The following is a 133,337-nucleotide window of genomic DNA, read 5'->3' on the forward strand; positions in this document are numbered from 1 at the left end:
GGTCCTTCAATAAATTCTGCGTCCAGTGATGTGATATGATGATGTATCTCTTATCCACACTATAATTTTATAAAATATACTACCCTAAAAAAAAATCCAAAATAACCCGACACCACTTGATGGCATCACTAAATTTATTTTACTGACCTTGACTGAACAATCCATTCATTGGAAATTTCATCTATCCATTTTGGAGAGTGCTTATTTGGCTAATCTATTAGAATACAAATGCCTACTGTATATTTTGTAGACTATGGTCAAGCCCAACAAAGCATTTGTAAGAATGTAAAAAAAATGTTAGCTTATCATCGCTTAGAGGACGGTTGGAATATTGTTGGGACAGACGACACAGATGCAAACAAGAATGCTAGGCAAACCCTTCTGTTTGGGTCAAGCTCAGCTCTCACCTGCAATAAATCTGCCAGTGTTCAGCGGATGTCAGAGATTTAAAATCATCTTGAGAATTTCAGGAGTGGACAACCTGTCCACACTACCCTGGTGTTTTAAAGTCCTGGAAATATAGACTTTGGAAAACGCTCTCCAGCGCTATATACCTCTGACAATGCCGGTGGATGGGTGAAAACAGAGAGTTGTAAAACCGCAAGTTCTAATCTTACCCTGATTGTTTCATTCTGCGACTGGGCAGTCTTCACAGAGGAATACCATTTTCCAACACACTGGACGTAGAATAGTTGCTTTCCGTGGTGCTTGTTGTGTTGCTTACCTACATGCATTTAAATGGTGTTTTGTGCAGTTTGTGACAAAGGCAAATCATTTATTGGTCGCTAGAGTGTAGCCATCTCTTCAAGGAGGATTACTGATCAAATGAATACAATTTTGGGTGTAAATGTTCTATTTGTTTTCTGAGCTTTAAAACCATATTTTCAGTGATCATTTGTGCATTTGAATAATAAATAATATTATGTTCTGATTAGTTTAATCGTTATTTTTATGATATCATTTCATCATCATTTTACTGTACAGCCTCTTGTGATCGCCAGAATGTTGGGTTATTTTTGTGCAGCCACAACCATATTCTTACTGAAAATGAAGCTAGGTTGCAGCGCACATTACCGAACATTCAGGTGTGATGTCATTACACTCATATTATTTAAGATGATGACATGTTCCTTTCTCTATCAAAACATTTTAATAATTTAAAATACTGTAAAATGGTGTGCACTTTAATATAAGCTAGGACAAGAATAATTAGATAGTTCAGGGCCTCTGTCTTTCACTTGTTTGCCTTATGTTCTGGTTTTATTCGCTGCCTTGTTTGACTTTTTGGCTCAGACCCCTGCTTCTCATTTTTGACCATTCTTTGTCTATTTATCTACCACTTTTTGATAACATTTCCTTGTACATCTGAACTGGCCTTTTCTCACTCTCTGGTCATAATAACAAGTGACTACAATGATGTTGTTCATTTAATTATCCATGACAGGATGAGCAGCTTGATAATATGTGAGAATTTAGGAATAGACTGCTTCTTCTTGAGAAGAGCAAATTGAGGTGGGTGTAATAAGGATGTCCCCAGAACTTATTCTGTACATCCACTTTGAATTGTTACTAAATAAATTACAGGTAAGACTGTAAAGGTGCTGCTTTGATTCTGGCACCACTAAATAGTACAACAGACGTGGTCTTTAATAAGACCCACAAAAGAATCCTTACTGGCCTACCCCAATGTAGGTCTCACCCAGGCAAGCCTACCCATTTACAAACTGAGAGAGTCAGTCTTTGCCAGACCCCAAAATGGGAATAGGCTTTTAAAGTTCAAAAATAACAAGAGTTTTAAAAAATGGCTCACAAGAGAATCTTTAAATAAATAAATCAGGATTTATTAAAAATATATATATATAAGGAAAAGCTTACGAGAACAAAAGGGAATTACATGAAATGCAATCCTAAGGCAAACTAGTCCCAATACACTTTCAGAAATCACAATGCAAAAACAGATGCAGAAAATAATCAAAACCCCAAAGATCCAAATCAAAGACTGAAACACAATACTTACAAGAATCAGCCAAGCCATTTCAATGAACCATTAAAGGACTTGCATTCCCAGCCTGCCTTTAAAGGCTGAAGGGAGTCCCTTAGCAGTGATGTAAGGGTGGTTAAACCTACAAGTAACATAGGAGAATACATTTAAGTACATAGATAAAATATTAAATGATTCAGAATAGTGAAAACAAAAGCTACATCTTCTTCTTTCAGCTGCTCCTGTTAGGAGTCTCCACAGCTTATCATCTTTTTCCATATTTTTCTGTCCTTTACATCTTGCTCTGTCACACCCATCACTTGCATGTCCTTTTTCACCACATCCATAAACCTTCTCGTAGGCCATTCTCTTTTCCTCTTCCCTGGCAGCTCTATCCTTAATATCCTTTTATCCTTTTCCCAATATACCCAGCATCTCCCCTCTGCACATGTCTAAACCAATGTAATCTTGCTTCTTTAACTTTGTCTCCCAACTGTCTAACCTGAGCCAACCCTGTAATGTACTCATTTCTAATCCTGTCTATCCTCGTCACACCCAATGCAAATCTCAACATGTTTAACTCTGCCACCTCCAGCTTTCTCTCCTGTGTGTTTATCAGTTCCACCGTCTCCAACCCACATAACATAGCTGGTCTCACTACTGTCCGGTTGATCTTCCCTTTCACTCTTGCTGATACTCTTCTGTCAAAAATCACTCCTGGCACTCTTTTCCACAAATCCACCCTGCCTGCACTCTCTTCTTCACCTCTCTTCCACTCTTCCCTTTACTCTGTACTGTTGATCCCAATAATTTAAACTCCTCCACCTTCGCCAACTCTACTGCCTGCATCCTCACCATTCCACTGACCTCCTATCATTTACACACATGTATTCTGTCTTGATCCTACTGACCTTTATTCCTATCCTGTCTATGGCATATCTCCACCTCTCCAGGGTCTCTTTGACCTGCTCCCTACTTTTGCTTCAGATCACAATGTCATCTGCAAACATCATAGTCCATGGGAACTCCTGTCTAAACTTCTCTGTCAACCTGTCCATCACCATTGCAAATAAGAAAAGGCTCAGAGCCGATCCCTGATGTAATCCCACCTCCACCTTGAATGCATCCATCACTCCTACCACAAACCTCACCACTGTCTCACTTCTCTCGTACATATCCTGTACAACTCTTACATACTTCTCTGCCACTCCCGACTTCCTCATGCAATAGCACAACTCCTCTCTAGGCACCCTGTCATATGCTTTCTCTAATTCCACAGAGACACAATGCAACTCCTTCTGCCCTTTGCTATACTTCTCCATCAATACTCTGAGAGCAAACATTGCATCTGTGGTGCTCTTTCTTGGCATGAAACCATACTGCTGCTCACTAATCATCACCACCCTTCTTACTTAGCTTCCACTACTCTTTCCCATAACTTCATGCTGTGGCTCATCAATTTTATCCCTCTGTACTTACTGTAGCTCTGTACATCCCCCTTAATCTTAAAAATCTGTACCAGTACACTTCTTCTTCGCTCCTCAGGCATCTTCTCACTTTTCAAGATTGCATTAAACAATCTGGTTAAAAACTCCACTGCTATCTCTCTAAACACCTCCATGCTTCCACAGGTATGTCATCTGGACCAACAGCCTTCCCATTCTTCATCCTCTTCATAGCTGTCCTTACTTCGTCCTTGCTAATCTGTTGCATTTCCTATCTACACGTTATCCAACCTTCTCTTTCTCTCATTCCCTACATTCATCAGCTTCTCAAAGTACTCTTTCCATCTGCTCAACACACTCTCCTCGCTTGTAAGTACGTTTCCATCTTTATCCTTTATCACCCTAACCTACTGCAAATCTTTCCCAGCTTGGTCCCTCTATCTAGCCAATTGGTACAGGTCCTTTTTTCCCTCCTTAGTGTCCAACATCTCATATAACTCATCATATGCATTTTCTTTAGCCTTCGCCACCTCTCTCTTCACCTTGCGCTTTATCTCCTTGTACTCTTGTCTACTTTCTGCATCTCTCTGACTATCCCACTTCTTCTTCGCCATCCTCTTCCTCTGTATACTTTCCTGTACTTCCCCATTCCACTACTAGGCTTCCTTGTCTTCCTTCCTCTGTCCAGATGTCACAACAAGCACCCTTCTAGCTGTTTCCCTTACCACTTCTGCTGTCGTTGCCCAGCTATCTGGTAACTTTTCACTGCCACCCAGTGCCTGTCTTACCTCCTCCCTGAACTCATCCTTGCAGTCTTCCTTTTTCAACTTTCATTTCATCCTTGGCTCTGCCCTCACTCTCCTCCTCTTCTTGCTGCCTAACAGCGCTTTCCCCTGCCATCACTTTGCAGTCTCCAATCTCCTTCAGACTGACCCTCATGCATAGGATGTAATTTACCTGTGTGCCTCTTCCTCCATTCTTGTATGTCCCCCTGTGTTCCTCCCTCTTCTTAAAATACATATTCACCAAAGACATGTCCATCCTTTTCGCAAAATCCACTTATCTGATGTTCTTCATTCATCTCCTTGACACAATACCTACCCATCACCTCCTTATCCCCGCTGTTCTTTTCACCAACACACTCAATGAAATCCGCTCCAATCACCACTCTCTCTATTACATAAGTACACTCTCCAGCACTTCATCCAACTCACTCCAGAAATCTTCTTTCTCATTCATCACACACCCAACTTGCGGTGCAAATGCACTAACAACATCCATCATCACAGCTCCTATTTCCAGTTTCATAATCATTACTTTGTCCCACACTCTTTTCACCTCCAAAACATTCTTGACATACTATTCCTCCAGGATAACCCCTTCCCTCCCATCTATACTAAGGTAGAACAATTTGAAACCACCTCCGATATACTTGGCCTTACTCCTCTTCCATCTGGTCTCTTGCATGCACAACATATCAACCTTCCTTCTTTCATTCCTATCAGCTAACTCTCTCTCCTTACCAGTCATACTGCCAGCATTCAAATTTCCCACCCTCACTTCCACTTTCTTTACCTTCCTCTTCTCCCCATCTCTGCACATGCCTTCCCCCCTCTTCTTCTTCTTCAGCCAACAGTAGCCCAATTTCCGCCAGCACCCTGCTGGCTAAGAGCACTGGTGACGGCCGATCTAGTATGGAAATCTGGATTGTTATCCGTATATTGTTCTAGCAAAATTTTACACCGGATGCCCTTCCTGATGTAACCCTGCTCATTTATCATGGCTTGGGACTGGCACAAAGAAACACACTGGTTTGTGCATCCCCTGACACATAACGTTGAACAAGGAAGACATCTGACAGAAAATTAAATGCAGGGTGAGTCAAAATTAGGTTAACATTTGAGTGGTGGAAACAGTTCTTCTTATGTGCAAGGTGATTTACAGGAATGTCTCAACCTGTTCTCCATCATGTTCAACACACAAATAACAACAAGCAACAGTACCATTTAAAGCCTGGTCACACATTTCACAGGGAACTGATACAACAACAACAACAACAACATTTATTTATATAGCACATTTTCATACAAACAGTAGCTCAAAGTGCTTTACATATTAAAGAATAGAAAAATGAAAGACACAATTATAAAACAAAATAAATCAACATTAACATCGAATAAGAGTAAGGTTCAATGGCCAGGGGACAGAAAAACAAAAAAACTCCAGACGGCTGGAGAAAAAATAAAATCTGTAGGGATTCCACATGATGATACCACAGTCCGTATTCTGCAAATCATTCCGCAAACTACATTTGGCGAACAATATATTTCTGTCAAGCTTGTAACCACTCTTGCTCTAGTGTTCATCTGTCACCCATGGTGTACATCTTTCTGCAGAATTAAAATAATCCATTAGTGTTAACATAATTTTAACTCACCCTGTATAAGCCAGGGAATACATGCTGGCTAAAACATGAAAGATGCTGTATAGCCTGAGGCTTACAGACCAGCCCAGTGACTACAACCATGTAATATATTGATGCTGTTGTTAAGTGAACCTGAGCTCCATCCTGTACTTACTAACCTTACCATTAGCAGAGTGTAACACTTGGGACATTTAAGTTACTAGTGCTGCTTTTCTATTAACTTTAGCATCTGCTTGTAACCAGAATGTGATTAATAGCCTGCTTCCAGACAGATTTCCTTGTCAAGCAAAAATATGGATCATAAACTAACTAATCTATGAAACCTTGCAGTAGGGGACTTTAAGAAAACCTAATGGTAAGTAGGACATTTCAGGTTCCTTCTGCTTCACGGTGCTGGAAGGAAAGTAACATAAGATTCTAAACTGTGAATCTCTTTTTCGTAATAGAAAATTAATCTATTATGTAGCTTGTTTGTATACATTGCCTGTTATCCTCTGGCAGATTCCATTATTACTTCCCTCCACACTATGTTCACATTTCTCTGGTCCATTAGCAACAGAAGGACACTCATTTCTAGTCTTTTATTGTCACATATCATGAAAAACAGTGAACATGCTGGTGAAGCAGGCCAGCGTAGCGATCTGCCTGGACATATCAGGCGAGGTCTCTGACTCCTGCGGCACAGATAAGAGAGACTCTATTAATAGAAGGCAAACAGTAGCAAGTCTACAGTATGTCTGACTCACGGGTGGCGACTTCCAGTCCTACACATGGGTTACAGGAAGACAACAAAAAGCCTTGGTAGGATACAAATCAGTTTTTTGAAAAACTTCAAAAGCTAGGAGCTTATTTCGAAATAATTAAATGTCTGATATTTAATTTGATAAAAAGGTGAATCTATTCATTTAATTTTAATTGTCTTTTTTTTTTTTTTTAAAGGAGCCAGTTTTCAACACGACACATTTCTCAAAGTGGACTCTGTGCTTCATGATGTGCATCAGGCTCTGCTGAATTATCGGCCACGGGGCTCCGGCTGCTGCTAAGCAGATTCCACCTGCTTAATACACCCGGAGTCAGAGGTTAAAAGTCTTTTACTGCTTTAATATAAAGTAGTAACGAAAACCTATAGCAAGTGGTGGAAATATTTTTGCTGCTGCTGATAGTATGAATTTTTTTTCAGGTCATCAGATAACACGACCCTCTGCCCTACCCTATAGAAACAAGACTTTCATGGTTCATCCTTTGGCCCAGACCGGGCCAAATGATCATTTCTTCGCCTTAAAGTCTCAGTTACACATTAACTGACAAAGGTCTCATAAAAAAGTTGGGTGCAGATTGGCTGCTTTCATAAGCCAAATTTGCTGACACCAAGAAAACAATTAAGCTGTGAAAATGCAGAGCATGTTCTGAACCTGGCTAGAAGACCTTTGATCACAATTGAATGCTTCAAAAAGGAGATCTGGGATTTCTACTGCAAAATGTAGCAGAGTGGTAAGGGGGGCTAGTGGGACACCAGCCCTTGAGCAATCCCAAGCTAGCATCGTCCACACAGATCTTGTTTTTTGTGGGACAAATGGGAAAATAGTAGATATTCTGTTTAATAAAGACTCTGTTAACGACAAACCTGAATTGCTGTCAGGGTCTGGAAAAATATTGGGTTAGATTGTTAACCCACGAGCAAGTCCCCAGGATTTCCAGTGTAAAGTTGGCAAAGGGGCATGGCTTGCAGATCACAATAGTTCCTACTTTCAGCTATATAAAGAAATCGATGTAGACCTCATTAACCAGATTGACTGTCATAATGAAGCACAATTTAAAGGCCATGCAGACATGACTGAATTAGACTCCTCACTTTAATGGATGGATCATACTGCTGGTTATTAAGGTCTTGAAAGCTAGTCTTAGTCATGGTGCTTAAGAAAGCAGCCTATCAATAAAAAGAGGGCATGTGAAGTTAGACGTGATCAGAATACGAGTTATAAAGATACTTTACCAGACTATCTGCTGGGTCAGTTATCAGCAGGTCTAGTACCTGCCTTGTGCATAATGTTGTTGGGGTAGACTCTGGCTCCCTGCAACCCTAAAACGAGTCATGCAATTGAATCCATAGCCTGTTAATGAGAAGACTTTTTTTTTGTTTTTGTTCTTATATAGTTGCAAGGGAGCAGGTCAAGTGCCTAGTCTGGATCAGGCTATCAGCAAATTGATCTCAAAGGTGCCCAAAGCAATCACTCATACGATACCAGACTTAAAAAGAAAGCTCTGCCTTGCAGTAAGTGAGTACAAGTAGTGCAAATTTAATAAGCAATAGGTCTCTTACATATTTATGGAGTACACAGTTGGTGAAATAACCTCCCACAAAATATTTAAGCTCCTATTATTGAATTCAGACTGTCACGGTTTGTTTTACATAGCACTATTTACAGAGTTCACCATCACAAAAGATTAGGACATTTTTATTTCTTACGATCCCTTAGAGAACCTGTGGGCGCACTCTTTTAATACCCACTAGTTTTGTGAAAAGAATGCTGGTACTTGTGCATGACCATGAAATCCTGACTAAGGTAACTGCACTGCGTTACCGGTGATGGCGGCCCAATCATCCAAGTTTATGTTATTGTGTTCCAATAAAATGACCCTCTGAAGTCAATGAGGCTCAGAGCCTTTACATATTTGTATTCATTACCACCGGTTGCTTTTTTCAATCCTGAGGATATTACACAGAGGAATGCTGAGGGATTATGAACATTTCAATCTTGTAATCTCAAAGAAGGATTGCACAGCAAGGCATGTCAACAGCCATTAGAATTACGCCATCTTATTAGCCTTTATTATGAGCCTTAGTCATGCCACAGGATACTGGTAAATTGCTGCTACTCCCTCGTCTGACCTTTGGGCTGCTGTAAAAAGCAGTTCTTCTTCAGAGTTTGATCCTTTCTGATCTCAGAGGTGTGCAGCTTTGATCTTGGCGGGTTTCAGGGACTTGTTGCAGTCTCACGCTGCAAGATTGGTCAGATTTGCTGTTCACATTGCGTTTCACTTTCCTCTCAGGAGTCCCCATTTTTCAATTCACCGCTCACTGAATACAGTTAAATCTCGCAAGATTAGCTTTTTTTTTAGGCTAATCTCTAAGGACAATTTGTTTTTCAACCTCTTTTAATCATGTTTGACATTAGAGGTCTGATCTGCAGGGTTATTTTATGACAGGCAAATCCAGACAGGTCTCAAAGGTCTGGAGCACTTACTTCTGGCTGATAGATGAAGATCTTAAAATCTGTAGGTTTGATGTGTGATATGTCGCCTGTTTACCCCAAACGTCTGCGCTTTTCCTACACAGGTGTCTGATTCTAGTAGGGTAACTTCACTCTTCTCAGTCCAGTCAGATCTTTAAACTGTACAGGATTACTACATCAGCACCTGGTAACATCTGAAATTAGAATCCTATTGGGATTATTTTACCGTTGCCTGATTCCATTAAATTGTAAGCAAATATGTAACTGGTGTCTGACCTGTTCAACACATAGACATCATAACTATGGTCACCTCTTATTTGTAACGTTGGAGAATTTTCTGATAAGCTTCAATGGTCTGCACTTCTTTAAGCACCAGAGGCCCAGGTTCATTTCCCAGCCTGGCCACTGCCACCTTGCATGTGCTCCACATGTGCATGCCATTTGTTTCTGGGTGGTCTGGTTTCCATCTGCACTTGGGTTTCATTTGGTCCAACTTGAGTTAGAGCACACTATCCTAAAATGATTCCAGCCTTCTGCCTGATACCTTTGGTGTAGCCTCCAGCTTCCAATAACACTGTATGCGATAAAGTGGGTTCAGAAAATGAATATATAGAGGAAAACTTCTACCATTAGGCAATGTATCTAAAGATGTGTTTTTAGGAACCCTTTTGTTTGGCCTGGAGCTGTGCTCAAAAAGCAGCAGTTACAGTAGGCCATGAGAGACTGCCTTGATATAAACTACACATTAGAGATTGACTTAACACTGTGGCAGTGATGCTTAATCATGCCCATGTCAGATATAAGTAGGTTTATCACTTTTCACACCCAAATAAAGCGCCTAATAAAAGTAACACAGTTGAAATTACTGCTTAAGGCAATCAATGGCTAGTACATGCATAGGGCTGCTGCTTTTCATCCTTCAGCAAGTTTAAATAGATAGATAGATAGATAGATAGAAAGGCACTATATAACAGATAGATAGATAGATAGATAGATAGATAGATAGATAGATAGAGATAGATAGATAGATAGATAGATAGATAGATAGATAGAAAGGCACTATATAACAGATAGATAGATAGATATAGATAGATAGAAAGGCACTATATAACAGATAGAAAGATAGATAGATAGAAAGGCACTATATAACAGATAGATAGATAGATAGATAGATAGATAGATAGAAAGGCACTATATAACAGATAGATAGATAGATAGACAGATAGATAGATAGATAGATAGATAGATAGATAGATAGATAGATAGATAGAAAGGCACTATATAACAGATAGATAGATAGATAGATAGATAGATAGATAGATAGATAGATAGATAGAAAGGCACTATATAACAGATAGATAGATAGATAGATAGAAAGGTACTATATAATAGATAGATAGATAGATAGATAGATAGAAAGGCACTATATAACAGATAGAAAGATAGATAGATAGAAAGGCACTATATAACAGATTACACATTATGCTTCAGATTATAACTGAGAGTATATAGGAAAATAACTAAACCATTTTTTTGCACACCGAACTGTCGTCAGTACCTGAAAAGTTAAAAAGTTTTAAATTGAAATCTTTTTTAGATCCTTATCAGTTTCATTACTTTGGCAAAAAAATGTTAATCAAGAAGCTACTACAGTTTTTAGGCAGGCCATGAAAGAAAGGAGGCCAAGGTTCGCAACTTGGTGGTTACCATTTGCAGTCTTTGTAAAATTTGGAGTGGCTTCTCTCTAAATGCTAAGTGCATAACAGTCTTATTGCCTTGCCATCTCATGCGATTACCAACTCGGGTAAAGTTGTACTTAAACTAATAATAGTCCAGTTTTAATTTTTACGGGAAATCTAAATGAGAGGCATGTGGCATCAGTACTGACCATGGTTAAGGCCTCCAGCAGCTGACTGCCCCTTTTGGTGGCTTCATAATTGTCAGAAACTTTCCTTTACCTTTTAATGAGGATTTTTTCTTTTTTTTTTTATTTTATTTTATTATGAGTTAAAAATTAAATTGCTTTTCAGCTGTCAGAGTTCTGAGTCTGAATCCTGTGACCAGCCATAGTCTATGTGAGGTTTGTATGTTCTAGGCATATCTCGATGGGTTTTTAAGGTATTCTGGCCTTCCTCCCACATCACCAGAAACAAGTGTTTTAGCTTGATTAACGACGGTAAAGTAGCTTTGTATGCATATGTGCGTATCCTGTTACAGACTTGCATCTGGTCCTGGGTTTGCTATTGCTAAATGCTGCTCAGATTGAAAAATGGACTAATGCTTGCTTTGTTAATGCTTAGGTTTTTAAAGCAGAAGCTGAACTATTATTTAAAAAGCTACTGTATACTTTTGGATTCATCAGAATCATCTGCCATTTAGCTGGCTCAATCTGAGCAGGAGATGATGAGTTTGTACATTACAATGTGCCCTGTGTTTCTGACTTGCGTCCATTGCTACTAGGATAGTCATCAGCTCCATGTAAGCCCGACTAAGATAAAATAAACACAGAAAATGGACAGAGGTGTGAATTGAAAGATGTGCGGATGGATGTTTTATTTTCAACTTCAACATAGCTTCATCATACAAGGGTCCAATAATTTTAACAATTGTATATCCTTTGTGGAGTCAGCAGGTTCTACTTGTATTCACAATGACTTCCTCTAGAGCTTTGATTTTCTTTTTCAGTATAAAGGCTTGTTGCTAGTGAGGCCTCTAACATCTGGGCGTGAGTGTGTTGTGTGTCTGGAGATGGACTGGTGTCCCTTATAGAGCTGATTTGAACTGCATCCAGCCCATTTAATAATGGAGGTATGGCTGAATGTATAGATACAGATTACTCAGAAAGTATTCAGACCCTTTCACTTTCTGCATACTACATCGTGTTGTAGATTTAATTTTATAAAGATAACATTTGCCATTTTTGTCTGACATTGAAGTTGTGCACGTCACATCAAATGTTTGCAAATTTTCATTTCTTTCATTCTTATAAGTCAGTACTTTGTACAGGGCGGTCCAGATCTAATTATGCAGATCCAGATCGTCTGGATGACTTTGATTTATGTGGGGATGAGTCCAGTTCGGCGCGAGGACAATTCTTCATGTCATTAGTTCGCACACTTCTCGATGGTCCGGGATTTTTTGGGTGATTTTCTATGTAATAAACTTAATAAGTTATAGTGTAATGAAAATTGCATAATTAGATCTGGACCACACTATAGAAGCCCCTTTGGCAGCAGTTGCAACTTTTTAGTCTTCTTGGGTAAGTCTCTACAAGTTTGGCACAGCTGGATTTTGGCACTTTATCCTATTCTTCTTGGCAGATCCTCTTTCGCTCAATCAGATTGGATGAGAAGTGTTTGTGAACTGCCATCTTGAGGTTTCTCCACAGATATTCTATTGGGATTCAAGTCTGAGCTTTGGCTGGGCCACTCAAGGACAATGAAAGACTTGTCCTGAAGTCACCCCAGTATTGTTTTGGCTATATGACTGAGGTCATTGTCCTCCTGAAAGGTGAACTGTCACCCCAGTCTGAAGTTGTCTGCACTCTGGAGCAGGTGTTCTTCAGGGACCTCTCTATATACATCCTTCACTCATTTCAGATCAGCCTCTCTGTCCCTACCGGTGATAGCATAATGCTGCCACCACCCTGCTCCATTGTAGGGATGGTATTAAGCTGGTGATGAGCAGTGCATGGTCTTCCACACACTCAGTGCTTAGGTTTCTGTCCAAAGACATCAAATTTTGTCTCATCAGACCATAATCTTTTTCCTCATGCTCTCAGAGTCCAATTGGACCATCGTATGCCTTTTACTCAAGAGTGGCTTCCATTTTACCATAAATGCTTAATTTATGGAATGCTCCTGAGATGGTTGTGCTCCTGACAGGTTCTCCTGTCTCACCTCCCTGACCAACGCTCTTCTTTCCTGGCCTTACAGCCAAGTGTAGAAAGAGTCTCTGTGGTTCCAAAATGTCTTACATTTCACAATTACTGAGGCCACTTTGCTCCTGGGAACACACCGAAAGCTTTAGAGATGGTTTTATACTCCTTGCCCTGATCTACTGTATGCCTCACCACAACCTGATCACGGATGTCCACTGAGTGCTCCTTGGACTTCATGGCTTGGTTTGTGTCTTGACATGCAGTGTGACTTGTTGGACCGTCTATACACAAGTGTGGTCCTTTCCAAATGACATCCAACCAAATCAATTTGCCACCGGTGGACTCCAATTAAGTTCTAGAAACATCTCAAGGACAATTAAAGAAAATGGGATGCACAATGTGCAGTGCCCCAGCATCTGAATTTAAATACTATTAATATATTTGAATACATTTATAAGCCTTTCTGAAAACATGTTTTCACTTTGTCATGATGAGGTATTGTGTGTAGATTGATGGGTAAAAATGGCAAACGTATCCATTTGAAATGAAATCTACAGCACAACAAAGTGCAGAGAGAGTGAAGGGGTCTGAATACTTTCTGAATCAATTGTAACAGGATATGTTGCTATTTAGTTTGAAAACTGTCTTTGTCTTGAAAGCTGTCAAAAATGGAAGACCTGATGACATCTCCAATATGAGGGGCTAACTGATAAATTTCTAAATGGGTCTAGTCAAGATGAAAATGTAGAAGAGAGAATAAGAGAAACAAAGTGTTTCATAAGATTGTATTGTGCATAAATCTGTACTTTGTGAAACTGAGAAAACATTTAATCTCTTGGTGGGTCTTCAATTTGGCGTGTTGAATTAAATGTGAGTTATGTTTTTATAAGTTCAGTTTTCTTTTTACTTCTGATGTTTAGTATTCAGGAATATATTTTAGGGTGGCTCTGTGTGAAAATAGGTGTTACAGTTTTTAGTAGGATATATAAGAGCACTTTTCCGAAAAATACATCTATTCATACTGTCATACATTCACACAACTGAATTTTTAGGACCATGCAAAAGATGAGCAAAAATCACCAAGGCACTCAGACCCTGTTGTAACAGGGTGGACACACACACTATCGGTCCCTACCTGTCCTGTATTTGATCCATTTGAATTGTTCATACCATTTTGCAGAGAAACATTGTGCCTTTCCTGTTATCGTAGTTGTCGGAAATGATTGCAAATTAGCTTGAGTGACTGGTTTGTCAGTGGCTGACAAATCCTTTGCTGGTTCTGTCACAGCATACTTGTCTTTTGGGGTCACTAAAGCCAGAGTCTGCTCAGATGAAGATGCAATTGAAATATCTGCTCCAGCCATTTTCTCAGCCACACACTGTTATATATTCCATCCATCCATTATGCAACCCGCTATATCCTAACTACAGGGCCACAGGGGTCTACTGGAGTCAATCCCAGCCAACACAAGGGGGCAAGGCAGGAAACAAACCGCGGGCAGGGCGCCATCCCACCGCAGGGCGCACACACACACACCAAGCACACACTAGGGACAATGTAGGATCATCAATGCACCTAACCTGCATGTCTTTGGACTGTGGGAGGAAACCGGAGTACCCGGACATAACCCACACACACACACAGGGAGAACATGCAAACTCCACGCAAGGAGGAAGCAATCCCAGGTCTCCTTACTGCACCACAGTGCCGCCCCGTCATATATTGTGTGTCTCATTTGTGCCCGAGCATTCATTTTCATCGAAATGAGGCTTTTGGAAAAACCTTGATATTTCCATTTGTTTTGCCATGTCAGAAATAATCCCTCATTATTTTCTTATGAAAGAAATAAGAAACTTTCTTTTGGTGTTCATTGAAAATAGGCATTTAAGCGACTTATGGTTCTGTTAATTGTCTGATGACTACTATCAATCAGGTCACACATACACTGTAACACTGCTCCATTTATTTAATGAAAATTCAATAAACCAATGGGATTTGACATACCACTTTGAAACCAAAGAGAAGATAAAAAAAGAAATACCCAGTCAGTTACAAAATTTAACAGAAAATTTCATATACAATGAACTGATTGGCTGGGCATGTGGGCGATCAGGATGTGCCCAGCCAGGCCCACCCTTCATTATGCCAATGTTAGTATTTGCATTTGTATTATATTAAGTCCTTATTATACTATATGGATGAGAATGTTCTTTCAATAGCAATTCTTTCTTTCTTTCTTTCTTTTTTTCTTTCTTTCTTTCTTTCCCTTTGCGAATGCACAAACCGACTGCACCAAGATTCGAGGCCTGCTTGCTCACCTTCTATTTTCTGAAGCACATTCTCACAGAAACATTCCATCTCAACGCCCTTAATGGCTTTTCTCTGTGGCCGTGCATTAATGAGCTCACCGTGTCAGCCCTAATCAGGAGCAAGCCATGCAGATAATTGACTTTGAATTTTTAATTCAGGGGACTATGATAGGGGAATCAAAGTCACACACAGTGTTGCTCTGCCTGCTGGGTGCGGAGTGGGCCCTTGTGCACGCCTCATTGAACTTTTTCAATTTCACTTTGATTCCTTCCTTTTTTTCGTGTGTGAGCTCGCGTCTGTGTCCACAAGGGCGTGCGCGCCTCAGCGGCCTGCTTGGGACTCGCTTCCCCCCATCCGTCACGTTCAGAGGCAGTGGTGGCGGTGGCGGCAAGCTGAAGGCAAGAGACGGCCAAGGGGAGGAGAAGGGAGGGGTGGGGTCAGTACCTGTTTGATGGGACGTTCTGGGAGAGTGCATCTTCATCTCAGCCCTGAACAACTTCATCATGCAAATTAGTGACAACAGGAAATTTACTTAGAAACAAACAGTGTACCCTTTAACTCATTTCCCCACGTCACTGTCATGTGGTCACAGATCAGTCCCTCTCGGGGGCCGAGTATGGCTGCTTTGACATTTCCTTAAGTAAATAGCAGTGACCGAACATGGGCTCCCAGGGCAGCAACCTCACATTAGCAAAGCAAAAAGAAGGAAAGTAATAGAGAGAGAGAAGAAGAGGACAGGTGTAAAATGGCACATCAACATTATTAAAAAGTTCTCTTAACATCAAAAATATGCATCATCAAATTGGAAATCTGTAAAGATATTGCAGCTCCCGGTACTACAATTGTAATCATCTTGTGGAGGATTATAGTTTTCAGAATAATATAATATAAAACTGCAACCCTCACCAGGAAAAGTAGTTGAGGAGCTGAGAAGACATATAAACTAGAGTTAGAGAAACAAGATATTTGTTGTAGAAAGAATGGATAGCAACCAGTCAGGTACTTTTAAAAAGAAGAGGGGTGAGTGCAGGCCCAGAACAGTGGCTCCCAGAAAATGTCATTTCTTACAGAATATTTCAGAATTAAAATCAAATGTGTTGGCCAATTATGCTCACAAATAAGAAATTTGACTCTTTTCTATGCTATGACTTTCCAAGCATTGTTACATGACAGACAAACATACGACTGATAAGGACACACACAAGTACACATAAGGAATACTTGTGTTCTGTTCTGTGTATTGTATTGTATTGTATTGTATTGTATTGACCACCTTATTTTGACACCCACTGCACGCCCAACCTACCTGGAAAGGGGTCTCCCCTTGAACTGCCTTTCCCAAGGTTTCTTCCATTTTTTCCCTAAAAGGGTTTTTTTGGGAGTTTTTCATTGTCTTTATAGAGATTCAAGGCTGGGGGCTGTCAAGAGGCAGGGCCTGTTAAAGCCCATTGCAGCACTCCTTGTGTGATTTTGGGCTATACGAAAATAAATTGTATTATATTGTATTTTATTGTACACACACAAGACAAAGGATGTGAACACATACATACAAAGCGTAAGGCATTACCAGAAACACTGAATTAGGCATTACCAAATGTAAGAATATTGCAAGATATTGGGTTGATATGTCCAGATTGATCAAGAACAACCAAATTAACCATTTGAGACTTTGAAGGCCTGGAAAAAGAAATTGCTCTTGTATCTGCTTGTTTTGGAGTAGTTTAGTCTATAAGAAGAGAAGTTTAAAAAGGTTGTGGCCTGGATGTGAGGGGCTGGTGATGATTTTCCTTGCCTGCTTCATGATTCATGGAATAGTACAAGTCCTGTCAGGTGGGAACACTGGTGCCAATGATCTTAGCAGCAGAACTGGCTATTCTTAGTAGTCTGTACTTGTCATGTTTAGTTGCTGATCCAAACCATACTATAATGGATGAGCTGAAAATCCACTCAGTGATTCCCTGTTCAGTTGAAAGAACTCTTATGGGTCTACTCTATCCGAATTTTGAACATCTGGATTAGGCCCTCTTGCCGTCTCCTCTGCTTGAGACTAAACACGTTTCATTCTCTGAGTCTGCCTGAGCAGGACATGTCCTTAAATCCTGGGATGCACTTGGTTGTTCTCCTCTGCACAACTTCAAGTGCTGCTATGTGTTTTTTTGTAGCGTGGTGTCCAGAACTGCACACAATACTCCAGATGTTGTCTCACTTGTCCATTATATAGTCTGAGCATAACATCCCTTAATTCATTCAACAGTTTTTATGATTTAACCTAACATTTTAATCACTTCTGCATGTTGCTTAGATGATGAGAATGTTGAGTCAACATAAACACCTAAAACCTTTTCAGAGGTTACTTTCTGTAGGACAGTGTCTCCCATCATGTATTTATAGTAGACATACTGTGCCTGTTGCTCACGTATAGCACTTTGCACTTTCTACATTGTACTGCATTATCCAAGTGTTTGTCCACTTCCTAAGTCTTTTTGAGGTGTTTCTGTTGCCACTTTACTGACCGCAATTCCTCCGGTTTTAGTGTCATCTGTGAATTTCACAAGTTTCCTAGGTGGAGGAATCAATGTCATTACTGAAAATCAGAAAAAGTAACAGTCCAAGGACAGACCTCCACTGATAACCTCGCTCCACATGGAACATTCTTTTATTTGTACTCTTTGTCTCCTGCCATGTAACCAACTTGAGATCCAAAGAAGTCATGTAATAAGTGTGAACCCACCAGAGTGTGATGCTCTGCATTTTCACCCATCCACAAAGAAACATCATGTCTGTGCTTTTTTAAAGTATCCATCTGTGAAGAGTGTTTTCAGAGGTATTGATTTCCCTGAGTTGAAAATATTGGTGTAGTCTGGGTGAAAGGAGAAAAATGGAGACAAATGTCAGAATTTCAAAATGAAAGCATAGTAGTGTGGTTAGAAGCAGGCTTATGATGCTGCTTGGCTAGAACAGTCTTTCCCTAGTATTTCTGAACCCTTGGCTTTGCCATTGTCCTCAAAGCATTGGGTCTCTTAAGCAGCTGTATGGCCCAAGCTCTTGAAGGGAAAATCTCATGCTACCTCCGTGTAGATGGATAAGAGAATACTGACTTCATACTTGTCCTCCCTAACCCTAACCAAAGTAGGAAAAATCTAACTCCAGATTCTCGAGTTAGTCAGTCAAATGCTGCCACTTGTCACACTACTAACTTGTGTAGAAAGGTGTGAAGACACAAGGCATGAATTTGTAAGACACTTTGGACAAACTGTAACCTGACATTCTCAGACTTGTTTTATCCAAGTCAGGAAGGCCAGAGGACAGAACAGCCTTGGACAGATCACAGGGGCCACTCACACACACACTCACATACACACATTCACACACACAGGGTCAGTTTTGGAATTGTCAGTTAACCTGGTGAAGAAAACAGGAATATCTGGAGCAAAGTCCACACACACACACACACACAGGAAGAACATGCAAACTCCACATGAAGAATCACTGAGCATTAGTTTGGAAACCAATAGACTGGATCCATGAGGTAGAACCCCTTGCCCACTTCTTTAGACAAAGGTATCCGCTAAATAAATAAGTGTACAATGCTAGAATATACATATACAAATTGGAAACGTTTACACTCTCCACTCAAAGAAATGCACTAATCTTTAAGATGCCCAGCAGAGATGTTGGTATTTGGTCCACTATATTCATCCCCGAGGGGAAACTGTCTGGAGGTCATGAACTCCGATCTCAAACTCTGTCCCAAATCATTCAGTCCACAAGGGGTGTGCAATCCTAGCAGACCGCACTGGCTGTAAGTTTTCATTCCAGCCAATTCCTCTTTTTATCTGGACTCCTATTTTAATTAAACATGCAGTTATTTCTTAATTAATACCCTTAGCTTATTAATCTAAAAATGTGCATTAAATTATATTTGCTTTTTTACAGAAATTACAGTATAGATATTGCTTTCTTGTTAATTTAGAAAAGCCTTAGTTAATTGGTTAGTTACCAATGATCAAAACAGTGTGAATAACACTGAAATAATGGCTGGTACCTTTAGTAGTCATTATCCCGTGCACTTTATTATTCATCCATCCATTTTCCAACCCGCTGAATCTGAACACAGGGTCACAGGGGTCTGCTGGAGCCAATCCCAGGGCACAAGGCAGGAACCAATCCCGGGCAGGGTGCCAAACCACCGCAGGACACACCCACACACCCAGCACACACTAGGGCCAATTTAGAAACCTGCATGTCTTTGGACTGTGTGGGAGGAAACCAGAGCGCCCGGAGGAAACCCACGCAGACACGGGGAGAACATGCAAACTCCACGCAGGGAGGACCCGGGAAGCGAACCCGGGTCTCCTAACTGTGAGGCAGCAGCGCTACCACTGCGCTTTCTTATTATGAATTACAAATGATGGGAGCAAAATGTATGTTAAAAAACAGGTATGATAAAGGTGAAAATGAAAAAGACACCAGATAGTTGGAAAACACAGTGACTTTGTGACTGCAGAATGAGACCATTTATTGAATTAGAATCAGTAAATCTTTAATTAATTACAAATGCCATCAATTAACCACAAGTAGACACGGGTGCAAATGACAATGACAGCTCATGAGCAGAAGCTTTTTGAGTTTCATTTCCATTTATGTGATTTTAGCATTCAAGAGCATTAGCATTGAGAAATTCAAGAGAAAATAAGAAAGGGGAAAAATCTTAAACAAGCTAAAATGAGGAAAACTTTGTCATACTTGTTAAATTTCTAAAAACTGAATAAAATCCATCACAGGGCAGCCACACACACACATCAGCTCCAACCACACACAATAGGAGCAATTATGGATTGTCAGTTCGTCTGATCTGCATTTCTTTGGACTGTGGGAGGAACACCAGAGCTTCATGGGGAGAACAAGCAAACTCCACGCAGGGAGGACCAGTGATGTGAACCCTCGTCCTTACTGCAAATCAGCAACGCTAGCACTTCACCACCCTGAAATAAAAATCCAGTTAAAGGAAGCAATTGGCAGGACTAAGGACTTGTGGTCACTGTGACCCTCCAGGACCTGGAATGACCACAGTCTAAAGTAGGAGTCTCAAATTCACCTCCTGAAGGGCCATAATGACATGAGCTTTTCACCCATGTCCGTATTCTGATTATTTTACCACATCGGAAAGAACTGCCTGCTAAGTGTTTTGTTTAATCCAAGTGGAAGTGGGGAAAGGGGGCCTTGAGTTAAGCCTGATGCCTCTCTAAACTAGATTAAGCAAGTTTTAAAATATTATGTTATGTTTAATTGGAGTTTAAGAAGGCAGATCAGGGTCGTAACAATTTCTTCGACTGGGATGTGTTTAATAGTTGCTCGCCACACATTTTAATGAAAGAATTCATTGGTGTCTTTGAAATCACTAGGATCAAACCAGCAAGCAAACAGTTAGGCAATCCATTCTGATCTGATGACATATTGTGTTACAGTCTTAATGCAGACTGGTCAAAGAATACTTCTAGTTTTACTGAGTTGTCACTGTATACTGATCAGAATACTATAAGAGCAATATGGCATAGTCAGAAAAAGTTAAGGCACTGAACACGGCAACCACAACAAAACAGTTCCTGAAAAAACAAATCAAATCAAAAACACAATCTGTAAAGTAAGGCCCAAAAATAAGCTGGCTAACAATGATCAGACAATTACTAAGTGCAATAAACCTGCTTAAATATGTGAACAATCAGAACAGTAAGAGGGCTCAGTAGACGGCAGAATGACTGTGACTGCCATGCAGTTTTAGCAGGGGGACACGTCTCTGGGTATGTTCAGAAATGACAGATTACATGGCACCAGATACCTAGCTGTGTGGTTAGCACCTTGGATAAAGTTACATTAAGATTTGTCAGAAACTCCACACAGAGCCATAGCAAGGGTTGGGGCAGCCACCCGTATATTTGGTATCCTGGCTGCAAAGTCGCAAAAATGTTTACAGCACAAAACCGCGTCCAAAACAGAACTGAGGGAATAAGGTAAAGGTGGAGGCTTTTAAAGGGGAAGACAGGAAGTGAAGTCAGAGGGGTCAGGCTCATAAGGGTCTTCAGCCATAGGCTCGAACCCGGACGTGACATCAAAGGGGCCGGAGCCGGCAAGGTCTTCTTGCATAGGCTCGGACCTGGAAGTGACATCAACAGGGCCAGGTGGAATCTCCTGTGGATGGTCTGCAGGCTAAGAATAAAAAGAATCAGTGCACTCTGCCACCTCCCGGTCTGACTCAGAATTGCCCTAACTCAAGCCCTTTAGCTGCCTCCCACACGCATGTGTGTGACAGACTAAATATGGTTTTTGAAACATTTGGAGTATTGTAATTGATGAGCTGTGCCAAGTTCAATGAAGTGCTACCATAGTGTAAGCACACATATTTAAACTGATTTTTCATATTGCCGTCTTATGGTCATTTTATTGTTAAGTCTGCTTCTTTCCTGTTTCTGATTCCAGCACTACTATGTTATTCATTAGAGCCTCCTTTCCAACTGTTCAGTCAAGGTAAATATGGATTTTGCATTCTCTCTTGGGTTCCTTTAATCAGTAACACTCATCTCCCTTGCAGTGTCATCTCCTAATGATCAGGCACAAAGTTTTCTCCTATAATCAGATCTGCTTCCTAGGTGGAGGATCAAAAACATGGACTACTCTTGCAAGGCAACTCTGTGACAATGAGGCCAATTTCTGCCTTCTCTTTCATTCTCAAATCTGCGAAAGGGGCGGACCGCCTTAGATGATGGCTTCCTCCTTTACGGCACACACACAGGCTCATCTTTATGCCGTGATGGCTGGGACTAGCTTCCTTTTTCCACACTTCTCTCTTTTTTTTCTTTTTCTCTTTTACTTACTGTATGAACACCGGATGGATTGCTGGCTCGTGATGACGAGATTGATTTCTTACCCTCCTTCCATTTTTCCTCCTGTGTTCCGTGTAAATTACAGAGCAGTCATTTAGCTCTCCACAAGCCTGGCATGTGACTAGACCTAATTACACTCTGGGGATTATGCCATGGTGGCCACTGTCCAGAGGGATAGCCTCATTAAGGCTTATCTCATGTTTACTTCTTTTTATTCATTTCTTTACTCAGCCATATTTCTAAACGTATTCATTTCATTCCATGGTTGAAGGAGGAAGTGCCAGTCCTTACAGAATCTCTGGAGCTTTGGGTAAAAGAAACCAACTCTGGACAGGTGGTAACAGGGCACAGTCTTGCACATGCACTTCAAGGATATGGAAAGAAACTGGAATGCTTAAAGAAAAGTCATGTGGAAATGAGGAAAACATATCAAGTCCATATAGACAGTGACCAGAACAGAGTCTCAACACAGGACTGTGGAGACTGAACTAATCACTGAGCCACCATGCCACCTCTTTTTACTTTTCCCTAATAAATGAAAGTTTTTTTTTCTGGTTGGAGGAGGCCAAGTTAGTTATACTGTCACAATCCCTCCTGCAATTATGGAGGTCATTTTAATAAGTTGATGTGCCCATGTTTTCCTTCTAGGTGGAAATTTGCACTTCTATTCCAAAAACGTCACAGAAAATGTCATGACTTACTTCAGTAAGACAATGTGGTCAACAGCTTGGATTTTCTTTTTCATTTTCAGTGAAAAATCCCTTCCTGTTTTTATAATTCTAGAGTTTCTTCAGATTCAAAATGTCCATATTAATGTGTTAATAGCGGATGTCGGTGCAGAAAAGGAGCTTGTTAATAATGTCTGGTACATAAAAGGGGGATTGTCTGAGTAATTTAGATATTGTAAAAGATTTCTGCATGCAGTTGGTCAGATGGACAAACAGGACAAAACCTCCTGGCAGTTTTCGGACTGAACAAAGACAATTAGTGCAATGGCTGAAAAAAAGCTTTGCTTGCACCCCCACTCCAATCTATGGTTCAACCTCTCTCCACGTTGTTTCTTCAGCTTGGTAATGGAGAAAGGGATAATCACAACACTCGGACTGCAATTTGATACTCTGATGGGGTGCCTTCTATGCCAGATTTTTGTTTTCTAATCAGGTTCACATGAATTTCCTCCTCCAGTTTAAAATTGAGCTGATTAGTGACTTCAAATGGCCTCACTATTAGTGAGTGTGCTTTGCAAGACTTGGTAGATTCCTCCCTTATGCCTTCTGCTGCCGAATTTGGAATTAGCTCACTGTGATCATGGAAAAGTGGACTCAGGAAACAGATGGATGGATGGTATGGATGGGATGGATGGTATGGATGGATGGAAGGATGGCATGGATGTTCTCTAGCCAGTCTAACTGGTGGCTTTGTTTGTTTTCCATATTTCTTAGCAAAGTCTTCCAGAAGTTTAACTGGTAGTTTTATGACCACATGCTAACCAATCATCACATTTCATTCCAGGCACGACTCTTCACACAGAGAACTGTAGATGCATAGAATAACCAGTGGATAAGGTGAAAGGTGGTACTTTATGGATTCTTCAAAACGCGACTCAAGGTTTGGTGAGCTTATTGGCCTAAATGGCCTTTTCTTGCCAAACACTGCCCTAACATTCTCATATATTGAGCAGTCTATTGGGAAACGCCTTATAAAACTCATCCAGCATATCCAGAGACGCAGAGACAAAGTGAGATAGTGAATGTTGTTTAGGGTTTATGATAAATCAGAGATTGATTGAGAGCTGCTAATGGTGGCACAGTGGTAACACGTGTAATGAGTCTTGGGTTCCTTATCATAGAGTTGTCCAGAGTTGTGTGTTCTTTCCTCAGGGTATTCATTTTCCTTCCCACATTCAAAGTCATGCAGGTTAGACTAATTTGTTCATCTAAATTTGTCCAGTATGGTCCCGTGGCAGATTGTTGTCCTGTCCAGGGTTTGTTCCTGTTTTGTGCCAAGTTTCTTCCAAGATGATCTCCGACTCCTCAGACCCTAAATGAGATTGAGCTGGGCTGTAAAGTTAATGGCTATCCCGGTACTTTACACGTAGATGACAACTGCTCTGCTACCCCTTCCTTTGGGTAGATGAGAGAGCCAAATGAGGACAGCACTAAATTCTAATGGCTCCTACTTACCAACACGACAGCTTCAGGTGAGTCAAAGACTCTCCTCAACTTCCCAAAACTTTGTATTGTGCCTTTCTTCGGCACAGGAAGACCCTGTGTCACCTATGCAAATGCTTGTAACAAAATTCGTTAAGTTTCGTGATGGTATTAATGACTAACAGACCCGTGACAGGGTCCTCTGTTTGCAGGGTGAGTGCACCTTCCTCATACTGCACGTGTCCAGTCAGGCTGTAAATGTCCGTTTTTGTGTTTTGTAGATATAATCTGTCCTTGGTCTTCTGCGGTGCTATTCTTTTTACATCCGGGTACTCGTTTTAGGAGAGGGTGTTGGGAAAGAAGGGGAAGCAATTACAAGAATCTTTGATTTCTAGTTATCTGAAGTTTTATAACTTTGAGAATGCTTTTAAATCCGTATTAAACCTTATTTTTCTCTTTGCTGAACTTGAGTCCCTGAATGGAGAAGCCCATTATTTAGATTGTTTGGCACTCTGGGATTTCTCTTGAAGACTCTGTAGCCTTACTAGAATATGTGATCAGTGCGCTTTATTTATTGAAACCCCTTGTGCTGAGGTGATTGGCCGCAGCATTCACTTTGTCTGTCTATTTATTTGATGTCTTAATCAAAGTGACATATACTTCTCAGTACGACTGTTAATATATTTCTTAAAGTGAAGCACTGATGGTGTGTGTGTTACATGTTCAGAGTTCCTGCTGGAAACTAAAGAAACACTCTTATGGTGGATAATCTACCGCCTTCCCAAATGGGCCACTTTGCCTTTACTTTTCACAAAAAAAGCTGTGTAGGCACATAAGAGGCAAGCCTGAAGTAGTCAGGAAAGTTTAACATTTGTTAAAACAGGCTAAAACACTGGCCATCACTGGATAAGGCTCCTTATAAATTCAATGACCTTGAAGTGTCATTTTATATTATTCAGTGCTTCCCGGATTTCAAGAGATGGCAGGTCACACAATTCAGCTCCAGGAAAGAACAATTCCGTCAGAATGGCAATGAATTGGGCAGACTCACTCAGCGTGGCCGTGTCATGCATGGTGTAAAATGCCCGCCAGCTCAGGCCCATTTCCTTGAAGCAATGGTTTCTTCTTGCTTACCTATAAACCATAAGTGCAGTTACAAACTGACTTTTAAAAATTCATTGCCTACCTTTTGTTTTGCTCAGTTTCTTACAGTACCTTTCACAGTGAACTCCTGACAAGCCACAGAATCTTTTCAAATGGAGCTCAAGGGGGAGACCTGATACATGTTGATATATGATTAATATATTTTATGACAAATCTTACTGCAAATAAAACTAAAAAGTGCAAATATTTAGTTCATAAGGAGCACTTTGTAAAGATGACAATAAATCAACATGTGAACATCCCTACCTTCAGGTTGGAGAGGAAACCCAGTCAGTCACATTGCAGCCATTGCTCAGAACAACTCTGAAAAAAGAGCATCTACAGAAGACCCCTTCAGAGGGCCAGAACATCTCACTATTAAGCTGGGTTGCATAAATATCTGGTGGACCAACTATATTATTTTTCCAGAATGCAGAGGCTGCTAAATTATGCTCACGTAACCTATGGTCCTAAGACAGAGATGCCCTACCTACTGTCCTTACCCCTTTCTTGTATTGGCTTGTTTTATTTTTTTTCCTGGCAATAGATACAACAGGGCGGCACGGTGGCGCAGTGGTAGCGCTACTGCCTCACAGTTAGGAGACCTGGGTTTGCTTCCCGGGTCCTCCCTGCGTGGAGTTTGCATGTTCTCCCCGTGTCTGCGTGGGTTTCCTCCGGGCGCTCCGGTTTTCTCCCAAAGTCCAAAGACATGCCGGTTAGGTGGATTGGTGATTCTAAATTGGCCCTAGTGTGTGCTTGGTGCGTGAGTGTGTTTGTGTGTGTCCTGCGGGGGGTTGGCACCCTGCCCAGGATTGGTTCCTGCCTTGTGCCCTGTGTTGGCTGGGATTGGCTCCAGCAGACCCCCGTGACCCTGTGTTCAGATTCAGCGGGTTGGAAAATGGATGGATGGATAGATACAACATTCTCAGGCGTGAAAACAGCACTGACAGGGTGTCAGTTCATCACAGGATCCACACAAGTTTGGAATGGCCAATTAACCTAAGCAGCATCTCTTTGGGATGTGGGAGGAAATCTGAATTGTACCAATTTCATAGAGTTACCGAATTCCAACACAGGACGCTGGATCTGCTGCATTACCTTACTGACTTATCATAATCAACCATATAATAAAATGCTAATGTCTATGTGTGTGTCCAGTCCCTTAGAGCAATCTGATTGGTCATTTGGGATTTGGTAACGCACTTGAAGGAGGAAGTGCGAGCGTGAGACACATGAGGAGGAGTAAATGTGTAGGAGGCACGCAGTACAAAGATGGGGAGTATAAAAGTGAACCAGAAGCGAGAAAAGCAGCTTGAAATGATAGAGTCAGAGAAGTAGGCTTCATGGGAACATGCTTGAGATAGGGAGTGCTGGTCAAGAGATACTTGGACACAGGAGAATACCAAGGGAAGGAACTGAAGGTACACACAGGCCAAGAGATGCCAAATATTTTTTAAATCTATTCTATTACGTGTTTTTGACAGATAACATTGCTAGTATAATGTATCCATCCATCCATTTTCTAAACCTTATTGTCTGGAGCAAATGGTGCAGAGGGAATGATGTCTATCCCAGCAAATATTGGGTGCAAGGCAGAAACAGTCTCTGGACGGGGCGCCAGCTTATTGTAGGGTGAATACACAAACACACATACACGCACACACACATCCACACACGCACATTATGGCCTATTTAACATCCACAATCCAATTAAACTAAACTGGAGCACCGGACATAAAGATAACATGTAAACTCCATGCAGTAAGCACACTGGACTAATAATATAATATAATATAATATAATATAATATAATATAATATAATATAATATATAATATCTACTCTATATATTTAAAATCCTAAGTCTAAAAGTGCAAAGATTTTGTGCAACAATTTTATGTCCTATTTTTTGTCTAGCTTTAGAACCTACATATATATGTTTGGTATCACTCTTTTCAGAATTTATCGAACTTTAATGTGATGTTGTTAGATTTTCAGATTCTTATTCCGTTTTTAAATTCTAAACTAAAATATCAAGAACTCACGCCCCACGAGACGAGACTATATGCCAAGAGATTTAACCAGCAGCAGCAGCAGACTGAGCAAAGAGGAGGTAAAAAAAACTGTATTTGTTTCCCATTGTATCACCGTTTAAGAGGGGGTTTCAGAGGAGCAATCGCGTCTCCTTGGGGTGTGTTCAGCCCTCCTCTTCACAACACGAGTGGCAGAGATGCAAAGTGACTGGTGCGTAGTGCAGGCAATGGAGGGTTGGCGAGCGAAGTGAGCAGGGGGAAAGCCCCCCAGTATTATAATATAATATAATAGCTTTTCAAAGAACTCAGATTTAACGCTATATTCTAAATCAAATAAGATTTTTTGGGATCCCTTACAGTTGTCACATTGATCAAATGATCTTGTACACGCCTGTGTTTCTACTACATATGGGTTTGTGATGAGTGATGGCCATTTAAAATCTCTGGGTTTTCATTGATAGATAGATACTTTAATAATCCCAAGGGGAAATTCACATACTCCAGCAGCAGCATACTGATAAAAACAATATTAAGTTAGAGTGATAAAAATGCAGGTAAAACAGACAATAACTTTGTATAATGTTAACGTTTACCCACCCAGGTGGAATTGAAGAGTCACATAGTGTTGGGGAGGAATGAGCTCCTCAGTCTGTCAATGGAGCAGGACAATGACAGCAGTCTGTCGCTGAAGCTGCTCCTGTCTGGAGATGATCCTGTTCAGTGGATGCAGTGGATTCTCCATGATTGACAGGAGCCTGCTCAGCGCCCATCGCTCTGCCACGGATGTCAAACTGTCCAGCTCCGTGCCTACAACAGAGCCTGCCTTCCTCAACAGTTTGTCCAGGCGTGAGGTGTCCTTCTTCTTTATGCTGCCTCCCCATCACACCACTGCGTAGAAGAGGGCGCTCGCCACAACCGTCTGATAGAACATCTGCAGCATCTTATTGCAGATGTTGAAGGACACCAGCCTTCTAAGGAAGTATAGTCGGCTGTGTCCTTTCTTACACAGAGCATCAGTATGGGCAGTCCAGTCCAATTTATCATTCAGCTGCACTCCCAGGTATTTATAGGTCTGCATCCTCTGCATCATCAGTCACCTCTGATGATCACGGGGTCCATGAGGGGCCTGGGCCTCCTAAAATCCACCACCAGCTCCTTGGTTTTGCTGATGTTCAGGTGTAAGTGGTTTGAGTTGCACCATTTAACAAGTCCATTGTATTCACTTTAGAACAAGGAGCAGGTTCAACTCTCAATGAGCTAGTCTTATAAACTTAAGATGGGTCTACCAATAACTGCAAAAACACAATTCATAGATTTTGTATACTTTTTTTTTCCATGATTGAGTTTTCTGAAGCCAATACCTATTGCTATTACAATGGCTGCATAATAAAAAATGATCCTGGATGGTACACCAGTTCACTATGTGGCATTTCATACCTACTGTTGCTGTTGGTCATTTCAGATCTATAAGAAAGTGTTTAGACATGCAGTGAAAGGCAAGTGGATTTCCTCCTGGAAAAGCTAATGTGAACACAGGGAGAATAAACAAACTCCATGCAGAAGATGCCCTAGGCATTTATTGAACAGCTTTACTATACTGCCATGCTAACTGCTATATCACCACATTGCACAGAACAAAAGCTGTCTTGAAGAAACAGACAAATATACACATATTTTTAAAATCAGTAACATGCAGGACAGACACACAGCTTAATATTACAACAACAAATCATTTAACTTTTTTTTCCATTTGATTATAATCTTGAGAAAGAAAGTATCACCTGTGTTCTGTTATCTGTGCTAATCTGATACAGAAGTGACGTAGTTATTCAAATAGATTTCAGAGATGCTTTGTTGAGAAACACCGTGACCCTGGGATAGCTGGCATGGAGACTGTGCATGTTTTACGAGTGAGCTCACTTGCCAGCTTGAAATGGCTGTGGCCTCCAGCAAGGTGCTCAGCCTCCGGTGGAGGGCAGCTACTGAATGGAAGGCTTGTATTTTATTCTTTTTCCTCAAAACGAGTCTGTCACAGTCTAATAGTTTGGATGGTGTAATACTCAATATGCACTCCTTTTTTTGTGTGTGGTTTCCAGGTTTGTTTTCTTTAAATTTGATTAATTTAAAGTATGTGATTTGTAAATAGCTAATTTCATTTCAGTTTATTTTTGTATAGTACTGTTCACAGAGTACAGGAACCGAGACTGAAACAAATGTGCAGGTAAAATACTAATTACAAGTTAAAAACAAAATGCATAATGCGCACACAGAGAACAACAGATTGGTTTAAGCACACAGTAAAACAAAACAATTTCAAACTAATTAGCAGAAATGGATCCTAACAATACATATCTACTTATAATAGTATTGAGAAATGACCAGTGGAGAAAAAATCTCCCGTCAACATTCCCGGATAAAGTAAATCCCTTTTGCGGGGTCAGTTATGACACAAAGTTATAAACAAAGTTAGACACAATCATAGGCCTGGAGACCTCGGCCAACTGGCCAGCTAGATTCCTGAGAACTTTACAATATTGAATAATGTTGTGCTGCGTAGTTCTTGCATCATTGCTGGCAGTACAGCAGTTTCACCAAGTGCCACAGCAGGATACCAAGAAAAGTAACAGAAGAGGAAATGGTCAATAACAGTTTATATACACTGTAGTACTTATATTTTTGTACAAATGACTAACAAGTTTGCACAGCTAATCAACAGCTCTAGTCAGGGTATGCTGGGCTAAAGTAGTGAGTTTTCAGTCAGGATTTAAAAGCTGAGGGGCATCTGCTTAATTAGCAGGCAGATCACTGCACAGCTTTGGGGTCCTGTAGCTAAAGACTCAACCGCCCAATGTTGTGTTATTAATCCTTGGAATTATCAATAAACTGGCATCATGAGATCGTAATGTATACTGAGATTTGTATGAAATGATAAGTTCAGATAGTTATGCCAGGCCAGCGTGGGCCATTTAAAGTTTTATAGGTGAGAAGAAGGATTTTGAAATCAGTCCTAAACTTAACTGGAAGCCAGTGCATGCAAGAAAAGGATGGAATAGAAAGAGTTTTGGTAAACAGTCAGGGAAAGCACCTGCTGAAGGTGTCCATAATGTGGCCGCAGGAGGAGTTGCAGGAATTGCCCGCTGAGTTTGTCAGAGGCTGGTAATGACTTCTTTTTAGCTCATCGACTTCAAGGAATTTATTTTTCATTCTGAAACACACTGTTTGGGACAAGTGTCTCACCCCAACCCCCGCAGAATTTGCTTGGTTGCAATTTCGTTGCCCTTACAGGCAACTGATAAATCACACTATGGAATGCAACTTCAGAAAAATAAAATTATTCAAGCTGATCGGCTTTGAGGTTAAACATGTAGGGTCAAATTTTTGGCTGGGTTTTTTTTTTTCACCATGAATCTGAATTGTGCATCTATCTACTTTCTATCCTGCTCCTTCACTTCAGGGTCCCAATGTGCCAGATCCTATCCCAGTAGAATCTGGCGCAAGGCAGGAACCATTAATTATTTTGACACACATCATGTATAAATCTCATTATAAAAGGAATTTAATTGAGATGAGATAAAGCCATATAAAATGGTAAGTGGGACTCACTGATTATGTACAAAAGTTAGAAGGTCTTTAACTTTGAACATCTACCGACTAAAGATTAAAGTGGAACAAGGGATTAACACCCAACCTTCCCAGCATTACGTGTTTGCAAACATTCAGACATTCAGAAAAAAAAGAGTAAAACCATCCTACCTTGAAAAATGTGCGTTAAGAAACATCTTACTGCTCAACTGAAAAATATCCAGGATTGTTCGCTGCTTGTATGTCCAATGTGTTCCTAGTGACATTCCAACTGGAGTAGGCCTGTGAATGGATAGGTGAAAAAAACTGGATAAATGTATGGGTTCAGTAAATGTAAGGATAGATAGCTAGATGGAGGAAGGGAGAGAGTGTAACAATAAGTGAGAAAGCTTCATACAAGGATGGTCACTCACCTTAGGAGCTGTCTCACTAAGTGAGGGGGGCATTGGCCTTTAGCTTAGCTTGATGAGATGGCTGGTTAGTAAACTGAAGGCTCCAGGTTTTCATGCTGGTGATAGGTGTTTAAATATGACACTACAGACAGGATTATAGTTAAAGAAATGGATATAAGGATGGAATGAATTTATATGCACTTTCTGTAAGAAGCTCATTCCACTTAATGGAACTACTAATATATGTAATGGGAGATTCATCTGGGATTGGTGCTGAAAATGTACTGTTTCAATAAAATGTCCTTCTCACCACTAGACAAAGTTATTAGTGAGCTGACATTTCCTTAAAAGAGGATAATAATGTTTTCTGGGCAACATGAATGTTTAAAAAGAGATATCCTCCTGTGTGACTCCCTTAAAAGAAGAAGACTCCATCTCCAAGAGAATAAAACGTAACAAGGGAGTCAATCTGAACATTTGAATGGAATCAAACCTTAACACAACACCACCACTCCAATTTCATTATTTGAGATGGCATTTTTTAACTGCAAAGCTGAATTTACAGAATTTGGTATAGAATAAGACCAGCTTCCATGCAGTTGATCTGGGAGTTTTACTATTACTTGCCTCTGTGAGGAAAGTTTTTACAGGGAGAGTACATCCAATTATGTCTCTTAATGGAAAGACTGCCCCATATAATGAGAACAATGCCACAACTTTTTCAAAAATTCAGATGTACTGCAGCCTTTGAAATTTTCTATAATCAATAATACATGCATTATTGCTATGGTTTCTGTCTTCCAGTTCAGTTAGTTTTGTATTTTCCAACATGGCTCTCTAGAGATTGGATCTCCTCATCTTGCTTCCCCAAGGAATTTGTCAGCTTATTGAAGACACGTGAGAGTTTGGTCAGCTCATCTTTCACTACTACCAAGTGTCTGTGAAGTAGCTCCATTGAACTGAGTCCTTTGTTGTGGTGAGCTGCTAAGTAAATGAAGGACTATATGCTTTCAAACAGGGCATCCATTACTCCTGCTCCGACTTCTGTTGAAGATGCATTCTTCGAGCACAGAAACTTCTTCATTGGGTCAGAAGATTCATGTTGCACTTTCTGAGAAGAATTGGGGTACGTGTGTAGTATTTATCAAGGCCATCCATCCATCCATCCTCTTCCACTTTTTCCGAGATCGGGTCGCGGGGGCAGCAGCTTGAGCAGAGATGCCCAGACTTCCCTCTCCCCGGAAACTTCTTCTAGCTCCTTCTACCAATCCTGAAGCGGTCCCAGGCCAGCCGAGAGATGTAGTCCCTCCAGCATTTCCTGGGTCTTCCCCGGGCCTCCTCCCGGTTAGATGTGCACGGAACACCTCATCAGGGAGGCATACAGGAGGCTTCCTGATCAGATGCCTGAGCCACTTCATCTGACTCCTCTCGATGCGGAGGAACAGCGGATCTACTCTGAGCCCCTCCCGGATGACTGAGCTTCTCACCCTTTCTTTAAGGGAAAGCTCAGACACCCTACGGAGGAAACTCATTTGAGCCGCTTGTATTTGCGATCTCTTTCTTTTGGTCACTACTCATAGCTCATGACCATAGGTGAGGGTAGGAACGTAGATCGACCGGTAAATTGAGAGCTTTGCCTTATGGCTCAGCTCCTTTTCATCACGACAGACCGATGCAGAGCCTGCATCACTGCGGACGCCGCACCGATCTGCCTGTTGATCTCCCTCTCCATTCTTCCCTCACTCATGAACAAGACCCCGAGATACTTGAACTCCTCCACTTGGGGCAGGATCTCGCTCCAAACCCTAAGAGGGCACTCCACCCTTTTCCGGCTGAGGACCATGGTCTCGGATTTGGAGGTGCTGATTCTCATCCCAGCCGCTTCACACTCAGCTGCAAGCCGATCCAGAGAGAGCTGAAGATCACGAACTGATGAAGCAAACAGTAGTAACCCAATCCTGAGCCCACCAAACCGAACTCCCTCAATGCCCTTGCTGTGCCTAGAAATTCTGTCCATAAACGTTATGAACAAAATCGGTGACAAAGGGCAGCCCTGGCGGAGTCCAACTCTTACCAGAAATGGGTTTGACTTACTGCCGGCAATGCGGACCAAGCTCTGACACAAGTTGTACAGGGACTGAAAAGCCCTTATCAGGGGGTCTGGTACCCCATACTCTCGGAGCACCCCCCACAGGATTCCCAGAGGGACACAGTCGAACGCCTTTTCCGAGTCCACAAAACACATGTAGACTGGTTGGGCAAACTCCCATGCACCCTCCAGGACCCTGCCAAGGGTTTAGAGCTGGTCCACTGTTCCACGACCAGGACGAAAACCACACTGTTCCTCCTGAATCCAAGGTTCGACTATCTGACAGAACCTCCTCTCCAGGACCCCCGAATAGACTTTTCCAGGGAGGCTGAAGAGTGTGATCCCTCTGTAGTTGGAACACACCCTCCTGTCCCTCTTCTTAAAGAGGGGGATCACCACCCTGGTCTGCCAATCCAGAGGCACTGTCCCAGATGTCAATGCGATGTTGCAGAGACGTGTCAACCAGAACAGTCCTACAACATCCAGAGCCTTGAGGAACTCCGGGCGTATCTCATCCACCCCCGGGGCCCTGCCACCAAGGAGTTTTTTGACCACATTGGTCACATCAGTCCCAGAAATGGGGGAGTCCATCCCCGAGTTATCAAGTCAAGCTGTATTATTTAAGGGGGTTTAATAGTGAAAAATGAGGAAATAAAGTGGACAGTGCTGAGAACCAAAAAAAAAAAAACTAATGTCCATCCGGAGCAGAGGTAATTGCAAATATTTCAAAGCAGTTGACCTGGATTAGTTACTGGCAAGTGCAGAAAAAATTGCCAAAGATGGCAGGCTAAGCATTTTTTTGATATCAGACAGTATACTGTAATTTAACCTGCCTGTGCTGCAAGTTTAGAAATATTTGTAAACTGTTGTGATGTACCCTGAACCTCACATCTTGAATAAAGATGTCAGCCAAATATAGATATGTAGTTGTACACATTGCATATTGTCATATACAAGAGCTTCATGAGTGTCTTACAGAGATACATTTATTACAAAACACCGGGAGGAATGGAGAGAGAGTAACACTATTTAAAATAACTACTTCCCAGTTTCCATTTTCAGAACAGAGGAAGTCCCTCCCGAAGACAAGTGATTTCACCTCTGGTCTTTCCAGACTCCTCCTCTTCAACTCCCTACGATATAAAAGAGAATAGCAGCAGGAGGTCATTGTCATTTGACTGGCAGCCTACCTAATGAGGGGATCTTAGTGTATTGTGTTGTAAGTAATGATGGCATTTTGCCTTATTCGCTTATCCTTCCAATCCAGTTAAAGATTACTTAAGACTTCCTCTGTTGGGATCCCAACTTTTTTATGTTTATTATCCCTTATTTTACAATAACTAGATATTTTTATACACTGATCAACCAAAGCATTAGAACCACTGCCAGGTGAAGTGAGCAAAATCGATTATCTTGTTACAATGGCACCTGTTGTGGGGTGGGATATATTAGACAGCAAGTGGACAGTCAGTTCTTGAAGGTGATCTGTTGGAAGCAGAAAAAAATGGGTAAAAGTAAGGATCCACGTGACTTTAACAGGGGCCAAATTGTGATGTCTAGATGACTGGGTCAGAGTGCCTTCAAAGCAACAGGTCTTATGTAGTGTTCCTGGAATGTAGTGGTTAGTACCTGCCAAAGTGGTCCAAGGAAAGACAACCGATGAATCAGTGACAGGTTCATTGGCACCCAAAGCTCATTGATGCACATGGGGAGCGAAGGCTAGCCTGCCTGGTCCAATCCCACAGAAGAGCTACTGTAGCACAAATTGCTGAAAGACTTAATGCTGGCCATGAGAGAAAGGAGTCAGAACACACATCACCACTTACTGTGTATAGAACTGCAGACCAGTCAGAGTGCCATTGCTGACCCCAGTCCACCACCAAAAGTGCCTACAATGAGCATGTGAGCAACAGAACTGGACTGTTGAGCAACAGAAGAAGGTAGCCTGGTCTGATGAATCGTGTTGTCTTTTAGATATTGTGGACACCTGGGTTAGTGTGCATCATTCACCTGGGGAAAAGAATAAGGCAGAATACACTTTAAGAGGAAGGCAAGCCAGTGGGGGCAATGGGATGCTCAGGGCAATGATCTCCTGGGAAACCTTGGGTCCTGGCATTCATGTGGATGTTACTTTGACACATACCACCTACCTAAAGATTGTTGCTGACCATGTACATCCCTTCATGGCAAATGTATTCCCTGATGACAGTGGCCTCTTTCAGTGGGATAACAAGCCCTGCCACTGCAAAAATTCTCCAGGAATGGATTGAGCAACATGACAAGGTGTTGACTTGGCCTCGAAATTGTCCTCTATTGTTTCTATTTCACACACTTTTTATTAGACAAAATGAATACTATGCTTAAATATGGCAGGTACAGGTCCAGAGGCCTCAGGGCATACATGTGCTTCTAAGTAGTTTGGCATTTCTCTATGACGTCTTCAGCAAAGACACTCTTAATCCCACGCAGAAATCACTTCTTTTGGCTTCCGTCTATATGCTGTGTGCAGTGCTGAGTCATTTGGGGTAGTTTAGAGGGCAGGCAACCTTTGATGAAGCTGAAGTCTCAATCCTCCATTCAAGGCTCACCTGGCAGTGGCATTTGTACACCTGGAAGGGCGAATGTAACATGCAAGAAATATAAGAAACAGCCAACTGAAATCCTTCTGTCAATATTTACCTCTCGGGCAGCCATTAAGGGGCACTTATTCAGCTGTAGCTCACTTGGAACAAGGTGCCAGTCACCCTCGTTTGCATGCAGTGTCCAAATCAGCTGGAGGTATTCTTATTTGGTGGGCACCAATTCCAAGCTTTTCTTAGCTCCATTTGATGAGGATGTATCCTATGAAAAATGAACGAGAAGGTCGTTCCTTAATATTTGAGACGCTACATCATAAAATGAATGTGTCAAGTTCCCCAGGCACCAGCCACATATCCTGAAAGATAAACTGTACCTGTTCTTGCCTCTACTGGATGTGATGCCCTAAATGATTTCTCTCTCATCAAGTCAGCAGATATGAAAGAAAGGTGAACTTTTCTCTCAATGCAGGCAACAGAACAGTTAATCAAAAATGGCTCAGCAAGCCAAGCTGAAGAAAATCCTACCTTAAAATCAAATGGTGGGTTCATCTTTCCATGTTTGTATGTTTTTCCTTAATTCTGTGATCATGCCTTACTTGAATAATAATAATAGCAATACAGTAATAACAATAATAATAATTCCTATTGTTATTGTTGTAGTTGTTTCTTGTTATTATTAATATTATGATCCTGGTACACTTGGATCCACAAATAGACAAATAATAATAATAATTTATAACATTTATATAGCGATTTTCAAGGTACTGAAAGTGCTTTATCACCAGCATTTCTCAGCCTTTAAGTATTTGCGACCCGAGTTTTCATAACAGTTTTAATCGCGCCCCCCTAACGTTTTTTTTTAAAGGAGCCCACTAATACCAATTTGTTCTTTTTTAATTAATGATATACCATAGATGCATATTTTATTATACCTACTTAACTTTTATCAACATTTATCTAACTCTATATTTACTTTTCTAGTATCAGAATGTAGTTTAAGTTAATTTATTTTGGTTTCAATAGATGTATTTTTCATATTTTTGATTCTTGCTTTTTTTTTTTTTACATCTTCGCTCCTCCTTTTTTGTTACTTCGTGCCTCCCTAGGGGGGCCTGCCCCACAGTTTGAGACCACCGCTTTATACAGTGATTGGGGAGCCATTTCAACCACCACTAATGTATAGCATCCATCTGGGTGATGTGACGACAACCATTTTGTGGCAATACACTAACGACAACTTAGCTGTTAGGTGGTGAAGGGGTGAGAAATAGTTAGCCATTCAGAGACAGGGGATGATTAGGGGGCCAGAATGACCAGGCTGTGGTGGACAATTTATCCAGGACATCAGGATACATCTTACTCTTTATGAAGGATGCCCAGGGATCTTTAATGACCCCAGAGAGTCAGGACCTCGGTTTTATGCCTTAAACCACAGACACAGGGTATATAGCCTCACCAACACCTCTTCCAGTAGTAATCCAGGTGGTCTCCCATCCAAGTACTCACCAAGCCCAAGATGGGCTTTGTGACAGATAGAGGGCGCAATCGTCCTCTTGAACCCTCGGACAATACGTCAGACACCAGGTAAAAGGACAAATAAGTGCAGAAAGCACCCTCCTCTCCACAGTACTCATTAACCAATACAAAATACACAATAATAAACACTCCACCACTCCCAGACACGTTTCCACCCTTCCACCCAGCTCAGCTCAATGCTCTGGTGTTTCTCAGAGTCCTTTACATTCCTTGACCCGGAAGTGTTTCGAACCTTCAGTCCATGTGACCTCATATCACTTCCGGGCCAGATGAAAAGCCCTCTTCTTCATCCTGGAAGTATGTCACTTCTGCTGTCGCTTTGCCTATGACGTAGTTCCGGGTTATAGGGTACATATGACTCTCTGGGCCTCCCTGAAGTGTCCTCTGTTGGCCCCTGTGCTCTCCAGCAGGGCTGTAGAGGAAAACACCACTGTCCATGATACCCTGCTGGTATCCAGGGTACCTCCATGCTGCAGGGAGAGCTCCATCTGGCGGCCTGGAGGTATTGGCTGGGATGACAAGCTGGCCATAGACCACAGCTTATAGCTTTACAAAAATGTTTATATCAGCATTAAGGCTGGGAATTTGGGAAATATTTGCCAAAACAATGTTTCTGAGCCACCATCCTGTTGACATAAACTGCTATGGATACAGCAGAATGTAGCCTGGCTACAATGGCTCAGTTACAACTGCTGTCTGACTGAAGTCCTTATTGAATGACACCATAAACTGGCCTCAAATATTAATTTAAAGAAAAGAGCAAATTAGATTTTTTGTAAATTATGTTATCTTGGGGAGGCAGTGCACACTATTTCATGTGATACAACCTGTAGTAAATGAATCAGAAGGAATTATCAAGTTGAACTATGGAGGAAATAGGACTTGTTCTCAGATTCATTGTGGGGATAATTAAAACCGGAATATTGCCACAATATTGCCATACGCTGCCTCATTTAAAAGATTATGTCCTATGAACATATATTGAGCTTTAGATTGTTAAATTTTGTCTTGAAAAAAATATTTATTTTGCTTAACCACTTGTTTATCCACATAAACTAGTTATATTATAGTGTACACTTGTGGGGGACAAAGCTTTTTTAGCAAATTTAGGACTGTGGGAATTGTTGTCCTTAGTTAACTGAAGGGAATACATTGATTCCCTCCTTTGTCATATTTTTGCTCTGTTAGCATTTTTTTACTTTTTTACGATTTGCCCTTATATTACTTCAAATGCATTCAACTAAAAATGAGATGACCCATGTGTAAAAATCTGTGCACCCAGTAAAGTACCAGACCACTCACCTACATGCTGCATGGTGGGTCGGTGAGTTAGTGCAGGGTTTGGTTTTCGGCAAAGTCGAACACCGTTTTTCTCTGGTCTTCTCTCACACCACAAAGCCATGCTTGTTCGACTACTTGGTGACTCCCATCTGAGTCAGTGCCGGTGTGTACATGAATTATGACTATAATAAAGAGGGCTTGGGAGCCTACCTCTGCAGCATAACGCACAAGACACAAACCAGCTCAGGATGTGAAACTAGTGCATCAGAGAGCAGTAATGCTGTGTTTTATAGCCTAACCCCTTTCTATGAGTATGATGTGTTTTTGAAAAATCCATCATAAAGGGCTCTGTTGAAATTGAAAAACATAATCATTGAAAAGGGTATGCATTCCCAAGTCATAAAATGGACACCCATTATTTCTAAAGGAGCACTAAATTCCATTAAAATGAACATAGAGAAGAGCCAAGCAAAATGACACCTTTTATTGGCTAACTAAAAAGATTACATCTTGCCTGAAGAAGGGGCCTGAGTTGCCTCAAAAGCTTGCATATTGTAATCTTTTTAGTTAGCCAATAAAAGGTGTCATTTTGCTCGGCTCTTCTCTACATTCATAATGGCTAACACGGCACAACACCCTAGTATTAAAATAAACACAATTCCTTCAATCGTTGAAAGTAGTTACCAAACCACACATTACAAAGGGTTACTTTTCATAAATACTCAATAATATGGCTGTTTTCTAGCTCCCTTAAAGCATGTTTGTAACACAGTATTAGCTTTACATTTGCAGCCAAACACAGAGTATGATAGTCATTAGTTATGTTCAGGGTATTCAACCTTTAATTTAAAACAAGCAACGAGAAAATTGTAAAAAGACAAAAAAATACTGTCAAAAACGCCAAACAAATTGGGAGAGAAATTGAGAAATTGAGAGAAGAGGAAGAGATGATGGTGGCATCATTGCTGTTGACTGCTGATTATGGCAATGAGTGAGGGGCCGCTGGAAATGAAGAATGAAAGCAAGAAGAGGAAGAGATGCTTACGCTCTTCTGGTTCATCCATGTCTTCTCCCTCTTTGACTTCCATTGTAATGACAGGACCAGAGAGGCCACAAGTTGAAGGCAAGGACCCAGATGCAGCAGCAGCAGCACCAGCAAAGGCAGGAGGATTAGCTGCATGAAAGAACAGGGAGATGGTGGTCTGCTTGGTTTCACATACTTTTCCATCCCACATCTGTCTGAATCACTCAATAGGATGCACCTCATTGATTCTCATGACTGCTAAGAAGTCATTGGAAACATTTTATCGAGTGAAACCTTTTGTAAAAGAGGCAAATCATAACTTGAACCCTTGTATCTTGGGGGACAAGTCTAGTTATGAAACTGGTCAAACATGACAGCCCTTGTTGGATAAAACTGCCATTTTACAGCAAACAGGGCAGTCTTACACATTTTTTTTACTTTTATGAACCAGACAATAGAAAAAAAGATAAAGCGGAATTATATTGTTTTAAGGTGTTTTTATGTGTACTGTGAATTAAGCCATTAAACTAAGATGAGTTCAAATTGATGTGGAAACAGTTGTGTGACCAAGAAGATCACTGGAGTTAAAAACAGCATCTAAAGGAAATTGTATTGTCGACAGATTTCTTTCTTTCTTTCTTTCTTTCTTTCTTTCTTTCTTTCTTTACTGAAGTCATGTATGCATGCCATCTACAACACAGAACGACTTCTTTAGATGGTGCTTTGGGGAAACAGTAATACAAAACATGCATGCTGGCGTGTCACCGGGAGCCACTGAACACAACACCAGAGACATCTTGGAGGAGGAGACTCAGAGACACCGGGGCCAGCTTGGTGGAACTTATATAGACCACCATTGAACTACCTGAACATTGAACTAGAGATTTATAATGGTGTGTGGTGCATGGCATCATTGCTGTTAATTCCTACTGTATGTCTTAATGATTCATCCTTCAGTTGCAGACAAATGTCCTTTCTGTAGAGAGAGAGAGAGATCGTCTTCCAATGCTTTCTTTTCTGTAATAGACTTAAACCTCTTTTAAAGTTCTTAACTCTCTTCTTAGTATTCTTTACTTGCCTTTTAATGATTGTGTACTTATTTATGATGTTACCGGAAATAAGAATAATCAGGAGGATTGTCGAATTGAGAATTGCCTCTTTGTACAGGCCAAGATGGCTGTCTATATGCAGAGAAAAGAGAAAGTCAAGTCAAATAGGCAATGTGATATGATAAGAATATTTCAGAGTCTTGTGAAAGCCAGAGTATACTCTAAACTCTGCAAAATGACTACAAATGTAAATTCTTTTGTGGGATGATGGTGTGTTCATGATGCAAGTTATAGAGCTGAGCATAATGAGTTGATTTTTTCTTATTTGAAATATGAATTAGATATTGGTTTCTTTTTGGGGTGATCTGGCTTTTTCTTTGTTTTACTTATGATGATCTAAATGATTTGTTGATCATTGATTAATAAAGTTCAATTCAAAGTTAATTCTCTTTCTTTCTTTCTTTCTTTCTTTCTTTCTTTCTTTCTTTCTTTCTTTCTTTCTTTCTTTCTTTCTTTCTTTCTTTGTCTAATCCAAGAGTCGGCTCCAGGAGTTGTCTGTATGAACACCAGTCACTTTGACGGCCGCTTGTGTTTAAGTCTCTAGCCAAAAGTAAACCACCCGTCAGAGTGTCTGTTGACAGAGCCAACACTGATGTTGTGGAGGCCGCTTTCAAGTCCCGGGCTGTCAAGTGCTGAAGTTTCCCTTTTCAGGCTGGCCCGGGATTGCCTGCTGGTCATGTTTAAGTAAGGTGTGGAAATCTTCATAAAACAGTTTGTCACGTCAGCTTCCTATTAAGTCTGGCTGCTCTCACTTGCAGGTGTGAGTAAGATGCATGCATCTTACAGGAAGTGGAACACAAACAGTAATTATTTTATATAGCACCTTACACTGTGAGCTTCAATTGAGAAAAAAAGGTAAGACTTTTCAGTTTAAGCAAACGGAGATTAAGAGGTGACGTGATTGTAGTGTTTAAAATTATGAAGGGAATTAGTGCAGTGGATCGAGACTGTTACTTTAAAATGAGTTCATCAAGAACACCGGGACACAGTTGGAAACTTGTTAAGGGTAAATTTTGAACAAACATTAGGAGGTTTTTCTTCACAATGAGAACCATAGACACTTTGAATAAGCTACCAAGTAGTGCGATAGACAGTAAGACTTGAGGGACCTTCAACACTCGACTTGATGTTATTTTGGAGGAATTAAGTAGATAGGACTGGTGAACTTTGTTGGGCTGAATGGTCTGTTCTCGTCTAAATCTTTTCTAATGTTCTAATTGTTTTTTGTGTAGGTGACAATACAGCCTGATACATAAATGCATATTTCTGCTATCAACATGTATCAGATTCTCAGAGTGAGTTACTAGTGGGATTTAACTCCGGCTTTTTAGTCAATTGGTCACTCTGCTCCTCTAATTAACCTTCTTCTCTAGCCTGCCAAAAACCTGTGCCTTTCTTTTCTAGGAATTCTACTAAAGGTTTACAAAGGGTTATAATTATTCACCAGGAAAACTAACTGTTGCTGAGAAAAAGGTTTTGTATTTACTGTTTACTTTGTTAGGAATATAACAGAGTGTGATGTACTTTGTGAATGACACTATATAAGAAACCTTTCTCTAACAGTACAAGACAATCACAGTCCATGTAGACTTTAGAACCCATGCAGACTTGTAAGGAACATGCAGACTCTGCACAGACGTCACAAGATATAAACAATTAAACTTGAAAGTAAAGGGGATGAGGCAAGAATGCTATCCACTGCAGTACTGTGGCAGTCTAATCTAGTTAATATTTTAGGTTAAAAGAAAAAGAAGCTAGAAGATAAAGAGCTATCCATATAGCAATGTGGCCACTAATCAGACCCTCCTTTCGTATGCTGCTTGACCCTCAGACTTGCTCTGTAGGGAGAACTCTGTCAAATAAAGGGTGGATCGACAGGGGCAGCTCTACTATGAGACTAATGAAGTTTAAGCTTCAGGGCCCCTAATCCAGGAGGGGCCCAAGAATCAGCTTTAGTCTACATTGCTTAAAACATTTGGGTGTCTACTGTATGAGAAGGGTTTAAAATAAAAATAAAGAGTTAAAATAAAAATGTAAAGGTTATTAAAGTATCATAAAATATAATTTTTGGTGATCTGTCATGGAACAAGATAACATTTTACAGGAAGTGGAACATAAACAATTATTACTTTGTATAGTGGTTCCCCAACCTCCTATCTGGTTGTGACGAGGCCCCCATAACAATGTAAGTCTGCCACTCGTGATTGGTCCAGCACGTGACATCTCCCAATATGAAGCTATGCTTGTGCCAGTAAAAAAAAATTACAGGCTAATGTGCACAAACAATGCAAAGTCAATACCTGCTGAAGTGATTTTCCTCCAAATCAGTAGTCTTCCAGCATTTTACAGTGCTAATAGTGGAATTGTGTTTAAGTTACTGTGTCTGCAGATTCATAAAAAGAGAAAGACAGGCTGATACAGACAGGTCACACTCTGAAAATACTCACATTTTCTCCAGAGACCCCTAATAAATATAAATACATTGAAAACCTAAAGCCAATATTTGGATCCCATCACAATCCTTTGCCTCTGTGGATTTATGAAGACTCTGATGCCACCTTCTCTCTTTGATAGTCAATTTGTTTAAAAATGTAGTCGCCACGTCAAAGGAGAGGACATCTTAAAAATTACTGCTTTAATTAAATGGTGTTTGCAGAGACAAAGAGATGCTCAAATCCAAATAGCTTTAATAGTCTAAAATCATTACTAGTAGGATTAATTTTGGCATTAACATTACATTCTCTGAGAAAAGATGATTCTTTTAACCCATAATTCTTTTAAACATGTAAATAGGTATTACAATAAATTGCTTTATACATTTCACAAAATTGTTCAATAAAATTTTTTATCAGAATATTATGATCGTTTATTTTCAGGACATTGTCAAAACAGGAACACAAAATATGTAGAAGATATGAAAACTTGCAGCCCAGTTGATTGTGCCTAGTTAAAACTTTTTCTAAATGAACAGTTGGGATCATTGGTCAATGTTTGGTCATTCTGTGTGAGATGCTGTTTAGAAAAAATCAAGTTTTCTAGTATCTGGTTTAATTTCACCCATATTTATCATCATTTTGATTATTATCTTGAGCTAAAATCACATTTTTTTTTTTAGTTTTCTATGGAAGGAGTCACCTTGTTGCTGTGCAGGTTGCTGTTGCCATCACATGCTAGGCCATGCATATAAAAGATAGTTGTACACTGTGGAGTACCATAACTGTTTGAATAAAAAAACACTTATTAAAGCCTTTGAAATTCTAAGATTACGTTAGGGATTCTTGTGCAGTAGTAGCGAATGGGATTTTATTATTATTATGATCGCTCGATTTTGTACATTTTACCTGAGCTTCAGAATAACCCTCTACGCTTATTTCATTATGTTGGGCCTTATTCTACTCAACTCTTCCTTTGTTTGATATAGAAAGAAAGATAGATAGATAGATAGATAGATAGATAGATAGATAGATAGATAGATAGAAAGGCACTATATAACAGATAGATAGATAGATAGATAGATAGATAGATAGATAGATAGATAGATAGATAGATAGATAGATAGATAGATAGATAGATAGATAGATATTTGTACCAAGATGGAACTTTAGTTTTACATCATGATTCAGATTACAACTGAGAGTACATAGGAAAATAACTAAACCATTTTTTGGCTTTTATTTTGAACATTTCAAAGATGAGATTCAGGGCTAACAGATATTCTGACTATGGACTGCTCAGTTTTACTATACCATCAGTATTATCACCCAGTACACATTTCTCACATTCATTCTACTATGATACTCTTAATTGGAAGGTTTTAAAGAAGCCTAGCTTGAAACAGACTGGACTGGACTGTTCAATGCAAACAGGGAAAAAACAATAATTCTACTTTACAGACTGTGGATCAAGAATAGATTGTAAGACAAGCACATCACGGGGTGAAGCCTGTCTGGATTTAGTATTCTGTAATAATCAGGATAGAATTGAGGGTGTAGAGGTGATTGAACCACTAGGGTCAAGTGACCACAATGTAATACAATTCTCAGTATTTTGTAAGAGTACAGATGCAAAGACTAAAATTATTAAGTTGAACTTTGGTAGGGCTAATTTTGAGCAGATGCAACAAAGTCTAAGTAGGATAGACTGGGATAAGCTTTTAAATGTGGAGACAGTCGAGGAGCAGTGGAACAGGTTTAAAAATGTTTTACATGTAATGCAGGACAGATACATACCTACATTTGGAATTAATAGGAAACTAAAAAAAACTCCACAATTGATTAATAAAGATTTAAAAAAGAAGTTGCAAAGGAAAAAACTGCTGTATAAGGCATATAAGACTAATGACTGCAAAGTGAATCGTAGCGTGTATGAGAACATGAGGGCAACCATTAAGAAGGATATCAGGGAGGCTAAAAGACAGTTGGAGAGGAATATAGCAGATAAGGCAAAGAAGACCCCAAGAGATTCTTTCAGTATTTTAGTAGTAAAAGAACAGTCAAGGAGGAGGTCAAGTTCATCAGGAATAGTAAAGGGGAATTAAAAGATACAGACAATGAAATAGCAGATGCCCTAAACTTACATTTTTCTGAGGTGTTTACAAGTGAGCAAGTGGATAACCTGCCAGAGGTAAACGCAACTACTAAGGAGGTACTGAGGGATTTGGAAATTGTAGAGGGAGAAGTGCTGTTCAGATTAAATAAGATGAAATCAAACAAATCACCAGGACCAGATAATATTTATCCTCGTGTTCTTAAGGAGGCTAGTGAGTACATATATAAAACCTTGACATATATGTTTTCTTGAAGGAAACAAGTGGATAGGACTGGCGAGCTTTGTTGGGCTGAATGGCCTGTTCTCATCTAGATTGTTCTAATATATCCATGAAATTAAAAGAAAGGCTTTCCAGGTCTGAGTCTGGAACTACTGTCAGGAGTGGATTTGGCTGCGGAGTATCAAACTGGCATGCAAGATGACAAAAGATGCAGTGTCAGACTGGCCTGTAGTGTTCACTTTTGATCTTCTTAGCACATTAGTCAATACTAAAAATATATACGCTTGAAGGAAGGAAGCAGTTCTGTGACAACCTGTTCTGTTTTCAATGCTCTTATAAGCGTTAGGTTAAATAACTGACAAGGGACATGGTGGAGTATCAAACAGAGAAGATTATTTGGAGCTAAGTGGCAAACAGAAATCACTTGTGCTGCTTGGTACTCAGGAGTTGATTCTGGAGACTGAATGACTTGTTTAATACTCCTATTGTATTAAGAAAAATAAAGCATTATATTACTAGTGTTGCCTGATAATGACTTTACAACAATCTGAATTTATCATTTGAGACAAAACGTATTGTGTGATATGCAAGTATATCTGCCCTGGAATTAATTCTCATGATAAAAACAAATATATGGACAAGGAAACAGATTTTTGCATCCCGAAAAAATCATTGAACTTAAATTTCTTTCTAATTTTCTTGATTATCAAGAAATTCAACCACATTATTTTAGTAACAGCCAAAAATATTGGCAGAAACATTTCTTTGATTCTTGCTTAAACACAAAAATGATTCAACATATTTAAATTACAATAGCCAATATATTCATGTTGTTATCACGTCGTTGCATGCTCAGTCTTGCTTAAAATGCACCTTTGATGCAAAAACCACTCCTGCCCTCTTATTAGGAAAGCTTTTCATGAGCACTGAAACCTCAGTAGTGTTTGAAAGGACAAGAACTGCTGGGATCATTCTTGAAAAATACATTCATACTTATGAATGACATAATGAAAAATGGAAAAATATCAACAGCCTTATTGTAAAGGTTTAAGAACTTCGGGAGCTGGCAACAAAGCCTAAAGCACAGACATCAAAGTCAAAAACTTGCAAAATCATCTAACAATGTGTAGTCAGAAGCATCCATGGAGTTATCAAAAAGTTTTGAACTTGGACCTGAAAGATATATTCTACAGGGCTGCCCCTCAAAGTTCACCCAAGGTCTGGATAACCCTCAGCACTGATGACAGAAGTAAATGCTGCTTGTGTGGAGTAAATCAGAATGGAGAATCAAGGAATGTTTGTGAGTGAGAGGACAGACACTATAGAGATGAGATTTGGGTCAGTTGAATCCATTGTTCATGGACAATTAAACATGAGCTAAGTTTGTTAGAAGTCATAATCCATTGGTTATACAGAATGTTGACTCCTCAGAGGAAACATTACTACATCCAATGTTTCCAAGCTAATAACATCAGGTCAGGAGTAATTTAAAAAGCAATTTTTAAGTAGGGATGAATCTTGGATACATCACTATAGCCTGGGTCCAAACAAACAGTTAAAACAATGGAATCATGGTGATGCACTTGAATAAATTCCAGATACACATCATTGTCATCAAAGTAAAGTGCATAACTTTCTATGATGCTGAGGCTGTAGTCTGTTTTGATTATGTAGTACAGTATAACAGTTGTGACAAGAACAGGCCATTCAGCCCATCAAGCTTGTCCATCCATGGCTCAAAAGGCCCAAATAACAGGTCAATATTGCTGTGGTGTCTACAGCGGTTAATCAGTACAACATGGAGAAGAAAGCCTTTAATTAGACTCTTCTATTTCATGACAATGTCCCCACCTGCACACCATGTTTTGTAAAACTCTGGATTGTATGTCACCCACCACTTATCCTCCAGATTTGGCCTTCTTTGACTATAATTTGTTCCCAATCTGAAGGACTACGGACACAAGAAAAGAGGTAAGAGTGGTTGCAAGTCAAGATGTGTTTTCTGAAGGCTACAGAAAAGGTTATAAAAAGTATATCAGTGGGTAAGAAACGGTGGGTTATTTCTTACATTTCCTGTTATTTAGTGTTGATTTAGCAAAAAAACCTTAAGTGTGTTAGTGTTCAAGGATATTATATCTTCTTATATAATACGCCACCGTGGCTGTTCGTTTGTCTGTCCAGAATTTTAAATCACCGGTAGCTCACAAACCGTTTCACCTATTGACTTGAAATTTAGTACACATATACTATGTGACGTCTACTATCCGCATTCGGGGTGATGATTTTTATTACTCTTTTTATTTTTATTTTATTTTATTGTAGAATCAACTCACGGCTGTGCGCATGCGTGTGGGCGCCGTTCTCACTCCCTACCACCTTCGCTAATCATTCTTGAGGCAGATTGAAGACTTAAGTGCCAGCTTAAGTGAAAAATTAAGGAAAACGTACTAAGTAATTGCAACACAAAAACTAACTTAATCAGTTTTAACGTGAAAAGATGCCGACGAAAGAAGAGAAGCAGCAGGCCGCTAGGGTGGAGAAAAGAAGAGCTGCTCAGGAAGCAGCAAGCGCATCAACCTCTGAGCAAACGAATACTAAACAGAGACAGAGAAAAGAGGATGAAAACTAGGAATACTCAAGTCAAGTGTATTCACTGCACGTTATTGTGCAGTACACCGCTGAAAAATAAAATGTGTTTAACTATATTTTTGTATTCACAGCCAAATTAAATGTATTGTTACCAGTATTTCATACAGACATTAACTCAATAGTTAGGAAAGAGTTCAGTCTCTCTGTTACATTTTTAACAGTGTAATTATAAATGGTCTCACCTCAGTTGGTGCCATGGCCCGCCTGCCTAAGGTAAAGTCACCCCTGATGGAGGATTGCAGGAATCGTGGGGTAGAGGGGTCCTGTCATCAGATTGGCTGGCCCAGTGCTGACTCAGCTGTGGAATAGCCAAATGGGGGAGGCAGCTTGATGGCCGAGGTCTCCAGGACTCTAAACAAATCCAAATCATATTATGTGATATCATCTACTGTTAAATTCTGCTCCATACTTGTAAATTTTTTATTTTTTATACTGTATTGAGGATTTGTTCTGTTCTGTGTATTGTATTGACCCCCTTCTTTTTGATACCCACTGCACGCCCAACCTACCTGAAAAAGGGTCTCTCCTTGAACTGCCTTTCCCAAGGTTTCTTCCATTTTTTCCCTACAAGGGTTTTTTTGGGAGATTTTCCTTGTCTTTTCATAGAGTCAAGGCTGGCGGGCTGTCAAGGGGCATGGTCTGTTTAAGCCCATTGTGGCACTTCTTGTGTGATTTTGGGCTATACAAAAATAAATGGTATTGTATTGTATTGTATTCTAAATGGTCTACTGCATGTCCCAAGTTTCCACAGCTTTGCATGGATACACGCTGCTCTCACAGGTTCTGGGCCGTGCCACGGTCACATCAAGTGTTTGTCACATCAGTATTCTTAACAAATACATTCTCAGACAATAGACAGCTTTATAAATTGATATGCTTGAAGGTGATGTACAGTGAAAACACAACTTTTACTATAAAACACTTTTGTTTAAACAGCTGAAAATGTAGTCTACCTTCTTTTTCAGTTATATCAGAAGTCAAAAATGCAAAGAATTACATAAAACTTTCACTTGCAGTTTTAATGTTGATTTAACACCATAGACCTTCATCTATGCATATTGCACATTTCACTGTTTCAGGGAGCCAGAGCCTATCTGAGGTGGGTCAAGCGCAAGGCAGGAGTCCAGTCCATCACGAGATGTGTTCCCACTCACCATCAGTCATTCAAAGACGGCCGAACTGCAGACATTAAGTTGGCCAAAGCCACACACAGACATGAGGAAACTGTGCAGACTCTACAAAGACAATAACAGGACTCGTATTTGAACCAAGTCTCCTGGAACGGCGAGACAGCAATTCTAACAGGCCTGCCTCTCAGTAGTGGATGATATCGGAAAAAATAATGTGAATATCAATGATGAAAGAGCAATTAAAAGTGTACCGGCAAGAGCCAATGTTTATTTGTTTAAGTCACATAAGTGTCTGAATATTTCAGCAAAATATCAGTTTCTCATTGTTACTTCAATTATGGTATAGTCTTTTACCCCCTGTAAGTAAGCATGAAATAGAACTTTGTTTGCTATATTTTAAGTTAAGTATTAATTAAGTTAGTTAGGAAATAGAGTCACTACTAGCATGAACTGTTGGATTAGTTTACAAACAGACAATTGGCATACAGTTTTCTGACTGTGCTGACCATTCTACACGTATAATGACTGTATGACCAAACTTACAGAGAAATGAAACAAGATAAGTAAGCCTTATACTGAATGTTTCTTTTCTTTGTAATATCAATTTTGTTCTGTATTTTGGTGTGAATTGTGTGCTTTGAATTGTACTAAAACTTTTAAAACTAAGATATTTGGATTGTGGAATTATTTGAAAATGTGTCATACTATTACCTGAACTGTCCTATGAAGCAAGCTAAAAGCTACAGAACTTTGGTAATTTGGGACAAACGCAGCTACAAGGTCGTTAGAATTGGGTAACAATATTTGCACTGTTATGTTAACAGCCATGGTTTGTTTACTGGCATATTTTCTTTCTGTTTTACTTTTATTGTTTTTGAATTATTATTGTTCATGTGTTTTTTATTTTACTGGATCTATAAAGTAGTGGTTGTACCCACTGGAGTAAATAAGGGCCATGTCACATTACGCAACTTTTCTGCCGATTTTGGGCTGCAGACTTTATTTAAATAATCTTGGAGATGGGGGCATTCGGCACTGCGTTTCCGTGATTTCCGGTCGTGTAGTCTGATATCCCCAGCGACTCGTTCAGATCTGTCTGGGACTCACCCCAACCACATAAAACAGGCTTCATTTTGTGTTAAGTTGTAGTGGTGGGCTTGTGTGTGTATTTGAATGGTGACGACAAATGAGTGCTCACCAGAAACTGCAATTCCTATAATGCAGTGACAAGGAATAAGGAAGAAAGACTCCTCTGTCTGATGTTGCATTTTTTCCTTGGCATGATTGAATGGGAGAAAAAAATGTAAAAAGGGCCAAAATGGTGGTTGAACTTGGCATACCTGTAAAGCGTTCTTACAGCACCACCTCCATCAGGCAGCAGGTTACGCTGGTCTACAAAAAATATTTTTTGTTTGCTTCTGGGAACTTCAGAGTAGCTCTTTATTAAGTTTTTTACACAGATTTCATATATGAAATCGGAATTAAGCTAGCACATCAGGTTTTTGAAATACACATCATTGACGTTTTGACACTTTTGAGTATCAATATAATATATCAACACGATATCTGGAGTTTGGGCTTGTTTTGATGTGTTTATTCTGAAAACAAACCAGAGGACGATACCACAGACACTTTAAAGCATATTTATGTCAATTTACGTGAATATGAAAGAGAGGTCAGCGTGCACCAAAAATGTTGGAGGCACTTGTACTGCACATTCATCTCTCTTTGCAAGAACCAAAAGTAGTCACCCATCATGCTTGGAGTGAATTTTTCCCGATATCAGTTTTCCATCACCTTTATATCTTGATGAGAACTTTCCCCATGCTCATTTCTGACATCGCTTAGATTTGGTAGAGAAAAGTTGAGATGAGAATGTAAAGAGAGTCAAGGCTCGGGAGCTGTCAAGAGGCAGGGTCTGTTAAAGCTCATTGCAGCACTTCTTGTGTGATTTTGGGCTTTACAAAAAAATAATTGTATTGTATTGTATTGTAAGTTCGTTTCTCGCTATCGGAGTTTCCTGAGGTAGAGCATCATCCATACATTTGTTACAACAGTAGAGCTGCAACGTAAAACCTTGCTTGTAAGAACTGACATTTCCATACATTTTACATAAATATTACTGAGTATATTATTTCATACTAGCTATGTAAGCCAGCACGGGGTCCTAAAAACTATTAAAATCATCAGAAAAAAAAATTGAAATGTAGAAATGTCAGGTAATTGAAAGGAAATGCTCTGGGCATCTCTCTCCTAGGAGGATGCATTTTGCTGATGTGCTCACATCGCTTGTGCATTAATGGCCAAGCGAGTGACTCTTTCTTCGGAGGTTTCCTTTTGCTGGTGTGCTCACCTCGCTTGTGTATTAGCAGCGGGAGCAAAACTAAAAGGGATACCGTTTTACTCTTCCTTCTGATGTTTCGCTTTGCCGTCATGATGGCCTCACTTGTGTGTCCTCAGAGGTGGAGCCCTTACCCCAACTCCACCTCTCACTTCCGGGCCGGACAGACACACACACTTCCACAATGTAGACACTTATATATAATATGTCAAGGAGTTCTGGAAAATGAACCAGTGTTGCCTGCAGATAAAAAGGACTTCTAAAATGTATGACACATGGATTGTCTTTTCCATCATTTCATGACCGACATATTTTCCTAAATGTGGTTATTCCTTTTCAAGATGCCCGCCATTCTCATCACACAGATTCATAATAGTATTTAAAAGAGCAAAAGACTTCCTTAATACTGACTTCAAAATCTGTAGACCCCTAAATAAACTAAACTACTTATTAACACTGACTTTTATTTTTATGATGTCAACAATCCCCATACATGTATGGACACCATTACTGTAATAGTCAACTATGTCTCCATGCAGACTCCTCATACCCAGCATCTTACATTTAATATGGAATCTGAGTTCTCTTATTTTCTCAGTGCATACTTGTTTTCTGTGTTTTCCACTTTCCAAACTACCTCTAGTTACTGGTCACCATGTTGCTGGCCATCATCTTTATAAAGAATCAACCACTCCTTCCGTCCGCATGGAGAAATCCTCTCCATTCTTTTGGCTGTTCTGTAACAGAGCAGGCTGTAAACGTTCATCTCCTTTGCAGCAGTGGTTGTCAAGTTTACTCCTTGAGACCAATCAGTTTTACAATCAGTGAGTCATTTTATCTCTAACTGATCTTACTGTTTAATTTGCTGTGGTGTTTTTCCTTATTATTCAGCATTCAGAATATACAGCAATGAGAGATTTGCATTTATTAAAAAAAATTCCAATTTTTTTTTGCCATTTCCTTAAGTGCATTTTTTTCTTTGCTCATTTTTCTATTAATGTCCCTTTGTCTGTTGTCAGTTGTTAGTCATACTCTAATAATGACAATTCATGACAAGCTGAATAGATTCCAAGGTAAATGATGCTGAATGCTGAAAGGCTACATCCACATTAGTGTTGTATACCAATATAACCTGAATATTAGTGTTAAAAAAGTAGAACGACTTATCTGAATGTAACATATGTAACCTTTTTCTTTGACACAAATAAAAATGAGCAAACCCAGTTTTTTCTGCTGACGCGCACATGCCGAGTGTAGGTGGAAGTCTACGTCGTGTGTGTTTTAGGTCATTTTAGTAAGAATGGACATACTTTCATGAACAATGTGAATATGATCATATGGACAGAGATTTTGTTCACTTAAAAATGCAACTTTTTATGAAAATGTAGTAGTGTGAAGGTAGCTGCAGTAAAATAACATGGTGTTAATGATCTATAATTCATTGTTAATATGCTCATGAGGCTGGTCATAACATAGCCCTCAAAGGTACTATGAGAAGGTTAGTGTAAATGTGTCCTTTAGTAAAAAGGGAGTGTATTTAGTTGCAACAAGTGATGATAAAGGAAGATAAAGGAGACACGTCTATCTCTCTGACTGGGTGCCACGGCCTTGCAGTAATCACAAAACCTTTCCTTATTCTGAGCTTCTGGGAAAGCGCCAACCCCAGGACCCTACCAAATGTCCTGATTGGGCACGTCCTGTTGCTGGACGCAAGTCTGAGATTAATGAGCCAATTCGGCCAGAGATGAGAAAACAACGCTGAGTCATCTCTGCAAAAAAAAGATGGAGAAAGAGAAAGAAAAACAAGGGAGCAAAAAAAAGAGAACTGTAAAGAGACAAAAAAATAACAAAATAAAGATAATTATTAAGGAAGAATTGAAAGGAGAAAGAGGAAGAGCCACGGTGAATTATTGGGAGGAAAGAAAAGGTAGGAAGGGAGGCTTATTAGGCATGAGTGAGTGAGCCTCCTGTTATCCACATAGACAGATTGATAGTAACATTTTTAATCAAGTCACTCTAAGAAATGAAAGGATAAAAGAATGACGATATGCAAATAAATCAAAGTCAATGGAATGCTACAATGGCAGCAAGCTATTTTTTTCAGTGACTTTTATGTAATTAAATTGTAGGTATGAGCAAGTAACAGAGCAAGTTAAGGCCAAAACAATGGCCTGGTTGGTTTCTCCCAGTTCCACACTTCCATGAAGTAATCAAAGTATGGCTTCAGACCTACTGAGGCTTATCTTCCGTATTTAAAATATGATGTGGGCAATCATATTGGTGCATATGCAGAACTTCATACTGAGTGGAACCAGAAGGGAGGAAGTGAAACAGAAAAGAGAACTGATGCCTCCATTTTCAAAAAATAAAAAATAAACCGAGGAGCAATTGGTAGAAGTAAGGACTGTGACAGATAAGACTCTTCACAGTGAACACTTATGAATTGTTTAGTAATTTAATGTCTCTCACAAGTACAAATCTCCTCAGCAACAATAAAATCTATGCAGTCTTTATCATAAAGACATCACTGTTACCTCAAATGGCACTCTCTCCAGTGTTGACTCCTACTTTGCTCCTGATCCTGCAAGATGTTATCTCCAGGCCCCACAACTCGGAACTGCAATTTAATAGGAATTAATGGTTGGAAATGGGTTGAGATTTGTGAGTACAGTCCCACCTCCCCAAAGATGAGTGCAGCATTTATAGTTTCTGACACATTCAACTCCTGACTTAAGAGGTGCACTCATGATCTGTCCAATTTCAGGGATGTTGGACACATAATAGAGAAAATTCCTAAACAGGCCACTCCATCAGAGGGCACTCTCTCTTATTTACCCACAATGGGCCCATTTAGAATCTCCAGTCAAACTAACATGTTTGTTAGTGATGGGATGTTCAAAGGATACTTGAGTATCAGGATCTGAGGCTTACATGCAGACTCTTCAAAGTCAATGCCCAAATCAGAATTTGAACTAAATAAAATAAATCAATAAAAAAAAAAAATAAGTGCCATCAAATTGATGTTGGCTCATAATGACCTGTTGGACAGCTTTTCTGATCAATGTTTGGTCTTCTGTCAAACAGCTGCCAATGGATAATATAATTTCCAGATCTTCTGTTATTGTATCAATCCATACCAATATTGGTCTTCTTCTTTTCCGCTGACCTTCAACCTTCCCAAGCACAATATCATTTTCTAGAAAGCTTTCTGTTTGCATGATATGCCCAAAGTCTGGCCATTTGAGTTTCCAAGCACGTCTTTGGTTAGATCTCCACTAAAAACGACTGGTTTGTTCTTTGTGCAATCCATGGTATGTGTAACACTCTTTGCCAAAAGCATCAGTTCTTCTCCTGTCCTAGTGTCACACTGTCCGACTCTCACATCTACATGATGTAACTTAAATTACCATTGCTTGAATGAGTTACACTTCTGTGTGCAAGGACACATCTCTACTCTTATAAAAAATGGCCTGAACCTTTCATACATGTCTTGTCAAGTGTGATTTTTTTAAAAATTTTATTATATTTTTTTGCTGCTGGCCACTTCATTATTAATGGTTACTTAAAAGGCAGATCTATGTTGATTAACACAGGTGATGATTTTTCTAAGCCATGCTCTGCTCATACAAAGTGTACCTCAAAGCTCTATTCTGGTCTCCTTATTATTTGCCTTATATCTGCTCCCTTTGGGGTCCATATTTCTAATAAATGGTGTTGATTACCATTGTTATGGTGATAATGCCCAACTTTATCTGACATTGCTTCATCTGTGCAAAAGATGATAGAGTTTATTGACAATATTAAACTTTATATGGTGCAAAATTTCCTCCAGCTGAATGAAAATAAAACAAAGGTCATTATCTTTGGCCCTACTTCTTTTCTTAATAAAACTGGCACTAAGCCTACAGCAAAAATTCATAATGATATCAGGAAGCTGGGTAGCATCTTTGAGTCGTCACCAAATTTTAGCAAACAAATTTCCAGGATGGTAAAGTCCAGCTTTTACCAAACTGAGGCAAATCTCCAAATTAAAATCCTTTCTTTCACAGAAAGATTTTTTCAAATACTGTAGTGATTCATGTTTTTAGATTATTTCAATTCCCTATATGTGGGATTGCTCAAATCAGCCCTGTTGCGCCTTCAACTGGCTCAAACTGCAGCAGCTAGATTTCTAACCAGCACTAGGAAAAGAGAGCATATTTCACCTGTACTGGTCTCTCTCCACTGGCTACCAGTGAGATTTCAGATTGATTTTAAAATGTTATTGTTTGTTTTTAAGACCTTGCATGGTTTCACCCCAAATATATATCTGCAAGCTCCTTCATCTCCTCTCAAGAATGAGGGCTTTGAGGTCATCTGCTCAACTACTCCTTGCAATTGTGAGATCACGGCTAGGGGTGACAGGACTTTTTTCAGTTGTTGCTTCTAGGCTTTGGAACACTGTGCCATTTCACATCAGATCTTCACCTTCTTTCCAGGTTTTTAACATTTTTTTTTCATCCGCCTTACACTGTGTGGTAAGTTCATCCATCGGGAGGGAGAGGATGGAAATGAAATAGTCATTAACAAACTGTTTTACATAATCGTTTGCTTTACATTAGTCTTTTGTACAGCACTTTGGTACAACTTTTGTTGTTTTGAAATGTCTCTTTATTATGAAAAAAAATCTTGGGACGAGACGAGACTTTTTTTCCGGCGACAAGACGTGATCTTTTGAAGACAGACAGAGAGACACTTTCACGTCCCGTGAGACGGTCAAGTCATGTCATACTTCCAACCTTTGGAAGCAAGTTCCGTCAGAAGGTGACTTTTGCAAGTCACGCTCCACTTACATCCATTTTCAAACAAGTCCACGGTCGTCTAACCGCTCAGTTGTTGGAATGCTTTTGGCAGACACACTTCCTGTGCTCTCAGCTCTTAAAAATGTTATATGTTCTAGATGACACGTCAATAACTATGGGAAGAAGAAAGAGCAGCCCTTGGAAAAGAGACCCAAAAGTGTTGGAGAGAAAAGAATGCAATAAAGAAAGCCTGGGGCTGGAAAAAGACAAAGTAGAACATTGTGAAGAATTCAAAAATGTTGGCGCGATAAACATGCAGAGAAGGTTAGAGATAATGGAAGCAGGAAAACTCAAAAGACTCAAAACCATGATAGTAAAGATCACATTAGCGCAAACTAACAGAAAATATTACTCGGGGGGGAAATAACGGAACAGTGAAAAGAGATCGAATAGTGTTTGAGGATGTCTGGGGGAGAAGAGAGATAAGGCAGTGAGACAAAAGGACAGCTGCTGTACAGGCTTTTAAACATCTGAAGCGCCACACGAGATGCAGATCTGCAGAAGCAGGAAGCCAGCAGCTGATCGGGCAAAGAGGAGTTAAAAAAAAACTGTTATTTGTTTCCCATCGTATCACCATTTAAGAGGGGCTTCAGAGGAGCAAGCGCATCTCCTTGTGGTGCATTCAGCCCCCTCTTCAAGTGTAGCAAGCAGGGGGCACAGCCCCCCAGTGCTTTTATAAATAAATTTGACTTGACTTGAGTTTGGTTGATCCAGGCAGTTTAAAACTATCAATAGCTTGAAGTTCTTCTCCATCAGAGACGAAATTATAGATATCTCCAGATTGCCAGGATCTTCCTTCACATTCAGCTCATTTTGAGGCTCCACTCTTTAAGCTTTCTTATCAAATGTTTTAAATCCTCTTCATTTTCAGCCAATGATGGCGTATCATCGGAAAAATGAAAATTATTTACAGTCATTTCACCGAATTTAACACCTTTTTGGATTACGTGGTTTTGAAAATGTTGTGCTAGAAGTGTAAAAACCTCTTTGTTAAATAAAACAAAAAACAATTAAGAATATGTAATGCTTATATACTGTAATTATATCCATTTATTTTTCTTCCATTAATGGGTGGCAGGGAGCAGTAGAGCCTAACATCCTGGCAGCTTTAGGCTTCAAAGCACAAAGCAGTCATCAATGGAAGGCCAATTCGTCGAATGCCACACTCAAGCCCTTACATCAGTCCAGTTTTGGGTTGTCAGAAAACCTGATGTGTAATTATTTGAGATGTAAATAACCTAAAGAAAACTAGAAAAACAAGATGAGACTTTAAACTGAATGCAGACCACTGGGTCACTGAGAGACTGCAACACTAGCAAATGTGCCACCTCATACCTGAAAGTATTAACATAATCCAAAATAAGGCCAACTCGGATAGATATAGCAATGTGATTATTTTTGAAAACAAGTTCACATTGATAATAATTCAATCACTCAACAATGCAGACTTGTTTTAGTAATAAATCCCAAGTGTTTTATTGAGTGTGAGCTCCTTGTAGGAAATGTTTGATCCAAACACACGTTTATGAAGAGTATGTGTCTGTAGTCACTCGCTAGAGTGCTGTAAAAAGTAACTCAGAATAAATTGTTTATTCCTTGAAATGTATGAACATTTCCATGCTCAGCCTTTTGTGTAGTTAAGAAATTAATAATGTTTAACATCTTCAAATGGGCTGCTTTTTATAAAAAAAAGAAAATCGCTAAAAATAGTATTTTTTTTCTTTCAGACTTTACCCTAGCATGAAGTTTTCTTTGGCCACAATCCAAAGTAAAAAAGCAAAAAATACACGTTGAGTCAAAGACAAGGGCTGTATCTGTGCAAATGTGTGAATTTATTACTAGGATTGACAATTCACTAAAATACTTCAGATTATTTGGATATCAGAGGCTTTTGCATAGAAACTGTTCAAGAGTGGCACTGGTGAAGGAATGGAACTTGACCCACAAGGCTGTAAGTTCAAGCTCCTAAAGTAAAGATAGGTTACTTAACTGTGCTTACAATGTGTAAAGTATACTTCTTGGATATTTTATGGTCCTGCTCATACAGAGTGCCTCGGGGTAATATTTAATGCAAAAGGTGTTAAAAATGGATTGTTTCACTACCACGCCATACTCCCTCACTTGTGATTTACAAATGGCCATTTCAAATATTGCTCACCCCCACAAGGCACTTACTCTCCAAAAAGGGTTTGTAAAGTGAGAGATTTCTGGTTAATACTTACTATTATTAAATATTTAGTTGACAACCTTATCTATTGTGACTTACAAGATCACACAATACATTATCAAGGAGAGCTGAATACATTAAAGTTGGAGTAAAGGCAGCTTAAGTGAGGTGCCAAGTGTCACACAGTGAGGCAGAGGTGGAAATGGAACTGACAAGCTTGTGGTTTACAGTGCATCGCCATTTCCAAAAGGCCACATTGCCTGCCATGTCATTGAACAACACACTGTAGAGTGCAACACAAATTGCTGGCACAGATTTGAACACAAATTTGAAGTTGATGCCAGTGTTTCATTTTACATTCTTGCCAGGGTGATTTCAAATTGGTGAAGTGACTGAACTCATTTTTGCTTTTCTGGTTAAGATCTCTCTGAATTTTTTGTGTGGAGATGTGGAGGGTTTTTTTTTTTCCAGCCAAAACTATAAATTTACAAAAAATAAGCACCAAGCTAAAGATATTATTTTTATTGGGATCTTACGATGCCTAATAGTGACAACATAGTGGTTAGTATATTTAGGAATATACAGTATTTGTTTTACACAGTAGCTCACTGATTAATGCTACGGTCTTCCATTATTGCAAGGTCACTGTCTCCATGGAATTGACAGATTCTGTCTTGATGTGGGTCTTTCTCAGAGTAGACAGCTCTGCATTTTCATCCTAACTGCTTGTGTTTTGGTTTAACTGTCACTCACCAATAGGCCGTGGTGTGCCCTGCGATGGACGACTTATTTGAATTGTGCGTTTTAAGGCTTTACCAATCATTTTCTAGCAGAACTTAATCATATTTCTTGGGTGTCACATATAGAAACAATGACAACAATTTAAATGGATTTCATCGCTTATGCGGATATGCTAATGCAGACTGGCTTTAAAAAGTGTTTTTTTTTTTGTCACCTTATGATCTGATTAATGCACAAAGAAAGATGCATAGCAGATCACTAAATTTGATTTGGGTTAAGGCAAATTCATTCAGTTTAAAGAAACAGATAACATTTTATGAAGTAGATTCAACAAGTTATTTTTTCAATGGTGTAAGAACAAGATGTAAGAAGACCAGATCTACACCTTTGTTTTATGTTAGATTTACTTATTTCAATTACATGGAAATATGTGTCACAATTTTATTAGGTAGATCCAGCCAGTTATTTTTCTCAGAGTCACTCTGTTTATAATAAACCACAGCACATTTTTATACCAGAAATGTACAAAGCTAACGCTTAACTTAAAATAAATATCCATTTAGAAGGGTCTACGGATGCGGCAAGCAATTTCAATTTTAACTTAATGAAGGCACAACTAATTATAAAGGAGAGAGCAGAAAGTCTGCACCATCGGAAGACAACTTAAGTTCCTACTGATTGATGTGCTCTTCTACTATTGCGCTCTTTTTTGCCGAACAATCAGAATTGTAACCATTAATAATGTTAGATAGACTTCTATAGTGTATCGTATGCAGAATCCGTCCGTTTTAAACTGTGGCTTGTTTATCAAGAACATGCATATATTCAAGTCAAGTTTATTGTCATGTTAATATAAGGAAATTCTAACTTTTGTAGAATGTACAGTTGACAAAAATGCTGTATAACATATATATATTCAGTATTTAAATTATTGTTCAGTACTTGTCACCATCACGACTGACCCTTGATTTTATTATAATTTTATTTTATATATATATATATATATATATCACATATCATATAGATAGATAGATAGATAGACAGATAGATAGATAGATAGATAGATAGATAGATAGATAAGAACTTTATTTATCCCGAGGGAAATTTTTTGTCATATACATGCTCAGTGCAACAAGAGGAATAAAGATAAGGTAATAAAGAGTTAAAAAGATCAGTAATAATAGTGCAAACAGAATAACTAAATAAACAGAATAACAACATAACTCTCAACAAAATATCAAATAACTATAACTATAACTAATAGTTTGTATTATAACTATATAACTTATTTGTGCAAAGCAACAAACAACTATAACAAAAACTATAACAGATATAATAAATTACAGATGTAGTGGTAATGAAAAGTGGCTAGTGTTTACGCTATAAAAAAAAAAAAGATAGCAGCATCTGATGATGGGAAGGATCACCTACAGAATGAGGAAGACTATACAGTATATATATGATCCGGTTTCACTGTTATTTATAACAAGCACACTAAACACGCTAGCACGGTTCAAAACAGTATATGAAAGCAACATATTTACATTACACATATTAATGATACACACCTATTAATACATCAGTTATTTTTTACTGGTAGAGCAGACACTTCGCATTTAACAACTATTATTTTTTGGTGGGGTGTGCGGGACACCAGCCCATCATCAGGCTCACTCACGCTAATACATGTCATGCTGATTCCCACTAACTGAACTGTCCTCTAAGTCCCTCAAGCTGTGAGGCTGCAGTACTAACGACTGTAATATTATGTGTATTTTGAGAGTCCTTCAGACTGACTCATTTTACAATTCTCAACACATTTTGCATATCAATATATACTGTGTGATACATTAAATTGGACAAACTCTTATATTTGTATTGGTACGATTATCTTTCCCCTTCCGTACTCTGCATTAAAACATCAAAATAATGATCAGTGCTGCGCTTGTCTGACTTCCCGTCCAATGGCGTCTCCTGCCTGTCGCCCAGTGCTGTCGAGATCAGCTCCGGTTACCTGCGGCCCTGATTTGACTTAACTGAATTTGGAAAAAAGAGAATAAAATGGCAGTTTAAATCAAAATCGAACAAACTGCCAAAATGTTTTAATGCTTTTTAAAAAGAAAGTTCGGTTTATTCTGGTTCAGAAGATCATTAGAATTTAGCATGTTATCGGGGGTGTCTTTGGAAATATCCATCAGCCCACCCATTCATTCATTTACATTTACTCTGACTTAATTCAGATTACGTGATCGGTAGAAACATGTCAATGTAATAAATGTATAATAAAGAAATGTTCAACTAAAGGTGGGTGTACGCGTGGCTCTACACTGTGTTGGACTTGACCAGAGTTAGGATTCCCCAGCTCCCAAAATGGCACTTAACTGGCTAGTGGGGTTTCTTGTAGCACCATTGCTTGACAAATCCTAGCATATGAAATTTGTTCTTTAGGTTTTGAAAAGGTTCCACATAGGTGTTCCAACCTTGCAGACAATATGGTAGACCTTAATGTAATAAATACGGCAACGAGTTATTTTAAAATCATGCGGGAACCCGTTGGTATTTCACAAATCTTATTACCTATTATGGTTATTTATCAAACCTCTTACGGAACTCAACGATCAAAAAAGTTCTTTCTAAATCCTTTAAGTAGATGGATATTTTGGGAACCAAAAATTGATCCTGCATAGCATCGCTCTGAAGAGCACTATGTCGGCTTTATTTTTAAGAGTGAATATTTGGAGCTCCGCTTGGTGCTAACTTGGGAAAAGAAGTAAAGATGGGCGAATTTCAGTAGATAACCTGAAAACCTCCAGAGTGTCGATGTAATTTTCACATCTCGATAGATAGATAGATAGATAGATAGATAGATAGATAGATAGATAGATAGATAGATAGATAGATAGATAGATAGATAGATCGTTTAAATGGAGAACTAATGTTGGCTGAAAAAGACGGTGAAAAAATTATAAACCATAGACGAATTTTTTGCAGTAGCACCATATATCCGCTGCAAAGAGGATACTTGATGTTAAAATTTGGATAATCAGAAAGACACTGTAAGCGTTTAACTTAATTGGCGTTTAATTCTGAAATTAAGATTTTTTTTTCAGTTTTTTACCCAGTCCAGATATGCTTCCAGGACAGATCCCGTTTTTCTGTGATCCTAAATCTGATTAAGTGGGTTCAGTAAACGATAATGGATGGATGGATACAGGAATATTTCCAATGAAAGCAACCTAACTCACAGTCTTTGCTTGAAAAAGGGCTTCGGTGCTTTCGCAAGTGTTGCTCACATTTTTTCGTCTTCTCTTTATGAATGCTTTCTATCTGTGCCTTTCAATAAAACATTGTCTGTCACATATAAGGAGATACACGGTTTTAAAGAATTTTTTTGTGAAAGTTGAGCTGAACGTGGCATTTTATTTAAACTCCATGGACGTGTTTTGGTATAACCATTTTAGGCACCCAACATGTGATGCAATAGTAATCCTGTGTCTTGGAGCTAAAGGTCCTTTACACGTTAAAACTGACGACCAAGAATTGCCGCCAGACAAATGAAATCATACAAACGCGTCTTCGTTTAGCCTCCCGTTCAGTCGGACTTTAGAGAGCGGGAGACTCGAAGGCAGGCCGCTGCAATGTCTGAGACGTAAGACCGGTGGGGCACTGAATTCAGCTCCATCGCATTACAAATATTAACTTTTAATTCGTGAGATGAGCACCTTATATTACAACAATATTTGCCAGTCGACGTGTCCTTTCTAATCTAAACGCTCAAATGCTTCTCTTTACTGTGTTACGGTTGATAATTACTCTTAACTATTACAAACACAAAAATGTACCATCCTTTATTATATGGGGACTGAGAACTGTTCGGCACATATGGCCAGTTTTTAACTTAAATCTTAACTTAGGCTAATTCTGTTGCATTTCCCGATTCTTACACAATGCTAAAAAAGCATATTCCATTTTAGTGTAATGAACTCAGTTTCTTTAATAATATTATTGCACACGCAATATGAAATCAAATATTTAAAAGAGAAACAGACGACCTTTAAAATACATTAAAATGTGCTCATTTATCTGTATTAAAGAAGAACGATGTAGGAATTTGAGGAAATATTCCAATTCCCGGCGTTGATCACCTCTTGTCAATAATTCCAAATTTCTATCCATCCACTGCCAGAATTCGTTCTTTCACTTATTGGCTCGTTTTCTTCAGTTGTGTATGGAATATAAAGTGTGTACATTGGGGAAAAAGGTGAGACTTCAGAGACGGATAATCCAAATGTCATTTGGGACCTTCAGTGAGCTACACTATCGGGGAAGAGCGCCACGCCCCCACACCCCACCCCGCCCTCATATGCCACACAACCTCCCCCACCACCACCACCTTCCCTTTACAGCCGATTGAGTGACCATTGTGTTGTCAAACCTTTTGAACTTGCTCTGATCACAGAATGTATCAGTCTTAAGATAACTGTTTTCTCTCCCCCACGCACTTGTTTATTCAGAGGAGAGATGCTTCTAATCTAAACCTTCAATCGGGGCAAAGCTCTTCATTTACAGGTGTAAGACTATGGGACGCACCACAGATTGGAAAAGGGAGCCATCAGGTACATCGGCTAGCCCGTGCTTACACTGACTTGTAGTCCTGCAGACGCAATTTATACAGTGGACGCTTTTAAAACAACCGCGTATCGTGCGCTTTTAATCCCTTTTGGCGCCTCTTATTGTTCGATACGGCGGCCAGGAGTTTGCAGCGCTGTGACTCATGCTGATTGAATCGACTTTCTTGTATCTGCTGAAAGCAAATTGAAGAGAAATCCACAACAGAACCTGGCTGTAGTGATAATAGGTTCTAAAAAAAAAATGAAGAAAGCCCTTTAATTAGAACATGTCACTGTCTTTTTTTTTATTGTTTGAGTCTTACAACAGTCTGAAATAGAAACAGAGATTATGTGTATGCATGTATCAGGCTGATATATACTGTACATAATAAAGGTATCCATTAATTTTGAGATATTCTAACATTTTGTATATGAGCCTCAGTGTCTACTGAATTCATTTAGATACTTGTTATAGGACGTATTGCCAGAAACCACTGAAATATTAAAGCAGTATACACTATTACTATTATCATGTTTAAATATTAGTCTTAGGAATTTGACATGGAAAAAACTTTCAACTTTGAAAAGCCTTAATCGCCCTGACCAATTCGACACTGTCAGTTGTTCAGTTTTAATAATAATAATAATGATTATTATTAATATTATTATTATTACTTCATGGTATATAGCCTTACTTGAGTTACAACAGTGACACTATTCCACGTTGTTGATTTTCTTTTTATTTTAAAATAATTTCTCATTTTGGTGCACAGTTTAAAGAACTATTCAAGGTTCGCTCATTTTTATACCACTTGCACAGCTTAATGCTTCTACCCACAGATCACTGTTATTAAAGTTATTACTGTTACTGAAATCATCACATCCTAATGTCGATATTTGGTCTAATTTGGTGAAGCTATCGGCGTATTTTTATTTATTTGTTTATCTATTTATTTATTCCCAAATAAACAAACAGTTTATCCAGATTAAGATGACAGTTTTGTGCTACTTGTACTTCGAAACGTCGTTTACCAGTTGCCAAACTCAAACCAGTGTAAACTGTGACAATCACCAGTGAAATGTAACATTTACCCACAATGATCTGTTCCTATAAAAATTAATTTTAAACATTTCAAGGGGAGCCCGTCTAAATATTGTCGAATTTTATTCTTAACTGTACAACCTATTGTTTTTGTACGTCTGGGATATAATATTACGAGTAACAATCTGGATTTAGAAAAACTAAATACTTTATTGATTAAAATGTGGTCTTAAACAATTAAAACGTGACTACTATGTGGAGCTGCTTTGTTTAATTGATTAAAAAGTGTCTAATCTTAGTTTCATTAGTGTGTGTGATGATTAGAAAGGGAGAGGATAATACAATCAACGTTAAATAGGATTAAAATGAATAAAATAATGTGGGTTTATCAATGGAAAAGTCCTAACCCACATGATATTTGCTCCATTAGATTCAGTTTTTTATTACACGGAACGTTTCCTGTTAAACGCGATACAGTGCGACAGGACTTATTTGAAAATGAAACAAAATGCAAAGCACTGTAAGGTACATTCCAACATGTGAAACGCATCTATCTATCTATCTATCTATCTATCTATCTATCTATCTATCTATCTATCTATCTATCTATCTATCTCATATAGTGCCTTTCATATCTATCTATCTATCTATCTATCTATCTATCTATCTATCTATCTATCTATCTATCTATCTATCTATCTATCTATCATATTATGTTATTCATATCTATCTATAGAACTCTTCTGGTTTATTCTTAATGACTTTATTAAACTTACATTCTTCCTCTTTTCTGACCTTTCTAAATGTGGCAGTGCACCGTTAACTTTATAAACAAAAATCTGCTTTTATGAAAGCATATTCGCAGACCTGCATGTCTAACATCTGAAACGAATACACTGAATCAAAAGTGCGATATTTCTTTTCCTATGTTAGCCTTTAAACGGCGAAAGGGCATTCATAATTCCCTTTCAACATCCTGATTATGAGATGTTCGTATTTTTCACAACTTCTACCTCAGTTGTTCCCAATATGATTAAAAAGCTCGAGAATTACCCCCACCCCCTTGCCTTTACGAACATAAGTCCAAAGTTCAACAAAAGTTTGGCAGATAATACCAGCCAATAAAAAAGTGTCTTTCCTCCTAGAGTAAACACGGAGAGCCGAGTCCAACCTGCTTCCCAGTCGAGTCAATAACAGCCGTTTCTTGCGCACTATTTGCATATACTGACCGTCCCCCAAATTAGAATGTTTTATAGGGCCAGGCAGGCAGATGATGGCAAAGTAGAGTTTACAGAGCCTATGTGACAGAAGTCTTTCTCTGGCAGGGAAGTCTTGGGATGCTCACGGGATAACAATAACAGGGATTATCTCATTTTGATTTGCACTTTTTTTTGGGCAACTTTAAAAGCTTTTTTTTTTTGTATTAATGATTTTAAAGATGGTGTCCAAGTTGACATCTCTTCAACAGGAGCTTCTGAGCGCTCTCCTCGACTCCGGAGTTACCAGAGACATCCTTCTGCAGGCATTGGAAGATATGGACCCTAGCCCGCTGTCGTTTGGGGTCAAAATGGAGAATCTACAGGGGTCCCCTAAACTGAGCGGTGAGTCGGATGCCAAGCCTGTATTTCACACGTTAACCAATGGACACGGCAAAAACAGCAAGCAGTCCGGGGACGAAGGCTCAGAGGATGGCGACGACTTTGATACGCCACCGATTCTCAAGGAGTTACAATCACTGAATACAGAAGAAGCCGCGGAGCAGAGAGCCGAAGTGGACAAGATGCTCAAGTAAGACTTGTAGAGACGTGGGAAAGAAAAAAAAATAGTCTCGCAATGATTAAGCGTCAATATTTAACTTTGACGAGTAGTACAGGGAAACGGCTATGTTTAAATATGAACATGTCATATTATTTATTAAATGTATTATTTAAAAAAATGTTTAAATCAAACTAAATAGGCGACACTGTAAATTATAATGTCAAGGTGAATACGCTGAAAAACCACAAAAACACTCGCTATATTTCGTAAACTGATCTATTAAACCCTGACTCTTCCGGATTTAGTCATGATTTATTATCCTATTTCTTTCAATGTAAATGAACAAATAAGCGTGAGAAATGAAAACAAAATAGTGAGCCAGGCTTGTTGGCATTCATAGTGCGTTTTTATGTTCAAAGTTCCTTTGTATTAGCACGACACCTGTTTACAATTTATTATTAAATATCGCCCAGTTTAAAATGACTGTAAAATATACTCATCGCTTTGATGGACTGAATAGTTAGGGCAGGAATAATATGAATATAATATTCAATAATAATAACATCTGTCAAGAAACAGTATTTTAAACTGGGCTCTACACCTGTTTGATCTCTAACTCATACTACTGCTTCTACATTTGAACCCCGGAAAAAAAAGAAAAAAAGAGAAAAAAAAAAATCGGTGGGTTGTTTACGAGAAAATAAAAGCGAATTAGAAAATGTGTTGCCCATCATAATTAACTCGTGCGATTTACAGTTTGGTTTGCACTTTTAAAGCCACCCGCCAGTGATTTACTTTCACGTGCTGGTTACTAATTATCCAAAAGTATTATTGTGTCTCTTCCTAGCAAAATATCAACTAAATAGTGAAAGTTCATTTATTATTAACCGACGTATGGCACTTTTTGCCGAGGGAAGCCTGTTTGAATCCAGGACTGTTCGACAAGATCTACAAACGATGCACTTAATAACTGTTAAGTTATCGTTACAGCTATTAATATAACAATACTTTACTATACACATTTAAAATTAATTTACATTTAAACACCACAAGAACAGCAGCAACAGCAATAATAATAATAATAATAATAATAAAGCACACTAATTTTAAGTACTGTATATAGTTACCATCAGAAACATCAAGAACAGCACAAGATCTAACAACGAAATGAAGTTTTTTACGAATAGTAATAAAAGAATTTAAAAATAAATTTTAAACTATTGTCAAAGTGGATAATTTGGATTCTAACACTGGAAAGAACAATCGAAAATCATACCGTTTAAACCGACGATATCTTCAGCTTCAAACTCAGTTCGATTTAAGGATAAACACTGTATCTTATTAAAATCTAAAACACTTCCAACGAAATATAAAAAGATTAGTATTTTTTCTTAGATTATTAAGAACTATTTAAGCATGTTTTAGACATTTGATACTTTTAAAACTGAAACAATTATGAAACTTGCACATTCTTCCTTAATACTTCTCATTGCCTATGTTTATATTGAGACAAAAACACCTTAATAGGAATTCAATGTTATAATAAAGGCAGCTTCTTGGTAGTTAAAAGCGTTGAGCATTCCTGTTGCAGTGTGATTTTTAGATGCTCGATTACAGTTGTTAGGTTCACGCAGATGCCGGAGTTCCCTGTCGCGGTCATTTTCTGTTTATTGCACGTAATGTGAAAACGTTAAAATCAGCTGTCAGGACAGCTTAGACGTTTGAAACGGCGGAATTTCATTCGGTTGGAAAACACGATGGAAAGCGACAGCTCGAGCACGTGGAGCTAAGTTGTTATTAATTTAATTCTATAAATCATCAACAGAAAGTTACACAATGGCGTATGATTAGAGTGAATAGAGAGCTTGGTTATTCATTGTCAAAAGTTATAAACCAACATCTATGCTTCAAGTCTCAAATGTTGCCATTCTCCTGAACAAACAGCCCTGTTTGGGTTTGCAATCAGCCTGAACCGAAAGGATTAAAACAACCTGCAGCCCCTCGGCGGATCTGACGTTGGGACTGAGGAGATCCCCCGGCAGACTTTCAGCTGCTAACTGCTGAGCACTTTATTTAAGTATAATTCATTGATGCTTTTTATCTGTTGCATTAATAAATTATTCTGTTTTGATATTCATTTCAATATAGGTATTAATGAAACATTGCAATGTCATTACTTTAACGTTACACTTGATTTAATGAAGACAATTTCGTGAAAGAAAATATTTTTCTGTTAGTAAATTTTAAAACATTTTAAAACACCTATTAAAGATCACTTGAAGTTTCTTTTGAAAAATATGTAACAAATGCAAGTTAAGTAATTTAAGAAATTGCTTTAGAAATATTCGAAGATAAATTATGATAGAAAATGATTTAGGCTTCTTCATTTTTGCGCAATGCCGTACTTGAAAAGAGTGTTCGTTCGCTTTCTACACACTGCCAGACGCGTCTTTAAAGCTCTTACTGTTTTTCTCCGTAATCATTCCAATGTGCATGGATATGACACGATATTTTCAGTTGCGTGCACCTTCAGAAATAAATTACGTGTACACTCAAACTAAATCCCAAACAAAAAGTTAGAAACATGCTGTTTTCTTTCTTTACGATACGAGGAAAAGACCGGGGAGGCCCAATGGCTGAAACTTTAGGTTTTGAAGTTAATTTCTTCAATGCTCAAATTGATTTTTTCCTCCCAGATTAACTCGTCGTTGTTGCTGTTGTCCCGAATGTTAAGTGCATTCTTATTTGTTTAAACATATACACATTTGTTTATTTTGTTACTTTAGAGCATTATTTGGTTCGTGTTTTGCCAGTTAATTAAAGGTTTAACGTGAGAGCCGCCGTTTTAACAAGCCAATGAACGTTGGTTACCGATAATTCGGCCAGTTAATAGAATGATGTGTAGCTCCTGAACTGCGTTGTTCTCTGGTACTGAGATTATTTTAATTAATGTTATGTAACAAACTGACGCTTAAAATATAAGGTACATCTAAACCAGTTTATAACTGAAACGGATAATAAAAAGGTTAAATGCGATAACCGTGAAAATTCTAGCAAAAACGTTCAGTTCTAACACTGGACAGAAGAACTCAGTCGACGTAGAAGGCAAATTGTAACTAAAACAATTAGGTCAGTTATGACAGCAAACATTTTCCAGAATTATGAATTAGTGCGTTAGTAAAAAAAAAAATCGATAAAATCTGTTAAAGTATAATTGACATATATAATGTGTAACAACACAAAATATAAAAGTAATTTCTGGAGAATTAATTTCCTAATCTTTCTAATACATAGTCCCGCAGCACTCGCTTAAGATACTACATCAAAGGCACTTGCACTGCATATAATTTAGTTTAATTTCTGAATATTATTTTAATAATAATAATAAATAATTGCTACAAAAGTAGGTGCAGGGAGCACTGTGGCGCAGTATTTCGCGTCGCGTATCGCGGATTCTGCTTCCTTTTTTTTTTCTTTCACTTATTCCCGTGTGCACGCGGGTTTCTTTCGCGGTTTACCTCAAAAGTTCTGCCGAGTAGTAGAAATTATAATTCAAAACCCAATGGAATTGGCGTTCTGTTCAGTTTTAGTTTCTGCCTTGCCTACGATCCAACATCATCTCCATTGCCTTGTGCTGAAAAAGACAGGGTCAGAACAACAATGAGCGGACATGTTTTAGGTGACCTGTGTCAGCAAATGTCCTCCTGTACGTGTATTGTGCATGCGCCCTGTTGACAGAGCTTTACCCAGACAAGACATGACCGTTTGAGTAGGTGGACGAGCTTTATGTAAAAAGACAAGGTGAATACATCGGACAGGTTTATATTCAGAATACAAATATTGTGATGCGTAAGGTCCCTAAAATTTGAAAAACAGGGTTATGTCCAGAAAAAGCAGCAATCCGTGCACTGATGTATAGCCTTTCTTTGTGTGTACTACAGCGAGGATCCTTGGCGTGCGGCCCGCATGATTAAAGGATACATGCAACAGCACAACATCCCGCAGCGTGAGGTGGTCGACGTAACCGGGCTCAATCAGTCACACCTGTCACAGCATCTCAACAAAGGAACCCCGATGAAGACGCAGAAGCGCGCGGCGTTGTACACCTGGTACGTGAGGAAGCAGCGCGAGATTTTAAGACGTAAGTACCTGTTTCACTTCCTTTATGAAATGAGGTATGAATGGTCTTTAATAACCAAGTGTGTGTGAGAAAACGTTTGCTTTTTATCATCAGGTCTTTTCACGTATATAGTTTAATTTTCACCTGCCTGATGTTTAGGTCTTGTCTGTTAAAGTTCTCCTAGTCTCAAGTGTAATGTACGCATGTGACCACTTCCAGTTATGCAGGTGTGCAAACAGGGTGACCGCTAAGCATTCCTAGGAAGCCGAAATAATGACTGTTTCCCAATAAACCAAATGGGCAAAGAAACACAAATTAAAATGACACAATCCATTCGAAGTGATCCAGTACAGTGGCACTTGTCAAAAAAAAAAAAAAAACCAAAAAAAAAACCCAAACGTAATGATGTAATGTTTAGACGTAATTAAACGTTTAATTCGTTTCTGAACAGCAAACATACATTGCCCTAAAGTATATATTTTCTTTTGGAACTTGGCTGGTCTAAATCATTGCCAAATACTACATATTTTTACAGAATTATTTTTCAGTAGGATTCAATCTCCAGATATATGCATATTAGTTTTTTTTATTATCTCAAATGAGTATAGTTATATGTCACATAAAGTATTTATATTTGTTATGACAATTTCCTTACAAATCTTGGCAAACATTATAAAAATGTGGAAATATTGTGTGAAGCCGACTTTTTGGTATATAAATACCGGTAGATGGATTCTGTTCAATTTTTGTATTACCTAATTTCTCGTCGGTAAACCTGTTTCCTAAATTATTTCGTTTTGTGTTATTTAAATACTTTCCACTATAATGAACGTTAGAAGAGCAGTCACACATTTACAGTTCTACGGTAGCCAGATGGATTTTCTATTAGTTTCTCTGGTCATTTTATATATGTATGTTTTCTAAACATGCGTAAACATGGACATAGAGTAAACTGTTGTTTCGCGAGTACATCTTAAAATGTTATCATTTATATCCCTCCTTGCAAAAAAAAAATTATCATTCATAGTTGGTGTAAAGTGTGCTTTGCAGAAGAATTTCAAGTTCAAAAAATTAGCTGAAATAGCAGGTTCATGACCTGCATCGTATACTTCAAATTAGTTCAACCAAATTAAACACATTTATTGCACAGTAAATAAGCATCACAAAAACATGGATATATATAATAAACCATATCCGGTGGCCTGTTATTTTAATAATGTAAAAGCAGAAATAGGAAAGAAGTGATCTATCCACACAGTTTAATTTATTATTGTAATTTAATTATAATAAATTATATCATAAATTAGAATGTAAAAACATTTGCAGAAATTATTAATTAGTATTTCACGTTACTTTCATATAAAGCGTACTTCTATTTTTTTTTAAACAGATCTAACCTTTAAAAGTAACACAAATAATGAAAGCAAAGGAAAGGTCACTGACATTTAGTTAGTTGTTGTATGACACACAGCGCCCTTAAATGTAGAATAAATAAGCAAACTTTAACAAAGAGAGCGTTGGCCGCATCGGATGAATCGAACTGAGTTTATCAGAAAACAGACGCGGTATCTGCCCCTATAGTGCACCATTGCAATTGCGAAAGAGCGTCTCGTTGAGAACATCAAATTACTGTATAGTACTTATAAAGCTTGATGGAATTTGTCGGAGCTTTTCAAGGTTGTATCTACAGTAGTTTTAAAACAAAAGTCAAAGACAGAAGAAAAGACGTGAGCCAAAGAAAATGGTCTGTTTTCATCTGATGTATTTAATTTAAATAAATACTGTAGGTGCCAGACAGTTTGGTGTTTGATCTTCTAAAGAGAAACAAAGTCACCGGAGTCCCCCTTTGCATGGTCCGCATTTTGCTTGATCATCGTAATCATCTATCAGTCAAATAATGCAATCAAGTCAACAAATCGATGATAACAACTAATCGCGCATTCCTCGGTTTCTTTTTGTACTTCTCTCCTTGTATGATTTAAACTTTACAATGTCGAAATTATCATCATTGTGTTCCCTCGTAACAATGCCACTGTGGATGAGTCTAAAATATTCTAATTATTAATAAACATTTACCGATCGCTACCCATGGCACAGTCATACTAATAACCAATGGCAAGCCAGATATCTGGCCGAAGCTCACGGTGCTTTATTATTTCTTCTGCGTTATATCCTTAATGCATTCAAGTTAATTTAATGAGAAATCTTATAATGCACTTACTGAACTTTAAATAACTCAGATAAAAGCTTTTGAGTTCAACAATAAATTTCTATCAATCCCGAATTGTTATACACAGACTATTTTCTCCTTTCGTTTTACTTCTGAGATGTGTTTTTAGTCATCTTCACATATAAATCCTTTAGTCGAGATCCCTCCAGACATCACGGGCTCAGATTATGTTTTCTGACAACGCCTATACCGCCAGTATTCCTGTAATGTAAATGATGGAGATATCATTTCGGACTGGGTGTAAATTATAAAGTCTGCGCAGCAAAAGCTTAGCCCTGTTTTATTGCCCCTTCAGTGACCGATAATTATGAAGACTTCGTACGACTACAGTGATAATGAACTGGTGCCCCGTCCAGGGTTATTGTTAATAATAATAATAATAATAATAATAATAATAATAATAATAATAATAATAATAATAATAAATACATTACTTGATTAATTATATTTATCTATTGCTTTCTAACATACCCAAAGCGCTTGGTTTCGGCCCAGTGCTGCTGGGATGGGCTACGGCCATTCCCGAACATGAGCGTGATAACGAGGTTAGAAAGCGGGGTAACGGGAAATAACCCAACAAAGGCGAAAAAGCGCAAACCTCCTCAGGTTACAGAGCCAGGCATTTAACAAAAAATATTTGGATTTGAAGGTGTCTGTTTCGACACTGGTTGTATTAATAATGGAGCATTGCTCTGGTGAATGTTACCTACAATCCTATAAAATAGCTGTAAATAATCTTAAAGTACACTCTTGTTGACTTACGTAAAACATATATTACTGTTATTAAGATTTATTTTTCCCAGATTAGATTAGCAGAACGGAAAAAAACTGTTTAAGGGAAATAAGAGTGGCACACTGAGGATGACGCCCTCCAGAGACCGCTGGTTGAGAGGCAGTGTACGCGCCTAAACGGTAGGTCCTACATGAAAATCACCACTTAAGAGCAGACATGAAAGCCATTTAATATAATTCGGCGTTTTGTGTTTTAGCATCCCATCAATCGATTCAGGTACTAAGTCAATCAGAGGGCACACTCGAAACCCCCCTCACTTGTTCTGGGCCTATTTGGGTCGCCCAGTAAATGAGCAGGCGTGTTCATGAAGTGCAGTTAATCCAGGAAGCAGAAAATAGAGGTATCAAAGCCCGAAACTTTGCTTTTGAAAAACAAAAGTATAAAATCCCATTAGGATTACATTCAAAATAATAATTAAGAAATCAGCACTATGCCAGGGCAGACAGTACGTACTGGAAGTTAATCCATAAAGTGTTGTATACCATCTCTTCGTTTACTGCAAGGCACCGACACGGCTGCTCGATCAGAGGCCTCGAAACAACAGAGGTGGCACTTGGGTGCACACTGTAGGAATGAGCTAGAAAATGTGAAAATGCTTAGAGCATGCGAGCTGGACACGTACACAGAAATCCTGTAATTAAGGTACCAAATCAATGCATTTTGGAAACCGCGCTGCCCCCGTTCAGTATACAGTAGTCTGGGCAGATGGGAAAAATACTCACGACTCCCGTTTACTGAAGGACTTGCGTGTGGTGTTTAACATTTTACGGCGATTTATTTTATGGTATAAATATTGCTCACGCAACTCTTTATAAGAGGAATAGCCGTCCAATAATATTTATGAATAATTCAGAGATATATCTATCTGCTGAATTTAATGACCTATCTTTGTTTCCTTCTGTTAAGAACATTTTCTATCTATCTATCTATCTATCTATCTATCTATCTATCTATCTATCTATCTATCTATCTATCTATCTGTAGAAAAAACTAAAAAATAAGAAAAGTACAGTAAGTTTACATAGATCTATCTATCGGTATATGTAAACATATACTTTTCTTATATTTTAGTTTTTTATAAAACAAGTTTAGTTGACTGTGAACAAAATAAATATCTTGGGGTGCAGCCTGAGGACCATCTGAAGAAGTCTAAGTACAAGCCAGCAAACTCAAGGTGTTGTGGTCCAAAATTAGTAAGGAAGTTATTGTTTTACTATAGCAATACTAAAAATGCATTTCAATGTATATCGACAACTCAAAGACAAATAAATGGTACCGTCCTGTTAGTGGTGGCACTTTATACAGTAAGACTGTGGAAACAGTTAGAAGTGGCTTTCAAGGCTCCACTTCACGTCAGGTTTGTATGTTATACTCTCAGCTGTTAGTAACTGTTTTAAGTTAAACATATTGTTTTTTGTGTTTTAAGATGGTTTGTATTTTCAAGTTTTCCGCACTCTTCTCATTTTTGCACAATGTTATATTCCTGCCAGTTTTTGTGCGTGATATACATTGTTCAGTTACTTTTAAAATCTGTATTGGTTTTGTAGAGCATGTTAATAATAAATTACACGGGAAAATATTGCATATGTAATAGTCTACAGTCTGGCTGTTTGATTGACAGTATATTTCAATGGTTAATTTATAGTCAAAAAAGCAAAAGAAAAGACATTAGCAGGATATTCCTTATTAATCACAGCTTCATTTAAATACAATTTATAAATACCATCTTAGCTGAGTGAGTTTTAGTGTGCCGTTTGAATGTTCTCACTGTAGTTTTTAGAATTTTTCCCTTTATTCTTATTTCTTCCTAAGGTCCAAAGACAAGCCTGTCATGGACTGGGAAAAATCTCTTACTGGGCTAGTATTCCATTCTGGGCTGGCTTTTATAGGGTACCTGCTTCTGTGGTAATGACTGTTAGCCTGAACAGGAGAAAAGTGTTTAAAATCGTATAATATGGTCAAGTATTTAAAGTGGCAATATATTGTGAGAGTATATATTGAATTAAAATGTTTGTTTTTCCTGCACAGGTTCTTACTGTTAATATTCTGAAATGGAAATGGCTCTTAATTGACTTATTGGTTAAAATAATACATAAGACTGAGGTAAAAATGTAAGAGTGGTTTCTTTTATTTAGACAATGAAACTATAGAACCAGTAAGAGAAGTTTTTGCCAATTTCTGTTTCAGTAAGGCACCAATCCAAGAATTAAATCTTGTAAATTAACACAATTTGTATAAAACGATTACTATATCTAACCTCAAATTCAAGTTTAAATATCTGCTAAAATGACAGCTAGCAATACAAAAGGCAAGTTAGAGTAAATAGGAAGTGCAGAGTCAACTGTCATTTCAAGGGGTTACAACTCCTGCTGAATACATTGAATAGAGTTGTAAAAGATACGTTAGAGGAATGAGAGACGAGAACAGGTGGCAAACAGTAAAAGAGTAAATTGTGAATATCTGTGATATGTAGCCCATGTGTCATCGGTCTCATTTAAACCAAAATAAATAAGTAGAAAACATTTTTGATTCTGTCCATTTAGAGTCTCCCTGAGGAAAAAGCAAGATCATTAATATGCAACGCTTAGGATGCGGCCATCCATGAGGTCGCTGGTGAAAACGTCTCCTTACTGTGTGAGCCTCAGCAAGCCATGACTTAAAGCCCTGTGTGTGTTAGACTCATTTGGGAAGGGGATCAGTCTAAATAGGTGATTCATCAAATAAAGGGAGTTTATTTATTTGTAATATAATTATTCTTTTGATATTATTAGTTTGCTTCTGTTAAAAATAGCAAGTTTAGTGTGAGGAGAATAAAAATAAATCACTGTTAGGAAAAGCCAGAGTGAGCAAGATGTGTAAAGAGACATGTCATTATAACATCTATTTACAAAATATGACAAGCAGTAATATTTATAAAGCATTTACACAAACCAATTTTATTTTTTCAGAATTCAACCAAACAGTGCAAGGTTCTGGGAGCAATATGACAGACAAAGGCAATCCGGATCAGATGATGTTTTTCTTTCCAGAGTTCAGTCAGCAGGGCCAAGGTCTGGGCCAGCCTGGGGCCAGCGACGAGGCTGGAACAGAGCCTTCTAACAAGAAAATGCGACGCAATCGATTTAAATGGGGGCCTGCATCTCAGCAAATACTGTACCAAGCCTATGAAAGGCAGAAAAACCCAAGCAAGGAGGAGAGGGAGACTTTAGTGGAGGAATGCAACAGGTGAGCGGGCGAGTGGATTCGGGCTCTGCTGCCATCTTGAGCTCCGCTTTGCGGAAATGATGTGTCTTATGAAGGAAATGGCACCTTGTTTGAAAATGCTAAACTGTACAATGACGGTGGCACTGTGGTATTGCTGCTGCCTCGCAGTTAGGAGACCCGGGTTTGCTTCCCAGGTCCTCCCTGTGTGGAGTTTGCATGTTCCCCCCGTGTCTGCATGGGTTTCCTCCCACAGCCCAAAGACATGCAGGTTAGGTGCATTGGCAATCCTAATTTGTCCCATGTGTGTGCACCCTGCAGTGGGCTGGTGCCCTGCCCGGGGTTTGTTTCCTGCCTTGTGCCCTGGGATTGGCTCCAGCAGACCCCTGTGACCCTGTAGTTAGGATATAGCGGGTTGGATAATGGATGGATGTACAATGCTTTTCTGCAAAGTTTTACTCCGTGCAGAGGGTTTCAAATTAGATCCAGCAGTCTATGTGTTTATGAACAATCCTCAGTTCCCAATGTAAAGAGGCCTGGAAAAGTTAAAGTTGACAGTTTGTGACATCTGAATTAATTTTCTGATTGTGAAAGAAGCAAACTGGGAGAAAGATCCCAAAATAATCTAAAACAGGGGTTTTTAAACTTGGTCCTGGGGACCCACTATGGCTGCTGGTTTTTGTTCCAACCAGCTTCTGTTTTTAATTGGACTCCTGGGGTAATTAAGTGAAATGCTATTTCCCAGATTCTGTGTTTTGGGAACAATACAGGAATTAAAAAACATAAGTTTAGTAAAAAAAATTTCAACTTTTCCCGGTGTTCTAATTGTTTAATTAATCCATTATTTAGTTTAAATTAGTTGCAGCCCTTCAAAATTCAGTGTTATTTATCTGGGCGTTTGCTCTGCTAGTTTTTAATTATCATTATTTAGATACAATGAAGGGAGCAAACTGCACAGAGAAAGAGCAAAATATAATGAAATCAACAAAAGAGAATATGCATTTGAAATTATAGCAAAAATAGCACTTCTAAATGTCTTACAGATGTAAAAATCATGCTGCTGGGCTTTTCTGAATGTAGAATAAGAGAAGAGAAAAATACCAGGTAATTAAATGAGATCAGTGTTATTAGGTGTTGTCACTGATTGTGAATCTGGCTGGAACAAAAACCTGCAGCCACAGTGGGTCCACAGGGCCGAGTTTGAAAACCCCTGATCTAAAGTGTTGAGTGTTAGTGATTACATGATAAGGTGCTAGTAGCAGTAAGGTTTATAGTCTTGAGACTTTCTGCCGAGGCCATTCTGATCCATTGTGTTCATCCAGAATTTTCACTTCCCTAAAGTTCACTGAAGTTGCTAAGCCGATGGATGAAATGTCCTACACAAAATGTTATTGTTCGGCAACGGACCAAATAACTCTTAGTAAGGATCTTCCACAGTAGGACATGGCTTTGTATGGTGATAGCTGCAGGAAAATGTATCTGGGGAAAACGTAAAACTAGGCGATGCTAGTCCTAAAATGGAAAAGACTGGAAAGTGTTTCATAAGATCAAATTTTGCAAAGCACAGAATTGCCCATTTTACACTATTTTATATGCCCCGGATCATTTTCTTGCTGTCCAATAATAAATCCTACTTTTAATTAATTGCTTTTAAGATGCTAGTAATTGTGTGGTTTGGCTCCACTTCCAATTTACATTCACCCAGTCTATTGACACTCACACATTCACAGATGGGCTTATAAAGTGACAGGGAGTGTAGCAATGCCTGTGTCAAAGGGTAGAAGTGAGAGAATATATTGGACAAATAGGCCCAAAAAAGCTCTTTATTTATTTGGTAATTACATATTTACTGTAACTCAGGCTTCATAGTATATTACCTTAAATGTCATAAATGGAGTTAGAAGTGTATTATAAGCTAGCCCTTTTTTTGCAAAAATTGTTCAAATGTAGTTGGTTGAATTGTGTGGAGCATTCCTAGTCAAAATAATAGGAGTTATAACTCAAAATAGGAAAAAATGGGCAAATATGTAATCACATCCATTTATCTGGCAATAGGTCTTATTTTAATGAATAATAAAAAAAATCTCAACAGATGTTTCTAAAATATATCCATCTGTCCATGCATTCTTAGGACCTGCTTGATTCAGGGTCAGGGCGGCTCAAGTTAATCCTGGCATTGCTAACAGCAAGTATGGAGTCAGCTCTTGTCAGGGTACAGCCTCATGCACACTCACCTAAACTCACTCATGTGGGGTCTTCAGTTAAGATAAAACAGATTTCAAGGGATGTGGAAAGAAAACTGGAGTACCAAAGGCAACAACAGGCAGACATGGGCAGAACATTCAAATCTCACACAGATGGCAAGCAAGCTGGGATTCAAACCAAATCTCCTGGCGCTAACCATTAGAGAAGTTACCTTTAAGCATTACATTCTTGAAGCTTTGACCACAGTTATGCAGGGTCTGGACAATGGATGGATGGATTTTGACATATGAACATCTATGCCTGTAGAACTGGTTCATAAATGAGTTTAAAAAAACAGCTTTTGTTGTCCTTAGGATATTGACTATAACACTATGTATGTTTTCTAAATTGGGATTGTCAAAAAAAAAAACATTATATTTGGCCACAGATTCAGTGCTGTGTTTGCAACTTTGAACTGAATTTGTGTTCAGTATTTCTTTTCCTTTTGTGCATGCATTCTCAATTGATCCCTTCCTAATTTTTCTGTGTCCTTCACCAGAGCTGAATGTCTACAGCGAGGTGTGTCTCCATCGAAAGCTCACGGTCTGGGATCAAATCTAGTGACTGAAGTTAGAGTCTACAACTGGTTTGCTAACAGAAGAAAGGAGGAAGCCTTTAGACAGAAGCTGGCGATGGATGCATATACTGGTGGGGCAACTCACAGCATGAACACCTTGTTGACCCATAACTCTCCACATCAGGCACAGTCAAGCTCCTCTCCTACTAGCAAGCTATCCGGTAAGCACAGATTATGCTTTATGTATTGTGTGTTAAGCATACTTCATTTTGCTGGGCTAATTTACAAAATGATAAAGAGTGACCGATGTTAATCAAAAGGACTGAAAAGCAAATGAAGCACAAGGTTATTCAAATGAAGTAGGGTTTTGCTTTTTTCTGTATGAGACACTGAGACGACTTAGCTAATAAGTGATTAAACAAGGCTGACGATCTTAATGGTCTCGTCTCGTTTGTCATGTATCTTGTGTTCTTTTTATTATTCAGTGACAGAAGTAGCACAGTAAAGGTGCATGCAGTTGTTATTATTGTTAGTGTTTTCAACACATGCAAAAGTAAAAACCCAAATTATGGTTATGTTTCACTTATGTTATGTTGTTTAAAAGTGCAAGGGTTAGCAACGCCTTCTCACAGTTCTGCAGGTCAGGAGTTTAGGTCTGGTAATTTTTTGTATGGATTTTTCACGTGTGCGTATTCTTTTCCTTGTGTATTCCACTTCCCAAAAATATGCTTTTAAGAGTAGTTGGCCTTTGTAAATTGTCGTTGCATTTTTTAAATGAGTGCGTGCATGAGGGCACTCTGTGATGGAATGTCTCCTCATTTGTGTTTGGTTCCTGTCTTGAGCCCAGTTCAACTGGGATTGGCTCTGTTCTTGGTTTGACCACTGATTTGAGTACGACTGTGTGTGTGTATGAGTGTGTGTGTGTGTGTGAGTAGGCCCTGCAATACTCTGGCACGCACTCTAGGGGTATATTATGCCATATGCCCACTGCTGCTGAGACCTGTGACCCCCTATTTGGATTAGGCAGGGTTTTAAATGTTATGTTATGGTGTGATAGAGAAGGATGACTAATTTAATTGTAAATGGAGATCCACGTTAGAAAGGATGTGTGGCTGGTGCGTCTCTTTTATTAATCAAGTATACACCGTGGTATTCCATTTACACAGATTACTAAATATAGGTTAATCAGACAGTTTTTGCTTTGTGAAATGGCTTGAATGCATACAAAAAGCGTTACGAAATATACCCAGGTTAAAGGTTGCCCCAGCTAAGGTTTTGCGAAACCTTTGCAGGACATGTTGTGTGGTGTAACACACCTAGGAGATGCAGATGACAAATCTGCTTTCATGTGTTTAACAGGACATGATTTGCATCGTTCTTGAAAAGGAAATCAAACATATTGTGCTTTAAAGTAACTCTCCTCAAAAAGTTGGTAAATGAGGTGCTTTTGAAACACCATTCAAGACCAGGTAATAGAGTCTGACAAGCAATAAATAAAAATGGGTAACGGCTAGAGAGAACAAAGTGTCAGAGAAGTTGAGTAAGTTGTAAGCGTCTTTGTAATACTAAGGGGGTCTTTGAAAAAACATTGAAAACAATCCACATTGTCCTTGCCATACCTGCAATCTACACTCCAAAGTCAGCCATCCGCTGAGTTAAACAAAGGAAAAACAGAGATTCACAAGCTCAGAGGTCAGGCCAGGGTCACCTTGGGGTCAACGGCTCTCCCTGACAAGGAATAAGGGAGGGTTTTAGCCCATTTGGAGAAGAGTGCTAAGAAAGCAAAGGGATGCAGTTTGATATGTAGAGCAAATCATACCTTGCAGCAACCAAAACAAAACCGCAAATTCGTACAACAGCACACAATAATGTTTTCGGTATATAGGGCATAGTAAACTTTTTGGGTTAAAAGGGGATACATTACATTTTGCCTGAAGAAGGGGCCTGAGTTGCCTCGAAAGCTTGCATATTGTAATCTTTTTAGTTAGCCAATAAAAGGTGTCATTTTGCTTGGCTTTTCTCTACATAAGGGGATGCAAAGTAAGTTCAAATATGCTTAACCAGGAGCTATTAACATAGAACAAATAAGATCTTGAAAAGTAATTTAGCATTGCATAAAATGATTTTTTCAAAGCCAAAATTGGAAGACTGGTAGACTCTAACCATTTCTATACAAGCCTTGCATTTATTTCACTTTCTTTTAAGTATACTGTGTGTACTAAAATATGTTTTGCCCCACATAGCTTTTCCCAATTCACATCGTCTTCAATTCTAAACAAGTCAATGCACATTATGAATGTAAAACACAAATGGAAACTTCAGTTAACATTACATTTATGCTTGCTAAAGTGGCTAAAGACGTACTCTGGGATAAGTAATAAAAAATTTGCTTTTTTTGCTATGTTAAAAGAATACAGTAAAGCCATGTAATATGCGTCTCCTATTTTTGGGTTGCAGAAATATTCCTATTTGTTATTTTAAAAATATATTTTTCCAACTCAGTAGGGAAAGCACAAAATATTTAAAGTTGTTATAGTGTTGTAATGTAGAGGCGTCTGATAGGGTTGGTTGTCTTTAAAGCCCATTGGAAAACATCTGCTGCATGTATTACACTTGTAAAATTACATTGGGTTTATAAAAGTTGCAAGAACTCAGGCTTTGATGCATTAGGCAGTGCAAGTGAATGGCAGTTAATCTTCTGTGCAAATGTTTTTTAAACTTTGTAACAGATAAGGGATTAAAACACAAAGGGAATTTCTCTGAGTGCTAGGAAAGTCCTCACTTACCACAAATAAACATTTAACACTGTGGTTACTGGGTCTGGAAGAAGAAGACAGGTGATTTTAAGAATGGTGCAAAAACACATACACCTCATTACATCTTCCAGACTGAGAGGGGAACCTGGTTAGCACCACTGCCTCACATCTCCAGGTTCAGCAGTTTCCAACATTGCCCATGTCTGTGTGGAATATGCTCAGTTGTTCCTGTTCTGTGTGTTTTACTCTCTAGGTGTTATCTGTTAGGTTAATTTGTGATTCAAAATGAGCTTTTTATGTCTCCACGAGTGAGTATGGCCCCATTTTTTGACTGGATCCATGTCCTTTTACACTTAGGTTTTACTCCAGTTTTCAAAAACTGTGTGTGTTAGGTTATTCAATGATGGTATAACCAGTTGTGGCTGTAACAGAGTGACCCAATATGCCCAAGATAGGCCCTGGCCTTCAATGACCGTGAATTGTGTTATCTGGAACTGGAAATTAATATATAGATATAACACAGGACAGTTAAGCAACTTAATCAGGATCATACAGTGAGTCACAGGCTGGAAAAGAATTGCTATCTTTGTAGTTTGAAGTCTAAAAGCATTTGAGTGTATGCCACACAAAACACAATTTCAAACCACTGCTCATGTCAAGTGTTAAGCAAAGCTCTAGCACTCAGGTCCATACCGATGAAATTATTGATGAACCACAAGCAGTGGAATGAGCTGAGAAAGCGTTGATGCCAGATTACTAAAGTAACAAAGCTGAACCCCACTTCTTATAATCTTGTTATGAATTGATTTTCATTGTGAAAGAAGTCAAGGTTAAGTAAATACATCCATAAGGGCTTACCTACTATTGAAAGAAATGTAATGGTAATTGTCTGCTTTTTAGATACCAGAAACTGAAGTTTTATTAATTCTGTTATGCATAAAATAATTATTTGATATTTAAGAGTCAAAACAATAGCTTTTTTCAGTAGATCTCCATGGAAGGGTTGGAGAATAAAGTCAGATTTTTTTCTTAAAATAAACTGTGGATGTTCATCTTACGTGTCTTGATCCATCAAATGTTTTATTGCTCAGACACCAACAGAGTTGATCTTGTTTCACATACTGCTTAGACCTGTGTCAACTCAGAAAAGTACATTGTGCCTTTTTCTCCCAGGTCTCTCCTTAAAAAAAGGAGACATCAATCATAGCAGTCTGCAAATGCCACAATAACTGCTTACAGGATTTTCAGTGGTCCAGCTGACCAAATGGTGACCCCTATATGTGAGATTAAAAGAATGGGGAGGGGTGTCTCACTTGGTCATGGATCGCTTGCTTACAAGGTTCCCTGCCATGGTACCTTTAGCAAAATCAGCTGTTTTCCAATGTTGGACCCTAGATGCAGCATAATGTCCCAGCAGGCATTCTGCAGTGTCGCTATGACATTGTCTACATTATGCATGCTTAATTGACAATTAAACCCTCACTACGATTCCCCCTTTCCTTTGAGAGGGTCATTGTCTTTTCTTTCATAGTGTACTCATTCACCCCAAGGGGCCCCATTGTTTGTAGCATATTAGAAAACTGTATCCCCCACTGGTTCATTTATCTCCAGAGGCGTAGAGATGCCTTCAGCCTTTATTGGTTTCATTAGAGAGCCTGTAATGGAGAGCAGACCCAACCAGCAGGCGCTGTCCTGTCTATATAGCTCCTATTCTGGCCAGACAGAACTGATGAGGGCTACAGCTTGAAATGTAAGGAGAAAAGAAAAAAAGACGACCCACCAGAAAGAGTGCAGTGGGTTCATTATGGGGTCGTACTCAGTAAAGGATACTGTATTCAGAAAGGGAAAATATTACATTGTGTTTTGGCCATAGTCTTCATTGAAAGAGAATTTTATTTTTTAGGGTTTCAGTGTAACTGTTGTTAATTATATTAGAGAGGTCGTAGCTATTTAATTGAGTCAATATAAAATACTGGCGTAAATATGATTACATAATAAAGACTGATGCAATAGAAACTCTCAAACCAATTTCTTCACTACTGAATAACAATGTGTTGTACTGTATGTAGGAGAGTTAACTTAATTATCTACAGGCTTTCAGGTATAATGCTGCCTGCGTAAAAGCTGTCATGTAGATGAACGAACAACTAACATTACCCCCACATTATCTCACTATTACAATGATGCTTATTTCATGATGAAAAATGTAGGCTGTACTTATGAAACATAAATCAACTTTTAGTTTATCTCAGGACACTCACCCTCTACTTATCTGGTGTTCAGCTTGTCATAAGTGTATTACTGGGCTCTGTTCATCTGTTATCATAGGAAAAAGTGAAAGTGACTAGAATAGCAAGTTGTACCACTGATATCTGAGCAAAGCAATCTAGAACTGTCTATCTCAATAGTGGAAAAAGTTGTGTGGGTTGTTTAGTTAAAGCAGAGCAACTGTACATAATTCAGCTGATTCCTTTCATATTGTATGCATGTAAAAATGATATATTTCGGCAGCCCCTTTTGGGCTCCTTTCTTTGTAGAAGCACCCAGGCTGCTTTGGCCCCACCTTTATTCCTCAATGTGCTACTTTTGATTGTTTGTTTACTGAGACAGACTCCTGATGCCCTCACTCAGGGTGGATTGTATAGACTGGCCTGGAAAAAAGTGGTTTTGTTGTCAGCCTCTTTCACTAGAACTACTCTGGGTTTTTGTTAACGGAAAATTGAATAGAAAATCAATGAAATCGGATGCCTAGCTATACTTATTCAACATGTACTGAGTAAGAATCGAATTGGTGTTCCAAATTTAATCAGCTCTTTTTGCTTTATTTGGACAAACAAGTATTCTTACAAAATGTCACAACCAAGCACAAGGAAACATGAAAATAGTTTTTCTCATTGGTCACTGGTATTAATAACTGATGAAGGCCATGTGCACGTCCATGTAAAAATGCAGACATTAGTCTCTGTTTTCACCTTTCGTCCAGACTGTCCATCCATCCATCCATCATCCAACCTGCTATATCCTAATTACAGGGTCACGGGGGTCTGCTGGAGCCAATTCCAGCCAACACAGGGCACAAGGCAGGAAACAAACCCCGGGCAGGGCGCCAGCCCACCACATCGTCCAGACTACCCTGGTGTTTTCAACCCCTGAAAACTAAGACTTTTGAAAATGCTCTCCAGAGCTGTATACTTCTGAAAACGCAACATCAGCGCTGTAATGTGGAAGGGTGAAAACATAGATTTTCAGAATTGCAGATCTTAAATTGGGCTCTGATATTTTTGTGCTTATTACATAGATTTTACACAGCCCTTCCCTAAATTGATTCTGCTTTTTACAACATCTCATTCTCTTTTTGGTCATACTTAGCAGACACAGAAGAGTTGCTTTCCTTGGTGCATGTTGTGTTGTTTACCCATATACATGTAAATTGTGTTTTGTACAGTTTGAATGATGCATGCATGTGCCTTACAGTTTTACGATAAATCCCAGCAGTGTTATCAACCCTTCTAGAATCTTTCCGCTGATACACATGCCTAGTGTAGGTGAACATCTACATCATATGTGTTTTAGTGTGGATGGAGATATTTTCACAAATGTTGAGAAAATGTTAGTGTGAATGGAGGTCGTTTTTGTTTAAAAATGCTGTTTTTAAATGAAAACATATGTCATGAGTGTACAAAGAAGTGAGCTAAAGAAAACAAATAATGTGATGAACCAGAGACCAATAAATGTAAAACGGCCCAACAAGATGTGTTCAAGTGGGTTCAAATTCTAACATCACAAAGCTTTTGGAGTAATGATCTTGAAAAGGTGTCTAACTGGCAAAGACATAATTATGAAATTGGGAGATGAAAAAGCTCTAATGGAAGAAGATATAGACCAGAAAGTCAGTGGTCAAGTTCAAAATCCAAAAGAATCATGGTTGAAAAGGCCAGAAAATGGTATTGATAGTACCTTGTTCTGCCCCTAGCTGTTTAAGAATGCAATCATTTGTGTTTTGTAGCAAATCCAATACTCAGATCTCAAAAGAATTAAATAAAATAAAGTCAAATAACTTCTGTGTAGAAATTTTAAATAATATGGCTGTGGCCATGTACTAATCAAACCAAAATTGTTCGATTTCAGCTAGGGTTCCTCCCCTGTGTTCTTCGCTCATTTTTATTCTGTTGTTTATGTCAATATTGTGACTCATTTAGTTTTTACGTATCTATGTATCTTCTTTTATGTTCCATTTGTTTTGTAAGTGGTCCACCAAGAGGCAAGGCCACCTGTCCTCAGCCCTAAAAAGATAGACAATATTAACCTGAACGAAAGAAGAAAAATGAACAAAAAGACATAAAATGCCTTTTGAACTCTGGCTAAAATATAACAGAAATGGCAGTGACCATTCCACAACAAGAAACAAAATGGCTATTTAATTAATCTCAAAAACAAAATGTACAAACAAAACACACAAAAATGTGTTATGGGAGTTCATAAACCCAGTGAATAAAAAGTGCTTTCCATTCCAACCAGGGTGGTCTTCTCAGGATCATAGGCCTGGAAAAAGCAGTATGCTTGGTCGCCTGTTTTGATAGCAAAACAGAAACATACTTAGCCATCAGAAACATCGTGGACCCCTATGCTCCTGGGGTCCCTGGCCAGTGCCTATTGTGCCCTGATTCCAACCAAACTGCATGTTCTATGTTACAGAAAATGTGGCAGGAAGGACATTGTTTATACAAGGGGGTTTGCTATGAAGAATCACAATAATCAAAAATAATTCCCAGTATTCCAGAAATTATATATTTGAAGAGATATGCAAGGATTCTAAACCTAAAGCCAATTTTCGACTGCATCCAGAATCCCGGAACAGTAACAACTTATTTTTGTGCAGGCGCAGAATTCTCAGTTAAAATGCAAGTATAGATTATACTAATCGCTAAATACAGAACTAGTATGCATATAAATGCAGATTTGTTAAACTCACAAAGAACAAGGTAGAAGGAAATGTGCAATGTTGACTTTCATATCATTGCAGTAGTGATACATCATGTGTTGCATTTGTCCCGTGGCAGCAAACTCGCTAGTAATGGAATTAAAAATACCTAAAAATTGAGGTGACCATTAGAAAAATAAAGTGGCACCCCACCAAGTTGTGAAAATGACCTTAATTCAGAAAACTAATTAAAGACACAAACAGACAAAAGAAAATGACAAAAACATGTAGAGCAGGCACAGAGAAGAAAGTAAAGAGGTTTCAGATCATAACATTCCTAATCAGACGGCAGATCCTGTTTCTTCACATTGATCTTGCTTGGTGAAACCAGCAATATATTTTAATGTACAAAGAACTTCATTTAATGAAATTTAAAACTTTGTGTGACCACTCTGACTGCAATAAATGGGATTAAGAATACATGGACTATGTGTTTATAGTGTAAAACTGTAGAGGCACACACTCCAAACCAATACTGGAAATGTTAGCAACATCTTGAGCCTGAGGATGTTTCTTTAGTTCAGTTACATTTGATGCTTTGGACCCACAAATGATGGGAGCCATGACAGAGCCGGTATAAACAAATGTCATCCTGGGCCCTGACTGCCCAATTCTACTTTACATTTGTGGTAACCGTACTTTCACGTTTGCCTGTCAGAGCGCCTGCCATTGTTGGTAGAGTGCAAGGGTATCTCCTCATCTTGAATCCATTCCAATGTAAAGCTGTAAGCACTTATCAGCCACTAGTCTGTATGAGTGTTCCTTTAGTTCAATTGCTTTTTTCACTACCAACAGCCTGGAAATATGTCAGTGTACTGGATTTAAATATGTCATATATACTACAAGAGCCTTTAGCCTCAGGATAATTTATTCTTTCTTTTTATGAATTCACATCCTTTTTAACAGACTGCTTCCTTAATTGCTTCACAATCGCATCATTCAAAATGTCATTTAGCTGGGATAATTTCAAGTGACAATGTATCCTAAACTGGAAATGCTAATTCAGCTTCATTCACACCTGTATGTTCATGGTATAATAGTCTCTTTGAAAATACGCATTTTGACATAAATAATTTTGTGACTTTTAGCAGGTAAGCTTTAAAATCTTTGCTCTTTGTTCTGTTCCTTTCATTAAGTATTCCTGCACTGGCACTTGAATAAACATGGGAATAGCAGCAAGCTTAATTACACTCGTCCAAAACTGCGGAGACAAAAACCTGCTGGTACGCCTGCTTTACAGCGCCTTGCAGCTGTGCCATTGATCACAGCATTTTTGACCTTGTTTCAGTTGGTAGTAGGAGGAATGCTCAAATTATTAAATGATATTTGTTGTTTATATCAAAAATATTATTCTCTGTTTAGAGTCAGGGAGTTGGAATGTTGTGCTGATATAGATTGCAGAAATATCCCATAATCTTGCAAAAAGCTGGAACAGCCCCAGGACAGTTAGGACTGGATCGTACCAGGCCAAAATTAAAAGCCTGCGGAGGACAAATTGCCTGTGTTGTACCTGACTAGGTTTATTAGTTGTGTTGTGACTCTGAGAGGCCAAGCCCTGCATTAATTGGGTTGTTTCACCTCTTCCTAATATCGCTGCCATTGAGAATATTTGTTTGCCTTTCATTTTGTGTATGTTGCATGGATTCCCAGTTGCTGTAAACTGAGTAAACTGTGCTTCAGAACAGCTTATCAGTTCCAGGCGGAGTTTTCTTTTGAAACCAGCCCTGCCTGAGAAATTATGCTTTAGTGTGAATTATTTCCTCCTACTTCAGAATTGAACAAACAAGGCAGGGCAACTCACTTTCTGTAACATAGATTGTTTTTGTCTAGGGCAGCCATAACTTTCTTTTAAATTTATGCTCTTGGCATTGAGCATTTTTCTGTTTGGGTTGTGCTTAAGACTTAATTTCTTAACTTGAAGCTTGGAGTATCTTCTTATTTTTTTGGCAACTCTGTTTTATGTATATAGTAATGATGTGTATCAGACCCGTGAGGTAAAGACTAAACAATTTGGTAGAAATTTTGTAATTTTTAATGTTTTTATTAGGTAGAGGCTTAGCTCTCTGGTTTGTCATATATGGTAATGGGACATTCAGCTCTACAACTGTACTATAGTGTTGGCTGAGTTATATTCGAAAGGGAGTCTCACTTTCATTTCTGATGTCTGTGGGTAGTGCAACTTGAGCACTGGTGGTCTTAGTTTTCCAATATTAATTTAATTTTAACGTTCAAATAGGAGCTCTCTAGGTGTATCTGTTAGTAACTTACTGCTGTGTAAGAAGACCTCAATAAGCAATTGATTTGCTTTTAGTGAACCTTACAAAGTACCAAAGACATCACTTCAGACTTGACGATACCCGTAGTGCATCTACTAGTCGCTTACAGCTATGTAACGCAGCCTTAATGAAGACTTTTTCTGAATTATGTACCAATAAGTGATTTATATACTATATAGCAAAAACATGGAACCTTTGTTCTAAAGTGCTGCTATTAATTTTGCACTCCAGATCCTCTCATTTGCAAAGTAAATGTGTGGCTTAGAAATGTTTTAATTAGATATTTTTTATTTTAGATATGATCCTATCTGATAATTTCTTTTTCACTTATCAAAAGTCCAAGTGATACAGTAAGCAACCATGGGTCAGTGCTCCCTGTAAAGGACTTACAACCCAACCAGAGCTGGTATCCATACATCCATCCATTATCCAACCCACTATATCCTAACTACAGGGTCACAGGGGTCTGCTGGAGCCAATCCCAGCCAACACAGGGCACAAGGCAGGAAACAAACCCCGGGCAGGGCGCCAGCCCACTGCAGGGTGGGAGAACTGGCATCCATGACCCTGAATTCAGTTATGAAAGTTTGATATCGTTAAGATGTGTTATTTCGTTACTATATTTCACACTGTATGAAAATGTATTTGCCATAGTATTTGGCTTGAAGATTGTGCATGATTTTAACAGTGCTGTAGAAAATCTAGATTGATTTATAAATATTGATATATTACAGAATTCTGTATTCGAAAGTCTCTTTGAATGAATTATTCTTATGGTTTGGAAGTGATGCATCATGATGGCATATTACTGTGAAACAGCAGTTTGGAGTTCAATTTCTGGCCTGGTCAATGTACTTGTCGGGTTTCTGGGTTTTCTGTGGGTACCTTTGTTTTTCTCACATTCCAGAATTGTGCATTTAAGTTTGATTGACTATATTAGCCAGGTGTGTAGAGCAGGTAGGTGCACCAGTGTGCCTTGGGGTGGACAAGTGACCCGTCCTCCAGGATTGGCACTTGCATTGTATTTTAGGTGGCCTAAATAGGCTTCAGTCCCATTGACCCTGAACTAGATAAAGAGAATTCTAAAATGGGTGAGTGATAAAAATGCAAGTGTGATATAATCACTTGGTATTTATTTCTGCATTGAATAGGACATGAAGGTATGTGGAGTTCACAAAAGAATGCATGCAAGGTCACCATTTGTGGGTCCAGTGTGTACATAAGGATGCCATGCAAACTTAGCGTCTCCTCCACTACTGGTTCCCAAGTGACAGCTCGTTAGCCTTGACTCCCTAAGATGACAAGAAGCCCCCGCCCCCCCACCACAAAAAAACACCCTTATAGGGAAAAAAAATGTACGAAATCTTGAGAAAGGCAATTCAGAGAGAGAACGAGATGGAGAGAGAAGACCCCCTTCCAGGTATATAGGTAGATGAAAAAGCAAATGTTTTCTACCTTTTAAGATTTCTCCTTCTGCTTCAGTCAAATGAATGCTGCAGAGGAATATGTAGAAAGCATAATCTTTAGCTGACAGGATTTTTGTCAGCTTTATTGAAGCAATTGTAAATTTTACTGCTAGAGCAAAGTGAGATGGGCTTGGAGGCATTAATCACAGTAAAAGATTTTTATGGTGGATATAAAGCACCCGAGTAGTAAGTAGGCAAGAGAATCATGGGTGTGACTAGGGCAACCTTAGGTTCATAATGGTATGTAGGCACTCGGCTCCAAAGTGTTTACAGTTTAAATAAACATATAGAGAGTTTAATGTAAAAGGATTTTGGATCAGCTATAATATGGTTTAACCTTACTGACGAGCCTAGATTAACAGGTACAAATACACAAAAAGAAATAAAATTGCAGTTGGCATATCCACGTGGGTTCAAGACAGAAGAGAGCTGTTGAGAAAAAGACGACATTACTTCACATTTACTGTGTGTTGCACAAAAGGCAATAAAACACTTCCCTGTTTCTCAGGGCCCACGCCGGCCGCTTTTTTCTAATGCAATGGAAGTTGAGCCAATTACCATAAAACCTGATTAAAGTTGTTGGCATTATTTTTGCATAAGTTGTTTAATACATTTCCAATGGTCAAAAATCATGACAGTCAACCTAATAAGTTATCTTACATTTCCTTGACCCGTTGAAAAAGTAACATTTTAAAATATTTTAGCAATAGACATACAGTATATTAATTAAATCAAAGCAATATATTGCTCTTGCAAGTAATAATATAATGTTAAATTAAATTGCTGTGAATAGGCATGTCCTTTCAGTATCTGAACCTATTTATCATATTTCTAGATTTGCCTTCCACGATAAACAAATGTATGAATTTATGTGGATGGTGTTCTAGAAAAGAGCATCACATTAATAGAATTTAGGGGAGTCTGATTGAAAGCTGATTTTTCCTTTTTTGTCCCTAATCTCATTTTTACTGTTCAGCAGGGATACAACTAATATTATTAACTGTCCAGGCACACCATTAATTGATAGTTATGTCATGGGGTATTAGGCTGAAAATAATATTAAGGAGCCCTGCTTCTGTCTGAAAGGTGACCCTGAATGTAACAGAAGTAATCCCAAGCCACCAACGCCCATTTAAAAAAAAGCTGAACTTGGCCCTCTAGTGCGAGGCAATGAAATCATAAAATGTGTGAAAACAAACAAAACGGAAAAGCTAGCAGTACAGTCTGTGTAGAAAAAATAAATAAATAAAAAGCAGTGCAGAGAATCCGTGTATTTCCTGCCCTTGAGACATTTTTCTTAACCCTTCTGTATTCTTTAAATGACTTTTTTAACAAAGATGCGAAGCTTTAAATTCCCTCCTTCTTTAGCAGGAGAATCATTTAACCTTTAACAGGAAACAAATAAATGAAGTGTTGGTTCAGATTAGATGCAGGGCAGGTAGAAAATGCTAAGCTGTGTGACATTAAGGCAAGCTCCTAAATTGCCTCTGACAGAAGGGGGGAAGCGATAGATGAGAGGTGCAGGAGGACATAGAAACTGTGTGTGTGTGTGTGTGTGCCTTTCTGATCAAAACTTTAAATCTGTCACATTTTAATGATATTAATAGAACTAGGCGGGCTAAGCCCCCTGGTGCCTTTGGTGCCCAACTCCCAGTTGCTGCCTGGTAGGCTACCCCACTTACAGCCAAAATCACGAAACTCTATAAATATGTAAAAGAAAAAATAATTATTATTTAACGGAGTAAAAATTATGAAATGAGAATAAAATATTTACTCTCTTACCGATTGGAGTATTCCCATTAAACTGAGGTCCAGTATTTATAAGAGACTAAATAAACGATCCATTCATTTTAACTGACGTTCTTATAGATAAAAAAAAACATTTTTTTAAAAAAAGAATCACATGAAAACTAAAGTGGTATGCAATGGGTCATTGTAACTCGACCTTCAGCTAACTGAATCACCTAAATACAAATGACTTTCTTGATATTTTGGGTTTATAATTTAAAAGCGGAAAAAGAATCTGAAAAATCTAACAACATCTCATTAAAGTTCGATAAATTCTGAAAAGAATGATACCAAACATATATATGCAGGTTTTAAAAAAGCCCGATTTATAGTGTGACATAAACACATCACATAAAATCGTTGCACTTTTAGGCTTAGGATTTTATATATAGAGAGTTGATTTTAAATACAGGCAAACTGGGTTAACATTCATACAACAAGGCTATACTGGTGATAATAACTTTTATTGATTTAATTAATATAAAGCGTTATCAATTTTATTTAATTAACATGTATTTATGTGACCATGCTGTATTAATCATTCTAACAGAACAGAATGAGTTAAGCTCTGTCATGCTATCCATACACATTTCTGATAATTCAAATAGACAATCAGTGATCATTTACGAAGCTTTTGTCATTATGATGGATGGATGGTAAGACCACAAATGCAGATGGTCGCTTTCCTTTCTCTTCTTGCTAAAACCAGTGATAAGCATTTGGTTTAAACACACAGGCTGCAACTAATACACATCAAAACTGGCAACAGCACATTCTGATGGTGAGATTATATTAGGCCTCCACAAACCAATAGCCAGCAAACTGTCAAGAACATGAAAAAAATCCCAAAGACAGTACAAACCCAAATGGTGTATTGCAGTTTGAGTTAACTCATGGAGAATTGATCAAGTAAAAAGCTGGAGGACTGAGTCTACTCATATTGCATCAGTCTGATCACAAGGCTACTGTATACAGATGATATCACACTGTGCCTGTTGTGTAACTTCTCAGAGAAATATTTTTTGCCACAAATCCTTTTTAAAAGGTAGGTAACAGGCGTCAAAACCTATCTCTTTATGAGGAAGAGTCCATCCTTACACATTTCTGAATAAATGTGAGAGACTTTTGCACTTGCTTTAATTCAACGTATGCCACTTTACCAGATGGGTGAATGGTGCCTAAACCCTATAGTTGTTTTATGTTGTGTTTATTTTATATGTGTTCACAACATGCTTCTAATTTTCATTTATATTTAAAATTTTCTGCTTCATTTTTTCAGGGACATACTTTAAAACAAATTGTAAAACCTTTTTATATAAATAGCATTACTATCATTTTGATTATACTGTATCACCAAATAAATATAGCAATGAAAGTGCTATTAGGTAGAATAACTTTTAAACTGAATAAAAAAATAACATTAATCATTTCAGTTAATTTTTTAAATAATTGTATGTACAAATATGCAGTTAGAATGTTGCAAGAAAGTTTGATTTTTGGTCAATGAAGCGTAAGATTATAGTAAGTTTTTACTTCCAGTAATATCCATCCATTCATTTTCTAAATTGCTTATAGAATTTAGAAATGTGGTGCACTGGAGCCAAGCTTGGCAGCACTTGGCACAACCCTGCCTGGGGGTCAATTTAGAGTTGATCAGTTAAGCGAATTCTTGTGGAGTACTGGCGAAACACACACCCAGGACACGAGGCCTGTGTGAGTGAGCGTAAGTGAGTGTGCCCTGGCATTGCCTTACTTGGCACAAGGACAGCCTCCAGCTTCATGCAGCCCTAAAATTAAAATGAACAGAAAAAACATGAGTGAAAGCTTGAAATCGCTTATTCAGTGATACATCTAATCAAGCAGCATATGCAGGCTGAATTTGTTTTTGTTTTACATGAAATTCAAAGAGTAATAATAAAAAAGAGTAATGAAGCAATCAACTATTACAACGCTTTATTATTAACACTTTACAATTACTTTCACTCATAAGTCAATAACAAGTAATACATAATGCTTTACCAGAATATACAGTAGTTAGAAATGCCATTAAATGAGAATTCATATGCTATATTTTCTATTACCTTTTATTAATAAGTCATTAACAGACATTACGTAATTCTTCTGTATGTTTTTACAGATCATGTAGTCATTAATAGTAGATTGCCTAATCTAAAACTGAAATTATTCATCTTCTGTTAAGGTTTGTAAAAGTTTATTAATGAAAGCAATGGAAGTTATTATAAAGTGTCATGAATCTGTTTATTGAACCTTTCATGTAATACTCATTCTAACAGAACCGAACACGTTAAGATGTGTCGCACTATAGATGTGCACCATTTCTGATAATACAAATCGATCATTTGTCATTCCTGAATATTGGTGGTAAGACGACAAATGCAGATGGTTTTCTCTTCGTGTTAACACCCGTGTTAGGTATTTGGTTTAAATACAGAGCCGACAACTAATGCACAGCAAAGGTGCCAACAATACATTTTGATGTTGAGATTATATTAGGGCTTCCCATACAAATTGCCAGCAAACTATCGAGGACATGAAAAAATCACAAATATAATAATCAACCTGACAAGCTTTTTATTTTTCTGTGTCATCAGTATTCTTTCAATTTTTCCATACCTGGTGAAATATCAATAATAAGAAAACATAAAAAAAGACAAAACACAACAGGAGCAAAAGGGTACCATCACTTCAGGGGATGTTTCATGAATTTTGTGAGGAATTTGTTACTTGAGAAGGGTGGCAGTGGAGAAGGAGCAGTTGGGATTGTCTGCTTAGCAATTTAAAGATGACATGCACTTTTTATTATGCATACATATGGAGTGATCTTTTGTGAACAGGCTTTATTTTCTGAATAGAACAACTACAATAATCCATACTCCATTTTAACTCTTTTCGCAATGCACTGTATGATATAATAATATTGATCATACGTACAACTGTATGGAAGAAATGCATTTTCCATGCTCAGTTGAGGGTTAAGCACAAGATCTATATTAGGGCGAGAGTCCACTGGATGTGACACTTTTACAAGGGGTGGTAGCAGTAAAAATAAAAGTCTGTTTATGAGCCTGCGGCCTTTGTTTGGCTACTAAGCCACAGAACCAGTGGAGTGTTTTATGGGTTTTTCCTGGTGTTTACAAGGCATGCCGAAGTGTCATCCAAAGTCTGTGTAGGTTTGCAAGAAGTCTTAATGTCTCTGATCATGCTAATAGGCAAATGGGTAAGATATTTTTTTCGCTTGCTGCAAGGGGGAGGTGTGGGGAGGCAGGGAGAGACTGAATAAATCCTTTAGTTAAAAGTGCAATGAATGGAGAAGCCTGTTGTTTCATCTATAGACCCTTCTGACAGCTTTATTAAGTTGTTAGCAGCTTTAAGACATGCAGCCAGTACAAAAGACTCTGCTGCTTTGTGCATTGTAAAGTAGGAGTCAAACCCATTATTATGATCCTTACTAACATGTTTTATCCTTTGCTGTTAAATTTAATTGTTTCAAACTGGATGAGAGAACAATTAGAATTTCTATTTATGTGTTTCTCATTCTGCTTGCATATTTTTTTTTACCTTACCATCATTTAATTTAATTGACTTTCTGTAGCATACATTGTCTGTATGTGGTGGTAACTATAATGAAATAGCACTAAATACACAAAGCCACAAAGTTCCAGGACATGGGACTTGATCACCTGTCTGTGTGGAGTTTTGTACTTGTCCCCACTCATACGTATGGGTCTTTCTCCAGAAACTCTGATTCTCCTCATATATCCCAAAAATGTGTCACCTCTATGCAACAGCAAGTGCTACCCTTTCCACCACTTTACTTTATGTTAGTATGCTAACTAATTGGTGATATGCAATATGAAAGTGGATGTGGGTTTGAGTGGACTGGCACTCCATCCAAAAGTGGCTTCTGACTTGGGCCCAACACACCCTGGATAACCTCTAACACGCCTTAACTGGATTAACCAGTCCTGACAGTGGTATGTTATATTATGTTATAGAGTATACCAGCCTTACAAAATATGGTATTACTGTTTTGAGCATTATACTGTAAGCTCACTAATAATAGCAAGTAAACGGACAAGAAAACAGAACTGCAAATCTACGTAGTGACGAAAGTGAGGAAATAAACAACAGACAGATTTATAGCAGAAAAAAGCTATATTATAATCTTAATAGTGCACATCATGATGCTTGCATTCCTCTGTCTCAATAAATTCTGACTTGGCTCTGTACCAGACATTTCCCTGTAGCTTTAAAGCCCCTCTCGTATTGTCCCTTTGCTTTATACTCTTGTTTCATTGCTTCTGTCCCCCCAAATAATGTTTTAAATTTAATTACAGTATAAAGAAATGTTTGAAAACACTGCATTTTGGGTTGTGTCAGCTTAGCTTAATTTTTCAAATTTGTATTGATGTGTCTGAGATTTATATTCTCTTGTGTATATACAGTTTATAAGATAGATCGATTTGAAAGGAACTGTATTTTAGATAGATAGATAGATAGATAGATAGACATGTACTGTATGTGCTGTCATGGTTTACTTGAAATACATGCATGTTAGTTTCAATAAATTGAGCCTGTGTGAGTGAGTATGGAGGTGTGGGTGAGTGCACCTTGTGATGGAATGACACGCCATCCACAGGAGCTCCCAGTTTTGGTGCATTTCAGACTCACACTCTTCCCCATTGTGTCATATTTGGATGATATCCCTCATTATGCAAACATTGTGGTCTTCTGACTTCTTCATAGTTGGCAGGATGGCTAGGGAAGAACCTTTTTTATGTGGTTATGATTAAAGGATAAGAATGTGTTTAACATTGGTTTAAATTGTGTAATGTCTGCTTTCCTTGTTTCTGCGTAGATTGTGATTGGCAAAAATCCACTTCATTAAAGGAGGCATACACAAATTCAACAAATGTGGTTTTAATTTATATGTGTTTTTTCTTTTTTTGTGGCTTAGCAGCTGAGTTCATTAAAAGGTTTATTAAGTAGTCATCTAAGGAGAAATTTAAAGACTATTTGAAAAACATCGAAAGTTGGAAATCTGAACCTTGAACATTTGTTTGCTTTACAGTGTTTATCTGTTTTAGTGATTTCAGGATTCCTTTCTAAATAATATGCTCTTTGTAAAGGGACAATAATCTTGTTGGTGGGATTTATTTTAAACGGTGCAGGTAATAAATTAATACATTTTTCTCAAAAAGCAAATAATAAATCAATAGATATTTATTTAAAGATGTAAATTTGGAATGAGTATGCAACTTAATGTTATTGTATTACATTTGTAAATCTGCCTAGGCAGTCTGACCTCAAAGTGAGTGAAGAGAGATTTGAATTGAATTGAAATGAGCCAACAAAATGCATAATTTTCTTTGATTATGGTCATGTTCATAACATCCTTCCATTATCCAACCCGCTATATCCTAACTACAGGGCCATGGGGGTCTGCTGGAGCCAATCCCAGCCAACACAGCAATGCAGGAAACAAACCCCAGGCAGGGCGCCAGCCCACCGCAGGGCGCACACACACACACACACACACAATTTAGAATCGCCAATGCACCTAATCAGCAAGTCTTTGGACTGTGGGAGGAAACCCGTGCAGACACAGGGAGAACATGCAAACTCCACACAGGAAGGACCTGGGAAGCAAACTCGAGTCTCCTAACTGTGAGGCAGCAGCACTACTCACTGCGCCACCCAACTACAAACATTTTGGTTCAAATAGTGTTTAGAGAGATTTGTTTAGAGCAGAAAAGTTTTTATTTATTCCTTAGTAAGCATTTTAAAGAATTTTGAAAATGTTTAACTTTTCTGTGTTCTTGCTATGAAGATGTTCAGATTTTCTAGCAAATTATAAAATTTCAGAAAGACTGAAATGACAGCAAATGGCCCAAATTACTTTTTAATCTAGTTAGTTTAGTAGAACACTGGAGGTTCTACAGAACATATCTAATGTAAAAAAACGTTGTTCATTTATCCAGTGCGTTGTATGATCTTTTCCTCTCAAAGTTCATACAATTTGTAAATAAAACTGTACAAAGTCAAGTGAGATGTTGCTTTCAGCAGTCTGAAAACTTTGGAAAATGTGTGGTTTTCTTCCTTTTGGCTAACATTAGTGAGTAAGATGAATCTGCTGTGAGGGGGTGAACTATTACCACAGTGTCAGAGTGGCCTTGACCGACGTCTGCTCCTGACTTTTGGGTGTGTGTATTTGCTTCTTCTGTCATGTTTGAAACACACTGAGGACAGTGACAGGCATGCAGCCTTTGAACTCTCTGTGTATGCCAACCTGTCACTGCTCATTGTGTACATATCCCACATTCCCTCGGCTGGCTTTATCGTGCTGTCTGCCTTTACATGCCAGTGATGTTTGGAGCTGGCCTGACAGTTCGCTCAACTCTCTCAAAGCGCCATATCGACAAATAAGCTGCCTTTCCCCTCCTTGTTCTACTTTGTGTGTTTGTACATTTTTAAACTTTAAAGTTGCTAAAACAATGTTGTTAGTTAGTATTTTTGCAATTGCATGGGTTATATACGCAATCCTGGCTCCACACCAGCCCAAATTTTAAAAAGTAATTAGGAAAGAACCTTTTAAATTTGACATATACTGGTCTTTAAAGGTAAAAAATTTGAATGAGGTATTTTGAATAGGAGCTTCTCATTTAAACGCTCTATCTATCTATCTATCTATCTATCTATCTATCTATCTATCTATCTATCTATCTATCTATCTATCTATCTATTTGAATGTCTTTCTGTCTGTCTGACTGTACTCTTCGTGTCAAGTTTTTTCATTAGAAAGTTAAGGAAACAGGGTAGCAAAGCACGTCTTGATTATGAACACCTCCAAGTATGGATGCTAAAGGTCACTCTATCACCAACCCATGGAAATAATTAATTCTTTCCTTTAATTGTTGTCCAATAATTCCATTTTCTCTATCCAATTTAAAAGGAAATTGTTACCTGGAAAACAGTATTTTATTTGCTGTTTATGAATAATAAAGTTCTAACAGAGTCACAGGAAGGTAATGATACTATTGTTTTATTACTATCATTATAAAGTCTAGCATATGAGTTGATAGAGTATTACCCAGTAAAAAAATATTGATTATTTTGCATGTATGAATATATATGAATATTTGCTCAAATGCCAAACCAATAAAGTGGGTGCCCCAGAGACTCTGGGATCTTTCCGAGTGATCAAAACTTTTCTAAAAGTAGAAAGTGCTTGACTAACAAAATGCTGAATTCATTTGAGTAAATTTGACACGGTCTGGGGTTCCTTTAATTTAGCTGTGTTATTTTGTTTTGCTGCTTATTAGTTCAACAAGGAAATATTACCTTCAAACCAAAGCACATTTACTGGATTTTTGAGTACACAAGTAGGGTCACTTAGAGATTTATCTCTTCAAGAATAGAAAAGTTTTGATTGATATTTACATAAAGACTGTTTAGACTGACAAAGTATCTCTCCAAATGTTTAACCTTGTTTTGCATTGTTCGCATATAAATTCACTTCTAAGAGTATTGTTTAATCTCTAGAAGTCAATCTGGTTTAAATAGTTTAAAATAATAGAAAAAACTGACAATAAAAAATCCATCTGTCCATTTTCTGAACTGCTTACCTATCTCAGGGCCATAAAATATTTGTTCTTATACTACAGTAGTTGAAATAAAGTAACAGCTTAAATGATACAAAGAAAGTTCATTTCTGACTCCTAAAAGCTAATGAATTGCACATCTGTAATAATTAGTTATTTGTAGTTTGAAACAGCCTTCAAGAAAATATCAGTGCATTGGAGATGCATTACTGAAAGTGTGAATCCACTCTATAGAAAGCTGATTTCTTAAATGATACATTTACCGTATAGAATAAAGAAGTTGGAAGCTGTTCTTCATCTATTTTTGCATGATGAATATAGTATACATACTGAATGTACCATACAGTATATATATATATATATATATATATATATATATATATATATATATATATATATATATATATATATATATATATATATATATATATATATATATACAGTATATATATTCTGTAGCCAGAAGATAGTTCCCATGGTATAAAGAGTTGGGGTTGAATTCATAGGGCACTTCTCATTGATTTTATTTTTACCTCCTTTAAAAAAATTTGTTTTTTCGGCAGGAGTCAGGTACAGTCAACAGGGAGCCAGCGAGGTCACTTCCTCAACGACCATCAGTCACCACGGTAACAACGCCATGGCAACCAGCCAGTCAGTTTTACAACAAGTGTCTCCGGGTGGTCTGGACCCAAGCCACAGTTTACTGTCACCTGATGCCAAGATGGTGAGTCCAGTCAGGATAAATTAATTGGAAATAGTAACATATATGTATGATATATAAACATATATATTGTATACAGTCAATGACAGATAGATAGACAGAGAGATAGATAGATTAATTCATTTGGACATACAGTATGGCAGAGTGTGATTTAATACACACTGTCATAAAAGAAAGTGTTGCAGCCTTATATACTGTATGCATGCCTATCGATGGAGTGAGGCCTGAACCAGAAACAATGGCCACATTGTACTGTGAGTTGAAAGTCAGACTCCAGGCAATGGCCTTTTGAGAGGAACGTAATGCTGTTCCCTGTAGCCTTCACCAGCTTCTAAAGGTGCGCATTTAGTTATAAGCCAATAAACCTGACAAAGGAGCATTCTCATTTTATTGATTAAATACCTTGTAAAGGGTGCAGAGGGTGGAACGCTGTTTGTTTTTCTCTACTAATGACGACTGAGTTTGATAACAGGAATACTTTTTTTTTGGATTCCAAATAAAAACATTCCTCCCCCTGCCCCTACTCCAACCCCAACTTCCCCCCCCCCAACACTTCTGTTAACTTTGCTCTTCCCTATATACAGGTAGCAGCATGTTTTCTTCCACCCTTACATTTTAATATAAAAAAATAGAACCAGATTTTTTTATTACTGAAACAAGTCTACTATTGTAAAATGCAGTTTGAAGGGGTTGATTATATATCCATGTACCACATTTTCAAAATGGGATCAAAAGCTACATATTTTCAGAAGTTTTTAAATGCAAATGTAACAATCAGGTTGTTTGGTGGCATTCATTCAGTCAGCGATCAGGATAAGATCAACCTATTGAAGTTGATTCATCTAATGATTTAAATTGTATGCTATTCAGTAATTTTAGTTACCAGGAGTCTCATTCAGGATTGTTCATTGAAAATTTTATATAGGAAGAGTTTTCTTCATGATAAGGCAATGTGAAATTATGCGACTTTTCCAGCGATTTTCAGTCATAGCCTTCATTTATGTAGTTTTAACAAGCTGGAGGCATTCGACATCGCACTTCCGTGACTACTTGTCGCCTAGTGTGACATACCTAGTGACTCACTCGGGTAATCAAACAGGTTTGAATTTGTCTTTAGTCATAGTGTGGGCGCCGTGTGCATGAGAGCAAACCGATGAATGTTCATTTGGATGCACAATGCATACAATGCAGCAAGGAAGATAAAGAATGTGGGTATTTTGGACCTCACAAACAGAAGAAAAGTTTGTCTGCATGATGTCTCATATTTTACTTACCGTGAAAACTGGTAATCTTTCATACATCGCTGACTCCGTCAGGGTGCTTGTTATTCGCTGTCGCAAAAAGAGTAAGCACAACTGTGCTTCAAGGTTGCCACTCAGTCAGTAAATGGGCACCGATGTTCAGTCATTTAAATTGGCATGGTCTGATGATAAGATCAGCAACTACAGTCTGCAAGTATGACAAACAGAAAAACTAGATGTTCCATCCGCTTTAATCTAAAACTTCTCAGCATGATGAACACGTTTGTTTCTAAACTAGTTTGACAATGAATGCAATGAATTTTCCTAGGATAGTCCTTCCCACTTTATGTACTCTTAATATTTTCGTTCGAAATCTTTATTTGTCCCACATTTTAGAGTGGAGTAATTTCTCAGTGCAATACCTTCTATAGGCACTGTACTTTGTAGAATGTTATACATGAAACCTGGATAAACTTAATCGCCAGTCACACCAGTCTTATTCAAAACAGACCCAAGATCTAACCAATCTGAGGTCCTGTGATTAGAAAACTCGCTAGTTGGAAAAAGAACTGGGCCAACGTCAAAGTGCTCGTTACCTAGATGGCTTGTTTTGGCCATATATAATATGCCACACTGATATTTAGTATTCATTGCAGATGTGCTTTGGTGGGAACTACTCAAACTTGTGGTGTTCTGTTTATTCATCTGATTTATACATCCACCCATTTCCTGTACCACTTCTTCTAATTCAGAGTTGTGGTGAGGTGGAGCCAATAACAGCAGCACCAGACATAAGGAAGGAACCAAACCTGAATGGTTCACCCATTCATCACAGGGCACATTCATGCACGTGATTGCACTAGGCCTGTTTACAGTTACTGATCAGCACGACTTATGTGCCTTTAGGATGTGGGAGGCAAAATAAAGTTCCTGGGTTTACTTGTAAAAACCCAATACAGACATGGGAAGAAAGTGACTGAACCAAGATTCAACCCTGATCTCCTGGAGTTGTCAAATGCACCACTCAACAGCCCTACAACCGAAATACAGAAAAATAATAAATTATATTCTTAAAGTACCTAGATAATAATAATTGAATTGAATATGTTAAGTGAAGACCACCAAGCAAAGAAAAGCATAAAACTAAATTCCATATATCTGTCCTTGCCTATTGGTCATCTGATCCCACACCTTGGGGCACAGTGTACTTGTCATAGGTTCTCCCAATGAGAATGGCTTATGCCCCATTGTCCAGTTACTTATAATGATTGTCATTCATACAGCATAACCAAAAATAAAGGCCATTTAAGTCACTGGCTTCATGGTCGGGTGTTGCTAAGCCTGCAACCTTGGCATTAACTTTAAAAATCTTTCTAATTGCTTGCATTCTTGCACAAATGCTGTACAGTATGCCATGTATAAAGAAAGGTTAATGAAAACAACTGCCCTTTTAGGTACTGGTAAGCATGGCTCACATTCAGTGTTTTTGTATTTTTTCCAATGAATTTGCTTTCCTTCTAAAAATATTGGTTTCAAAATTACATGAAGAAACATCTATTAAAAAGAATCAACTGTAATATTCAAAAAGCTGAAAGTTATAGATTTTAACATTTCCTTTTTTTTCAAGCTGCCTTAATTCATGTCAATAAAATGGGCTTGATATAAAGATTATGGACCAACTGGGTTGTAGTTTGGATGACAGGTTATTAAAGATCCATGGAAATGTTAAATATAAACAAACTAAAAAGTCTGGGGGTCCCTTTGTCCTCCTTAATAAACTTTATCCAGATGTTGAGATGGGCAGGTAACATTGTTGTGTTTTCAGTATTTTCTGTGTTCTTGTAATCCTTGTAGTGGAAAAACATGCACTATAAAGCTTTTAATGAAAATGGCTGTATTGCAGGTTTCTGGAGGAGGTTTGCCTCCTGTCAGCACATTGACGAATATCCATGGTTTGTCTCAGAACTCACACCACAATCCGCAGACACAAAACCTCATCATGGCACCCTTGACTGGAGTAATGGCTATTGCACAAAGTAAGTCACTGTGAATATAAATTCATGTGTGCTCATAACCTATCTTGTGCCTGTACCTTTATCTACTAATGCAGAAAAAAAGCATTTACATTCTCATTTACAGCCTATTGTACAATGGAGATAGAGCTAATATTATCTTGAGAGGTGTTAAACTGCTGTTTTGCACAGCCCTGTTGTTAACATGCTTACAGAAATACTTCTATATGTCTTCTAAGAATGATAAAGGACATTATTAAAAAGTTTTCTCTGTCTCTTATTATTATATAGGTTTAAACACATCGCAGGCTCAGAGTGTCCCAGTTATTAACAGTGTTGCTGGCAGTCTCACAGCACTCCAACCTGTCCAGTTCCCACAGCAGCTGCACAGTCCCCACCAGCAGACCATCATGCAACAGTCTCCTAGTCACATGTCCCAGCAACCCTTCATGGCCACAGTTGCTCAGCTGCAAAATTCACACAGTAAGTGGGGAGCGTTTTTTGAGCTGACCTTGGTCAGTTCTACTATGAATTTTAAATGAAACTCTTGATTTAAATTGTTCTTAATCATTACTAGTAAAAAAAACTGAATTTAGGGAGTCTCACATCTGAATAAAAGAAACTAAATAAGCTTTGGTTAAAAAAAAGTACAGTAAACGTGGAGTAATGCAAATGGTTTCTGTCTTTTTAGTGTACTCACACAAACAGGAGCCCACGCAGTACTCCCACACCTCCAGATTCCCATCTGCAATGGTGGTTACAGACGCAAGCAGCATCAGCCCGCTTACCAGTTTGTCCTCCAGTAAACAGGTGAGTGCAGAATCATATATGAATGCTGAAATTCACATTCCGTATAATGGCAGAGAAAAGTAGTGACCATTTCATGAGACTGGATAATGGCTATGGTTAATGTAAAGATACTTTATACTGTATATCAACAACAACATTTATTTATATAGCACATTTTCATACAAAAAGTAGCTCAAAGTGCTTTACATAATGAAGAATAGAAAAATAAAAGACACAGTAAGAAAAATAAGTCAACATTAATTAACATAGAATAAGAGTAAGGTCCAATGGCCAGGATGGACAGAAAAAACCAAAAAAACTCCAGACGGCTGGAGAAAAAAATAAAATCTGTAGGGATTCCAGACCATTAGACTGCCCAGTCCCCTCTGGGCATTCTACCTAACATAAATGAAACAGTCCTCTTTGGATTTAGTTTACTTAAAGTCTGCATATCCCTCCTATGTTTGCATACTCCCGTTTCCTCCCATATCTCAAAGATACGCACTTTGGGATAAATTGGTAATTATAAATTGGCCCTTTACAAGAAAACATGAACATGTCTTCTGTCCCGTGGTGAACTATTATCCTACCCAGTGTTGTGTTTTGTCTTGTGCCTAAAGGTGGCATGATCGTTTTCAGCCCCAGACCCCTTAACATTTTTCACATTTTGGTATGTTGCAGCCTTATACTACAAAAATGTTAAATTCATTTTTACCCTCAGTCAACAACACTTAATACCCCAGAATGATAAATGTGTAAACAGGGTTTTAGGACTTGTTTTCCAAATTCATTAAAAAAAATCAAAAAAATCTTGCTTGAAATTTGGCTCAGGTGCATCTGATTCATTGATCATCATTGAGATGTTTGTACACTTTGTTTAAAGTACACCTGTGGTTAATTCAATTCATTAGACATGGATAGGAAAGGTACACACCTGCTCCAGATAACCTGGGTGGAGATTGGAGAAACTTCCAGAGGCATATCCTTCGACTGCAACACTCCACTAATCTGGGCTTTATGGTGGAGTGGCCAGACAGAAGACTTTTCGCTGTAAACCCTAACCTTAAGCCTAACCCTAATTTCTGATGAAACCAAGGCTAAACTGTTTGGCCTTAGTTTTAAGCATCATGTCTGGAGGAAACCAGGCACTACTAATCACCTCTACAATATCATTCCAGCGCTGAAGAATGGTAGTGGCAGCATCATGCTATGGGGTTGTTTTTCAGCGTCAGGGATTGGGAAAGTAGACGTAGTCAAGGGAAGGCTGAATAGATCAGAATACAGGGATATCCTTAATGAAAACTTGCTCTAGAGTGCTCTGGACCTCTGCCTGTGCTAAAGGTTCACCTTCCAACAGGACAATGACCCTAAGCATAAAGCGAAGACAACACAGGAGTGGATTAGGGAAAACTCTGGGAATGTCCTTTAGTAGCCCAGCCAGAGCCCAGACTTGTACCCAATAGAACAACTGTGGAGAGACCTGAAAATAGCTGTCCACTGACGGACTTCATCCAGCCTGAAAGAGCTTGACAGAGGAGAATGGCAGAGAATCCCCAAATTCAGGAATACAGAGCTTGTGGCGTAAAGCCCAAGAAGATTCCAGGCTGCAATCGCTGCCAATGGAGCTTCAACAAAGTACTGAATAAAGGGCCTGAATGCTGGTGTCAATTTGTAATAAACATGCAAAGATTTCTAAAATCCTGTTTCTGCTTTCTCATTGTGGGGCATCGAGTGTTGCTTGATGAGGTAAAAAAAATTTATTGAAATGTTTTTAGCACAAGGCTGCAATATAACAAAATGTGAAAAAAGAGAAGGGGTCTGAAAACTTTCTGAAGGCACTGCATACATACATATATATATATATGTATATATATACACACTGTATATATACAATGTTTCAATAGATATAGACACCGTTAATTTACACAATCTGTTTATATGTGTTTATATATGCAAACCCTGAATTAAATTAAAAGGATTTGAGAATGTTATTTTACATCTAATAATCTAAATATATATATATATATATATATATATATATATATGTACATAGACCTTTAATCAAAAAAGTCTAATAAGGTCTTTTTATAATGAATGAAACTCAAATGCAAGTCAAGCACTGGCAGGTTAACTAACTCTTTCAAGGTCACACCATGTGTCACTGGGAGCCCTGAACTTCCAACCCGTAGTTTTAAGACCAGATCCTTAGGCCATTTTGCCACGTTGAATTAGATATTTTTCTTAATCAGTTTTCCATATGGAGAAAGAAAATGTCTGGAAAATCTGATTCATCAGGAAAATTAAATTGTAATCATTAATATGTAAAATATGCCTAGTCAAAAACAAGTTTTACTTAGTATGTTATTTATTTTCATTGTTATGATTTTGCCATTTCTTTTATATGTATTTACTCCATTGTTAGGCTTGATCTTTTTGCTTAGTGCCAATGTATTCTTTCTCTATCTGCTGTTCTCTTTTGCTTTTCACTCTTAAGTCAATTTTTGTGTGAGTGTTTGAAGAGAAGCAAACACTTCAGGTGAACATCTTCACTCTGCTCTTTCCTACATTTCTGATAGGTTTTATTTAGTTTGATAGTTTGACATTCATACAGTGTATCTTTACCAAATATAGCTGGATATCCATTCTTTTCTTCATATTCAATAAAAATGTGTTCTGCCAATTTAAGTTTGTTTTTAAATACAGAGACCTTTCAGAAACTGACTGGTGCAGAAGCAATTGAGCAATCTCAGCAATTGTGTTGTGCTTCTCATGATATGATTCTTCTTGTTTGCTGACTTTGTTTGTTTGTCCATTTGCTGTCACACTTAGGATGCCACAGTTAACAAGATGATGCAACTCGGGAGTCTTTCCTGGGTAAATACTATATTTCTACATCCCTCTTTATAGCGATGCACATTTGTCTAACTTTCACAAATTGCCTGCTTTATTAGCCACAAGCTGCTATGTTGCCGATTCCTAATAATTCCTTTCCTAACAGTTTTGTGTGGCTAATATGATATTCTTCATATTTTTCATGCAATATGAATATCCAACAAATTAATCAAATCATACTAACCTTATGATGACAATCTTTTTTTTTTTGTATTATTGGACACTTGACCTCCTTTCTCAGACTGTATGCTAATTAGAAAAATAACAACCGTTGCTTCCATATTCTTGTTTTCAGGATGTTGCCTTCTTCAAGAGCAGAAAACCTATTTGTCCATTGGTGTATATCTTTTGTCTATTGGTGTATACATTTCCTGAACTTGCTTTATACAGTTAATGAGTCACAGGTAGTTACAGTGGGTGGATGGATAGAGACATGTCTGTATATATATATATATATATAGATAGAGAGAGATATATATAGAGAGAGAGAGAGAGAGAGAGAGAGAGAGAGAGAGAGAGAGAGAGAGAGAGAGAGAGAGAGAGAGAGAGAGAGAGAGAGAGAGAGGAAAAACAAAGCAGGTGCACAATGGCGCAGAGAACAGAAAATAAATGGATGTTATAACCTTCCTTTTTTGATTTGAGTAGCTAGGTTGTTCAGGTCCAGCTTGGGAAAAGCTCCGTCTCGCGACTTGCTCAATACTAAATGAGACGCCTGCCTCTGGGGATGTCTGGGTTTTATAGCGTTCATACCAGCAGGGTTTGTTGCCCTCACTGGGTGTGTTCTCGGCACTATGGAAGCAGAAGGAGACAATATTGTTAGTGACAGTACCCCCTCTAGTCTCAGAGTGGTATTACATATCTCTGATGAGTCCAGAAGGTGATCCTCTGACACACATGCATGACTAATCAGTCATGTCAGCCATTTTCCAACCCTCTATATCCTAACACAGGGTCATGGGGGCCTGCTGGAGCCAATCCCAGCCTACATAGGGTGCAAGGCAGGAACAAACCCTGGACAGGGTGCCAGCCCACCGCAGGGCACACACACACACCAAGCACACACTAGGCACAATTTAGGATCGCCAATGCACCTAACCTGGATTGTGGGAGGAAACCGGAGCACCCGGAGGAAACCCATGTAGATACAGGGAGAACATGCAAACCTGGGAAGCGAACCCAGGTCTCCTTACTGCGAGGCAGCAGCGCTACCACTGCACCACCGTGCCGCCCTATGCTTGACTATATACAGTATATACATGTACACAGTATATACAGTATGCATGCTCACCTTTTCTATCCTGGTAGCATCAAATCAAGCAAAGAGAAGTGAGCAATTGTGAACTGTGGTGCATATACACACTTTTAATTTAAAATGAAAAATCACTAATTAATCTTGTTTATGTCTTTGGATTTATAGAGGGAACTGAAGTACTCTACACACAAAAATTGGGGGCATATGCAAACTTCACACAAACAGTGGAAATTGAACAGGGTTGTCCATCAGTCTCCATTTTCTATCCAGTTAAATAGATGTCTACAAGTCAGTGCCCAACCCAGCAGGAATAAGTGCAGGTTAAGAGCCAGTACTGGATAGAATGCCTGTCTATCACAGGAAATTATTTTGATGTAGTTTTCAATTTATTTCCCCCAGTTCTGTTGGTTTCCCTGTTGCACAAACTGCATTTACTTTATTCAGTGAATAAAACATGTTTTTAAAGTCATCTTGAAAAAAAAAAAAAACAAAATAATGCCAGTAGCTACTCTACGGTATCTTGACATATTCCAAAACGGCCCACTGTTCAAGAGGAGCTCTGACTTTGGGCCCGCAAATCTTAATCAGTTGACCAAACAGGCAGACCGCTACTCCTCAAAATCTTATTTCCTTTGAAAATCTCTATCAATCAATCTGCTACCTGCTCAGCCCGAACAGAGCATGATTAATTGTGCCTTTTTTTACTTTGCCCTCTCATGCTCAGATAACTTTCCTTGCTGAGACAGGCCCCTGGAAGCACAGGAAATGCGCTTTCAACTTAATCAAAATACTGTACTCCATTGCGCTGGGGCCAGCTCAAGCCAGCCGCCCAGAGCTTAACGGAGGAGGTGAGGAGGCTTCAGTAATTAAGGCCTGTTCCTTTCTCTGCCCTGATCTCCTCTGTGACTGCTCTTGCTTGAAGTATCAGTAAAGCGTGCCTCGCCGACTTGTTTCACACGCCCAATTTCCCACAGTGCTGAGCCTCTGTCCCTGTTGTGTTCATCTGTTCTCTAAACAAACTTTGTGCTATTTAGGCAATATGCAATTAGTTACGGTAACACTCTACACAAAGTGAATGTTAACGTGATATTTGATTCTGACTCTACAAAGATAGCTAAGCTGAATACTACAATCAAATTACAGTTTTTTTTTACAATGTATTGCGTTTCATGTTATAAAGTTTCTGACAAGTCTTTACTACTTAATCAAATTTCTTCATTCAATATGTGCATCAAAAATGACAATTTATTTAAAATAGAATGGTGTTTGTAATTAATTCATTACATTAATTTAATAATTACATTATTAAAAAAACATCTATCCATTCATTTTTAAGTCATTTTGTCCATTACAGCATTGCAGAGAGCTGGAGCCTGTTCTGATAGCTCTAGGCACAAGGCAGAAATTAATCCATAACTGGGCTCCTATCCATTTTGGTGGCTACTTAATGTACAGACACCAGTCATCCTTACCTGTACATCTTTGGGATGTGAAAGGAAACTGGAATACCCAGGAAAAACCACAAAGACACTGGGAGAATATAAACCCTCTGAACAGTCAGTGGCCAGCCCAAAAACTGAGCCCAGAATCTTACAATGAAGGGTCAGCAGTACTATACTTTTTGAAATACTGCTAAAGAAAGTAAGACAGCCATTCATGTACTGAACTTGTTTAATCCAGTTTAGGGTTGTTGAAAGCTGTCATCTGATATGGCAGTACAAGTGTATTTTACACTGCGACATACTCATATATTTTGCATTTATTCTGCTAAACGTAATTTACCACATAGCCTCGCACATCCCAGTTGTGTTCAAGTTACTTTGTAGGGATTGTCCTGACTCCTGGGCAGTGTACGGTAGTGACTTGAGAGTTGGACTTTAAACCATAAGGATGACAATGCAGTTGTCACCTCTGACTCACTTTGTGACCCTAAAGGAGTCACTCAGCTTTTCTGGGCTGCAATTGTAAAAAAGAGAACATAAAATTTTTAAACTGCTTAATCCAATTCATGGACTTGGGAGGCAGGGCCTAGGCAGGCGCCATTGAGAGCAAGGCAGAAACCAACCCCGCATATTGAGGGGATGGTGTGTGGGGGGCTGTAATTGCTAATTAGCCTAACATCTATGTCTTTGGGAAGCGGGGGTTACTAAATTAGGCAGGGGAAGAACTCAACAGACACATAGAGAACTTGAAACTCAACAAAGACAGCAACCAAGTCAGTAGTTTGAACTGCGGATACTTCTCCATGAGGTGGCAGCATTAACCTGTCTGCCACTTTGCCACCCCTGTTAAAAAAATAAAAGTTCTGTATAAAAATTGTATTGTATCCTGATCTTGTAAGTTAACTTGGCAAAAGGTGACTAACTAATACAATAATAACTGAGAGCAAGACAAGAACTCACCTTAGATGGCATGCCATGCCATTCTATTACAGTGTACACCCCACTCACGAGGGACTAATTTAGCAATGTCAGTTAAACTTCTTATGGACGTATTTGATATTTAGTACAGGAAAAGATTATCATGTGAAAAACCATACAGTCATGGGGAGAACATTTAAACTTTGTGCTTTGGGTATGCAGCTGGATCCGGGGTCATCCGCTCTCATTGAAAGTGTAGGTCTTTGAACCGATTACCCTTGTGCCCAATACTGCTGGCATAGGCTCCAGCTCGCTGAGGTCCTGTAATGGAATGAGCATGTTCAGAAAATGGTTGGATTGTTGCAGAATGCTTTTCATTCATTGTCTGATTATGTAACTGCAGGTTAATAGACGTGAGTGAATGCATATTCCTGTATTTATCACTATCAGAGATGTACAAATCAATAATCTAAGCAATAATCTGTACAAGTCAATGCTGACAAACAGTAAATGTATTTGTTTAGAGGAAAGTCAATGTGGAGTTATTTTATTAATACCTAGGATTTGCTTGAGACATGTTCCGTGAAGTTTCATCTCCTCCAAGCCCCACTACCTGCGCTGTTTGCTATTCCCTGTCAGACCCTACCTTGCTTTTATTGCCCGAGTGTGTTTGCTGAGTCTTTCACTTCATCTTGGCAACCTGCTTCTAATGATATCCCCTTTAGTCCTGGCGTCCTGCTTATCTAATTGGGGTGGGGGGTAGTTGTGTTTGAAAGTCACCAGGTCATAACAGGTTCAGCAGTCCTGCAGTGGGTCCCAAATGAACTTTTGCCGAAACTTAGCCATGGTCACTGCATCTGTAATCGGCACGCAGAGCAAAATGTGAAGGCACATTACACAGCCAGTTTTAAACAGAAACTTCGTTGGTTTTCTAGATGTTTTGTCATTTATTTTTTTAAAAAAGCTAAAAGTGATTCATTTACTCCATGGTTTTCCTATCATGCTCACAAGTGTACAGTTTTGTTGCCATCATCATTTTGCCAATTTTTTAACTTATTTTATATATACAAGTATATGTGTGTATTATTTTAGTGCATATTGCATTCAGACAAATAATCAACAGCTATGTTGCTCAGTTTGGAAAGTAATGGAGGCATATATATATGTGTATATATATATATATATATATATATATATGTATATATATGCATATATATTGTGACAGATTAAGGGTATGCTCGCACCCTTGCACCCTCAGACACCACGTCAGACACCAGGTAAAAGTCCAATAATGATATTTATTATAACAATAATGTGCACAAAGCACCCTCCACTCCCAAATACTCCAATAACAATAAATAATAACAAATCCTCCAATCTCCCAGACGCTTAGCCACCCTGCCTCCCAACTCAGCTCGTCTGTCTGGGTTCTCCCAGAGTCCTTTATACTCCCTGACCCGGAAGTGTTTGTCCCTCAGTCCTTGTGACTTTCTATCACTTCCGGGTCAGGTAAAACTTCTCTTTTCTTCATCCCGGAAGCACGTCATTTCTTCTGTCCATGTGAGTGGGACGTACTTCCGTAGTGTAGGGAAAATAGTCCCTGGGCCTCCCTGCAGCGACTCCTGGCGGCCCCCATGGTATCCAGCAGGGCTGTGCATTTAAAGACCACTGTCCAAAATTCCCTGCTGGCATTTGGGGCACCTCTACGCTGTAAGGAGGGCTCCATCTGGCGGCCTGGAGGTATTGGCCGGGGTACATGGCCGGCCATACTTTATATATATATATATATATATATATATATATATATATATATATATATATATATATATATATATATACTAGCGACTGGGAGCCAGATCAAATCGGGCTACAAATTCTACGTTTGTGAAATCCATACTTTCTCTGCAAAGAATTATTTGTTTTTTTAAGTCCTTGAAATGATTTTGTTATCATGGCACTGATTTGTGCTTAAAATAGACCTTTTCGGCCGATGTAATGAAGAGCTTCCTGTTTAAACGGGGCTGCGAGACATGAACTCAGCTCTTCGGCACACCTCATTTGATTTTTTCCGGCAAACAAATTTTCAAAACAAACCGTATTTTACGACTCTAATCAGAGTTGGAATAATAATTATGTTGCCGTGTTCATTTTAGATCTGAGATCGACTAAAATTTAAACAATGACCGTTGTTAATACCCAGCCATCATTACTCAGTTTGCCAATAGATGTCAGAAGGACAGATGCCAAAACCGAACTGCCCAAAGATAGATTTCGGCGTACCAAGCAAATGGCGATACGTTCTAAATTACTTACAGTTCCGGAGCTGTCGAAAGGTTTAAGTCAGCCGACGATGTTAGTCCTGGAAAATATGCCCCACCAAACAAACGTTCCAAAAACCAACCGAACTTACTGTTATCTGCTCGAGCCAACACCGACTTACTATACTCGGCCATCCAGTGGTGTCACTGAAGCATTCGAACATTCTTAGCCAATCATGCAATACTGCGTCTGTGTTTGCCATGTTATGTTCTTACTACAGAGGCAGAGTCCCATTGCATGGTTCTAACTTGTATTGAGCCGAGGTATTGACGCGAACACCATACATACGGGATATTGACGCGAACACCATACATACAGATAGTATCAAATTGATGCGAACACCATACATACGGGGTATTGGCGAAGCGAACACCATACATACGGGGTATTGATGTGAACACCATACATACGGATAGTATCAAATTATATATAAGGATACTGTATATATATTGTCAGCCAAGAACCAGCTGATGCTGTAGTAAATACCTCTACCCTAAAGCTCCATTGTACTCGTATGTAAGTTGCATGTTCTCCTTGTATTAATGTAGATTTTCTTCAAAAGGCTTCCATGTTAGTTTAATAGGTACCACATTCTCTATGTCACACCTGGTGTGGATGCGTGTGTAGGTTTGTCTCTAAACTGACATCCAATCCAGGGCTGGTTCCCGCCCTATGGCTAATACTGGCAGGATAGGATTCAGAACCCTGTGACAATAAAAGCTGGTTCATTTTTTACAAGTTCTACTTTGTTTGTGTCAAAATGCTAACTGAGCCTGTTTATTTTTTCAACAGTGTCCTTTACAAGCTTGGTGATGCTATACGCCTTACTTCCTGGACTCTCAGATGAAAACTCTCCTTAGTTTGTCACGCTGGAATACAGGACAGCCCTTCATTGATGAAATCAGAGGAATATGCAATGTGTTTGTCCATATTGAAAAAAATGAAACAGCTTCGGGGACAACAAGGATAAAGAGGGTTGTAGGAGAGAAATTACTGGTTTTATTTTTTAAAACCACATACAACTTTGAGTCTATAAGCAGAGGGTGAACAATAAACTGACTGACTGTTTTGTACTGAACTCCAAAAACAGTATTTCTATTTTATATTTGTTGCATACACCCAGACTTTTACGTGCTATGCCTGCGTTTTCCAACAGAACAAAATCTTATAGGAGATCAGGATGGACAAATATGTGATTAAAACATTTTTGGAAGACAATCCTGAGCATCTGCTACTGAGCAAGTGCCACTCTGTCACCAAGATACCAAGCTCTGCTGTATGCTAGCTGGGATGGGAAGGAACACTTTTGACTGATTTGGATTGGAAAAGTTGGCAGTTGAATATGTCCACGTCCAATGTAAAATACGACACCTGAGCCACAGACTTCAGTCAACCGTTTCTTGTCAATTGGCAAGGGAATGACAATCACAGGAAATCGCTTCATACAAGATGGCTACAGTGACAAGTTAGAAGGCGTGAGGATACCTGAGTAGATCATCCGATTGTGTTCTAACCAATAAATGGTCTGGGACATGAGGACATGCACATTTTAAATATTGTAGATAAAGAGTATATGTGTTCACATTGTATCTGAGTTTGTAAAATGATTTATGTATGTATGTAGGCAACTGTTTTGCAGGCTGACATTTTGTATCCACTTTGTATGCCTTGGTTTGCATACACCTAAACACAGTCTATAGACATGTATTTACAATTTAGAAAATCCAAATCACTTTCATATAAAGACAAATAATATTGTGGCTGTCATGCCATATTGCCTGGATGTTTATCTTTACAGGTAATTTCCATCAACCTGAAAAGGCTGTCGTGTTGTATTTGACTTAAAACAGGGTGCCAAGAACATAAGGTTGATTTATAGCATGGTCACCATGGACTTTGAATGTCCTCCTTACGCTCACCCAAAGCATGCATCTCATATTAATTAGCAACTCTCAGTTGGTCCGATGTGAGTCAGCATGCCCTTTGATGGACTGGTGTCATCCATAGCGATCATGTGATATGAAAGATGAGTTAATGGAGAGATGGATTCAGCGGAATAAAAACTGAAAAGAAATCGCAATATTGTTCTTTTAAGCTGCCTAGAGAAGAAATAAAGTAATAGTCAGGGCTTGATCGTTAGAGTTGAGGTCTTTCATCTTTCATAATCTTCCAACAATCCAGAACAGCCTGCAGAATGTCTTCCATGTATATGAACAGATGTGACTTGACTAAAGGTTCTTTGGTTTGGCCTGTTTTCTGACCATTATGCATTATGCTTTATGATTAGGTCCCTAGGCTTTTCTGCACATTATTCACACCTCAGGACTAGATAAATCCTAGTCTGTGGTATTTTTTATATTCATCAGTAGGGCTTTGAGAGAGATGATTCTAGATACAGCAAAACAATGAGAAAAGAGAATTAATGACTTTCTAAATACTCTTTAGATACTTTTCTCACAGTCACTTCTTGTGACTTGCTATTAATAAAGCATATCGGAGAAGCCATTTATTGAGTTTCGGAAACAGATCTTCCATACTGTTCCTCAAAAATACTCGAGAAAAGTAAAAACGCCACAATTCTGTAGATGGTATCTTTTTGCAGAAACACCTCAATACTTATTACCAGACAGAAATGGTGGGAAAAGGTTAACCACTGGTTTACAAAACTTTTTTTTTGTGAAGCACTAGAATTATTACATTTTAATTTGGAAAACATCCAAATAGCTCTCAAGCTATGCCCTTCATATTTGTGTTTTGTGGTTTCAAACTTCTCAATGGGAAAAAAAATATATGTTAATATATAAAATAATCACTGGCTATTTTGAACAGCAAAAAATGTTAACACAATTCTTTTTATCATTTTTTTTTTTTGTGCAGGCAGTATTAATTTACCTTTTGCTGTTCAATAAAATCTAGTGCAAAATATTCAAACGATTTGTAAATACAGTTTTTTTTTTGTATGGTATATGTATAATTCAAAGTCCTTCTTAAAAATGATTTGTTTATTTCATCGCCTACATAATGTTTTTCATGATTTGCAAGTCATGCATCAAAAGGTCACAGAAACTGCAGAATTTGTGTTACCTCCGCCATTGTAAAGAGACACGTCCACTGCCAGACAAAGACTTGTGATTGACTATCATTAGAGGGCTAAACCTCACTACTTATAATTTTACTTCTGTGTAATATTTTTGTATAGAAAAATGGAAATCAGTCTTTAAAAATCATATTTATACTTGTTGTAAAGTGAATATTGCTAGTAAACACTGTTTTTTTTCCTTTTGCAAAATGAACCAGCAACTGACTACTGGTGTTTATTTTAGCCTTTTAAAATGAGTTTCTTTTTTCCAAAACATTTTTAAACAGTTGGCAGAGCACACCTCCCATCGACTGACAGCTTTTATAAAATTAATGGGCTGAGCAGATTTTCATTTCCTAAGATGGATGGAATTTAAATGCATTTGTTTTGAAGCAGATGAAAAAACTTCATTTTTAATATTCTTCTTCTGTGCCCTATCCTATGCCCTTGGTGATTTGTTAAGTTTTACTCCTTTAACTGATTTGTTTCATTTAATTTGTTTTTTGGCAGTTTATAAATCACACCTTCTTCATATGCTGAGAGTATTGCAAGAGTGAATCCGGAACTCTCTGGTAGCAGACCTCCTTACTTAGTCATTTCAAGCTGACCTCGTGATTTTGTTAGATGTTGGTAGTTTCATCTGTTATTCTAAAAAGCTGCTTTTTTTAACAGCACAATACTAGACATAAACCTCAACCTGCTGCTCTTTTCCTTTGAGGCAGACCATCTTTCTCGGTTCCATCTTGCTTTATTAAGGTAATTTGCTAATTGACATTGGTCAGCTTGGTACAATGACTGAAAAGCGCTCAATGGCCACCATTGCTAATGGAGGGTAATGGGTTCTGGACCTTCCAGCCACTTTATTTTATTTATTTTTGGTAGTTGCACAAATTCATCCAGGCACAGGTGGCGCAGCATCACAGTGACTAGTACTGCTGTGTCATGTTACTTCTAGTCATCTTTTTGATTACTACTGTGAGCTTGTGACCCCTAGGTGACAATATGGATGTAGACTCACAGATAAATAAAAGAAGACTTCACTCGAGTTTTCTCCCTGGTGGATGTGATATAGTCAAATTTCTCCTGTTGCTAGAACAATATAACAGTTGTTTCTCCAAGACAGTTGTTCACCTGAAGCCAATTTATTTGTTCTCAGGAGCAATACAAGCCCGATGACATCAGATGGTCCCTTCACTGTCATAGCCTAGTATAGCCTCCACTCTACCAATGTATCGTTCACGCTGATGATCATCTCTACTTCAAGATCCTGCGGTAAATGAACACTTGCACATAGGATAGCTATTCTTACAGGAGAGCAGTGCTTGAAGTGAAACCAAATGACTGTTTCTATGGCGATTCAGTGACATTCTATTAAAGATGGGGAGGGGTGGGTGGGGCGCATTCCCTGTCCCCTGTGAAGCTTTGAGCACCGTGATACATCAACAATAGATCAAAGACTGGGGGTATCCCCATGAAGATTTGTGATAAGGACATTCCCATACAGTGACAGTGGATTAAAGAACAGGTTTCCTCCATGAAGCTACAAGCTTTGAGTCCCCCATTAAAAAATGAGTACTGGCTCACTTGAAGTACAGTAAGATAGGGCAATGAGCTTGGATTTTTAGTTGTTTATGCTCATCCTGACTGCATTGTGCAGAGGTGACAGGTCCAGTATGTAATAAGGAAGCTCTGTTTTTGCACTGATGTCAACAGAAAAGTGGGACTGACTGCTGCTCAGAATTATACTCTGTTATAGCAAGTTCCACAGATAATGCTCCTCACCTCACCCAATATCAGTAGACATGTTTAATCATCTTTACACCTTTAATAATGGCAAACCTTTGGTGCTGTATCCTAAGGAGAGGATACTACAACACCCTTGCCATCCATTCACCTTATCATTGCATATGTCCAGGTGGACACTTTTAATATCTTTGAATCATTTGTGCCATATTGATAGATGAAGTGTGTATGAAACATGTTGGCATGCAAACCACTGAGTCTAGTAAAGCTTCTTTGTTTTAGCTTGCTGTGTCACAATGACCAAACAGATTCCTGTGGGTCTCCCTGCCTTTAACCTGGCATGGTCTACTGAAAAGTGCACCAACAGCGCAGAGAATACATCCAGGCACACTGAAATATATTGACAATTTAGGACAAACTGCCCAGCCTAGCTTTTGAAGAAGATACTCCACTGTCTGTTAAGAAGCATGCATGATATCACATTAGTTATACAATCAAGATAAGTAACTTTCTTGTGTACGCTTTGTAATGTTTGCTTTGGAGAGAAAGGACCTGAGTTGCCTCAAAAGCTTGCATATTGTAATCTTTCTATTTAGCCAATACCAGGTGTCATTTTACTTGACTACTAACCACATCCATAATGGCTAACATGGTACAACACTCTAGTACCATGTTTGCTTTGAAAGGTCTTGTAAGTTGATCTTAGTGATTGCTGCTTATCACCTCATGACTCTATTCTGAGCCCCTTCCTCAGAGCCAACAGATCTACATGCCATTGATCATGTATGACAATGTCTTCCCTATGAGACCAAAATAATTAACATACAGGCCTACACCGGATCAAGCAGGTCATCTCCAGTTGTGGTATATCTTGGTGTGTTGGGTTTTTGATTTTGGAGTTCAGTCTTCACCTCTGACTTGACTTTGCATTATTTCACTTACCTATATGTAAATATTGTATTGTAACTCCATACTTGGGTGATGCTCACTGAAGAAAGGTGCCATATAAAATAAAAGTTGTTTGAACAACTCTTCATCTGAAATGACATGGTGCTCTCATTCCCATGTATCACCTGTGATGTGATTTGATATGATAAAACATTTCCCGAAGGACCAGTTTTAGCAAGGTGGACCAGGAGATGAGAGCAAGAAGAGCAAAAGAAAAGCAAAGCCTTAAACAGTCTAAAGTCAAAACCAGAAAGTCTGATTGTAAAATACAAAACTAGAAATTGAAGATAGAAATAACATGACCCCAAATTCTGTCTGTCTAACAATTCTGTTTCAAATTATCTACTAAACACTATAAAGTTTGTTTGTTTTTATCCACTATTTTGGACACTAATGGCAGAGTGCTACCATCTTTAATACCTTCCGAAAGATGATAACATATGATAGAAATTCTAGGGTTCACTCACATAATAACAACATATACTGAATCATGAAAGAGAGTAGGGAAATATGAATAGGACTGGGAGATACGTATGTGCTAGTTAAAGAAATAAGCCAAGTTGAAAGCTGTGAGACAAACCAATGTTACATTGGGTGCAAAAAGGAAACCGAAATTCAGGAGCCAGTCGCCAAAGCAAAAAATTTGTTACCTAGAAGTCACAAAATAAAAGGGTTTGGTATATTGCAAAGGGAAGGTTGTCTCTGCTAAACTAATAGCCCCCAGAGGCAACCTTTAAACTCCTTCACGTAACTGACGTCTAAGGTCATGACCCTTGTGACCACGCCCCTGGCAACCAGGACACGCATCCTGACGACAAGATCACAAAATAATGGTGCTAGCAGAAAATAAAGATGGCATCGTGGCAAGACATTAAAAAATATTTGGCTCCCAAAAACCCCTAAATTGATGTACAGAGTGAATGAATTGATGCAGACCAAACTGCAAAAAATGCATAGAAGTGCCTGATTTTAATACAATGTATCTCTCAAAATGGCAGCATTCCACAAAAAGCAAAATGTCAGCAACATTCAAATGAATAAGCACAAAATAAGAATAGAACTGAATTCAGAACATTCCAAACCCTTAGAAAATTCAGATAAATTAAATATAAAGGCAAATTCAAGTAAATAAATAAAATATAAACCTAGAAATTCAAAACAAACCTCAACAGCATTATTTCACATTTCTAGGTGGAGTAACCATTTAAAGTAACATGTGAAGTAAAGACATCGTCTTGAGTCTCTTTTTTAGAACTCCTTCTTCTATGTTGTTCTTACACGTTTGATAGGTTTTGTTTCCTCATGGCTCCTGATTTCCACACAAATCTTTGTTACACTCCTCATTTTCAGCTTAGTGTCATAATACTTTTTAATGTTCTGCCTTCTCATGTGATTTTTTGAAGTGTTATTATTTTTTGTTTAGTAACTTTTATTCAGGATCATGTACTTTCTCGTCTAGACTAATTCAGCTTTCTGGAAGACAGCTCCTGGTGACAGTTATCCTACTCTCCAACTCTTCCCAAATGCTGCTGTCCAAGTACTATATGCTGTTCATGATTTTACCTAAACTATTCCTCTCCTTCACGTTCTTCACTGATTTCTAACCACACCAAATATTCAGAGCAAAATGCTTGTCTTGACCTACAGGTCACTGCACAGCTGGGCTCCTCAGCGTCTCAGGTCTCTGGTCTCTCCCTACTTCCCTACAAGAATTTCAGTCTTTTTTTTACTAAACATCTTAAATCTCGAACAATATTTTTTAGTTCTGTTCCCAAGAAATGGAATGAGACAGTTAGAGCTTATGGATGAAACACCTGTTAGTCACTCTTCTGAAAGTAGCAATAAAAGACAGTAATAGAAAATCGAAATCACATTTGTGGAGATATGTGAATACCTTAAAAAAATCCAGACATCACAACTTGTATAACTTGTAACTTGACTAAGCAAAAGTTGAGGAACCCTCCTCTAGATAAGCATAAAGCAATACCAAAAATCATCAATGCATCTCCAGTCATTAGAAGGATTTGTCAAAAAAAAAAAAAAGAAATATAAAACAAACAGAACAGTAAGGCCAAAGCAACACACTGTTTCCTGGTTGAAAGATTGGAAGCAAGAGTTTAGAATTATAGAATTTAAGGGATAGTTTACAATATCATGTCAGCAGCCATACCACAAGCACTTTAGAACAGGTCATCCACCTAAAGCTAAGTCTGTTTGGGCCCGGTCAGTACACGGATGGGAGAACAACAAGGAAAAAAGCTTGGGTTGCTGCTGGAAGAGGTGTTGGTGAGTCCAGTAGGGGGCACTTACCCTGTGGTCTGAATGTGGATCCCAATGCCCCAGTGCAATGATGGGGACACTGTACGGTAAAAATGGCACCATCCTTCTGTGTGGTCACTAAAGATCCATGGGTATCCTTGTTAAAGAGCAGGATGTATCCTCAATGTCCAGGCTAAATTGCCCACAATGGCCTGGTCATTCTGGTCCCATAATCATGCCCTGTCTCTGATTGGTTAACTATTTCTCACCTCTTCACCACCTAACAGATAATGTGTGATGAGTGCACTAGTGCAAAATGGCAAAACTGAGTAGCAAGAAAATCGCTATATAAATGTAAAGAATTACAATTATAATTATTATTCAGTCAAAGCGATGTGACATAATATTCTTAAATATGCTTAATCTAATTCACAAAACCAACTTTAGGTGGTGTGCCAGTCCATTTGAGAGCTCAGTCACACACACACACACACACACACACACAAACACACACACACACACAGCCTAAGTTAAAAACAATACCTATTAAAAATTGTTTAGTTGGCATAAATATAAAAAAAAAACTGTCAGTGATGTGATTATTCACACAGCTAACTTGGACTTTGCAAAAGAAAATACAGAAAAGAGTTGTAGAAATGAATAAAAACAGGGAAGCAAAGTATTAGCAGTCAGGATTCAAGAGGAGCCAGTCCACCAAGACATCTCCACTTATGGTTGCCAACACATTATGGCAGACCAGAGCTAGCAACAAGTCATCTGTGTTCATCCTGCCAGATTTTTCCTCTGCCTTTGACATGGTCAACCATGAGGTCCTTCTTGCCACCCTCTCTGACTTTGGAATCACTGGAACTGCACTGATTTGGGTTTGAGTCCGAGGGCCAATTTTACTGTGGGTCCGAGAATTTAGAGATATCAAGGGTGCTCCAGGCAAGCACAGAAATGTCCCAAGGATCAGTGCTGGGCCCTCTACTCTCTCTCTATAACTCCTTAATAGGCCCTAGCATCATGTGCCATCCTTTTTCCTATCAATGCTATGCTGATAATAAGCAGCTGTGCCTGTTGTTCCCTCTAGAGGACCACATGGCATCAGATAGAATCTCTCAATATCTCAATAATATTGCAACCTGGATGAAGGAATACCATCCTCAGCTCAACGTGACAAAGACAGACCTGTTGTTAACCTAGCTTGTTTGTGTATTCACCACCAAATCTCTGTTCAGTTTGGCTCATTATTACTAACATCTGCCAAGTTGATAAGCAACCTTGCGGTGGTGAGTGATGACCAGCTGTGCTTCAGGGACCATGTTGCTATGATTTCTGGGTTTTGCAGATTCACTTTGTACAATATTAGCAAGATCAGATTGTACCTAACAGAATATGCAGCACAACTCCTTTGGTCTTGTCATATCTGGACTATTGCAACTCTCTACTGGCAGAAGTACCAGCATTTGTCACCAAGATGATGCATGATTAAAAATGTAGCGGCACGTATGGTGTTCAAGCAGCCGAGATGGGCCCATGTTACTCCTCTCTTCAGATCACTACAATGGCTTCCAGTAGCAGCGCGTATCAAGTTCAAATCCTTGATGCTTGTGTATAGGCAAGCAGGTGTAAAAGTGTTACTGTGTGAATATAACAGAATGAATCACTGAGATTCTTCAATGAAGGCTAAAATAACTCTTGCGCAATGTTGTCCAGCAGTAAGTTCCACCCTCAGTCTGGACTCATTGTTGAACTTCCATCAGTCCAGATCAAAAAAAAAAATTAGAGCAGTACAGATGAAGTATGGGCCATAAAAGGAAAATGTAATGTTTGTGTAAAAGAAATTAGGGCAAACTAGAAATAATGGAGGTGACTTGTGGGGAGGACATCAGAAAACCAGGAAAAGAGTTGATACCAAGCAAGAATCAGTCTTTCTATCCTATTACAGTGGTAACATCAACACCATACACCACTGAATGTCATTGCATTGCAATGTTATAACAATTATTGCTCAAAATGCTACCAATCAGGGAAAACAACGATGGTTCTGGGAAAGCATTTAAAAACTATAAAACTGTAAAAGAACGATGTCTCATCCAAATAAACATGTCAAAATTGAGTTATAAAACCCGAAAAACCTATGTCAGATATATAATGTAATAACTAGAGCTCCAAGAGGAAAGTCATTAATTTTAAACAAACATAAATCATAACAGAAAAGTGTGTGGGAACACCTGAGGCAGTATGCCAAATGATTAAAAGATTTTGTAATAATTTAGTCATTCATTTTCCAAACCCAGTTATTTCATAAGAAGGTAATGATGGGGACAGATGCTTATTATAGTTTAACTGGGCACAAGACAGGTACAAGCCTGGGCAAGGTGCCAGCCTGTCACAAAGTATGGTCACTCACACTCATACACAGAGCCAATTTAGTGGCACCAGTTCACCTAAAATGCATAAATCTGGGATGTTGAGGAGACTGAGAAGAATCCTGGAGGAAATCACTGATTAGCAGAGAATATGCTAACTCCACGTGGTCAGTGAATGGGTGGGGATTTTAACCCAGCAGTCAGGAGTTACAAGGCAGGACATTTCAGTGAGATGTCAATCAGTCCTTATTTTCTGAAGTAAAGTGATACCATTAAATCGTTTAAGTTTACAGAGATGGATAACTAATCATGAATGCCGAGCTTGTGAGAAATGATAACTAATCAGTGCTATTTTATAAATAATCTATTGGATGGCACAGGAGGCCTTAAATGAATACTTCTGGTATTCAATGGTTAAATCACAGAAAAGCACTTATTTTATATTCTGTTTTTTATATAATAAATCTTGGCAGTTTTTTTTTTTTTGTAAGCATATGTCAGTTCTGGCTTGATGTTGGTCTCAGTTGGTCATTCCGATGAAGCTATTTTAAGATAAATATTTTTCCCTTCCTACAGAGCACTGTTTACCCATAACACAATGTTAGGACTATTAATTGTCCTTGATTTCACCTTGTGCAAAGTAAATAAGAGGACGTTAACCGGACAGTAAAAGTCTCATTCCTGGAATGCTATCACCGAAGAAATGCTTCATGCCAGGGCCTGTTATTGGAATTAAACTTCAAAACGTTAAGCCTGAGAAATGTGTGCTTTAGCAGGGAGAAGTGATGACCTAAAAGCAGAACCCCCCCCAAATTCTCTTGACAGACCCTTTCTTCATGATCTCCTTGGCTGAGCATGGCATATAATTTATATGAGAACCCTGGACAGGCCGACTGGAAGCTAAAAATGATTGCGTCCAGGGCTCCTGATAGCTAGCCATCTTGATTAGGTCACGCTTTTGACTATCTGTCTGGCTGTATTTTCTTATTAAAGCTGCCTAAAGTATTAATTTAGGCCATTTATGTTTAGTTTAGTAAGGAACTGCCTCCTCTCAAGAATTACTTTGAAAGAGGCACCACATACACACTTCCTACTGCTTGAACTCCTAACGCATACAGTGAGTGTTGTGCAAAAGTATTAGTCCCACTTCTGATCTTCTGCATATTCATGTATATGTTTTGAAGCAAATTTAGTCAGTTCTTTCAATATGTTGCAGCTGTAGATAGAGGATTGTCTTCAAAGTAGCAAAGATGGCAAAACCTGGTGATTTTTCCATTTAGTGTGTTCCAGGAATGGGCTTGAACTTCACTCTTAGTCCCTCCTTTTGTCTGAGTCTTTCACCTAGTTTCTTCTACCTGTGTCTGTTACAAACTAACATTTATCAGGCAGTAATCATGTGATTGGATGGGCAAGGCAAATAAAAGAGGGAGTTGGAGAAAATATTTTTGCCTAGAATTGTGCATCCTGCCTCTGTGAAAACTCTTGTTCCCTTTATGTTTCATGTATTTTGTGTACATAGCTGTTTTTGATCTTTGACTGAACTGGAACTAAAATGTTGTCTTTGTTATGTCCTAGCCAGGGTTTTTTTGTGTGGCTTAGTTTAATGTTCCTTTTATTTGTCTTTTTTTGCTTATTTTTAGTATTTGCTATGTGCTTATATAATTTTTGACAATATTGCTATGTTTTTGTTTTATTTAGCATTTATGCATAATTTATTGTTTTGCTGTGTCTCTTGTGTTCGATAGGTGTTACCCACAAGAGGCGGGGTCAGCTGCCAATCATCACAAGGAACTGTCCATATATATCCAGAGGGTCTCCCACAGTTCCTTGGGGTTCACTGTGATTGTAATCTGGAATCAGTGAGTTTACTTGCGTTTTGCTGTGCTTGTTGTGCCTTTTACATATTTTGGGATTATCACCCACTCTCTTATTTTGACTACTCTCGTTGGATTCTGTTTTGGGGTTTTCTTCACCTTGAATTGCCTTTGCTGGCAACTCCTTTATGGCTTTTGTGTTTTTTTGGAGCTTTACAGTATAACAGAGACTTTTGTGAGAATAAAACTAACTTAATTTATATGAAGCCCACAATCTGCCATTATACTAGCCAGGGTTTGGCAATATACACTCCTCTAGTGGGCATTTCCGGAATTGCTTTTGGAACTTAGGTGGTTTGAGACTCCTAATTCATGACAGTTTGCTTGATTTTCTGTTTATTTCAGCTGTTTGTCTGGATTTGGCTTAAGGATTGTGTTTTTTGGAATGATTTTAAGGCATAACCATTTTGTCTTTTGAGTTATTTTTGTTATTTTCTTTTTTTCAATACATATTTGATTTATAAAGATTCTTCATTTTGATATGCCTCATTAAGCCAGAGTTTTCATGGCATCTCTCACTTAAGAAGCATCTAAGGATATTTTGGAAATTTATGGCATCTCTATACTAATAAAAGGCAAAGCCCTCACTGACTGACTGACTGACTGACTCACTCACTCACTCACTCACTCACTCACTCACTCACTCACTCTCTCACTGACTCATCACTAATTCTCCAACTTCCCGTGTAGGTGGAAGGCTGAAATTTGGCAGGCTTATTCCTTACAGCTTACTTACAAAAGTTTGCAGGTTTCATTTTGAAATTCTATGCGTAACGGTCATAACTGGAACCTACTTTTGTCCATATATACAGCTATAGCCTGCAGCTCGGTCGCCATGTGAGGCGGAGTTGCGTCCCGCATCATCACGCCTCCCAAGTAATTGAGTGCCTTCCCATATAAGGTAAATATTCGCGGGTGAAGGACTGTGCTTAGCATATTCATAAGTGCAGCTACTGCGGAAACCCTCTGATGCTGAACAAGCCTTTGTACACATATCAATAGGAAAGCAAGGTGTAAAGCTTAAGTTTAAATTACGTTCATAGCCAAGCTGCCACTAAATATTCGCAGGCAAATCCACCTTAATACCGGGATTGCCTGTTAAACATCTTAGATTCACAAGTACCGATTTGGGTAGTGAACACTTCGATGAATGAAACCTGTTATCTTTACAATGGTTGACAAACACGGAATATAACTTGAACACAACACATCCTTCAAATACGAACCTGATTGAAAGAAATAATGATAATCAAATCCTTCATGACAGCAACACTCATAACAGTGACAAAACTATTACATTGGCAATCATGTTACGTTATTTTTAAAATGTTTCCTTTTCTTTTTCATAACTTCTTTAACACAATACTTCTCCGCTGCGAAGCGTGGGTATTTTGCTAGTTTTGAAATAAAAAGGCCAGTTTTCCTATTTTGAGGCCTGTTTAGGCTGAATCCTAAAGCTAGTAGTTGGGGAATGGCTAGTTTAGGATGAAGCTATTTTGGATAGGACAGTAGAGATCGTAGCCTGCTGTTGTGACACTTTTAGGAGGCTTCAACCCCTTTTTTGTTACAGTTCCTATTCATGACAGTCTTACACCTTTTTCGATATATTAACCCGAATTTTTTGTCTGGCTTGTAGTGGTTTATCAACTTGTGAATGAGATGATGAACATAAATAAAATACACTTCAGTTCTAAGCTATTTGTAACGGCATCTGTTCCTCCTGCTTGCCCTGGTCTGCTCTCTAACCTTGGTTCATGCAGTCAGCCATGGATAACCGGGTAGTACACTGCTCTAAAGTGCTGTGGCTCGATGTTTTCAGCAGCAGCAAGAAGGGCAGGTGCATAAATCAGTTAAAGGTAATCAATAAGATATCTGCCCATTAAACATGTAAGATTCCATTTGTGTACATATGTGTGCAGGAATGAAAGGTTGTGTTTTTGCTTGTGTTAATAAATGTGTTTCTATAAATGTATGAGTGTTTGACTAAATAAACATCTTTATCTATGAATTTATCATTTATCTTGTGATTGATAGCTCTGTTGTTTCCCCATCACCTCAGGTTAAGAGTCTGGGTGTCATCCTCAACAGTAATCTATCTTTCCAATCTCACATTAATAACATCACCCGGTCTGCTTATTTCCACCTACGTAATATTAATTGCATCCTCCCCTCCCTCACTCCCCATACCACTGCCATTCTTGTTCACAGTCTTGTTACTTCTCGTCTGGACTACTGAAATTCACTCCTCTTTGGTCTCTCTAATAAATCTCTCCATAAGCTTCAGCTAGTCCAGAATTCTGCAGCACACATCATTACTCGAACTTCATCTATTCATCATAATACTCCGGTCTTGCAGCAGCTTCATTGGCTCCCGATTAAGTTTTTAACTGATTTTAAAATTCTGCTATTAACATTTAAGGGCATTCATAACCTCGCCCCTCCATATCTGTCAAACCTTCTTCATGTTGCCAATCCCTCCCATAACCTTAGATCCTCTTCCTCCATCCACCTGACTGTCCCTCTCACCCGTCTAACCTCCATGGGGAGCTGAACATTCAGCTGTTCTACTCCCAAGCTCTGGAATTCATTTCCTACTGAGATTAGAAATATCAAATCATTTTCAACCTTCAAATGTAAACTTAAAATGCATCTGTTTAAAATGGCTTTTTCTTTATGATTACAGTGGGTTTATTTGGTTTTAATTTTTATATCTTCTGTTTTTTCTGATGTCTGAAGTTGTTTATAATGTGTCTTTTTATTTATTTATTTATTTATTTATTGTTTGTTTGGTGTCCTTGAGTTCTCAGAAAAGTGCCTTGTATAAATAAAATGTATTATTATTATTATTATATGCATATATATGTACTGTATACTATATATATTGGAAACAGGCATGTCTCTTAAAAACTAGGTCCTTTTATGTTGCAGTCTAATACTAGCCCAAAAACACACACACACATAATAAACCTGAAAAGACAGATAAATGGCACCTACTGTGGCTTCACTTTTAATACTGATGTAACTTCTTGAATCAAACCCAGCCACAGGGGATGCACAAACCAGTGTGTTTCTTCATACCAGTACCAAGCCTGGATAAATGGGAAGGGTTACGTCATGAAGGGCATACGGTATAAAATTTTGCCAAATCAATATGCGGACGGCAATACAAATTTCCATATCGGATCGGTCAAGCCCCAGGTTAAGGTTTATGGATGTGGTGAGAGAGGACATGCAGGTGCTGGGTGTCACAGAGCAATAAGTAGAGGACAGGAAGATATGGAAAAAGATGATCCGCTGTGGCAACCCCTAATGAGAGCAGCTGAAAGAAGAAGAAGAAGAAGTTCTTGAATCAAACAGTTGTGATGGCAGCCCTTCATTAACATCAGACAAGACTCTCTTGTACAACTCCTCATCTGTGGCTTGGGTCTTGTCTTTCCAGTCATGTCCAGGTAGTGAATGGCTGAATGATAGATATTTTGATAGACAGACAGTCCATGAGCAGTTCCTTATCATCTTATTCAAACAATGTTTACAAGAATTAGTCCAATAAATATTACACATCCCTTACTTGTCCCTTTACTCTTTTAATTTCTTACTGTAACCTGAATATTCTAGCAAGTTCTAGGCTATGTGAATGATTTTATGCCTTACCTTCAAAGCTCACTCTTTTTTGTATTTTGTCTATGGGTGCTTGTATTTGAAAAATGCCCTGTTTTACAATTTATAAACTGTATATTATGAGTCAGATGATTTTAAAGAATGATTATAGTGCTAATACAATTTTCTAATAAGTCCTTTGAATATCAAAGAACATTTATAGCTAGGTTTTTTTGCTTTTTATTACCCCTAGAATAAAGTATATTTTTAAGCATTACTGAATTTTTTTTTATATTTTAATAATACACTTTATTAATCCCCAAGAGGAAATTTTCTATTTGCATGACCCTTTTGGAGGTCAGCCATAATACAATCTGTTTTATTTGTTGGCTCACCCATTTTTGGAATCCCATCGTCAAAACATGCATTTTCAGTGCACACAGCATTTGATGTCATTGATACATTGCTTTAAATACCACTATGATGGATCTCTCATTATCTGTGATTTGGATAATGACCAAGTGTTTTTGTGTGTGTTACTTCTGGTCCTATCAGTTTTAAAATTATTAGTATTCCCTCTTGTCTATGCTTTTTGTTGAATGTTGTGGCCTTGGCAAAAGATTTAGATTCCAGTTTATGGCTTGTTTCTGTCTTTGACTATTTTCAGTACAGTTTGTTGGCAGTACAATAGTATTTAGTTACTGGGTTGTTAGGATTTGTGGCACTGTTGCTAGGAACCACCTCCAAGAAGCACCGTGTGCTACGTCATGATATAACCTTAAGTAGCACGCAGTGAAATGTTCGAGATTAAGGATTAAAACAGCAAAAAATCTTATGATCATAATGTTTACAAATTTCTGATTAACAACTCATAATATTTCATTTCTCAGCTCAGTTTATGGTTTTATCACCTTGGATCTGGTGACAATTCATCCTTTAGTGAATGGCTTTTGACAGTTCTCATTTAAACTTCACGGCTTTGCTATGTGGTTTTAGACGATGATATTTCAGTGTTTCACATATTTACTCTCATTGACAGTTTCTTGTATACATGTGCATCTCTTGATCCATTTAACACAATATTCATGAGTGCTCACTAACTCCAATGCCTATCGACAATTCATGCTGCATCTAGTCAAGCCACTTTGGATGCTCACTACTGGTATAACACTCATGTGTGTTAATTGTATGAAGGGTTGGTGGCATATTTTGTACAATAGTGGCTTTGGTTTGTAAATTTTCAAAGGGCTGGCTGCTTTCAGCAGGTCACACGATTCACTTAGACCTCAAATCTCCTAGATGGTGAAGAAGAAGGTTGTATTCACTAAACACCTGCATACTGTTACTGTCCCACACTCACCCTACACCTCTTGAAAGGTCAAGTATCATTCAGGTTGGAACACTTGAAGGGTTGAATCACAAAATGCTTCTGCCAGATTGAGAAAATTAACTAAAGCTGTGATGAATAAATATAATAGAGAATAATGACAGTTCAAAGTTTAACAAGTTTAATAAACCTCTATTGAAACATTCTTTTTTTTCAGAAATAAATCAAAATATTTTTTAAAGTCCATCTATTATATGTTTTTTATATTATACGCTACATACAATGAACACATAAGGGTGTCATGAACTGCAATGGGGAGCACTGCTGTCTCATAGAGACAGCATCCTGAGTTTGAATTATATGGCTGGTACTGTGCCATTTGCACTCTGCCCATCTCTGTATGGGTTTTTCTCCAGATATGCTGGTTCTCCTTCACCATCCAAAAAAAAACATCTTACTCCATCCATCCATCATCTAACCCGCTATATCCTAACTACAGAGTCACAGGGGTCTGCTGGAGCCAATCCCAGCCAACACAGGGCGCATGCCCACCGCAGAAACAGCTTACTGGTAATTCCAAATTGGCTGCATATGATATGAAAATGGGCATGTTGGTGAGTGGTCTCTAAGATGGATTTGGTGTTTTCCTTCCTTCCAGCCTTTAACCCTGAGATAGATTCATTTGGTTTGAGAATGGTAACACTGTTAAAATATAAAATAAATGTAAATAAAATAAATTTAATAATAAAAGACTAAGAAGGGCATAGTTATAACAAACACAAATTCTAACTAAAAGCAAAAGGTAAGCAGGAAGCACAGGTAAGAGCAGAAATAACTTCTGAAACACACAGCAAAGAATGCGATGAAGACCATTTAGGGCCTCAATCATTCTTCACAGTACTACACGCTGTAATGAGATGCTCATAAAACTAACAACACATTACACAAAAAATCATAAAATCTTTGAGTTTTCAATTGTTACTTAATTGCCAACACATGTCAAATTAAACAGTTTTAAGCACATCACAAATCTCTTTCAGGCAGTTCAATAAAAGTTCACTTTTAAATGCATGTGCATACAGTGTATAAGACTAAATCTCAGCATACAGTGTATGCATTTGACTATATAGTGTGATGGTTATCAGGCATGGGCTGCTGTTCAGGTCGGGATGGTTCAAGGTCCCATACCGGGCTTTAATGGAAGGACAGTTGGAGACCAATTGAATGGACTATTTCCTCCATTGACACAATAGGGGCCAGGCTGGAAAGTGTAGTCCTGTAGTGCAGCCCAGCAGTGTTTCATGGGTGCCGCAAAGGGGAGTTGCAGAGACAAATCATCCCCCCTTAAAGGAACCTTTGCCTCACCCAGAATTACCTCCTACTTGTGGCAGCATCACCCCGGAAGTGCTCCTGTGTCCGACATAAAAGAAGCTGT

The 133,337-nt window shown here is 38.4% G+C and overlaps 1 protein-coding gene across 2 annotated transcripts; it reads left to right on the forward strand.

Moving 5' to 3' along the window:
• The first annotated feature begins 66,652 nt into the window (after window positions 1–66,652).
• On the forward strand, window positions 66,653–117,988 carry LOC120531655 (hepatocyte nuclear factor 1-beta-like). Of its 2 annotated transcripts, XM_039757259.1 has the most exons (10): window positions 66,653–67,150; window positions 71,062–71,261; window positions 77,212–77,488; window positions 80,208–80,446; window positions 101,678–101,838; window positions 104,980–105,112; window positions 105,380–105,571; window positions 105,780–105,898; window positions 108,707–108,751; window positions 115,493–117,988. In XM_039757259.1, the coding sequence occupies exons 1-10, from the start codon at window positions 66,789–66,791 to the stop codon at window positions 115,511–115,513; spliced, it is 1,749 nt and encodes a 582-aa protein (XP_039613193.1). In that variant the 5' UTR covers window positions 66,653–66,788; the 3' UTR covers window positions 115,514–117,988. The 2 variants fall into 2 exon arrangements, with proteins under 2 accessions (XP_039613193.1, XP_039613194.1); XM_039757260.1 differs by lacking the exon at window positions 108,707–108,751.
• Window positions 117,989–133,337: the final 15,349 nt, after the last annotated feature.

This window comes from Polypterus senegalus, chromosome 6 (genome assembly GCF_016835505.1).
Source record: "Polypterus senegalus isolate Bchr_013 chromosome 6, ASM1683550v1, whole genome shotgun sequence".
Taxonomy (NCBI): Eukaryota; Metazoa; Chordata; class Cladistia; order Polypteriformes; family Polypteridae; genus Polypterus; species Polypterus senegalus.

Excerpts from the sequence above, each read along its gene's own strand:
- LOC120531655 (XM_039757259.1), top strand. The coding sequence starts at position 66,789 with ATGATTTTAAAGATGGTGTCCAAGTTGACATCTCTTCAACAGGAGCTT. Across the intron at positions 105,899-108,706 it reads GTTTGTCCTCCAGTAAACAG|GATGCCACAGTTAACAAGAT; the intron begins GTGAGTGCAGAA and ends TGTCACACTTAG. Across the intron at positions 108,752-115,492 it reads AACTCGGGAGTCTTTCCTGG|TGTCCTTTACAAGCTTGGTG; the intron begins GTAAATACTATA and ends TTTTTTCAACAG.